The following is a 144,179-nucleotide window of genomic DNA, read 5'->3' on the forward strand; positions in this document are numbered from 1 at the left end:
ACAGGACACTTCTTAACCTTGTTAAGAGAGTTTGAGTTTACAGAATGATACAGCATCAACAGCATGAGTTTCAGAGTCACACAGGATTCAAAGCCAATTTTTGCCACTTGTGAGCTGGTGCAGGTTGCTGTGACTGCCCTGCCAAGATTTCATTTACCTGGATGTTGTACCTGTCCCCAGCTGCTGGGAATATTGGCTGCTAATATGATCACAATTGTCTCATGCTTCAGACAATTTTTCCTTGGCAATAATGGAAAATTCTCTCTTGGAATCCCAAGACTATCAGCCTGGTACAAAAGGCCTGTCTCCATATACTCAGGTGGGACCAAACCATGGAGTTCTTTGTGATTCAGGGCTCCTTTAGGATGAAGTGGACTTCAGCAGAGGCCCCAGACTTCCCCTAAATGACTGCTTTGGCTCTGCTTTTAGAGAACTGACCAGAGATACTAGGTAGATTTGTGATGTAATTTAGCTTCTCTCTGTTAAAACATAGTTTATGATATTGCTGATCTTATGATCTTGTTTTAGATATAATTGTTCTCACAGTGCTTAGTGCAATACTTGGCACATGGTATAGCTATTGTATCAGTTACATTATTGCCTATATTATTGGCAACATGAGTTGGATATTCCTATAAAGTGATACCTTCTAAAACATAGGGAACATTATATAAAATGCTTGTTACTTCTATCCATTGCAATGAGAATATTCGTTATGGCATGAACACCCTGACTCCTAATTAGACTTTTTATTTTAGGGGAACAATTTCAACTGAGTCACAGGAATAATCTTGATTCCCAGCACCCAGCCCTCATGTTACAATGTGATGTGTCTGTGGACTGTGTTGCTCTGTGTGCTACTAGCTGCTGGCAGTTGTTGCTACTTGTGCAATGGAAAGCATTGCTCTTCTCAGACAGAAAGCATATATAGATATATATCCACACTGCTAGTGTCTAAATTAAGAAATGTAAAAGCCAATTCATGTAAGCCAGCAGGCGAAACCAACAACAGAACCGGCTGGGAAAAGAGCACACCTCCCCGATGTGGACCCCTCTGTGGTGCCTCTCCATTGTAATTGTGCCTCTCATTGTAAATCCTGAGTCCTCTCCAAATTGAACACTGGGAACTGCATGGCACCTGGGAGTAGATGTTCATGCAGAACACAGTTAATGGAGTGAAGGTCAAAGAGGTAAGGAGACACTGACCTGTTACTTGAATCCTTGGGTAGATGCAGATTTCAAAGTGTGGCCAAGTTTGCCAATCAAGAGACCCATACAGAGGGATTTTGATGCTCATTGCAAAAGCTCTTTTGCAATTTGTGGCATTAGTGAAACCCACCTACAATCTACCAGCTGTTATGGATATCTTACTAGGGGCCCTTAACTCCTGGGCAAGAGAAGTTACAGTTATTCATTCATTCACTCACTCATTCATTCATTCATTCATTCATTCATTCATTCAATTATTACAGTTCTTCTGATCAGTGTACTCCAACTATTCTGCTACTTGCTTAGCAGGAAAATGAACTTCTTTTAGATCATCAGCATTGCAGAACAGCACTACTAATGCCCAGTGTGCTACTATCCCCTGAAGTTGAATTTTCATGCCCCAGGGAATTCTGCTGACTTGAATGAACTGTATACAGCTGGATTAGAAACTTCTAAGACAGGGGAGTTTTTTATCAACTGACTTGCTCTCATGGTGCATGGCACATAATAAGTGTTCGGTTGACACAGACCTGAGTTGGTTTCCCAATCCATTTATGATTTCTGGAGGAATTCACATAGGCATGTACTAGATAGAGTTCAACAAAAGTAAATCCATGGTTCGCTGGCTTATCTTCAGCAACGTCCGTACTGCGATGCTGAGTTGGAGCAGGGTCTGTCTTACTTTACTAAGGTTTTCATAACAAATTACCACAAACTGGTGGCTTGAATAAACAGAAACTTGTGCTTTCAAATGCTAGTGGCTGTAAATTGAAAGTCAAGGTGTTGGCAGAGTTTCTTCCAGAAGCTCTGAGGGAGAATCTGTCCCCTGCCTCTTTCCTACTTTCTGGTGGCTGCTGGAATTCTTAGCATTCCTTGGCCTCTAGTTGCTTAACTCTGGCCTCTGCCTGTCTTCCTCTGCTCTCCCCTCTGTGTTTCTTCCCTCCTTTTCTTCTCTCATAAGGACCTTTGTGATTGGATTCAGGGTCCACCCCAAACCCAGTAGTACTTAAGTTTCTTAACAATTACAGTTGTGAAGAGATTTTCCCAGTAAAGTCATGTGAATAGGTTGGACTTATCTTTTGATATAGTTTCCTAAAGTTTCCAAGTGAATCACTGCGAGGTGGTTGTCTAGCCAATCACAGATCCAATCTCCGGAATCAACCAAGGACTACTGTGGGGACAAATAGGAACTTGGAAGGAATGAGTCACATAAACATTTGAACAGGTATTGACATCCAGCCAATTGATTGTCTCCTTGTAACCTAAGACTATAACTGATCTAGTTTTTAGCTATATCATCCTGTCTTTTATTCTCATTTTTGTTTCTTGGTTTTCTTGTTCCAGTGGCACAATGATGAGTATTTGGAAGGATTGTTCTGGAGAATTTCTCTAATTCTCCAAAGCAGAGGAATTTTTAATTTCACTCCTTATTCTTCTCCTTTCCCTAATATTCTGATCAGTGTCTTTTCTTTTCATGTCTTTTTGCTGTTGAAGCTATTTGTGAACTCTTAATGTTAAGCAAAACATTACCTCCGTATTTCCAATCTCTCTAATAAACTATGTTTTAGGCACCCACCTAAATTCCTATTAAGGAGATACTGAATCCTTCTTACATGAAAACAGAATTTCAAAGCAGAGCAAAAAGGAACTTTCTTCCTATTCTTTGCATATGCTTCTTATCAAGAATATATACTTCATAGTAAAAGAAACAAACCAAAAAAATCACATTGCCAAGAAAGCCCATTGTGTTTCTTTTCAAAACCTGGTTTGAGTAAACTTATGTGTGAATTGGATCTGAAAGGAAAGTAACTCTTTTTTAATGAAATGTGTCTGCTGATGTGTCCAGCAGCTACCAACACCAGAACAAAAATTAGGTGATAACCAAAGCCTTATACCTGCTAGGAACCTCTGAGCCTGAGCTACTCTTGATCAATTTGACCTGTTACATGATAGCTGAACCCAGAAGAAATTGATGGGGAAATTTTGGAGACAAGGTTTTCTCCCAGAGGGTATCTGTCACCACTTGCTCAGGTTTTATCACCTTGGAAACTCTGCCAGGATGGGGCACACCCAGGTCTGAGCTGATGGGCTGTGCTCTGTCCTCTTGTTTGTCAGGAGCAAACTTGATCATTTTAGTGATCTTAAACCTAACCCTCTTTCTACTCACTCCTTCAAATCTGGTGGATAAAAGATACAAACCTTGATTTTCTCTTGAAGCAGACAGATGATTGTGTCTTGCTCTTTGCTTTAAAATGTGGATGAAATCAGTACTTCTTGTTACTCTCTTTCTGTACTCTCTCCTCTCTGGCACTCCTCCTGAGCCCATTTTAAAAATTTTCTTAAGCCAAGGTACATTTTACATTTTATGTTCCATCTGCCTTTAAATTTCTACCTTTGAACAGAGCAAAGTACCCTAGCAAATATTTCACAAAGTAAGACAGGGTTGGTTAAGATCTACTTTTAGCTGAGCATCATTCCCCCCCCCCCCCTTAAAACTCCTTCCAGAGCCAAGGAGAGGTATGTTTCATAAGTAAATTCCTCATATTGTGTTATTTTCACAATTTGGATTCAGAGTTGCCTCTGAGATTATCCGTGCCACATGAATTCCGACTCCTGTAAGCCCTCATTCTTGGGGGATGCATGTTTATTCACTAAGTAATTCTGTTCCTTTACATCAGTGTGTTTGATCCCAAATGATATCTGAAAGACCAATTTGTACACATTTCCTCAGGCCACCTGGGAGTAAGTATGAAGAGAGAGAATTTATTTTCTTGGTTTCCCCTAGTCCTGCTGCTTGCTTTCATTAGATATGTAGGCCATGAGACATTATGAAGCCCACGCGTGTTTCAGAGTCACAGAGATATGCCTCCTTTGGCCCATCAAGAAAGCTCTTTCAGAAATGTGTTCTGAGCCCTTTGACAAACTTTGGGCATCATAAACTCCTGCTGCTTTTCCTCTCTTCCCTCCCCCTCAGCACTCGCTCCCCTGGACACCCTCTCTCTTACAGCGAGTTCCCTGTTTTTCGCTGAGTCACAGCAGCTGGCTGGCACCTCCAGGGTCATACTGTACGTAACACAGAATCCTCTCTGTTGGCTACCATGGTGCTTCAAAAGAGGGCTGTGGCAGCCACAGAAAAGCATCCTGGGTACTCCAGCCAGCCCTCCTTTGAAGCCCTGAAGCAAGAGGCTGGCAGAAGGAGCCTGGGACGGCTCAGGGATCCAAAGTTCCTGGATAACATGGCTTCACTGAGTCCCAGGGCCCTGCTGCTGCTGAGATGCTGCTCAGAAGCAAGCCCTTAAGAAATTCAGAACAGAATCCAGACGGACAGAAGCAGAGTCATATGGCCTCTCAAAGCCAATGGCTGCCAGGAAACAGTCTTAAAACTGCCAGAGCCTTGGCAAAAGGCCCCGAGCTGTGCCAGGGGGTGAACAGTGGGGTAGGAGTGGTGGCCACACTCTCCTTTTCCAGTCAACGGGATTGTGCCTGGGCAGGGACGAGCACATACGGAAGCCCGATGAAACAATACATCACTTCTCTCCTGAAAATAAATGCTGGCCTGTTGAAGTGAAATGTATGTCCTAACCAGGTGGAACGGTACAGATTTTCATGGTTAAAAACAGGATCTTCTGGCTTTCAGATACTGAAAACTGGACTGCTCCCAGCTTCCCAAAACTGTCTGAAGGCTGACTATCTTACAAACCGTAGCTCCTCCGGCCCTCATGCTGATTTATTTGTTCTTTCTATCGTTTCTGTATTATTGATCCCTATCTGATTCTTATTCTATGAAACAATATTCTTTTATAAATATTTTATAAACAAATATGATCGTGATGATATCTAAGCCATGCAATGCTCTTACTGCATGTCACTGGAAGAATATGTGTAGATGAATTTAATAGTATCTTAAAGGTGTGTGCATGTGTGCTAGCACACTCTCCTTGGCCTCAAAGTAGACACAACCGGAGAAGAAATTGATCCTAAATGGAAAATTTCAAATCACTAAGAAGCCCTGTGTCACATTCAAAATGAGGTTTGTAAAGAAAGTTAAATGATTTAGTCTTTGCAGCTGTACCTTCTACACAAACACTAAGCGGTGGAGAATTTTAAAAGATAAAATGAGGGCAGGCCGCAGCTGTTTCTTGTAGCTTCATGGAGACATTAATATAAACTTATAAAGCCGGATTATTTACTATCAGATCCACGGTATATTCACAAAGTAAAGCAAAATTCAAAAAAATATGGAAGAAAAGCACATCCTCTTAATGCATTTACCTTTTTATTTTTCAATTAAAGAGGCTCAGTGAAATATAGGAGATGAGATATTTCACCTTGAAAGCCAAACTTTTAATTAGGCTTTTTTTTTTCAGCTGTCAATGCCAAAGAAAGCCAAAGTTCAGCGAAAGTATCCCTTAGACGACAGTGACTAGCAAAGGAAAAAAGTGACATTTGAAATGAACCCCTGAGGAGTTATTAGTAATTGCTCTTCTGAGAAGGTAACACCTACACTATGTGACAGAACAAGTTCATCTTGGATTCAGCATGTTAAAATATTCTTATTCCTGGGTAAGCCGTTTTTTAATAAACAAAATAAATTATAATTGATTTGCTAGAAGCCAGATAATTTATCAGTGTAACAGATGCACATGTTTTAGAGAATGTGGCCAGCCTATACTTATTTTAAAATTCTAAACCTAACCCTCTTTCTACTCACTTTTTTGTTTTTGTTTTAATTCCTCATAGCAAAATTCTTTGTTTTCCTTTCAAACATAAAGAACCTGCTGGTTTAGATGCAGGATATGAAATGACAAAACAAAAGGCAGCAAAAGCACATTTCTTATACTGAGGCGGCTTTCTGTTAAGAAGTGGAAAGCTACATATAGAACAATACATAACATGTGTGTTAGATCAATAATAATGGTGACAAAGGCCACATTGAAAGACGATGACTTATCTGTGTATGGGGTGAAGGTGGGAGTTCATAACCCACTTGAATCAAAGTGTGGAATATGATATGTCATGAAATTTGTAATGTTTTGAACAACCCACAATAAAAAATTAAAAAAAAAAAAGAAAGACGATGACTTTGTGAAACAATAGTTGCTGATGAAAAGAGACAAAGAAAGATAAATTGACTATAATGCCATGAATTGCTTCACTTGCCCTGATGAGATAGGTGTGAAATCCAAGTTATTAGTCCAAAAATGTCAGAATACTATAGATCAACCAAGAACTTGTAGTAGAGTGTTAGACACATAGTCTTCACCTAAATCCATATGGTTTACAGATAAGCCCTCTCCTGATATTTGCAGAGCCTGGAGGAGGGGTACAAATGATGGCCCACTTCCCATGGACCTCCATGTTTAAAAATTTAAGTGAAGAATTGGTTAAAATATGTTCTAAATACACCTCCTGACAAATTTGTTTCAGAACATATGAAAGGGCATGTTCAAATGCAGAATTCTTAGAAGCCCTAGAGACTTGTTGTCCAACTTCGTGAGCTGGTCCTGGATCATCCCTTGGTCTTACCTATTCCTTGATTTCCTCCCACACCATCAGGGGCTTATACCTCAACCTGTAAGTCTGATATCTGAACATCCAGTGGCCAACCCTTTGGCAAAAAGCAAAAGAAAAAAGTCAGCCAATGGCCAATTCACTGATTTTGAGGTATCCATACCAGGATGGAGCCCATCTCTAGGAAGATAGGCCCAGGGAAAAGAAGCATTGACTAGACATGGAACTTTGGGGAGGAGAAATGACATCACCTAGTAATGCAGTCTCCATCTTTCAATACACTTTGATTTATTCCTAGAGTATTAACTGAGGTTGCTTTCATTTTTGGAGCACTGGTTGGGTGTAGACTTTTTTGTTTTTTGTTTTGTTTTGGGGGTACCCGGGATTGAACCCAGGGGCACTTGACCACTGAGCCACATCTCCAGCCTTAATTTTGTATTTTATTTAGAGACAAGGTTTCACTGAGTTGCTTAGTGCCTAGCTTTTTGCTGAGGCTGGCTTAGAACTTGCAATCCTCCTATCTCAGCCTCCCAAATTGCTGAGATTACAGGTATGCACCACTGCGTCCAGCTGGTTGCAGATTTTAAGATAAAGAAGGCACAGTCCTAGTTCCATTTTAAAAGGTCCTTCTGGTCACTCTGAGGCAGTAGAAAGGAAAGAGAGTCTGCATGTACTCAAATGGCATGGTCTACTTCTTGTACATGCTGTCTCTCCTTCTGTATTTCTCTCTTGTTATTTAGTCTCCTGTGCTTTCTTCTAAACATCTTGATACAAACTCTTCATTCTTTTTTCCCCATCCTTACCATATCTGTATTGCCACTGACTCCTGCCCCCTCTTGTCTGCACTCCACTACAGGAATATTGTTAAAATATCTTGGGATTCTTCTTTCTGGCTTTCTTCAACAGACCCTGCATTATCACTTTGAAGCAAATCTTGGATTAACATTGGATTTAAAAAACTGCTCCTGATGTATCCTTGTTGCTCAGAACCATAGGATGGTTCCATTTACCCATGTAGTCAAAAGCCTGGTCTACGTGATTCTCCATAACCTGCTTGAAACCAACCAGAGGCCCTGACCTTCCACTATTTGATGGCATTAAATTCTTGAATTCCTGCTTTAAAGCTTTGTGTTTACAACACAGCTGAATATGCTATACCATTGTTTACATTTTTCCAGTGACTTAAAACTTGAGATGATACCCTTTGTTACCTCGATCAAGTTCAGATGTGTAACAAAGCCAGTAGTCTCCCTCTTGTCCCTGCCCATAAGTTCAACAGCAACATTCTTTATTATTCACACCCATCCTTTCCTCTAACCTGATTAAAATCCTCCCCAAACAGGCCTTCCTTCTTCAGCACATCCATGTTGAATAGAGCTACATTCCAAACTACTCTGGAATGTAGTTTTCCACCTTGTCGGCCTGCTGAACACCTACTTCAAGGAAAACAAAAATTGAGGCATGCTCAAAATTTCCTCTCTGGAAAAGCCTTCAAGTTGCATATAGCCTGAGTGAGGACTTTGTATCTCTATTATGGCATTAGCACACAGGGCCTAACAATATTTTACCATGGCATATGGTTCTTATAGCTAATGTGTCTTCCCCATCAGATATTGAAATTCCTGAAGTAAGAAACGAGTGTAATCTTCTTCATTTGTGTATTCTGAGAACATAGCACAGTACCCAGTACTTCAGTAATTAGATATTCGATAAATGTTTACTGAATGAATCTAGTAGTACTAGTTAAAGTTGTCGGGCATTGTTCTAAGCTCTTTATGTGTATTTTCTCACTTAATCCTCTGGCAAATCAGAAAAGAGACACTATTATTATTCTCATTTTGCAGATGAGGAAACTGAGATCACTGAGAAGATAAAGCACTTGTTCTGGCTCACACAGTGACAGGTGGAGCTAGACTATCTGTGAGCACAGACAGGCCAGCCGGCAAAAGATGCGACTGGAGGAGAGCGAAGCCAGGGTTATTTCTTCTTTTACTTGTGAATGACATTGTGCTTACCTTTGTGCATGTGTGTCTGTGTGTGATAACTCACTTTTATCTTTGTTTTATGTTTCCTTATTCCTACAAAGTCCATGTATTCCTTACAAACCCAGGATTGCCAGAGGCTGAGAGCCTAGATTGTCAAATTGCCTTCAGAACACAGATTTATCAATCATAGTCCTGATCCCACTTTTCTCAAACCTGTTTTAACATGAACCACAGAAGGTGGCAGGTATTTATGCTTGGTGTATCATGATGGCTGTCGATTGTCTAATACTTTTTTTTTTTAAGACCTTCTCTAACAGATTACAGTGTCCTTGAATAACTGAAGTGGAACTGATATATGTACGGTATTTTAAAGTGTATAATTTGATAAGTTTTGACATTCATATATATCTGTGAAACAATTACCACAATCAAGGTAGAACATGACCATAATTCTAAGGGTTTCTTAGGGCTCCTTTGTCGCCTACCGTTTCTTATTACCACATCCTCAAGCAACCACTGTTGCTTTTCTGTCTCTAGAAGTGGATTTGCATATTTATGTAATTCAACCCATATAGTGTGCATTGTGTTTTAACATCCTTCTTTTGCTCAGCATAATTACATGGGGATACATCTATGTTGTTGCATATCCATTCCTTTTTGTTGCTAAGTAACATTCCATTTTATGGCTTTATAACAAGTAGTTTATATATATATCTATATCTAGCTATATCTATCTATCTATATATATATATATCTATATATATATATCTATATATATCTATCTCCATGGGTAGACATTACATTGTTTTCAGTTAGACTATTACAGATAAAGTTGCTATGATAATTTGTGTACTAAAATTCATTTATAAGTCTTTTTATGGACATATATTTTAATTTCTATTGGGTAAACATCTAGGAGTGGAATGCCTTTTTAATTTTTTAAGAAGCTAATCGCTTTTGAAGTAGTTGTTCCATTTTTCTCACCCACCAGAAGTGTATATAATTCTATTTGTTTTGCATTTTTCAATACTTCATGTTTTTTTGAATAAAGCCATTATTGGATTGTACAGGCATGCTATACTGTCATTTTAAGTTTCCTTTTCTTGATGACTAACAAAGCTATTACCATTTCATGTGTTTACTATCAATTTATCTTCTTTGGTGAAATGTCGAGTAAAATATCTTCTCCCTTTTATTTGTATGTTACTTGTCTTATATCATTGAATTGTATGTGTTCTTTATGAATTTTAGATAAACTCTGTCCAACAGAAATATTATGTGAGCACATAGTGTATTATTAAATGTCCTGATAGTCACAGAAAATAACATTTAAAATCAAGTGAAGATAATTTTATTAATACATTTTACTTAGCCAAATATATAAATATATGATCATTTCAACATGTAATAAATACAAACCATAACAATGAACTATTTAAATGTTGTGTTAAGACTTTAAAGTTTAGTGTGTATTTCATACTTGCAGCATTTTTTAATTCAGAGAAGATACCTGTCAGGAGCTCAATAATTACATGTGGCTGGTGGCTGCCATATTGGATGATGAGCTCTAGATAAAAGTCCTCTGTCAGATGTAAGTTCCCAGATTGTGCTTTGCATGCATATTTTCAGAACAGTGTCATTTGAAGAGCAAAACTTCAATTTATTGATATTTTTCGTTTTTAGTGTCCTATTTATGAAATCTTTACTCAACTTAGTCACTAAGATTTTCTCCCAGTTTTCCCCAGGAGTTTAACTGTTTTTGCTCTAATTCTAGGTCTGTGATAATTTTTGAGTTAGAACTGGTTCCAGTTGTGAGTTAAAGGTTTAAGTTTAGTTTTCTTTTATTTTTTCCTGATTATCCAATAGTTCTGCCACCAATTGACTTTTTTATAACTTTGTTAAAAATCAATCAGCTCTACCTGCATGGGTTTATTTCTGAATTCTTTTATTTTCTTTTAATTTTTATAATTAGTTATACATGACAGTAGAATACATTTTGACACATAATACATAAATGGAGTATAACTTCTCATTTTTCTGGTTATACATTACATAGAATCACACTGGTCATGTAATCATATATGCACATAATGAATTAATGTCTGATTCATTCTACTTTCCTTCTTATCCCCATAACCCCTCCCCTCCCTTCACACCCCTCTTTCTAATCCAAAGTACCACTATTCTTCCCTAGTCCTGCCTTCTTACTGTGAGTCAGCATCTGCATATTAGACAAAACATTTAGCCCTTGGTTTTTTGGGATTGGCTTATTTTACTTGATATTCTGCAATGCCACCGATTTACTGGAAAATTCCATAATTTTATTCTTCTTTAAGGATGAGTAAAATTCCATTGTGTATTATTTCTTAATTCTTTTCTGACACATTGTTCTCTATACCTTTTACACCAATAATATTCTGCCTTTATTAAATAGCTTTATTATAAATTGTGAAGTTAGGTATCTTAAGTCAAAAAAAACTTGTCTGTTTTTCAAAGTTAATTTGTTATTATAGGGCATTTTTATTTTCATATAAATTTGAGTATCAATTTGCCAAATTCTACAAAAACATCAGCTGGGATTTTGATTGGAATTGCTTTGAAACTTCAAATCAATTGAAAAAAAATGAACACTGTAATAAAACTGGGCTTTCTCACCCAAGATTAAAGGATATCTCTCAAATTTATTTAGGTTTTTAATGTCTCTCACCAATGTTTTCAAGTATTTATTATGCAGATATTACAAATTTTTATTCAAAGTTTATTGTAAGCATTTTGTATTTCAATATTATTTTAAATATTCTTTTCATTTTTCAATTCCTAATTTACATTACTACAATAGAAATACAACTGATTTTGTGTATAAACCTAATATCCTATAAACTTGTTAAACTTGCCTCCTAGTTCTAATTTTTTTTTAGCATATTCTGTAAGATATTTTATATAGACAACTATGTCTTCTGAAAATAACGATAGTTTAGATTATTTTTCTACTGGCTGATGACACAGGCTGGAACCTCTGATAAAATGTTCAACATTAGTGTTAAAATTGGATATTTTCTTGTTTTTCCAAAGTTTAGAGGGGAATCTAATCTTTCACTATTTTGTTTGATATTAGCTGTAGGATATATGACATAATTTGAATTTTAAATGTTAAATTAATCTTGCATTTTTGGGAGAAATACCATTTATATTATTAGAATGGATTTGGTAAGATATTAAGATTTTGGCATCTACATTCATGGGGGATATTGGTCTGTAATTTTTTTGCAACATTTTTGGTTTCAGGATGCCATTGTTTTAATATGTTGCCTCCATAATTCAGCTGCCGCTAATGTGATGTTATTAACAGATGGGACCTGGAGGGTGGTTAAGACATGGGGGCTTCTCCCTTTTGAAATAGGATTAAGGCCCTTACCAGAGGTGCCTCGCCAAGCACTTGATTTACCTTGTCCTTCTGCTTTCCACCATGTGAGGACATAGCACTCCTTTCCTCCAGAGGATGCAGCTCACTAGACAATTCAGACTGTCAGAGTCTGCCTTAATTGTGGGTTTCTTGGCCTCCAGAACAGTGAGGAATACATTTCTCTCTTTTATCATTAGCCTGTCTTCTTATGTTATACCAGCACAAATCAGTTAGGACACCATATTGCTTACCTCCCATAATGCCTTGGGAAATATTCCCTATTTATTTCTAAATAAATATTCTCTATTCTGGAGAATAGAGGTTTTACAAACCTCTTCAGGGTTTGTAAAAATTAGGTAGACTTGATATTATTTGCCTTCATTTATAGTCAATAGAATCCCTTTAGGAAGCCATCTGGGTCTGGGGTTTTTCATTGTACGAAAGTTTTGAAAATTCATTTCATTTAGTAGATGTTGGTAATGTCTTTTGAGCAATTCATTCATTTCATTTGAGTTGTTGAATTTATTGGCATAAATTATTTGCTACACTCACTCTCATGATCTTTTTTATACCTGCAATAGCTATCATAATGTTCCCTCCCATCACTCTGGATGTTGTTAAGTTGTATACTTATACTGATCAATCTGGCTAAAACTTTTATCGATTTTTTAATCTTCTCAAAGAACAGACTTTGTTTCATTTTTTTTCTGTTAGTTTTTGGGGTCCCCCCTTTCTGTTCTTAATTACTTCTCTTTTCTGCTCTCCTTTTTCTGTTTAACTTCCTCATATTTTTCTAGTTTCTTAAGTAGAATCTTTTTCTTTCCTACTAGAGATGTCCAGTGTTGTACATTTCTAAGTTGGGCATCCCATAAATTTTAATGGATCATGTTTTCATTTTCATTTCTTTAACTCCAAAATACTTTAAATTTCTCTTTTGGTTTTTTCCTTTGACCTGTGTGTGACATCTTCTTTTATTGATTGTGATTTTGGTGTTGTAGCTAAAAAAAAAAATCATTTTTTTTTTATACTTAGGTTTATGAGGATATCCCTATAGATGTACATGACCTTCCAACAATCATGGTGGTTCTTTCTCTGCCTCAAGTAGTTTCTTCTGGCTTGTGTGGAGTTTCAAATAATCTTTCTGCCTAGCTTTCCCCTTCTCTGTAGCTCTCTTTCCTTCAGTACTCTTCCTCCCCAATTTCTTAACTGTGTCACTTCAACTCAGGCTCTGTTTTGGTGTGCCCTCCCTGTAGGTAGGCAACCTGGAAATTCTTTTCAGGTGCCACGCTGGGGTAGTCATAACCTTTACCTTGTCTATTTCCTTTATATGTGACTCCTGTGCTGTATTGACTGTTGACAGAAAACAGCTGAAAAAATCATTCTTTCATGTATTTCAGTCCCTTTCATCATTACATAAGGCAGGAGGCTTATACTAGTCTCTGTTAGCCCTTAGGCTGAAAATAGAATTTTCCACTAGATTCTTTCACATTTATAATAATAATAATAATAATAATAATAATAATAATAATAATAATAATAAATTGTACACTATAACTTTTCTCCACTAAATTTCATTGTCTTTTGCATATACAATGGTAATTCCCAAAGGGATCATGTAGATAGTCTTTTCTCAAAATGCCTTTTCTTCCAATCATCTGCTTAATTCATCCTTAGATCACAACATGGTCCTCAGTTCTTCACTGGGACTATGACTTAAGTTTCTCTGACTTAAGTTGTCAAATTATGTTATACTCTCATAAGATATCTTCATGATATTTACCTCATTTCTAACTTTACACTCATTTGTATAAGTATTTGATGTGCATCTGCTCCTCCTCTAGACTCTAATGAGCATCTCTCTTTGCTTATGGTTTTCTACAAACTTCCCAACACGTAGTAGGCGTTTATCAAATATTTGCAGGACAGAAGGATGAACTGATGTTACTTCTGTATTTATCTTCTGTACCAAGTTTCATTATTTCCCATTCTTCCTTTCATATATACTGCACAAATAAGTAACCATGGCTTTTCTCCTCTAAAATTGAATTTTCTGCATCTCATCAAAGTAAGACTATCAAAAGGACAACAGTTTATCAAATTGCAACAACATTCACTATTCAGAGACAAATAACTTTGAATCTTATTATTAAATAAACTACTGATAGGAGACTTCTGCAATGAGTTAGTGTTCCTAAGCTGCCATTTGCTCACCACAGATGCAATAAAGCACAACTTGGCACAATCAGTCAGACAGAAACTGACTCATGAGGGAGATCAGATTTCCTTCCTTCCATTTTGTTTTCATCTTTCTAGTTTGTTTGAAAACTCATAAAAACCATATGATGAGTTTTCAAATAAAACTGTGGTAGTTCCATGTTGATTTCTTGCCCCCTATAGTTTGAGGGATTTTTTTTTCAGGACTCTGATGCTGGTATCACAAACAAACATCCCAAGGAATATTTTGGCTTTGCATTTTATAATACGAAGAGGTTGAGGAATCAATGGCTTATGGCTTTTTAAATATGCTGGTCCTTATCACTGCCATTTCATGTCACTTTAAAGGTACTGGCTGATGATAAGAAGTAATTTATTTGATGAGTAGTCATTAGTTTTTGTGAAACAGTTGCTAGGGTACTACTGGACATTTGCCTTAGTTGTGGAAAGAGCACACAATTTGGTTTACTTCTTTCCAATATTGGTTACAATCCAGAATACCCCTCTAAAGTTAGTCATGACAATTTTCCCACTTAAAATAGAGACACATTTTATTCTAATTATCCTCAAATACATTAAATGGTCCCAAAGTTAAAATTTGAGATCTATTGAGAGGTACATATAAAAGATTTCTTCCTCTTTGCTTTTGTTTCACTATCTGAAAAATCTGAGAAATAATTGCTACTTACCTTCCCGGCAGAAAAATTATGAGGATTATTAAAATAATGTATGTAAATTACTTTGCTGTCAGAAGCCCTGGATACCTATTTAATATATTACACTGCTAAAAACTCATATGAGTAGACTTTAAATTTTATTTTAATGCTCAAATAAGTAATTCCCATATACAGCTGAATGTGTTGGCCCTGATCTTTCTTTTTAAGTAGACAGGTGCTGTGCTGTTTTAATTAATTTGAATGGACACAGATTTAAAATTTCCCCTGCAAGAAAGCATGGTTGTTTTAATGTTAATAATATCAGACAGAGTTAGCCTGCTGTGCATTTCCAAGGGGCATCTATCTGTTTTGATTGTGGTCCTCTTAGTTTTAATCACGCTACTCTGAAAGAAAGGCAACATTCTTGGTGATGTGATAATGTAAAGCACTTGGGTTTCAGAATAAAACATTTCAGGGTTTAAATTTCACCTTTGACACACATTAACCGTGTGACTTAGAGCAAGTTCCTTTTTTTTTTTTTTTCTCCCTCTTTGGGCCTATGTTCCCTTTGTGTCAAATGAGTGATAATTGCATAGGGTTTCCTGAGGATTAGTGACCTTTGCGAACAATATTGAGTACAAATGGGAAGCCATTGAGTGGCAGTTATCATTTTAAGTGGAAATTGTACTATGCATGCAATAGTATGGTTCAATATAGTATTGATTACATGGAAAAAGAACCAGTACATAACAGGCTTTGCTGTGGTTGGTTTCTACAGGACATACAGGCATCATTCCATATAATTCTCAGGAAACATTAATGCTGTTATTTTATTTCCCACTTTATTAACATGGGAACTGAGGCTCAATTAATTTGCTTAAGGTGGAGCCAGGATTTGAATTTCGATCTTTTGCTTTTTTTAAAAGTTTGAGTGATAAGCTTTAATTTTGAAATGGAATTGCTTCCTTTTTTTTGAAATTTCTTCTGCAATAAATGGCACAGATGACTTTTTTCTTGTGTGTAGAGTTCTTTTTTTTTTTTTTTCTTATTGGATCAGGTTAATTCTTTTTGAGGTTGGAAGCTGTCTCATGAAGATTTGTTTGAATAGGATTGTAGGATTGCTTTTAAATCTGCTTTATTATTTTTTTTCTATCATTTTAAACATTTTTTTCATTACCATGTGTTTCTGCTGAAGTTCCAGTGAGGACAGCAGATCTGTTACCTCGACTGCAGAAATATTTCCCTAGAAAATATGAGGTGATTTGCAGTCTGTGTAGGGAGAATCACAGAACTAGTCACTCTTCCATTTTCCTTCTCAATGTCTGCTGTCTAGTATTAGGACATACACATAGTTAGATCACCTGTGATATTTATGATTCGCATGTCGTCTCTCCAAGATGTTCATTTATAATTGTCAAACGCTTGACAGATAAAAAGGCTCTTGAAGTCTTCTAGCCTTGCTCCTGTTTTTATTATAAATGACTGAATTGATAAGGAGTAGTGAATGTAGAAGAGGGGAAAAACCACTTGGAATATTCTGTGGAGTTCATGAATTACACCCAGCATCTCTGCTCAACAATTTTTAAATTTACAAACTTACTGATGCTTTTAAGAAAAAAATATGAAAGAGGTCTAAGTAAGATATGATTTTTAATATTATTTTAATTTTAATCAAAGTAATACATATATGTACTTTAAAAATCAATTTGTTCTTGATGAATCATTACAAATAATGATCCTGCTCTCTCTGTATTTAGTAATATCCCTAAGATACAGTAAGTCATTTATCTACTAAAGTGCTTATTTCTGTAATTTCTCTCCCTATTTCTAAACAATATATTTAAGATTTCTAACAAATTTTTATATTATCTTTTGACTTTTTGTGGATGAGGATTTAGATTAGTTCTGCCATTGAATGCCTATTTCCATTACTCCTACTACACTTAGGGAAATATTTTAGGTAAATCAATAATCAGTGTTTACATGCTCATGACCACATGAATATCATTTGCTTCAGGGTCGAGTTGTTATTGTGCTTATATGCCATTTATAACAATCTTTGCTTCATCAATAGTTTTTAATCATGTTCATAATTTTCCAGGCCTATTTTTGATCATTACATAATCAATTTTCAATTGTACCAGTAAACAGTATACAATTTGTTCTCAAGCTCTCCTCCCTCTGTATAAACTTTTTGTTTCCTGAAGCTCTCTCTTCTAGACTCAGGAGGAGAGTGTCATGTTATGTAGGCAGCCACTTGATTCAAGCTGCTTGTGGATGTGGGCACCTCAAATACTGGGTCACCTTCTGGTAAATCTACTAGAGTGTCCAGCACGCAGTATACACCCAGTAAAAGTCTGTAGGATTAATGGGAAAATGGTGTGGTTTTAAACATACACTTTTTTAACTGAAAGGGACTTAAGACTGCAGTAGTTCTCATGAGGCTATGAATGTCCTCAGTACTGAACGATTAAGCAGAATTATTTTTGAAAAGTACTTTTATAGTTGTTTTCTACTCTCTGTTATTTTCAGAGAGATACCAGCTCTCTGTATGAAATGCTTTTGTCCCACAGTCCTGGAATGCCTCTATTTCTTATTACTGGGCCTCTGTGTAGTTAGATAGGACAACTGGTTTATTCAACTCATACTCTTGAAACTCTTCATGGGCTCTCAGTGCTTCTCAGTGAACACTCTCTACTTTCCTTGCCTATCTGTTTCCTTTCTCTATTCGTGTCTCTTCTTAACAAATCCTGAGTTAAAAGCGCAGATCTTGCTGGTGCTAGATTCCTCATCAGAATCCATGGAGGCCAAGGACAGTGAGCGAACATCTTTAAAGAGCTGAAAGAAAAAATCTGTCAAAGGTTTCTATATGAAGTGAAAGAGAATGAAGGTAATATAAAGGCATTCTTAGTTTAAGGGAAACTCATAATGTGTCATGAGCAAATCTGTTCTAATGAGATATCACAGAAGTTTTTCAGGTTAAGAGAAAATGACACCCGGGGAAAACTCAGAACTTTATTCCCAAAGAAAAAGCAACTGGGAAAAAAAAAATCTGGTTATATGTAAAGACTATCTTTCTTTGCTTAATTAAAAAATTATGTATTACTATTGAAAAAGAACTTGACATTGCCTGGTGGTTTTTTTCCTTGTTTATAGATGAAACATGTATTATAATTTTAACAAAAAAGGGCAAATATTAAATGACTCAAATTTTTGTAAGTTCTCTATATTTCACTTTAAGTGGTAAAGTGAATCTAAGTAAATCTAATAATAAATAAATCTAAGTAAATTGTTAATATTTTAGGTTTGTTAACTTTAATTATTAGAATAATCATTAAAAATAAAGGAAAGCAATGTAGTTAAAAACCAATATATACAATTAAAGAGACTTAAAAATATTTGAATAATCTAAAAGTCAGGAAAAAGAAGTCAGAAAAAGAGAGACATATACAAAAATCAGAGGAGACAACCCAGAAAACAATTAAAATTGTAGGCCTAACTGCAACCATCTCAAATACAGTAAATGGAAATGTTCTAAACGTGCCAATTCGAATCGACTATCAGATTATATACAAAATTTCTAACAAAAATTTTAAAAAGACACAATACCAAGTCCAAAGTCTCTTTTTAAAAATAGAAAAGGAAGAGCATTTCCCAAGTAATTTTTGAGACCGTAACTTGATATGACAAGAAATATTAATCCGGTTAATATTCATTATGAACCTCACTCAGGAATCCTCAAAATACTAGCAAAATGAGTCTAGTGATATTTTGAAATCAACCAATACTTCATCACATAAACAGATTAAAGAAGAAAACCATGTGCTTATATTAGCACATAAAGAAAAACCATTTGAAAATTTATTTTCCTTTCTTGTTAAAAACCCTTCCGTAAAATAGAAATATTTTTAAAAAATCTTTAAACAGATACAGTACATCTACAAAAATTTGTACTGCAAAAAATTCTTTTATCATTAAGTGTACTTAATGATAAAAGAATTGATATTTTCCTAAGATCGGAACAAAAGGAGGCTATCACTCCTGTTTTCAATCATACTGCAAATTAGTCAAAACCGTCAGAGGCAGAAAAACAAACCATATAATTGAAAAGAAGAAAAATAACTTTCTCTCTTTAGAGATGACATGACTGTATGTAGAAAAATCTCAAACTCCAAAAAAGTTTTGAACAAATAAATGAGGGACATCTTAGTATACAAGTTCAATATACAAAAATCAATATATTTCTGCATGCAAGCAATGAAAAATTGGAAATAAAAAATTAAAAACATTGCTACTTGCATAGTGTAAAAAAATAAAATATTAATATATAAACCTATCAAAATATGTATAGAATCTACATGCTAAAAATTAAGAAACACCGAGAAAAGAAAAAAAACTTATAATAATTTGTGATATACTGCATTTATGGATTGGATGGTTTAATTTTTTTTGGCTTAATGTTTTTAATATATCATTTTCCCCCAAATTTTCTATAGATTGAATGCCATCACAATCAAAATACCAATGCACATTTTTGTAGGTATTGACATTTAAAAATGTACATGGAAAAGCAAAGGAACTATAGTAGCTAAAATAAATTTGAAAGAAAATAAGGTGGTTGTCTCACATTGTATGATATTCAGATTTAGTATAACAGCTACCATAATCAAGACAGAGCATTGTTGATAAAGGATAGTCATGTAGTTCAATGGAGCAGAAGAGAGAATACCAAAATATGTTTATTTGGTTTTTGAATAATGATGCAAAGGAGAAAGATCATCTTCCCACAAATGGTTTTAGATAATTGATCATTCAGATGAAAACAACACAAACTTTTAAAGTAGAACTACAAACTTTCAAGAAAAAGGACAGGTTAAAATTTGTGATTTTAAGCAAACAAATCTTAAAAGATGTAAAGTGTGATCAGAATAGAAAAAAAAATGATAAAATAAACTTTGTAAAATTTTGTCCACTTAGATTTTTCTCAGAGAAGGACACTGTTAATGGAAAGTCACAGCCTGAGAGGAAACATTTACAAATTATGTATCTGATAGAAGATTAGCACGAAGAATAGATAAATAACTAAAAATAATAAGAACTAACAACTGAATAAAGAGTGAGAAAAAGATATGAATAGATCCTTCATCAAAGAGCATACATGATTAGGAAATAAGCACATAAAATGGTGCTCAACATTTGTAGTTACTAGGGTTTTGCAAATTAAAACCACAATGAGATATTACTGTATACGAAAATGAAGCCAAACCAAAGCAACAACAGTGATAACAAAACACTTTATGATACCAAAAACTGATAAGGATGCACGGCAAGTAGAACTCACAGACATTGCTGGTGAAGAATTCAAAATTCCACAGCTCCTTGGAGAACAGTTGGCAGTTTCTTTAATGTAGGCAAACCTATACCTGCCAGGAGACCTAGAAATCCATCTATGAGGTATTTTAAGATAAATAAGTGTACATGCTGAGCCTGTATACAAATATTTGCAGCATCTTTTTCATAATGACTGAAACTTAGAGATGACCCCTAATGTTTTTCAACTGGTGATTAGAAAAGTGAATCTTGCTACAATTCCTTACAATGGAATACTACCCATTAATTAAAAAAAAAAAAAGCAGATTAAAAGAAGTCAGACTTGAAAGGCTTTATACTGTATGATTTCATTTATATGATGTCTGGAAAAGGCAGAACTCTAAGGAATGAATCGTTGGGGGCTAGAATGAAGTGGGAGAGAGAGAGGTTGTCTATAGACAGCTCAAGGGAATTTGGGAAAGTGATGCGGGAGGGTAATCACATACCATGAACTACATAGCAAAAAGTCAAGTTGACTGTATACAAAATAGAATTGAATAACAAAAGACACATACTAAAACAAAACAAATGCACACATGCAAGATGAATGTGACCATGTTTTGACTGGAAACAATCAATAGGAAATTTATGTAGTTAACTCTCTTTGGTTAAAATCTGGTCAGTAGCTATAGACTAACTCTGTCACCTTGTGCAAAATTATTTAAAATTCTGAAAGCCTCAGTATTTTTTTCATCTGAAAAATGAGATGATACACTATTCATAAGGACTTTGAAAGGATTAAAGTGCTGAGTGCAGAGCTGGATCCTTCATAAGTCTTTCACGAATGTGAAATTAATATTCTTATTACTTTTTTTAAGTTGTGTGAACTTGACCAGCTAAACTGACTATTGCTGTCCAACAGAATGTAATGCAGAACACAAATACAAAGTATACATAGCATTTTAATTTCCCAGGAGCTCCATTAAAAAGTAGAGGAAATAAATGAAATTAATTACAATAATATAGATAAAATATAATAATATTTTATCCAAAATACTATTTCAGTGATCAATAAAATATCTCACTTGCAGGCTGAAGGACCATGGGAAGTACAGGACAAACAAAGGGTGTGGCGCCAGCAGACCGCCTCTCTTTGACGTGTGTGCCACTTGCCACTTTGCTTCCTCGCCAGTGAGAACATGGGCTCTCCAAACTCTGCTATTTCCAAAGTCAATATTTCAAACCATCAGTTACTATAACTCTCTTAAGACCATGTGAACTCAACCTACTCATAAAACACAAATATAGATTTGTCTACATCCTATTGATAAAGCGCTTGCAGCATTATTCAGAATTAAGGTGCCAAGACTAGATTTATAGCTTGCCCTTGGAGAGAGAGGAGAGGAGGAAGTTTGGCTGAACTCAAAATAAATTTACATGAAACACTGACACACAAGAGTTGACATGCCACTGCTGCTGCTTTGCCCACTCAGTTTGAATTGGTTTTTTAACACTGGGGGCTGCTACTTTGCTTTATCTACATGTGACAGGACACAGAAACAGGGATACAGCTTTTCCTGCTTTGAACATATGAATAAACCATGGGAATTCTGTTCTCCTAGTGAAGGAGGCATTTTCTCTGTATCTCAAGTTTCAAATTCTCCTATAAGACATTGTAATTAAACAGCTTGTGTGCTGTGTCATAAAACATATGGGGGGAGGCACTTGTTTTATTTAGGACAGGGTGCTGCTGCAGGGAGAATCTGTCAACTCTTTGTCTAAGGCTGTAGTTATGAACAGAATTCATGGGCAAATGTCAGGTGACAGAAGAGAAGGTTAGTCATAAAATCCAAGGCAACACAAGTTTCAGGACATTTAACGTGGTAAATATTGTCCCCTGCAGATGAATTTCCAAGCAACAAAGAGTATGTCTGGATAGAGAATGAAAGTGGCCTTGTTGTACAACAAAGTTCTAGGAAGGTGGCAAATAAGAGCCTTTGCTGACACTGAAATTCTGCAGAGAGCCTGGGAATTGAAGGATGCTTCCTATGGTCGCTCTTTGCGGCCCCTGATTTCCCTTTAGTCCATCTGCTTGTCTTATTAAGGCTCCAGAGGAGCATGGGTGTAAACAGAAAATGAAGCTGAATCCAATTGGGAGCACAATTGGGAGCTCTAAGTTGCTGTCAGAAGCAACTCTTCCAATCCCCACGTTGAATATTACACTGTATTTTAGCATTTATGCTTAGTAATAAATGCCTAAGCAATAACAACAAGAGGACCAGTCTATTTTGACTATGAAAATGAACATGAACCTCGGGAACCTATTAAACTCTAAGCTGCCATTGTTTAATCCTATCAGAGTTCCTGCTGCAATCATGCCCATCAACAATTCCATTGACAGTTTGGTTTTCCCAAGTCAAAATGGGTAGCCTTTGCCCATCCTGTTGTCCTTTAATATCTACTTGACCTTGTAGCAGATGGTCTTTCAGTAGTTCCCAAAGAAATCTAAGATCTAAAAATGTAGACATATATCCAATATTTAAATTAGTCTTTCTAAGAATCTTCATTAGTTCACCTTTATTCTAGGTGAAAGGCAGAGGTATTATGAAAGGGAGTTCTGTGTTACAAGTTAACCAAATTTCAACTGCATTATGTAAGTCTTTTTTTTTCTAATATAGAAGAATATATTCTTCCTGTTGTCTGTGGCAGGGTTTTCTAAAGATGTGGGGTAGTGCCCGCCCACCCTTCATGGCTCACTCTGTTTCAAGTTCAGTGATAGTTTCCCATCCCTTAAAAAATTTATCTCTTAAAGTCTCTGAACTTGCTCTTCTCTCCACACAGTATGCTTTTTTCTTCAATTTCTTATGAGATTCATTACCACCTTTCAAGTTGGTAAATGGACCTTCACTTCAAACTTTCCTTCTTTAAGAAATTTCCACCATCAATCTCCCATCCCACCTAACTTCCTTTCTCTTTACGGTGTTTAAATTCTCTTTACTTAAAATTAGACTAAGTAAATAATAATAATTATAGTTGCACTGATTGTCCTCTTGATCCATTATAGTCTCTCTCTCACAAAAATACCAGTGCTTTAATGACAGGGATTTTTGCCTTTTTAATTGCTGTCTTCCAATGGTTATCATACTCCTGGATTTGTAACAGGTACTTAATAAATGTTTGTTAAAAGATTTTTTTAAAAAATAATACATTAAATTTTTGAGCCAACCAGAAAAGCCCAAATGCCTTACAAGACATTTAATCCTCAACTCTAAGCTTCAATTAAACCATTTAGTCCCAACTTCCAAAATGTCCATATCCATGTCCATGTTTCAGCTATTCTATTTCAGAACTTCGTACCTTTGTATATATGAGACTTACTCTTTTATGTAGAGAGGCAGCATTCAATTTCAAATATTGTTTACTTTGTGAAAATATTCTCAAGTCCAAAATTCTTCCCTGTATTCTCATAGCAAACACATTACATACACTTAATTTAGTAGTTACCAGACTGGAATGTAATGATTTGCTGTATGTAATGATTGCTGAATGAGTAAATCTTATTAACCCACCAATAGTCTGATTTCTACCAATGAATAGTTAATTTTAAAATGCATTCCTTGTTTTCACTTTCCTTTTTCATTTATTTTCACTATTATACTATAACAATGTTTTGGTCTTTTCTGGATTGTCTAAGTAAGTACAGATAATAAAATGAGTCAAAAGAATGTTGGTCCTATAACCTAAAGAAGGCTAGTAGTTGACATTTAACAACAGTCAGATACTTGAAAGGAATGAAGCTAAGTAAGCCGATTGTTTCTACTGAAAACAGCCCAAAGAGAGTAGACTGCCATTTTTAAAGAAAGCCTCAGTGCTTTCTTTAGTAAGCTCCTAATAAAACTTGCTGATTAGAGCTTATAAATTGTATTTCTAAGAAAGGGTGTGGAGTCTCCTTCTCTGCCAATTGTTAAGTATATATTACACAGGTATCTTTGTGAGAGCAGACATGAACTAAAGGATGTTTTGCCAGCCTGTGATTCTATGAAATTGACTTTCTTAATACCAATAAACAAGAGAAATCACTGCGGTTAAGAACATACACACCCATAACAATCAGAAAAACTTTATTCTACTTTTTTTTGTATATGTGTTAGTTTATGATGTGTTTTAATATGTATGGTTTAAAGTTAGGGATATTTGAAGAGAAAAATGCAGTGTTGAAGTTATTTTCCTCTGAAGGAGGCAGAACCAAAGTGAAAGTAATGTTTCCATGATAGATTTTAGAGTTGAATACTTCATGTAGAATTAAGATCAAAACCTTTAGTTGTTTTCTTTTTTTTTTACTAATATCATTTTTAAAATCATTTTTCATATATTTCCAGGCTGCAACAGAGTTACACTAAATGCTAATATGATCTGATTCTTTGGATAGTAGAGACAGTGTTTTCTTTCTTCTTTAAAAAATGTACGTTTAGATGTTGATGAACTTTTATTTTATTCATTTATTTATATGTGGTGCTGAGAATCAAACCCCCAGTGCCTCACACATGCTAAGCAAGTGCTCCACCACTGAGCCACATCCCCCGCTCAAGACAGTGTTTCCTTAAAAGTGACTTACATATTCAAGTTTCTTACAAACCAGAGTAAAGAGGACAGCTGAAAAATCACCTTGACGCTTACTGTGTTTGACAGTGTCATTACAGTATTACCTAATACCTTTAAAACTTAAAGATCATTGAATTCAATTTGCCCCATGAGCATGGGAGAGCAAACCGCAATTCCAAATTCTACACGTGGAAAGTTTAAGGATAAGGTTTCTTCCGAATCCCACCTTCTGCTAGTACACTAGGTAGGCCTGCGTGGTGCCACAGGACTGGCACCTCTACAGGCTCCAGGAACTTTAGCCACACTTATTGGTGACTGTGATTCAAAATGACTAAGAAGAAAAACTAAAAATCTGTGTCTTCATCAGTCCTTTCTGTCCTGTGCATTGTTGAAATTTGGCTGGAATTCTTCCCCTTTATTTATCTCCAGTGCATGGAAAAATGTTCCCTCAACCTGAGAGGAAATGGCATGGAGAACATTCCCAGGAGCTTAGCCTGTAGAACTTCAGAGCCTAGGTAAAGGGAAACAATTGTCTGTTGCACAACTCCAAAGGATCCACACTTACCTCCAGCCAGGGTTCCAAGAGTAGAAGAAAAGACTGGAGAGAGAAGTTCACTTTGGAATGGGGACCAAGCAGGAAATAAAGCCACTGATTCTCTCATCAACAAGATACAAATGTTTTCCTAATTCAGAACCATGATTGGAGTTTATTTCTATTCCAATAGTGATGATGCTTTGGTATTTGGAGAAAAGTGACACCAGAGGTCTGTTTTCAGGGAGAACTGCGTGAAGACATAGTAAGGAAATGACATGATTGTTGGATCCATGTTTAATACAACTTAATAACAATTCAATACTTTCAACTATTGTCAGTATCAAAGATTACAACTTAGTTCATGTAGTGTTTAAAAAGTCAAATCCTGCTGAGTTTTCATATTTCCTTACATGTACTTGTTCTTTTGAAAACTAGCCACTACATTGCTCTCTATAACTTTACTAAGTTCACTTCTTCATGTGTAGTTACAATTGCAAATTGGATTGCAATTGACTATGAACAGTGCTTTGATATTTTCAAGGAAAAATCATTTAACAAACATAAAGTAGGAGGATCCAACATGGCGGCGAGAGGGGAGGCAGCGCTTTCAGTACCTCCTCAACAAAGGGGTCAGAGAGACGCATGGATACGCTTAGATATGACCTGCTGAGAAACTCCTAGCAAAATTCCACTAAAGAGAGACCGGCCGGGAATTGGAAGGATTTTTGGAGGTGACAGTCTGCGCTAGACGAGTGAATCTCCGCCACGCAGCGCAGAGGTCCAGACCCGCCAGCCGCTGCCCGCGCGACTCGGCGACTGTCGGCTGCCTGCACGCGGCCTGCGTCAGGGCGGATAGCCTCCGAGGCGCAGCGCAGCAGGAGCGGTGCAGGGACTCTAGGAAGAGGTCTCTCGCCAAGCCTTCATGAAATAGCAAACCAGGAGCTGAAACCAACCAGAGACAGACCAGTCCCACCCCTCCCTTCGGACACTCTGGCAAGGAGCCTGGGGCCTGCCATAGCAGAGTGGTGACATCACCAGAGTTCCCCCGACAGAATTCCTTCCCAGCGGAATCCACATTAGCAGGTGTGTGACTCCCACCCCCTCCAGATACAAGCAGCCAGGAAACCACCGGGGGCGTGTCTGTAGGGAAGCAGAGGGGATTCCAGATCCCCACCTCCCCTTAACACCAGCTGCCACACCCAAGATCTTAGCCGCCAGTTTCTGGGGGCGTGCCCACCAAAGGGGTCCTGAAAAATTTAACTGTTGGTTCCCAGATCACCCCACCACAGCACTGGGGCTTAATTGAATGACAGAGAGGGTGTTCATCGTTCGGGATATAGGACACGCGGTGGGGCTGCAAGTGTAATCAGATCCTTGGGGAACTGCCTCTGGTGAACAGGACCTGGCTGGCTGGCTGGGAGGAGGAACAGGGGGAGGGGCCGGATAAGTGAAAGGGCTCTGGACTAACAGGATTGAGAGACTCCCAGGAGCCACCGTACAGGGATTTCTGTCAGCACATAGAGGGCAGAAGCTCAGCTCAGAGGGCACAGCTCCGCCTATTGGAAGAGAAGAAAATGGGATTCAGCCATTGAACAGGGGATGCCAGCATGGCAGAGATCTGATGTCATCGGAGAGCGGCCGAGGAGAAAACTTCATCGGTGCCAGCGGCGACGGAAACAGTTGGTCCCCTGGTAGGGAGGGTGAGTCACAGATACCCGAGTCTCTCTCGCTTTGTCGCTTTGTCGTCGAGCCAGAGGCGAGGAGAGGGGCCGCCGCCCGCGCCCGCAAGGTAGGAAGACCTGCGACCAACCTGCAGATCAGGCCCACCAGTCTGCAGGCGTGGTAAGAGGGGCAGGCCAGAGCCACCGCCCGCGCCGGCAAGGTAAGCAGACCTGCGACAGACCTGTGGATCAGGCCCAGCGGCCTGCCAGCGTGGTACACACTTCACCCCAACTGGAGTAGGGGCAGAGCAGAGCCTTAGCCGGCGCCCAGATCAGGCCCAGCGGCTCGCCTGTGTGGTGGTCAAGTGACCCCAATTGGAGTGGGGGCGGAGCGGAACTGACACCCTTGCCCACAAGGTGGGCAGACCTGCGACCAACCTGCAGATCAGGCCTAGCGGTCCCCGGGCGTGGTAGGAGGGGCAGGGCCGAGCCTTCGCCCCCACCTGCAAGGTAGGCAGACCTGCGACAGAACAGCGGATCAGGCCCAGGGGTCCGCGGGCGTGGTAGACACCTCACACCAATTGGAGGAGGGGCAGAGCAGAGCCCCTGCCCGCACCTGCAAGGGAGAATTTTCAACTATACAAGAGCAATATAAATATATAGGGGGGGAAAAAATTTCAAAAACACAACAGTTTCACCAAGAAGAAAGAAACGCAAGCAGTATGAAAAGACAAGGAAAGAAAGGACTACAAGCAATGCAGGTCAGCTCAACTTTAGAAGAGGTAACAGCTGCAGCAGATGGAATGTCAGATAAAGAATTCAGGATATATATGCTTCAGATGATCTGGAGTATCAAGGAAGAAATTAGACAGCAAAATCAGACAATGAAAGATCACTTCGACAAGGAATTACACAAACAAATCCAGGAAGCAAAGGATCAACTATACAGGGAGATAGAGGTTATAAAAAACAAACAAACAGAAATCCTAGAAATGCAGGAAGCAATAAACCAACTTAAAAACTCAATTGAGAGTACTACCAGCAGAGTAGAACACTTAGAAGATAGAACATCAGACAATGAAGACAAAGTATTTCAACTTGAAAAGAACATAGACAGCTCAGCAAGACTGTTAAGAAACCATGACCAGAACATCCAAGAAATATGGGATAACATTAAGAGACCAAACTTAAGAGTCATTGGGATACAGGAAGGTATAGAACTCCATACCAAAGGAATGAGCAATTTATTCAATGAAATAATACGAGAAAACTTCCCAGACTTGAAGAATGAGACAGAATCCCAAATTCTAGAAGCCTACAGGACGCCGAATGTGCAAAATTATAAGAGATCCACACCTAGACACATTATAATGAAGATGCCCAACATACAGAATAAGGAGAGAATTTTAAAAGCTACAAGAGAAAGGAAGCAGATTACATTTAGGGGTAAGCCAATCAGGATAACAGCTGATCTTTCAACACAGACTCTGAAAGCTAGAAGATCCTGGAATAACATATTTCAAACACTGTAAGAAAATGGGTTCCAACCAAGAATTGTGTATCCAGCGAAATTAAGCTTCAGGATGGAAGATGAAATTAAAACCTTCCACGATAAACAAAAGTTAAAAGAATATGCAGCTAGAAAACCATCTCTTCAAAACATCCTCAGCAAAACATTACAGGAAGAGGAAATGGAAAATAACAATGAAAACCAACAGTGGGAGGTAGGACAGTAAAGGGGGGGGAATAATCAAAGAGGAAAACAAACCATGTTTAGTAACATAAATAAACAAATATGGCTGGAACAACAACCCATATCTCAATAATAACCCTAAATGTTAATGGCTTAAACTCACCAATTAAGAGACACAGGCTAGTAGAATGGATCTCAAAACAAGACCCAACAATATGCTGCCTACAGGAGACGCATTTGATAGGAAAAGACATACATAGGCTGAAGGTGAAAGGTTGGGAAAAATCATATCACTCATATGGACTTCGGAAAAAAGCAGGAGTGTCCATACTCATATCAAATAAAATAGATTTCAAGCCAAAGTTAATCAAAAGGGATAAAGAGGGACACTACATACTGCTTAAGGGAACCATACACCAACAAGACATAACAATCATAAATATATATGCCCCAAACAATGGTGCAGCTATGTTCATCAAACAAACTCTTCTCAAGTTCAAGAGTCTAATAGACCACCATACAATAATCATGGGAGACTTCAACACACCTCTCTCGCCACTGGACAGATCTTCCAAACAAAAGTTGAATAAGGAAACTATAGAACTCAATAACACAATTAATAACCTAGACTTAATTGACATATATAGAATATACCACCCAACATCAAGCAGTTACACTTTTTTCTCAGCAGCACATGGATCCTTCTCAAAAATAGATCATATATTATGTCACAGGGCAACGCTTAGACAATATAAAGGAGTAGAGATAATACCATGCATCCTATCTGATCATAATGGAATGAAACTGAAAATCAACGATAAAAGAAGGAAGGAAAAAGCATACATCACTGGAGAATGAATAATAAGTTACTGAATGATCAATGGGTTATAGAAGACATCAAGGAGGAAATTAAAAAATTCTTAGAGATTAATGAAAACACAGACACAACATATCGGAATCTGTGGGACACATTGAAAGCAGTTCTAAGAGGAAAATTCATTGCTTGGAGTTCATTCCTTAAAAAAAGAAAAAACCAACAGATAAATGATCTCATGCTTCATCTCAAAATCCTAGAAAAAGAAGAGCAAAACAACAGCAAAAGAAGTAGAAGGCAAGAAATAATTAAAATCAGAGCTGAAATTAATGAAATCGAAACAAAAGAAACAATTGAAAAAATTGACAAAACTAAAAGTTGGTTCTTTGAAAAAATAAACAAAATCGACAGACCCTTAGCGATGCTAGCGAAGAGAAGAAGAGAGAGAACTCAAATTACTAGCATACGGGATGAAAGAGGCAATATCACAACAGACACTTCAGAAATACAGAAGATAATCAAAAATTATTTTGAATCCTTATACTCCAATAAATTAGAAGATAGTGAAGGCATCGATAAATTTCTGAAGTCATATGATCTGCCCAGATTGAGTCAGGAGGATATAGACAACCTAAACAGACCAATATCAATTGAGGAAATAGAAGAAACCATCAAAAGACTACCAACTAAGAAAAGCCCAGGACCGGATGGGTATACAGCAGAATTTTACAAAACCTTTAAAGAGGAACTAATACCAATACTTTTCAAGCTACTTCAGGAAATAGAAAAAGAGGGAGAACTTCCAAATTCATTCTATGAGGCCAACATCACCCTGATACCTAAACCAGACAAAGACACTTCAAAGAAAGAAAACTTCAGACCAATATCTCTAATGAACCTAGATGCAAAAATCCTCAATAAAATTCTGGCGAATCGGATACAAAAACATATCAAAAAAATTGTGCACCATGATCAAGTAGGATTCATCCCTGGGATGCAAGGCTGGTTCAATATACGGAAATCAATAAATGTTATTCACCACATCAATAGACTTAAAAATAAGAACCATATGATCATCTCGATAGATGCGGAAAAAGCATTCGACAAAGTACAGCATCCGTTTATGTTCAAAACTCTAGAAAAACTAGGGATAACAGGAACATACCTCAATATAGTAAAAGCAATCTATGCTAAGCCTCAGGCTAGCATCATTCTGAATGGAGAAAAATTGAAGGCATTCCCTCTAAAATCTGGAACAAGACAGGGATGCCCTCTCTCACCACTTCTGTTCAACATAGTTCTCGAAACACTGGCCACAGCAATTAGACAGACGAAAGAAATTAAAGGCATAAAAATAGGAAAAGAAGAACTTAAATTATCACTATTTTCAGGAGACATGATTCTATACCTAGCAGACCCAAAAGGCTCTACAAAGAAACTATTAGAGCTAATAAATGAATTCAGCAAAGTGGCAGGATATAAAATCAACATGCATAAATCAAAGGCATTCCTGTATATCAGCGACAAATCCTCTGAAATGGAAATGAGGACAACCACTCCATTCACAATATCTTCAAAAAAAATAAAATACTTGGGAATCAACCTAACAAAAGAGGTGAAAGACTTATACAATGAAAACTACAGAACCCTAAAGAGAGAAATAGAAGAAGATCTTAGAAGATGGAAAAATATACCCTGTTCATGGATAGGCAGAACTAACATCATCAAAATGGCGATATTACCAAAAGTTCTCTATAGGTTTAACGCAATGCCAATCAAAATCCCAACGGCATTTCTTGTAGAAATAGAGAAAGCAATCATGAAATTCATATGGAAAAATAAAAGACCCAGAATAGCAAAAACAATGCTAAGCAAGAAGTGTGAATCAGGCAGTATAGCGATACCAGACTTCAAACTATACTACAGAGCAATAGTAACAAAAACAGCATGGTACTGGTACCAAAACAGGCGGGTGGACCAATGGTACAGAATAGAGGACACAGAAACCAATCCACAAAACTACAACTACCTTATATTTGATAAAGGGGCTAAAAGCATGCAATGGAGGAAGGATAGCATCTTCAACAAATGGTGCTGGGAAAACTGGAAATCCATATGCAACAAAATGAAACTGAATCCCTTTCTCTCGCCATGCACAAAAGTTAATTCAAAATGGATCAAGGAGCTTGATATCAAATCAGAGACACGCCGTCTGATAGAAGAAAAAGTTGGCTACGATCTACATACTGTGGGGTCGGTCTCCAAATTCCTCAATAGGACACCCATAGCACAAAAGTTAATAACTAGAATCAACAAATGGGACTTACTCAAACTAAAAAGTTTTTTTCTCAGCCAAAGAAACAATAAGAGAGGTAAATAGAGAGCCTACATCCTGGGAACAAATCTTTACTCCTCACACTTCAGACAGAGCCCTAATATCCAGAGTATACAAAGAACTCCAAAAATTAGACAATAAGATAACTAACAACCCAATCAATAAATGGGCCAAGGACCTGAACAGACACTTCTCAGAGGAGGACATACAATCAATCAACAAGTACATGAAAAAATGCTCACCATCTCTAGCAGTCAGAGAAATGCAAATCAAAACCACCCTAAGATACCATCTCACTCCAGTAAGATTGGCAGCCATTATGAAGTCAAACAACAACAAGTGCTGGCGAGGATGTGGGGAAAAGGGTACACTTGTACATTGCTGGTGGGACTGCAAATTGGTGCAGCCAATTTGGAAAGCAGTATGGAGATTTCTTGGAAAGCTGGGAATGGAGCCACCATTTGACCCAGCTATTCCCCTTCTTGGTCTATTCCCTAAAGACCTAAAAAGAGCATGCTACAGGGACACTGCTACATCGATGTTCATAGCAGCTCAATTCACAATAGCAAGACTTTGGAACCAACCCTGATGCCCTTCAATAGACGAATGGATTAAAAAAATGTGGCATTTATACACAATGGAGTATTACTCTGCATTAAAAAATGACAAAATCATAGAATTTGCAGGGAAATGGATGGCACTAGAGCAGATTATGCTAAGTGAAGCTAGCCAATCCCTAAAAAGCAAATGCCAAATGTCTCCTTTGATATAAGGAGAGTAACTAAGAACAGAGTAGGGACGAAGAGCATGAGAAGAAGATTAACATTAAACAGAGATGAGAGGTGGGAGGGAAAGGGAGAGAAAAGGGAAATTGCATGGAAATGGAAGGAGACCCTCAGGGTTATACAAAAGAACATACAAGAGGAAATGAGGGGAAAGGGAAAAATAATACAAGGGGGAGAAATGAAGGTCAATAGAGGGGGTAGAGAGAGAAGAGGGGTGGGGAGGGGAGGGGAGGGGGGATAGTAGAGGATAGGAAAGGTAGCAGAACATGACAGTCACTAGTATGGCAATATGTAAATCAATGGATGTGTAATTGATGTGATTCTGCAATCTGTATATGGGCTAAAAATGGGAGTTCATAACCCACTTGAAGCAAAGTGTGAAAGATGATATATCAAGAACTATGTAATGTTTTGAACAACCAACAATAAAAAAAAATAAAAAAATAAAATAAATAAATAAATATAAAAATTAAAAAAAAAACAAAAAAACAAACATAAAGTAGGACGTGAGGCAATTTGGGTAGAATTTGCCTCCCTCAATTTGAATCCACAGTTGGAAATTTTACTTCATGATTTAAGTACATGGCACATCAAATATTTTAAACAGTTTGTAGTAGTTTAGGAAATTGTGCTTTTCTATCTTCGATAGGGAGAAACTGAAAAAGGTAAAGAAAGAAAAGGAGAGTCAGAGGAAGGAAGGAAGGAACGAAGGAAGGAAGGAAGGAAGGAAGGACAGAAGAAATGATAGGAAGAGGGAGGGATGGAAAGAAAAAATAAAAGACTAAAGAGGGAAAAACAAAAGAATTGCAGAGGGATTTTCTTCCATGAACAACATAGTTCTTTTCTTAACTAATCTGCTTTTAAAAAATAATTTAGAAAACAGAAGGTCAGAGAAAGGCTAACAGCTTCAATAATTAATTTTCTATGCATCATATGTTAACTTTAAGTTGAACATTCTAAAAAATAATTGTTATTCCTTTGTTTACTGAAAGAATGGGCTTTTGCTATATAAAATATCTTTAGAGGTTGATTTTTAAAAATATTTGTCATAGAAAAAGTATGATAGTCACTATGTCTATGGAACCAAAACATTTGGATGGAAACTGGAAACTTCAGAAAGTACATTGAATTTCCTATTTTTTGTATTAAAAATTTACATAAAGGAATTTGCAGGAGACTGTTATTAGGTAACTCTTTCCTACCACAACACTACATATAAGGAAACATAAACTAGCCACCTACTCCTTCTTCCTTCTTAATGTTTTGCATTATATTTTTTTTCAGACTCTTTCTTCTTCTTTTGCTATTTAATCCTATTTTGCCTATTTGTCTTTATTTTGATTTTAACTTCTTTGATTAGCAATACGGCTCTCATCTCTTTCTGATAATATTAAACACCTTTGCACAACAGTGAATTAGTGAGATAAGGTCTCTAATGTGTCTATGCCTGTGTCAAAGGTGTGTGGCAATTGTTTTCAACAACAGAGATTTTGAAGAGTCATTTAAGCTCTTTGGTTCTGACCTCTTTCAGAAAAAAAAATAGGGATGAGCAATGATGATAATAATAGTTTATACATCTTCAGTCACAGTGCTTACAGAGCCACTGTCTTTATATCTGGATGTTATTTCTTATAGGAAGAGGAAAGCCCCTACTCCTACCCAACTGACTTATTCACTTAAGAGATTCTATTCCTGCCTCCTTGTTATCTTCCCTCATCTCTCTTTGTCCTAAATTACAGAGGATGATTAACAAGCCCATCCATGAAAACTGGACCAACAGCTCTTTAGCCCATATTTTGAAATGGTAATAGACATGGAGGTTGCATGTACACTATTGAAAAACTTGGATTCTTTGGAGAAGGAAGGAGGCAGAAAGTACAAAAACTTGTGTTTCGTATTTCTTAAAAATGTATTCGACTCCAAAAATCTATGATGAAACAAAAATTCTCTTGCTTGAACAAAAATTCAATGCAAGATAAAGGATCTGAAGTTTTCTTGACTGATCAAAGTAGAGGGCATGAAGTTCACTGTGGAATCATGAGATTATCAAGTTGGTACAAAATGTGAGGAGGCAAAGATGAATGGATGCCAAAGCATAATTTAGAAACTTTAGACTTTTACCTATTAAAATGGATGCAAACCAGATTTACCAAGGTATATTTGAAGGTATTATTAGATATCCTAGTAGCCATCTCCACACAAGTTTAAAGAAAAAAAAAAGTAAAATAATGATGACTTTCTAAATCACCTATCTATATAACTCACAAAGATAGAATAGTAAGTGAAATTGAAATTCCCCATATCCCTCCATTGTCACTTGGGTAAGTGATAATTTGTAATAATTATGCTATTCTTTACATGTCCTCTCTGAAACAAACTCTATCTGAAGAATTCAGTATGCTACTTTGGCTCCATGAAAACATTCTAAAATAGAAAACAATAGACATATTGTCATCACTAGAATGCTATTTTAAAAATATATGAAAGTGTTGGAGGGAGTTCATAGAAAATAAGAACGAAGGGATTGCCTTACTGTGTGAAAAAAGATTGAAAGAGTATGTATGGCCTAGCTGAGCGATGACTAAGTGGGAAAATAAAAACTGCCTGCAAATGTCTCGAGGGTGTGAACACAGAGAAGGGAGGAGAGTTTGGTGACCTCAAAGAGAAGACATCAACCCCTGAGTCCAGTTGGTCTCTATCTTTTCTTTTCATCCTGTTGCTGTAGAGAATCTTAAACAGACCATAATATTTCCTAACAAACATAAGAATTTTCTCACAAAGGAGATTACAGGTTTGTTTTTGGGGGGAGGGGGAAGAGCACATAATTTGGGGACATATTAAATCTAGTTGAAAACTCATATACATAGTTGTCAGTTGCATCTGTATCTAATTAGAGCAATAATTGTGTCATATTAATGGCACGATAAATATAACTTACACAAATTGTAAGGACTCAGAGAGAGAACCATTGCTGGATTAGCACATATTGAAAATGGCATTTCAGTTATAATTGTTTTAAAACTTTATCCATAGAGTCAGACAAAATAATTGGAATGCAGAGGAATAAAACTTTAGTAACAAGGAGTTGTTACTAAATCTTCATTGGCTTAAACCAAAGCTCTTCAGAGGATTATGACGTCCTCATCAAGAAATTTAGTGCCATCAAAATAATGCTAAATTAAAATAAGAGGGCTTCTATGTTTTACTATGCACATTTTCACACTCACCTAATTTCACATACTTTAATTGCCAATGTGTTAACATTATGCTACTAAAGGATGTTTTAACTGAAAATCAAATCAACTTCAGAAAACATCACTTGGCTAAGTTAAGTAATTTTATACAAAAGATTTAGTTCAATACATGACTGCAATACAATGACAGATACGTTTTTCCTTAGTATATAATGAAGAATATAGAAGAAAAGGCAAACATAACAGAGGAAAATGCACATTCATTAACCACTCTGTGGCCCATCTATTTTCAATGTAAACAAGGTAAATTTTCTTACCTAGAAACGCCAAAGCTCCATCATATTTTTTCTTACTCTCATTCAATATATATTTTTACTTTCACTTTGTGTTTGAAAGTTGAATAAATCATTTAGCTTGTACTTCTTGTACCTCTGTTCTTGAAATAGTTTATATGTGTGTAGATTCAAATCCTTCTTTGAAAAGACAATTTTAACTGGCAAAGAAAAACTAACTTACATTGAGCATAATTACTTTTAGCCTTAAGATCTTGGCATGCCATCTACTAGGAAACCCATGCCAGGGAATGCCAGCCACACCTATCCATAAGATGGCCTTAAGAAACACACTCACTTATGTTCCCTGATCATTGATAAGTCAAAATAAGTGATGGCTGTGTGGTCTCCTGCTGATGTCAGTATAGAATGGTAGGGGTGTCTCCTTTGTCAATGGAATTTTGAAAAATGCAGCCAACATTTTAATAACCTAAAAAGCACCGTGGAAAAAGTTTCTTATCAAAATAGTTTCAGATATAAATTCAGACTGAATTAATTTCAGAAGAAATATATAGTATGTATGTATTCAATTATTGTTGCTAACAAAGACATGGACTACAAAGAAATATGCAAAAGTAACATTTGCTTGGTGGATTATGGCTGATGTCTGATATATTCTTAAAATCCATATTTTTATCATCTTTTATTTGTAAATAAATGTATTTATATCTTTTATTTGTAAATAAATGCATTTACATTTTCATTCCGTAATAGACGTATTATGAATTTTTTTGCAGTAAATACTTACACATTAAGAGAACCAACTTTTCTGAACAAAGGATAACTCTCTTGCCTAGAAATCCATTTTATGGATGCCATATTAATCTTTACCCCATTTACGTTTTAAAGTTTCCCAAGCTTCGTCTGCATGCTCCATTCTGTGTATTTTTTTAATTTTGCCCCACATTTCAGAAGAAGAAGAGTTTTTAAAACTGAAAACATGCATAAAGCTGCCAAACACTGGAATTTTCTCCTTCAATATATTTTTGTTCTCACTAGAATTCTACATGTGCAAATCACTAGGTGCTTTGTAGTTCACTGTCGACTGTTTTACATAGGTAAATGTTCAATAATAGGAGTCTAAATGAGTTTAGAGAGACCATCAAGCCTCCAAACTTTGATAAGTATCGATATGCTATCTTTAATCAATATTAAGACAGCTACTTTTAGGTACAAAGTGATTCAGACCAAACTGATTTGAGTGGAGAACAGTGTAGCTTCTTTGGGTCTTGCAGAGTCTATTCACCCACAAACTGTTGGGACATTCTTCCTTTACCACTACGATAGCAAGTAGAGAGTTAGAATTGAGCTGCCTGGCTACTTCAAAAGACCTGTGACAAGAAGAACTGCAGCCTGGCTTTGAAATAACATCTCCACGTCATGCTTGCTTCCCTCTCCCAGCACTCTCCATCAAGGAGGACTTGAGTTGCCTCCGCTGTGAGCAAGCAGCGGCAGGCAATGGCATGCCTTTGGCATCCCGTACAGAAGGAACAAAATACATTAAAATGCTTTAAAATGTTTTTGAACTTCTGTAAAGATTTTAAAGCGTTTGCTTGAGAGACATAATTTTTAAAGTCCTTTGTTCACCAATATTTTCCCCCCACGGGAGATTGAAGTGCAGGAATGATTCAAGAGAGAAAAATATCATTCATTTGACAAACAACTCACTGTCGACGGTGAGCCCCAGGCACTGGAGGCATTAGAGATTCTAAGGATACAATGACTAAAATATCTTTTTTTTTTTTTTTTTGAGCAAATGATCTGGACAGACACTTCTCAGAGGAAATAATACAGCAGAGATAAAAGCAAATGGCCAAAAAGAGAACAGTATGGAAGTATCACACATATACATATGCGCACAAAACAAAACCCCTAAAACTGGATCAACCATATTATCCAGCTACCCCACCTCTGGATAGAGATAAGCGTATTAGTATACCAAAGAAACACTTGCACTTCTATGTTTACCATGGCACTATTCACGGTAGCTAAGATATGGAATCAAACTAGATTCCCATAAGTAGATGAATGAATGAAGAAAATGTGGTATGCATACACAATGGAATATTGTTAAGCCCTAAAGAAGAATGAGATCATGTCATTTGTAGCAAGAGAGATGGCACTGGAGGACATTATGTTAAATGATGTAGGTCAAATACAGAAGGAAAAGTGTACATGGTAATTTTGTGTATGAAAGGAAAAAAAATTGACCTGAATGCAAAATAACAATCACTAGAAGATAAGTAGGCAGGGTGATATAGAGGATGCATACAAGTTTGGATAATGAATATTTGTGAAAACTCAGTAAAAAAGTACAAGCATAGTGGGAGGACTGTTGTTTACAATAACACATTATGTATTTTCTGAATATCTGGAAAGGAGGAGCTTGATGGTTCCTAATATTAAAAAAATGAAGAGGGGGAAATATTAATTAGTGTGATTTCATCATCACACACCATATATATGTGCTGAAGTATCGCACTGAGTCCACTAATATGTATAATTAATATATGTCAATCAAAAATAAAATAAGATCAGGGAGTGCACCTCAGTGGTACAGAACTAACCTAGCATGTGCAAGGTCTTGGCTTCCACTACACTACTTCAAAAAATTAAAATAAAATAAAATTGAAAAGATTTTTAATTTACTAATGTGGGTGGCTGTGCCTGTTAGGTGGGGTAGCCTAGACTTGACACTAAAGCATGGTCCCTGGACCAACAGCATTGGCATGACCTGAGATCTCAGGGGAACTGCAGGTGATTTGTATGCACCTGCAAGTCTGAGAAGCACTGTCTTGCAGAATGACCTCTGAGTATTCCATCTGTCCTCAGCATCATGTTATGGGGAAGTACAAATATAAATTTGGACCAGGCAAAAACAGTTCATACATTCCATAGCAATAAATTCACTTTTCCACAAAGAAAACAAAAAATCATTTTTCATTGGGAGGAATATTTCAGGTCTCCTTGGTATACGTAGTGATGGGATTATTTTGTACTTCAGTTGGTTATGCTGATTAAACGTGTAACTGGAGATGCATTCTACAGTTTAATAGAAAGTATATTGTATGTCTTTTATATCCTGAGAAATGTCATTTAGGTTTGATGAATCTGGAGCAGCATCAAACTATATGCATATCAAGGAGAGTAAAGCAAAATTTAAACATCGTTTTCAGTAATACATATACCCACATAGAACATAGAAGTATACACACACACACACACACACATGTATATTGCAGCTAAAGTCCACTGAAACTTTTAACTCAATTAGGATATAAATCATTATATGAGATATGGGCAACACAGGTGGTGTTTTTCGAATCCATTTTATTGTCTAGTTCCTAAACAACAAAAATAAACCCAATGGTAAGAATTTGCCCAAATCTGATGCAAGATGCAAGAAAGGAAAAATTAATAACAACAACAAACCCTAAAACTTGTGAGTGTATTTCAAGTCAAATACATTTATTCTTTTATTTTTTTATTGGTTCTTTTTAGTTCTACATGACAGAAAACATTTTGACATATACAAGCATGGAATATATATTCTTCTAATTCAGATCCCTCTCCTTCCCATTTCCTCTCTCCAAATCCTGCTCCCTGCCTTCTATTAATCTTTCTGTCATTTACTCTTATATTCTATGAGTTGGATGGAGGTTAAATGGGATTGAGGAACTCTTTGTCTATCCTAAGCTGGGCAACAGGGAACAGGAACTATAAGGAAATCCAGAAACTCCAGTATAAATTGGGTTGGAAGAGGAAATACAACATGGAGATTAATTCACATGTACACCCCAAAATAATTTGTGAGATTTTTGTCTAATCTCTCTACCTTGATTTCCTCTGTAAAAAAGAGATTATCTTGACATGTAGAAGTCATACAAAAAGCATAATTGAGTGCTTACTAATGGTTGGTACTCGAATTCAATATTTTCACATACCCTATTTATTTCATCTTGACTTTATATTAATTTGGTTAAAATTGTTGTAATCCTATTTAGTATAAGTAAAGTAAGAACTCAACAGAATTTTTGAGATTTATTCAAAGTTTAAATGAAACCTATTCTCTTCTGGATATTGACCACTATCCTTAAACTGATAATGTTAAGTGAGGCATAATATCAATAATTAATATGTATAGTATCCAAGTGAAAACAGTTCTTTTCATGCTTTCTCTTTGATCTCATTCAATGGGAACCAAAAGAATACTTCAGATTGTTCATTCCCCACTATTTCTTTTCTATTCTCAGTCTTTTCCTTCTACCACCACACACAGTTGGGGCTTTTTAGGCCAAGCGGTCTCCACCATACTCCTCCACTGCACTGTTGTATCATGAAACCATCCAAAGACACATTAACAAATGTGAATGATTCTATTCTAGTAAGACGTTATTTATAAAGACAGAAAGTGGGCAGCATTTGGCTTGTGAGCCATTTTTATTTGCTAAACCCTGATATAAGTGGATCTTACATAAAAGTATCTGGCAATAATCCCAAAGTTCATATAAGATATAAAGATCAAAATGCTTTAAAAACACTCCAAGGACATGAATCTTAAACCTTATGTGGGTATACAGTTATCCAATAAATTTATAATGTGATCTCTTACAATAAATAAAAGCACTATAATATGTTGGCTAATGTAACCTTTATATTTATGTATGAGATGGAAGCTTTTCACATTTGTTTATCTTATAAAACATGTTAGGTCTGTTGGAAAAGGTATAAAGAAAACTTTTTTGAATATAAGCACCATGGAGCTGAATATCATAAATTTTTTTTAATTAAATTAAATCTAATATCTGTAGATGCAATAAACAACTAAAGCAGAAAATAAAATTACTTTAAGTGTATTTGAGCAATTATCTTTCTGTTTTGCAATGTGAATGTGATAGGTTAGCAATGACAAAAGAAGGAGTTTGACACATAGTAGTTGCAACAATATAATTTCTCCACTTTATGTCATCATGATTGCTATTCCTCCTGTCCTCTGTAATAAATGACTGTTAAAATGCTAGAGGGTCAGTAGAGTAACAAGAATGGTATTTAACCTCTCATCTTAAAACAAAACAAAACAAAAAACCTAGAAATGTGAACAAAACATATGAAACAACTATTTCTAGAATTTGAAATATGGATAGTGCAGTACTTTGATCCCTGAGAAAAAGGAAACAAATGAGAGAAAACCTGCCATCATCCTGTACTTCTGCCTGGGGGCGCATTTTAGGCTGTGGAGCAGGGAGGGGTATCCTAGGCAAGACCAAGTGAATGGAGAAATCTGAACATTAAGAAGTCAAAACATCTGAGCCAGGAGAAAGTTTTAGGCCCAGTTCTTGGTATGAGGGAATGATTTCTTAAAAATTTCCTTAAAACTCCTGATTATAATAAACATGCATTTGTAAAGGTTAGAAATATATAAAATCGTACAACATGACATATACTGTGAATGGAATTGTTTTCAGAGTTCACACAAGATTGAAAATTATTCTCATTCTCATTAGTCAAAATGGAGATTTCTTGATGATCACTTAGACACATTTAGTAGAAACTACCATAGGACTGTGACTCAGTAAGATTAAAATACAACTCTCCTCTTGAGACTTACACAAACCGAACTTAAAAATAAGCCTCAAAAGATCAAATCAAACTGTGAGAACTTACATGTTCAACAGAACAAAGTCAAAAACCATGAAACAAACAAACAAGTAAATGACAAAAAAAAAAATCCAGAAAGAAAAATCCATGTTAATCAGCATCCAATGAGACACTAACAGCTATTCAAAGAAGCAGAAAATATGTGATGCATAACTACATGAAGAAAAAAAAAGAGAAAAGAAAAGAATTAGTAGAGAAAACATTGGAAATCCATTATAATCACATTGCATTATTTAATGGAAAACACTAAATAGAGAGATGGAAGATATAAAAACAAACAAATAAACCTTCTAAGAATTGAAGTTACAGTAGCTCCACTGAAAAATTTACTAGATAATTAGGAGACCAGACAATGCAGAAGAAATTATTTAAGCACTGAAAGACATAAGAAAGAAAACTAACAAACTGCAGATAGAAACAAAATGACTTAAAAAACAACAACAACAGAGTAACAGCCAGGAAACAATATAAAAGTTGCTATTACATGTATAATTAGATTCTCATGAAAAAGAAAGACATAAAAACATTCAAAAAGTTAATGATTGAGTATTTTCAAGATTTGGAGAAAATGTAAACCCACAAATTTAGAAATTCAGTAATTTCAACCAGAATAAGAAAAAAGAGAACCATACCAATAAAACATAAACAAAATTTGAAAACAAGTGATACAGAGAAAAATGTATGAGAGGTCAGAGGAAAAAAAAATAGATATGCTGTTGGAGGGGAGTAAATATCAGAAATATCCCCCAAGTCAGAATACCCCCCAAATAAGAAAAAAAATTAAGAAAAAAAATCTACTTAAGCATATTATATTCAAGGTGATAAAAGAAAGAGCTGGTGTAGGAAAAATTCAATATATTTTCAGAGTTCGCCTGAGGGAATGTTACAGTTTTCATGTATGAGGTGTGTCCAAATATCTGTTAGAAAATTCTTTTCACTACTGACCTGAGAAACCAGAAGGCATTTCTGGTCACAGTGTCAGAAATATGGAGCTGTAATTCTGGAAGGGAGAAATCCCTGGAAGAGTAGCCCAGATAATGTGAGTTGACTCTGCCTATACTCTGAATCATACGTAAGTAAGATAGACTTTAGAAACCCTAAGTTAAGACAAAATAAATAACTGAGATATAAGTTTCCTCAATGAAGATAACAGAGTTTGTGGTTGAAATGTAACAAGCAAATTTTCAACTAAAACAAAATATCATCTCTCTTCTGAATAATATAACAGAATACAAATTTTATTCTCCACAACATAACATTCACGGTGACTGGGAAACAATCCAAAATTATTTTTCACACAAAGATCCAAGAAAATATGAAGTGAACTAAAAGGAAAAGAGAACCAACATAAGCCAAATGTAGTATGAATCAGGTGTTGGAATGATCAGACCAAGACTTTGAGGAAATATGTTGGTAATGAATGAAAAATTAAAAACTCTTTGAAGATAAATAGGAAATATAAAGAAAAAGCCAAATGGAAATTTTGGAAATAAAATGTACTCTATATTAAATAAAAACTTGTAGAATGGCCTGAATGATGGGAAAAATAGTCAGTGAAAAAATATCAATAGAAGATATGCAAGGAAGACATACTACATAAAATTAAGAGTTTTGACTTTCAGTGGAATAATACCAAATATTATAATATGTGTAATTTATTCCTAGAAAGAGAACAGAAGGTAAAGAAAAAATAAAATAGTATGTAATGAACCCCAAACTTCCCACATTTGGTGACAGTCATGAATTAGCAATGTTAAGAAAATCAGAATACCCCCCAAAATATTAAGAAAAAAAATCCACTTAAGCACACTATACTCAAGTGATAAAAATAAAGGATAAAAGGAAAAAAATCAGGGAAAACACACACATAAATACAGGGGAACAAAGATTCAAATTGTTGAAGACTTTTCCTTTGAAACTATGGAAGCTGGGAGACAGTGGACCAGTGTAAAGCATTTAAAGAAAACAAAAGAAAAACAAAATCAAACTATAAACTATCAACTCAGACATATATAATCTCTATAAATATTCATCTGTAAGTAAGGCAAAATAAACACACTTTCAGTTAATAAAAAGCAAAATAACTTTTCAATATTAGATCACTAAGCATTATAAAAATACGATAAAGAAATATCTTTAGCCTGAAAAAAACAAAAAACAAACAAGAGGATTTTGATCTTAACCATAAATATTTGTTGGCAGATATTTAGGTAAATATTAAAGAACTTTTCACTCTAAATTGATTTAAATTTGAGAATTATTTGAAATAAAATTCATACTGTTTTTGAAGGATCACAATATATTAAATTTATTTCATATGACACTTGTGAAATAATAGGTTTCAGGTAGAGAGAGTAACAAACTCCATATATATTATGTAGGGTGATAATATTTAATCAGATTATGAAAAGTTGAGGATATATATTATAGTTACCAGAGCAATCACCCACACACCAAACAAACAAACAAACTGCAAAGAGATATAGCTGAAAGGAAAATAGATAAATTAGAATGAAACTTTTAAAATTAATTTGAATCATCTTAAATAAGGCACAAGGGAGAAATGAGGTGAGAAAACAGAGACACAAACAGAAAACTATTAAGAAAATAGTTGACCCAAATCTAACCATATCAATAATTATATGAAAGGTTAATGAAGTATAATAATTGCATTTGAAGGCAGAGATAATCAGAGTGTATATAAAAGGAGAATAAGTAAGAGGTTTATTAGGAATTTAATTAAGGGCTGAGGTGTAGCTCAGTGGTAAAGCGCTTGCTTCACATGAACAAAGCCCTGGGTTTGATCCCCAGATCTCAAAAAGAAAAGACAAACAAACAAACAATCAGAAAACCAACAAAAAGAAGAGCAATTAAAATTTGAAAATCCAGATAAGTGAAAGTATGTAGGAGAAAAGGTATACAACATAATCAGTAAGCAGTAGAAGGCTGGTGTAGTGGAATAACTCTTTAATATACAGAAAGATTTTAAGCAAATTTTCTTCCAGAGATAAACAAGATTTCATAAAGAAGAGGAGAGATTCATTGGGATGATGTTGCTGTTGTACATGGGAATATGTTTAAATACAAGAGGCAAAATGGATAAAATTCAAAGGAAAAATAGTTCTAAAATCAGAGTAAAAGATTTTTACACCCAATTTTTATTAAATCGTAGAACACCTAGATGATCTGTTCAGTGTAAACATGGACTATATGAAGAATGTCATCAGTTACATAAACTTATTAATGAAAGTCCAACATAACATGTAACAACTGTAGAAAACAAATTATATCAGCTATACAGCATATAGTAACCAAGATAAATCACATGGGCAACAGACAATTCTCAGTAAGTTGAATGGGAATGATATCATAGAAAAGAAGTTCTCTAATCACAAGAGAATTAAATTAGAAAGAGAAAGCAATAAAATATCTAGGAAAAATACCTAAAGAAAATAATTTTATTTAGGAATTAAATAACATTCTTCTAAAAGGCCTATGGGTCAAAGAAGACTTCAATTTATAAAATGCTTCCTATTAAGTGACAATAAAAATACAATATATCAAAAGTGAAAGGGAAATAAAGACTTTACAGATTTAGAATTTCATATAGTTCAATGATGACTGATCTGAACTATAAAAAGTATTAAAGGAAACCTTGCTCACAGAAGGAAAATAATGCCACATGAAAACTTGGAAGCATGAAAAGGAATAGAAAATGGAAATCATAAAGAGGACAGAAACATGCATATTTTCTTCATTTTAATTTCTAAATTGAGTGAAAGATAACAGAACTGAAATTGATTTCCATGAGTTTTTTTTTTTTCAGTTTGTCAGGATGAACCCAACTACTATGGGGGCTAAAGGCTCTAATTAAAAAACAAAAAAATAGATTATGTAAAGCAAGGCCATATGAATCCATTTGGGGGCTCATAACTTGGAATTAAAATTTATAACAATAGCACAAAGCATGGGATGAAGAAAATGTAAATATTTTGTAGTACAGTTTTTACATGACAAGAAATACTATAACTTTACTTTAAAATAGCTTATAATAAGATATTTTACACTAATGGAACCTTTGATACTTTAGTATTTTAATTCCTTAATGATTTTGAAATTACATTTTCAAGTCATTTTCTTAGTTCTTGTTTTGAGGCCTTACCACATATATCTTATCAAAATCTGTTTCACATTTATACTAAATTAAATCCAGAGACATATAGAAATAATATTCCAATTTTCTCTTCACTTTTTTGCTATTGTTATTGCACATATTACAAGTCTAAGACATGGTTATAATTATTACTTTACATGGTTTTATATTTTTTTTTTTAAATTGAGAGAAGAAAAAGGACAAACATATTTATAGAGCTTTTTCATAGCACACTGTTATTTATGGTCTGGATCTCTTCATGTCTTTCCATGGATTCTATTATCAATGACATTCTCCAATTTAGTCCCCACTCACTTCCTTTGTGTTTATTAATATAAATACATTAAATTTTTATATGTCATAAAGCCATAATTCAATTATAAAATATATTATGCTACAAAAGTGCCTTTTAAATCAATTAATTAAAGGAGAAATATGTATTCAGTCTGTCTTTTATAAGTACACAATTATCTTTATACTAGTATTCTCTCTCTCATATATATATTTGAATTACTGTTAGTGTTCACTTGCTTTCAGCTGATCAATTTACTTTAGCATTTCTTGTAAGATTGCTTGGCTAGCATCAAAATTCTTAGTGGGGGTTCACTTGGGAATGTCTATTTTTTCCACTTTTTGGAAGACAGATTTTCTAGATACAAGATTCTTGCTTACAGGTATTTTTTTTTTCTTTTTAGTACTTTGAATATAACATCCCACTGCCTTCTGGCCTACAGTGTTTCTGATGAAAAGTCAGCTGTTAATATTTTTGGATATGATGAGACATCTTTACCTGAATGCTGCAAGATATTTCTTTCATTACCTTTGCTGTGATGACTTTTTGTGTAGATCCCTTTAAGTTTAGACTACTTGGAACTTGTTGAACTGCATGAAAGTATAGATTAATGTTTTAAAGCTAATTTGGAAAAGTTTGTAAACATTACATTTTAATTCCTTTCTCTGTTTTTTCTCTTCCCTTTCCTTCTGGTATTCCAGAATGATATCCCTAATTTCTCAGAGATTCCTTCCTTCCTTCCTTCCATTGCCTAATCTCTTTATCTTCAAAATCACCCATTCTTTTTTCTGCTAGTTCAAATCTACTCTACTGAATCTTCATTCAAGTTATAAATTTCAGCACTGGTATTTTCATTTGGTTCTATTTTATACAATCTATGCCTTAATTTATATTTTCACTCTGAGGATCATTAAACCTTCCCTTCTCATTTAAAGAACAGATTCCCTTAGTTCTTCGAATATATTTATAATGGCTGCTTAGAAGTGTTTGTTTTTAAATCCAACAGTTGAGCTTTCTAGTGGGTTATTATTAGGTTATTGACTTCATTTTGCTGTATATGGTGACATTTTCCTGTTTTTTTGTTTGTGTTTTATTTTGCATGCCTCATAATTTTTTCATGAAAATTTGATTTTTAAAATCATATCTTGGAGGAAATCTGGATACTGATCTTTCCATTTCTAGATATTATTTTTGTTTGCTTGCTTATTTGTTAAGTGACTGACCAGACTGTTTAAGTCTGTCTCCCCCAGTGTATGAATACTACACTGTCTTTTCTCAGAGAAAATAGTTCTGTCAGGAGCACAGTCACATAGTTGACAGGTATTTTAACAGGGCTATTTTAACTATCTGATTTGATCTGTCAGGTTGTATCACTCTCTTAGAATTATAAGCAGCTGTTTGCTTCCACTAATTGCTGGCTATTTGACTTACTGTATTCAACCTTCCCTGAGGCAAAATATTGTTTCATCATCTCATTCTATTACATATGAGTCCCTTTGCAGGGGTAATTTTTGAGGCTGGTCTTGGAGGGTTGTTCCAATACAAAGAGAACCTTATTAGCTCTCTCTCTCTCTAGTTCTCTCTGATAAAATAGTTGACTTGTGGTGTAACATGTTGCTCTTATAAAGCTGGGACTTGAGTAATGCTGGTAGCCTGGAAGGAGATACCAATGCCTTCAACTAGGACTTGTTTAGAGTTGAGTTTCTATCACATGGAGTGGGGAGAAGGAAGGAAGGGAGTAGGTCATGGTTTGGTTGCCAAAAAATTGCTTTATATTACTGAATTTTAATATATTATTTTTTCTTGAGTGAATTTTTTTCTTTTTCATTTTCTGTGTTCCCTTAAAGCAATTTCCAGAGTTTCTAAATGGTTAACTTTGCATAATTTCTATAAGTTATAACTTTCAATGAGGAACAGGTCATCAGAGCTCCTTATGCCACCAACAAAAGGTGAAACTCTGTTATGAGATTAAAAACATCACTTTTATAATGTTGTTTCTTCTTATATATTAATATAATTTAAGTCTATTTATTTTGATTTTTAAAGCTTTTTTCCAACATTATTTTCTAATTTTTACAAGGCTGACTATATTTTGTTTAATTTGTCTTTTATATTGCATGTTCCTAATAGTATTATATTATTGTAAATGCTATCTGTTAAAATTTTAACTTTAAATGGTTTGTTGTTAATTTGTAGAAATCAATTATTTTTTTTAATTGAGGTTAAATTCATGCAATATAATATACACTATTTTAAGGTGTATTCTTCACTGGAATTTAATGCTTTTGCAATGTTGTGTGATTTTTTTACCTATGTCTAGTTCCCTGTTTTTTGTTTTGTTTTGTTTTTGTTTTTGTTTTTTTAACAATAAAAGGAAGTCCTACAATCATCAAGTAGTCTCTTTCCATTTCCACCTGCTGCCATTCCCTAGCAATGACTAGCCTGCTTTTAGTCACTATGGATATACCTCTTGAAAATTCTTTATATGTAAAAATCACTGGAGACATGATCTATTGTGTCTGGATCTTTCAGTTAACCTAACATTTTTGAGGTTCATTCATATTGTATCATGTGAAAGAATTTCATTGCTTCTTATGGCTGAATAATATTCCCTTGTATACACATACCATATTTTCTTCATCCATTTGTCATTTGATGGATATTTTGATTATTTTCATTTTTTGACCATTATGAACAGAGCTGCTCCATCTTTTGGTTATTGCGAATATCACTGTTATAAATATTTCAATATTTGAATACCTGCTTTCAAATATTTTGGCCATAACTAGAATAGATATGGTGGGTCAAATATTTTTTACTACATATTTGTGCACCCTCCAAAATTTATGTGTTGAAACTCTAAATCTGAGCATGATGGAGAAGGGAATCTTTGGGAGACAATTAAATTACAAGAACGAAGCCCTGTTGATGGGGTTAGTACCCTCATAAGAAGAGCTTGCTTCCCACCTTCTTCTTCCCCTACCCCAACCATAAGAGAACACATTTGGAAAATGACCATCTGCAAAGTAGGAAGAACACCCTCAGCAAGATTTTAGTCATCCTAGTGCTGGCAGTCTTTGTTTGGGGCTTCCTTGGAAACATTCATTGCTGAAGCTACTAAGTCTATGGTTTTGTTTCAGCAGCCCAAAGTGGCTAAGATGTATAGTAATTCTATAAATTTTTAGAAATTGCCAAACTTTTTTTCCACAGCAGCTGGAAATATTTTATATAAAATTATGTAAATTTTACATTAATACTAGCAATGTACAAGGATTTCAGTTTCTCTACATCTTTGACAAAATTTATTATTTTTAATTTTCCTTTATTACAATCATCCTAGTAGCTGTGAAGTTTTATATCATTGTGGGCTAAATCTGCATTTTTCAAACACTATTTTATTCATACACTGAGTATTTTTTTTCACAGAAAAAGTATCTATAAAACTCCTTTGCTCATTCTTTAATAGAGTTATATGGTTTTAATAGACTTTATATTTTAAAGATTTGTTCAATTGTAAGTTCCTTGTACATTTTGGATAGTATGTCCTTAGTCATGTTCAATTTTCAGGTTTTTTTTTTTCATTTTCTGTGTCATCATATCACTTTCTTGATTGTGTCCTTTGATGCTTGAAGTTTATAATTTTCATGAAATTCAATTACTTTTTTCTTTTGTTTCTCATACTTGTACTTTTGGTGTCTTATCTAAGAATCCATTGTCAAAATCAGGATATGAAGAATTACTCTTATTTTTTTCTATTTTTAACTTTGATTTTTAACTTAAGCATTACATTTAGATATTTGATCCTCTTTAAGTTATTTTTCTTAAATGTATTGTGAGGTGGAGATCTAAGTTCATTGTTTTTCTTTGGCTTTCCAGTTGTTCCAATGCATTTGTTAAAAAGATTATTATTTCCTATTGAGTGGTCTTATCCATATTGTATCTACATTTAATCCATTGAATCACTACTTTTAGAACTATAGATTGGTATTAAATTTTTAAGTAGGAAAATATGAAAATTCAACTTTTAATTTTTTGAACAGATTTTCATCAACTGAGATAATCATATATATTTAGTTTATATGATGAATTTCATTGATTACTTTTCTAAAATTAAACCAGCCTGCCTTCCTTGGAATAAGCCATTTTGGTTTTGTTGTATTAATCATTTTATGTATTGCCAGATTCATTTTGCTAAGATGCTGATAAGGATTTTTATGTTGGTTATTAGTCTACAATCTTGTTTCATAATTGCCCTCTCCCTACTATTTATGTTAGGGTAATGTTAATCTCATACAAATAGTATAAAAGTGTTCTTACTCATTACTATTTCTTGAGAGAGTTAGTGTTAAACTGGTATTACCCCTATAACACACCAGGAAAATTATCTCAATCTGGAGGTTTCTTTCTTTGATTGTTTTATCTCTAAATTTTGATTTTTTAATAGAAATGGAACACTTGGGCTATTTTTTTCTCCAGTGAACTTTGTAGTAATTTGTGTATTTCAAATAGTGTATCACTTTCATCTATGTTGCTGGATTTATCGCTATAAATAATTTATAATATTTAGTTAATTTTAATACCAGTGCAATATCTATTGCTTTTATATCTCTGTCTCTTAATGTTGATTTTTAGGATCCCTTAGGTACAATGGAATTATTTGTAAATTTTAATTTATGTCTCATATTTTCCCATCACTTTATTTTTTTCTTTTCTGTACCTTCTACTCCTTTTCTTTTCTGTGTTTACTTTCCTTTTAGTTTACATTCTTGGTTTGTGTTTCCATGATTTTCCTTCACATCCTTTTTGATTGATTGATTTGTTGTGCTTAGCTGTTAGTGGCTGTTCTAGATTGTATGCTATTCAAAGCTTTTCAAAGTCTATCTTCAAATCATATTATACTGCTTTACGTGTTGTATAAGACCAATTCACCGGTATTCATTTTTTTCCATCCTGGCTTTTGTGCTATTGCTGTCATATGTCATAATTTCATATTGTTATAAACTCTATAATAATATATTTTCTTAATTTTTCTAGCACCAAATTGTTTTATAGTAATCTTAAAACATAAGAAAAACATTTCCCTACACATTAACCATTTCCAAAGGGACATTTTGGTGGTTTGTTTTTTTGTACATATAAATTTTCCTTTGGTGTTTTCCCTTTATATTTCTGGTTGTGTTGGTGCTATATAGATATGTGCTAAAAATGTCTGAAAATATCTGTATTTGACCTTTGTTTTTTAGAAATATTTCCTCAGGGTTCAGACTTGATGGTTAATCTTTTCCCTGTTTCTTTCACATTTTATGAATGTCCATTGCCCAATGCTTTACATTGTTTCTAATGAGATGTCTGCTGTAGTTCTTACCATTTTGTTTCTTTTCTTCAGCTACTGTAAAATTTTTCTCTTTATCTCTGGTTTTCAGCAAGTTGATTATAATATGCAACTGAAGCACATCCATGGACTTTGAAAGATATGATTTTCTACAGTCTATTCTGAGTGCTTTTTAATTCATCAATTAAAATAGCAGTAATCTTCAGCAGCAGTGCTAATTAACTATGCCATACTATTCAGTCTGACTTTTCAATCTCTAAACTTAAGAAAATATATTTTCCTATCTTTACCCTCTACCTTTTAATTTCTGTCAAATACCTAACCTTGCTCAAGTTTCATTGTTGATGAACACTACTGACAAGCAGAACGCGTATTTTCTGTCATTATTATTAATGTGCTTTTTGACAGGATCTTACTAAGGTATCCAGGCTGGCCTCAAACTTGCAATCTTCCTGCCTCACTCTCCTGAGTAGTTGAGATTATAGGCATGTGCACCATGTCTGATATTAATGAGCTTCGTAACTAGATATTCTATCATAACTTTTTTAACAATTTCAAAATTATATGTTTAAAAGTTTTTTCTGTTACATTCATTATTGATATCCATGAAGAACATTAAAAAATTAATCTTTATAGCCCCAACTACATTATATCATTTATACTAAAAAAAGCTTTGTATAAAAACTTAATTAATTAATAATGAACTATTCCTGTAGAATAGCAGAAAAACTCCCTAGCTTACTTCTTGAAGTATAATTATGTGGAAGACCTATAAAAATCATGAAAAAAATAGAGTGTCCTGCGGCCAAAAGTGTTTGGTAAATAATAAATTACATCATAAGTTTCCTAAATGGCCATACAATTTGTAGTATTTGCCAAACTTTTTGATTACAGGAACATTTTCTCTGGATAATTTCATTGAATTTAGTAAACATGTGAGAAAATATTTAAGATTGTGAACCTCTTATCCATGCTGTTATGAATCTATTTAACATTGGTGGCTTATAGCTTGGGAATTCTTCTGCAAGTGTGAAAAATTCAAAATCACTGCCTTAAGATAATTTGAAATATCTTTGAGTGTGATGAAGTAGGACCAAAGTGATGGTGTTTAAATGGGCAATTACTACATAAAATGACATTTCAATATTTAGTTATTTAAAATAACAAATCATTATTATCTTTCACAGTAAGTTGGATTAGTTTAGTACAAGTGGTTGGTTATGACGTTTGATCTCTCATATGGTTATGGTCAAATGTTGACTCAGGCTGTAGATGTCTGGTGATACCATTTGTCTGGGGTTCTAAAATGACTGATTTGCATGATTAGCATAAGTTCTGTTGGCTGTGAGCTTGACTGGGAATGTCAACCAGAATGTCTACAAGTAGCTCACAAAGAGGCTACACATCTCAAAGTGTGGCACCTGAGTTCTGAGGAGGAGCTTTACAAGAGCAAATATTCTAAAATGTCCAAACAGAAAACTGTATGGCTTCTTATGACTTAGTTTTTGAAGTTTCGTAGCATCATTTCCACTGTATTCTCTTGGTCAAATCAAGACAGAGGGCCTGCTCATTCAAAGGGAAAGAAATTAGATTTCACATCACACTAGGAAAAGTAGCAAAGAATTTGCTATCATAACTTTCATTTGGCTACAAATTATGTATAATCACCCTTTGAAAAGTCTCTAAACCTCTTATCCATTATTAATGAAAGTTTGTGATTCCAGGTCCAGGATTTTATTATTATTATTATTATTATTATTAATGACATAATACCTTTATTTTATTTATTTATTTTTATGTGGTGCTAAGGATTAAACCAGTGCCTCACGTGTGCTAGGCAAGCACTCTACCACTGAACCAGAACTCTAGCCCCCCAGGATTTTTAAATATAAATTAGATTCGAGTATGTATAAGATTTCTGGCATGCAGCATTTTCCGTGTGATTTCTCTTGATCTGAGTATCTGTGACCTAAAGAGACAAATCATTTCTCTCTGAACATTGATTAATGGCTATCAATATATTCATTTAATTGGGGGGTTAAGATATGATGTCACTTAGGAGTTACTATATAAGGCAATTTGGAATGTTCACTTTTGCACATAACCATTACTTTAATCAATGCTCAGTTTTGCGTCCTGAGTTGTTTTCTGTGTCATGTGGATTCACCTCTGGGCTTTTTACTGTGCCCTCTAGACAGCTGGCTCTGTTCTCTGAGTCATCTTTTCTTTCTGATAAAAAAAAAAGAAAAGAAAAAAAAGAACTGTATTTGCTGCTGAACACCATTCAGTCTGCCTCCTGGTGAATTGTCTTTCTCTTTTAAAATTCCAAACTGAATTTTTTAAAAAAATATTTTTTATTTGTGGATGGACACAATACCTTTATTTATCTTTATGTGGTGCTGAGGATAGAACCCAATGCCCCACACGTGCTAGGTGAGCGCTTTACCACTGCACCATAACCCCAGCCCTCCAAACTGATTTTGATGTTGCCAATAGATTTTTTTTTTGTGAGACTTCATGGGTTTCTTATGAATTTTATTTCAGTTCATTTCATCAGACAAAAAGTACATCTAGAGATTTCTTCATGAAAGTCTCCTTTTGAAATTATGTTTGAGAGTGAGGATGCCATCCAATGATATGATTATTAGAAGAATTTGTCTACTTGAGAGAGTTAACTACTACACCCTTAAATCTTTCTGAATTTTAGCCAAAGGTTTTACCTCTTCACCTTTGAGATTATCTTTACCTTGAGGCCCTTTTATACTTTGAGAGCCTTTGCCATCTGTAAACGCTAGCAATTAGAAACAGTTTTATTTCTGAGCATAGGAAGTTCTGTATCCTTTATATTTCTTCCAAATTCGGCTTAAAAACTAAGTTCCTTTGTAACTGGAAGCACCCCTCATCCCTTATCATATATGGCTAAAAGAAATCAGTTGGTACAGTCAATATTTTGCCTGAAATCTCCATAGTGAGTCTCTTACTTCATGACACTCATTTTTGGGAGGCTGGACACATGTTCATTAAACTTTCTACGATAACATAGTGAAGTTTATCTTTTCTACGGATCCCAGTAATGGTTTATTTTCTATCCTTCTAAAATCCAAGCCCATCAAATAATATCAACTGGATGAATATCATCTGTTGTCATGTGTTGCCTGATTCCCAAGCCAGTTCCATGTGTTTTGTCTTATTTTTATGATGGTTCCTCATTTCTGATAACAAATTCCATGCTGGCTATCTGAATTGTATAATTAAGCACCCAAAACGTATTAGCTTAAAACAATAATTTAATACTACTTGCCACAGTAATATTACTAGTAGGAACAACTGGGGGCAGGAGGGTGATTCTTATGGAGTTTCCTGTCTTTCTATCAGGTGTTATTGGCTAGAGCTCCAGTCATCTGAAGAAAGGTAGATTGGGCTGATGGCCATGATGGCTTACTCATGTGGCTAGAGGTGAATATAGCTGTGACTGACAAGAGCTCTGCTAGGGCCTCAAAATGTCTCCATCTTCTCATGGCCTCCTATCTGGCTTTAAGGAGGAGGGCCCCAAGAAAAATCACTGCAATAGACCCACATGGAAAACTGAAATCCTACTTTGATTCCAGCCTTGGAAATCATGTAGCTTCACTGTCACAGAATTATGTTGGCCAATGAGAGTAAATAGAGTTCTTATTTCAAGGGAAGAATAACAAAATTCATATTTCATAGTTACTACATCAGAATCTTGACTCTTAGGTCCATTTTCAGTTTTCCTACATATTAATTCTGTGTCCTGTACAACTTTCCTTATCTGATTATGTTGGGTAACACAAGTGAAACTGCCTCACAAACTGTAATAGGAAAGGTAAAACTACCTTATTCCTGGAATCCCATTATCCCCCTTTTTTGAAAACCAGGTTAACTAACATTTCCCATAACTCAAAGTTATTTATTTTTATTCTTTTATGTTTTTTTATTTTTATTCTTTTATGTTTTTTTAATTCTTATTCTTTTGTTTTTATTTTTCTGAGATTTTGAAATTATTCAAAATCATTGAACTCACGATTATTTAATATGTATTAAGAATTGAGTACTGCCATAGGCCCTAAAAATGCAAAATTGAGTGAGATACAATCTCTGCCATTGATGAAACAAGATGAAATAAAACATTGACATGAATAAATCCAACCACAGGAGAATCTCACTTCATTCTGTCTCCAGGCATTGGTTGAATTTTTGTCATCCGTTTGGCAACATGCATTTGCTGAGAACCCATGATGGTTAAGACAAAGCCTTTAAAGAGACTGATTAACAATGCCAGCATGGTGGTGTGCACCTATAATCCTGGTCACTCCAGAGACTGAGGCAAGAGGGTTGCAAGTTCTAGAACAGTGTTGGCAACTTAGCAAGACCCTCTCTCAAAATAAAAAATAAAAACACCTGGGGATGTAGCTCAGTGGTAAAGCATCATTGGATTCAATTCCCAATACCACAGAGAGGGAGAGAGAGAGAGAAGAAAGAGAGAAAGATGGTTCAACCAAAGGTGGAAGATAAATGTCCAGCCATGCACGGAGACCTTTGATGTAATTCAAGGCAGATGGACTGAGGAAGGAATTTTTGTGAACTTTTCTTCAGCACATTCAATTTCTCCATTGATTTCCCCACTCAGGGAAAATATTGTCTTTAGGGAAAGTTTGAAATGTCAAAGAGAACTTGCTGGATGAACAGGTACAATGGGTAGAATCTTACATGGAAAAATTCAAGGGGTAACTCAAGCACATGATCCCAGATATGTGCTCCACTGAGTGTTGTAACATCAAGCTTTGTATTTCACCCAAAGTGTTAACATTAGTCACTTTTTCCAGTCAGGCAACAATGGTAGAGACATTGTTTTCAAAACGTATCCATAAATAAAATGTACATTCAACAAAACTTTCTATCTCTAACGCATTTGAACATATTTGTTTATCAGATTATTTGTCACACCTTAGAAGGTATGAAAGAGCTTTGTGATAATGAAATTGTATCTAGAACAGTGAATTTTCAATGAAAGACATAAGCATAACACATAAATATATTTATGTATTCACATTAGATAAATATCTAAGATGTGTCTCTGCCAAAAAAATATTTTATTTCACTGGATGCAGGGATCCATGCCTGTAATCCCCATTACTCTGGAGGCCAAGGCAGGAGACTCAATCATCAGTGTGAGGCCAGCTCTGCAACTTTGCAAGACCCTGTCTCATAATGAAAAATAAAAAGGACTGGGCATGTAACTTAGTGATAAAACACTCCTGGGTTCAATCCCCAGTATTAAAAAAAAATTCACTTAGGTTTGAGTCTTAGGAGATATGATTTTGTTTCCCAGATAACTCTGATGCACATCAAGGTTGAAAACCCTCAGCTAGTCATATGGTTTCCTATGGTATAACCTGCTATGGAAGGTATAATTTAGAGATAACACATGTAAGTGGATTAGAAATCACTTCCATTTCTGCATGTTGTCAATGGTCCCATCTGGGTTTTTTACAGTAGCTCTATAGCAGAAATATATCAAAAGTTTTATTTTCTTCTCATCTCCTGCCGTTCACCAATGGGGCGTTTCCTTCTGGATATCTGGAATTGCTGGAGCCTGCTTGCATGCCTTATGTTCTTTCTCCTCTCTCCCTTGGCATGTTTTCCTGCTTCTCAAAATTCCTTTCCTTTTCTTTGTATTACTGACCTTCATTTGTCCTTCAAAATTTCACTCAAAATTTCACCTGTCTCGGGAAGCATTCTCTTACTTGGATCATCTTTTGCTGCTTTCTGCCCCCCTCCCCGCCCCCATGTTAGTTTTCAAAATATCACAAATCTAAGAAAAATAGATAGGCCCAGCATCTCTGAAAGTTTTAAGCAAAGAGTACCTTCTCTCACACCAGTGAAGATAATCTCTCTCACACACATGATCTGTAGCTACTTGGGCCAGAGAGAGCTTTTTGAAGAAAACAATTTTAAAAAGCCAGGGCTGTTCCCCAGAAAAGACAAGTGCTGCATTATACACACAATAAGCAGAGCTATGGCTGCCGATCACAGGCACTTACAACAGAGAGATGGAACCAATGTGCCAATGTAGGTGAAACATTGTGTTACACAGCCAGCCTGACCATAATGTCTTCTCTTCTAGTAGATCTTTTTTTCTTGTTTGAAAAATTTGTCTTTTCTGTATATAAAGCAGAGCTGCTTAGATGGTCTGAGCAGTTTCTTTGTAATGTAGTCAAGTGAAGGTCGAGGCCTGTCCATGCCCTTGTTGGATGGCTCTTTTAAATCATTATGCTATACACTTTCAAGATCGGGGCTGACTAAATAGCCTCCAGGACTGAAGGCACTTTGTACGTCATGTGTCAGATGTCTGGGAGAGGTAGATGACTGTTTACTTTCGAGTTGCTTTCCCTCTGAGGAAAGTGTTAGTTAACATTATAGCATTCCATGGGAAGGGGTGCCAGACATCCTTTAGGGTAACCTTCCACCCGGGGAACACCATCTTTTTATATGGCTAGTAAATCTGAGACTAGAATCTGGAAGGGTCATGGCATCGGGGCTTTAACAAATCAAGGAAGTGGATTATTCTGGAACAAGTGAAACTGTATACAAAGTTATCACCAGCTCAATTTGCTGTCATGTGTGCTGTCAAGGCAGTCAGTACACACTATTGAAAAAAAAATTAAATATCCCAGATAATGTGTGTAATAGAGATGAAGGTAGAAGAATACACAAAACATTTCCCATCGCATCAGGACATGTGATGAACTATAATGATCTGGTTATGCATTTTAAGATGATTAAAAGTTTTCCTAGTGTTTACATAACATGAAAGTTCTCAATCTCACTGAAGTTTCTGTTACTAGTTAACAATAAAGAGACTTTTTACTCCTCTCAGGGTGATTTTTAAATAGTGTATACTTAATTGTATTTAATTTACTAGAGTTTTAGATCACTAAATCCAGTAATATGAAAGTCATCTACATTTATTCGTTTTATGTGTATAAACCAGATTCTCAATTTACATGCATAATTTAAGTGATTGGCTTTGTGCCTACTAAAATCTCATCATTGACAATTTCCCTATCACAATCAAACATGAAATCAATTTAAATATATCTATTCCAAAATCACATCAGTTTCACCATACAGATAATATTCTCTGCTTATGAAATTCCAGAAGTCATTTGAAGCATTTATAAAATAGTATAAACAGATATAGGTAAGAAAAAAATATATGCTAAGTATGATTTCTTGTCTTGATTTTTTTCCTCATTATAATATGAACTTTATTCCTGCCCAAGTTCATTGTTTAATGACTGTTTTAATATTTCTATATGGTCCCTTTAAGAGAAAATACCAGACACTGCTTACTACATCTAATAAGTCATTGAGGGCCACGATATCTGCATATAATACCACGTGAGTATTGAAGGGACGAGCAAAAAATGAGAATAGCAAAAGGGAAGTTTTCTATTAGGTTCACCTGTTAAATTCACTCCTTTTCTTTCTTTCCAGGTTTTATTTCATTTGGCCTCAGATGGAAGTGAAAAGCCCAATAAATGACTGGACACCATTGTCACTTAGCAGGCAATGATATACACTGTAGCCTTCTCAACTCAAAACAGTGTCCACAGAAGAGGGCTAGGTCCACGGATCTGGAGCACCATCTACACCCTGCTCTCTCTGCCATCAGAGGCTTCCATTATTGTATTGTCTATATTGTTTCTGTTAGCTCATTCTGACATCTTATTTTTTCTCCTGGTACATAACCTTTTGCTGCAAGAACTGTGCTATATTTATGTTTTTATACCAGTGCCCAATTGATTGTATTAGCAGTGTCTGCTAAAAAAAAATACTATGCATTGAATGGCTTTTTAAGCTCTTGAAGAATATGGTAAAAGAATAAAAGAAAACTTTAAAAGCTTATGTGGAGTAAAGATTTGGGGTATGGAATCAACAGAAACATTTTATAGATAACTGGCATTTTCGGGGGTGTATGTATTAAATAAACTGGGACAAGACATTGCAAATATGTCTAAAATGGCTTTTGTAAAAACAGACTCACTGCTACTTTAAAAACAACTGATGAAATGTTAAATTCCCCTGAGACTTATATAGACTCAGTGAGGTGAAGAGAACTGAGTCAGAGAGCTTAGGAAACACTCTGTGGGAGAAAGGGCATTGCTTCTTCGGCAACAAACAGCAGCACAGAGGAGACACGTAGGTATCAGAAGATGTGAGAGAATCAAGATGAGGATGCTTGAACTCTGCCAGCCCCACAAGTACTAGACCCCTCATCAGTAGACCCAGGAAGTAGTTATGCATCACCAGAATGATGTTTATTGTCGTTTAAATTTTTCTTATTATATTAGTTCTAGTCAAAGATTCTGAAATTTCACTTTTGAAGGAAACCATTATTTGGAAGTATTATCTTAAATAATCACCTCTTTGATATTTTGAAGTTTTGCATTAGCTCCTGGATCCCTACCCCATACCATTGTATAAAGCTTGAGCATATTTATGATGGCAGCACCATGCTCGTGATGGCCCTTCTAGAACGCTTCACTGACTTTTCTTGACTCACGTTACCTAAGTTCTTAATTATCTAAGTATTCCCAAAGTATTCACATCGTTTTCCCTTCTCACACATTTTCTGCTCTCGACCACTCTTCATTCTTGGCTTGAAGGAACTTTCTGTGCACAGTAAAATATAAACTTTCTCTGGGGCTCCAATGAGTCCTCAACAGCCCTTCCTGACACCTGCTCACATTGAGAGCCTCAAATCCTTTGCTGTGACAAACATATCCCTATAAAATATAACCGCTTAAGACATTTTTATTCCCCATATGTCCATTCTTTTCTTTCTAGACGTTTGCTATCTATATAGTGACAAGCCACCTTAATTTTGGGTATACATACATGGATAGTTGTCAAGAGTTCTGAATCCTGCTTTTGAATATAGGACATGTGTAATTTAAAACAAAAAACATAAATCTCAACTTAAAACATTGTTTCATTTGTTTAAGGGTACTAATACCCTAATGAAGAGAACATAGTGAAAAACAAATGATCGTGTTTGACGATAGTCCTGTAAACACACCCTAATTACCTATTTATTCTTAAAAATGGTGACATTATAACCATCATACATAATTTAGAGTGGAGATGTTCTTTTAGAAAGTTAATATATGTGAAATCTTCCATTCTTGGAAATTAAATGTTATACCTTGGTACTGAGTTTGCATGCCCGATTGAGAAAGATTCTTGTCGTTGTAATTAATGGTCATTAAAAAGCAATAATATAAATGTGTCATTCATGAAAACCAGATACAAATCTTTTAGATAAATTCACTCATGAGTATTTGCATTACAAAATGATACAGTTTTATACAAAAAAAGATTAACTGCTGAGTTCCTTTAAATACTTCACTTCCCAGAGTTTTAAAAATAGGTTTGGGTTTATTTTAAAACCGATTAACTTTTCAGGAACACATCTTTCTGTAAAGTGAGGCAAATCTGTATATTCCCACACATTACAATTTACCAGGCTGCTCACATTTGCTCTCTTGGCCTGTGTAGGTTCAGGAAGAGTAAAGTGATAAATGCTATTTCAGATTTTTTTCAGGATTTTGAAAGAATGTGGTTTTGGAAGGCAGAGTTTAGTAAATGCAAAATCCACCACATCTTTAAAGACAACTTCAAAACCATGTCAGGACTTCATGAAATTCCATCAAATCAAACATGAAAGTACATTACCTAGAAAAAATATTATTTCTTGGTTGGTTGTGTATGACAGAGCAAGGGATCAGTGAGCAGTGAAAGATATTTTTCCTCTTTCCGACAGATAGGGAGACAGCAAAGAAAAATGAAAGAGTGCTGCCCGAAGCAGCACCCAAAGCAGTAACTTTTATGTCTCCCTTCATGTCATGTAGGCAGCTGGATTAACTTATCACTTTAAACACAGTGTTGAAAAGAGACCCATTACAGCAATTAAGGAATGATATTGGCTGACTATTAGGAGAATGAGAGCAAATTTCATTGGTTATTATTTTCTTTATTGCATTCCTTCAAAGAAGAAGGCTAGGGTGGGGATGAGGCAGGGGAATGGTAATGGGAGAGAAAATAGAATGATCCATGATACTCAAGTGATAAGTCCAAGGCCTCGTAAAGACTGAACTGGGAAAAAATTTCAGAGTATCAAGGAAGCATATTGAATTAACATTAACAATTGTACTGTGTAGTCAAATAATTGGTGCAATGTTAGAGCTAGAGATTTATGGTCTATAAATCTTTCTATAAAATATTTCAAAACCATATACTTTTCTCCATCTGCACTGCTACCATTTGGTTCAGGCCTTTGTCTTCTGTCACATCGATTATTTAGAATCTCCTTGTTGGTCTCCCTGTAGCCCACTTATCTCTCCCCACTCACTTCAGTCTCAAAAACGTCATTGCCTAATTTCCAACTTTTCAACAAATTCCCCTGCACCAACTGTAGAATCCCAAATACTTAATGTGGCCTGTGAAGCCTTCTGGGCTGGCTTCAGTCTGCCTCTCTGTGTTTCTTGTTTATCATTCAGTGTTGTGGGTCAGTGCTAAGACAGACTGAATTTTCCCACATGTCTTTCCAACCATTATGAATACTTCAGTTACAAGTGACAGAAAACCCCCTTCAAGTGACTTTAAATATAATAACCACTGTGGCGATGATAAAAAGAACTTTATTAATCAACAAAATGTACAAATGCAGTTTTTAGGAGGGTCATTGGATTCAGATTCAAGTGACATCATCCTATCCTTACTTCATGTTGAACTGGCTATCAGGTGGCTAAAGGACACCAGTGATTTCAAGCTAACACCCCATACCTCCAAGACAAGAGAAAGGTCTCTTCCCAGGAGAACTTATACACTTTTAACAGGAGCTGATTATTAAACCAACGGAAAAAATATCCCCTCTTCTCAGGCAATATAGTTGCCTCAGAGTGCTGATTGGCAAGAGCAGGGTCACATGACCTCCCACGGAATCAGTAAGGAGACCTACTCAAAGTCATCTACTGAGAATAGTCTGGTTGGGATCAAAGGAGATGGAAGAATATTTAAAAATAAAAATAAAATGCTCTGCTGGTCAAAAAAAATCCATTATACAAAGAAAAAATTCTGCTATAGGAAGTGGAAAAGCCAATCCGTATATAATAGATATAGTGTTTCAGAATTTCTAGCTAAAGAAGGATTCCTATGAAATGATAAAAAGACCAAAGAGAACCCAAAAGGAAATGGAAGAAATATCCTAGAGTTGGAAATATATCGGACTTGTTGCAAACCCTATCAAAATAGTCTACATTTTTCTCCAAAAATTAGTTGTTTGCTTCTAAGATTTTTTTTTAAAATTTGGTAGATATATGGATTTTTAAGAGGCACCATATTTTCCATTTTGTAATAAATTTAATGGAAAAAAAGAGGTTTACTTTAAAATCAGTTTATTTAGGAGTGCATTTATTTTATACATGGAGAAGTGCTTCTACAAAAACTAATTTGTAGAAATTTTGGTTCTAAAATGTGCCAGATGCTGAGCCTTTCACTATGAAATGTCTGTTTTCATTTTTATTATTGCTTTTCACTGCAATGAATACTTAGATAAGTAAATATATTTAGCTACATAAGACAAATAGAAATTCTTCAAAGGGAGAGGATAATAGTACATGATTCGTAGGGCAGGAGGCATGATCACAGTTCACAGATGACTCATCATTCTCAGTGTTAGCTAATTCAGAAAAGATAGTTTCATTAACATCAGTGCAAGCACCTTCTTCAGAATGACAGTACCCATGCTCCTGGCCAAGGCTTTTGACCCTTTGCTCATTTAGTGTCTGACAGTGGCTGGGAAGCTTGGCAAGTCCCTGACACAGGTTAGATGCTTGCCGAAAGACAGTACTTCCCATCTGTTCGCTTATTTGTTTGTTATCCTTACTAGTCTTTGCTTAAACACTTGATTAAAACACCCATAATCAGGATTAGCCCTGATGCTTATAGTCTTCAGGAACAATTTTGTTCAGCATAAGATTAAATATACCTTTTCATAGAGTGTATTTGTATTGCATACTGGAATACTATGCAGCCTGTTTAAGAACAAGGTCTGGAGATGCTTGCCTGATGTTAGAGAAAGTTATCTAGGATCTTATTAAATAAAAGAAATTAAAGAAGTGAGGGACAATGTGCATGACATTATGGATTTGTTGTTCTGAATTTACTATTTCTGGAACAATACATAAGAAATTGCTAATAATTACTACTTCAAGGGAGTATATCTGAGGGTAAGTTGAAATGAAAGGGGTATTTACATATTTACATTTCAACTTAACCACCTACCATGCTATTTGAATTCTTAAATCATAACCATAATATTTTTGTAATAAAAATGATAATTTTAAACATATTACTAAGTGCTATTTACAGTGCATTCATTCAATGTGAATCTGAAAATGCCAAACTTAAATTCTAAAGAAAATTCAAGAAAAATGTCTCATACCATATGTCTCTGTATGGCTGCTAATTGGGATCCCTCTGTCCCCTTCCTGGAGCTCCTCATTTGGCCCTCTGGAACTCACAGTCCCTCATCAACAAGTCACTTTAATCTTCTGCTTAGTTCACGAACAGTCCCTTCACTCCTTTTGCACTAACTAACACATGACTGAATACTAAAGATGTTATTTGTCCTATCTACCTTTTAAATGGAGTTTGAGTTTTCTTCCATTTCTTATATCCTTGAAGGCCTCATGTTCATGGGAGTCTTCCATCAGCCACTTTGCTGCTCCCAGAATTCTCTTCCCTACCCTTTACCCCTGCCTTGCCATTCTCATGCATTGATCTATTTCACCAGTACCTCGCTGGTTTACTCTCTTAGCACCACTAGCACTAGTACCACTACTGCTACTCCAACAGTCACACTTTCTAACCACCCATCTCTCTGACCACTTTAATTGGTGACGTTTTAGCTCCAATCATCTCATCCACCTGCTCAAGTGGTGGCTTTCCTGAAAATTGAGCAAATCAAAATTCCTTAAGTCCATCCAGCACCCTATCTTTTGGGCTACATTACTGCTCTTTCCATCACATTTTCTCTAGTTCTCCTCCAGCAAGTCTTTGACCTCATCAATACTCACAACCCAAGAATTTTACTACTTTTTCACCCTGCATGATATTTCACGAGTCCTCAAAATTTCCTTTCAGTCTTAATTCTGCCATTCAGCATCAAACAACCTTAATTCCCTTCTAACACTCTCATCTTGCCTGGAAAAAAAAATCCAATTCTAATTATGTCTTAAATCATACTACCCAATATTCTCATTCCTTTGCTAGAAATGCTAGATATTGAGGGGAAAAAATCATTCTCTGTACTGAATGGGTTAGCTTCACTATTTCTGCATTATCCACAGATCTTACTGCATTTAACTTCCTTTACCCAGCCTCGTTTTTCCAATCTGGGGCAACTATACTTACTTCTTTCTCCTTTCCTGTCAAAGTCTCCAATTCCCCATTCCTGATTCACTCTTAGGTCGTGACTTTCTTTTGTACTTCACAGAAGAAAATAGATAAAATCAGACAGAAACTACCTTCCTTTCCCTACCAGTTTTGGTTTTCTTTTTCTTTTTTGCATCTGAATCCATACACTACTTTCTTATTAAAACAAAGACATTTCTTCTTTTCTGTTAAACATTTTGTTTTTCATCTCACCTTACCAAGGAACTACTTCTTGCAATGATACATTTTTTTTTCTCCAGTATTGTTTCTCTTTGACCTGGTTCATCCTAATTGGCATGAAAATATACTTTAATTTAATATATCTTTAAAAAAAAAAGCCTAAAACCTTCCCCTGACTTAAGGTCTCTTTAGTTACTATGTAATTTTTTTTATATTTGTTACTTCTCTTTCCTTTTCCTTTTTCTCTTTAATTAACACTAAGTTGCTAGGGTTTTTTTTCCCCTCAACACTTTGCCAAAATTATCATGGTCATCAATGACATATATTTTGATAAAATCGGTGACTGTTCTTTTCTTACATGTTGTCTTGCAGCATGTAATATAATTGACTCTCCCAGCTTAAGCCCTTTCCTTTAGTCTGTCTTTACTCTGCATCCATCTGGATTTATACCTGCCTTACTGGGAAACCTTTCTCTAATTTTTGTGCTCAGTTCCTATTATGGTTTGGTTGTGTTGTGTCCCCCCAGATCTGCCTTGTTAATGCAGAAATGTTCAGAGGTGAAATGATTAGATTATGAGGGCTATCACCTTACCAGTGGATTAATCCATTTGAGGGGTTGAAAATTTGAAAAGACTAACTGGGTCATAACTGAGACCTGGTTGGAGGAGGTGGGTCACTGGGGATGTGCCTGGAAGGGTTCATCTCTCCTGTGGCCCTACCCTTTTTTGTCTCTGCTTCCCAACCTCCATGAGGCAAGGGGCAGGGGTTCTTCTGTCACACCTTTCACCATGATGTTCTGCCTCACCTTAGACCCAAAGCGATGGAGTCAGCTGACCATGGACTAAACCTCTGAAACCATGAGCCCCAAATACACTTTTCCTCCTATAAATTGTTCTTCTCAGGTATTTTGGTCACAGTGATGAAAAGCTTACAGACAGTATTCCTATCCTCTTTCATCCCTCTAGGTTTTACCTGGGATTCTGAACTTAGCTCTCATTCTTGCTCTGTCTCCTTTTTGTGAAATTCTTTTACTTATGTAATTGTTCATGATCTTATTATTTGATCTCACTGGAGTGAAATTTCTTGGAGGGCAGGAATTTTTACTGGTCTGTCTTTGATACCTAAAACTCCATAGTTTTACATATTGCAAGTCATCAATAAGTGTTTTCTGAATACCTGAAAAGAATACAACTCATCAAAAGACTATATTTTAAAGCAGATATTTATTATTCCTTCAATAAATAGTCCTTGTGTGGCTTCTGAGCCACAGGTTCTGTATTAGACAGTGGGCCTACAAAGTGACACAGAATGCTATCTCTGTCCTTCAAGACTTTATGGTCAAGTTAGTGGTTACCATGGAGATATGCCCTGGATAGTATGGGAAAATCTCATAATCAGGTGGGGAGGTGGGAAAACAGGTAAGAACTTTTTCAGTAAAATCTGACCAAGATGGCCCATGAGATTAATATTGAAAGCAATCCAGTTTTAGTCTTTTGCACCAATAAAAATTGTAATTTTTGAGAGAAAAATCATCAGCTGGAAACATAGACATATATGGACTCCTGTGATGCTAAGTTCAATGACTACAGTCTCATATGACCCCTTTTTGGCAGCCATTAGCTAGAATACTCCAAATGATCTAACTGGGTGGGAGAAAAACTATTTCTAAAAACACACAAGTCACATAACACTTCATTACTCAAAGATAATATCTTCAGTCATACTTTGAGTAGTAAATTAGCAAATTATAGCAACATGATTGCAATATATTCAGTAACTACAGTACAATCTGTCTTGACTAAATTTCCATTATAGACTTCTGCATTTAATGTATGGCATATGTATATATGCCATATATTATAAAACAGTTTGGATTTTTGGTCCTAATAAGTCATTTTGTAGGCAATGTGAAGAGAAAATAAACTATGTAATGCAATAAATTCTGGAAAGAGTTTTACTAGGTCCTTCCACCATTCAACTCTAGGTCTTTTCTCAGTGCAGGCCAGTTGTCCTTTGCATGCTAAGGACCTCTTCTTATTTCTAGAATCTCCTGAGGGTCAACCAACTTCTCTCCATCTTTTAAAACAAGACCCATTGTAGTCCAAGTTGTGGGGAATCTCTTAATCACAATAGCAATAAGAACTATGAAACAACAGAGATTAAGCCTAAGAAGAAACATGAAACCTAACATGAAAAAAGTGAAACTTTAGTAAGGAGCATCAACAAAGAGCATGTTGATAAGTGATAGGACCCAATTGTATACATAAGTCAATTTTTAAAAATTTTTTTATTCATTTTAATTAGTTATACATGACAGTACAATGACCTTGACATATCATACATTTGAATCAGATGGGATATAATTTCTCATTTTTCTGAGTGTACAGGTTGCAGAATCACATTGGTCATGCAGTCACGTGTATACACACAGCATAAGTCAATTCTTCAAAAATTAATTTAGACATTATTGGAAATTATTTGAAATCCTAATCAGATTCTCATTTTTTTTTTGAAACTTGAACATTTAAATTCACTTAGAGGTTTATGCAAAAAATAGAACAAAGACAATTTTAGAAGATTTTTTAAAAAAGATAAACTTTGTGGAACTAGTTTGAAGTAGATGAACAGATCTAGGGCATAGACAGGAAAATGCGAAGTATGACCTACACATATGGGAATCAGCTTATGAGTTTGTAATTTAGTATCAATTTGTAGCAATGAAGACTGATTAATGAAGATTTTCTTGGTAGCTCATAGAAGGAAGTATACTATAGACACATAAGTCCTAAAAAGGAAGAAATCAGAGAGACTCTGGGCTTTCAGTACTTAAAAACAAACAAAAAGAAAACACCTTAAGAATTCTCTCTAGGTACGGTGATAAGAAAGAATCATGGCTTTTCAGCTCTTAGGAGTCAAAAGTAGTCTGATCTGATTACACTACACTGCCTGGCCTGCATGATTAGATGATTCCTTTCCGGCAGGGATTGAGTAATGTCATTGAAATGACATGGGAATGCATGGAAGAAAGGATTAAAGAAGATGGAGCTGGTGTTAGTGAAGATAGTTGCATATGATATTGGCCAGATAAAAGAGCAGCTGTCCAACACAAACATAAAGATGGTATTTTAAAATTAGTACAAGGGGAGGGAGTGCTGGGGAGTGACATTGGCCAAATTATATAGTTATATCGTGTGCATGTGCGACTAGGTAACAACGAATCCCATCATGATGTTCAACTATAATGCACCAATTAAAAGGAGAAAAAATAAATAAATAAAATTAATAGCAAGAATGGACTATTTAATAGCTTATTGGGACAATCAAATGATTTTTTAAATTTAAATGCTATGTGGATTTTAACTTACCATGTAAAGTCCATAAAAACAACATTAATTCATTATGTCTCATTGTATTATATACAGGACACTGATAAGCACTTAAATGGAGCAACAAATATACTATAGTATACTAATATTGTGTCTTTAGAATTCTATTCTTTTGAGAGAGACAATAGATGTATGATTAAAGTGTTTGAAAATATTTTTAAATTCAATGTGGAAATGGCTAGAATTTTAATACCAAAGTTACTTTTACTAAATGTTTAACTGAACAAAACTTGATATAAATGATATGTTGATATAAGAAATGTATCCACAAAATGTTTTCTGGAAATAGGTATTTATTTTATTTCAAAAAGTGCACTGTATTTTGAATTATTAATGGTCTAAAATAGATTCCTATAAATAGGATACTGAAACAATGTAGAATTTTTTACATATAGAAGCTGTCCTATGAATAGATGTTGGGCAAAAGTGATATCCTTTCATACATTATACAATATACAAAGAAAGTGTGGTAGAGAGTCCACAATCATACTGTTTTTTTTCCCAACATTCTATCCACTGGTTGTGATTTGGTAGTTGTTTTTTGAAATATTGGATTTCATACTATATGCACCATAAGAGCAAATAGACTAAACAAGGGTCTTCTGAAACTGACAACAACTTTGAAAAAATAGTCAAGAGGGTTGTGTGATACAGATTTGATAGAAACAATGAAATTGTAAAATGGTTTAATAATCAATGTGTCATTGTGATACCACGACACAGTGGAACCACTTGGCAAAATCTAAGGATAGAAAAAGAAACAGAGTGGAGCCGGTGTGCCTCAAACAAGGGTGGTGTGCAGAAATGTGAACATTTCAAACATTCTACTTCTGTTAGAGGTAACAGTTGGTATTGGCTTTTTTTCCTGGAATAATTGATAAGTGTATTGTAAAGGCAAGGGTTATTCACAAATTTATGAACAAGGACAAGAAAAATCTCTTATATTTGTTGGATTTCAAAAGAGATATCTGCTTAGCATCCCTAAAAGGATGCAATGAGAACCCATCAAGAAGAAGGCATTAATCCTCCTGGCCTTACCATTGTCCAAGACAATATCAGATCTGACATGAGAAGCCATGTCATTCTTAAATGGCAACAGCAACAACAATGTCAAAACTTGCCATGTCACGTAAACAAATGGCAAAAATGAAATGTAACCATTTGTTTATAAGTGTTTTGGGCCTTTACAACAAAAATAATTTTTGAACAGTTCATGAAAGGCTCTTCTTTGTATATTGTGTAATGTATGAAAGGATATCTCATTTTCCCAATGCCCTATTTCTCAGATAGCTTATATATATAAAAGATACTCTATTATCCCTGTTGTGGGGAGCTGCTCTGAATGATCACGCCTTCCAGTCCTGAAGCATGAGGCTTCGACCAACCACTACATTCTTGGTGGCTTGGGCGCTGAACCAGCTTGGATAGTAAGGCCTGACTTCTGAGTAGACGTACCCTGGGATTGAGTTACACTCACCTGCTCCCTTGTAGTCCTACTCCTTCTGCCCTTTTATGGATAGAACTTTCTAAGAACAGTGTCCCCTGCCAAATAAAAGCTGACTTCCTAAAGTGCTTTCTCTCTTTCATCGGCCTCTCCTGACTTTCTCTTGTTCTCCCTTTTGGGGAGCCTGATTCCAAGAGCTGGGGGAAGCCATCCTGAAGCTTGAGTAAAGGTAAATTGTGTCTGTGTTTTATTTTGCATCACTACAAAGTCACATGAGTGACCTTAGTTCAGCTGCCCTTGCTGGTTGGGGGCGGCACCCTGTGTCCTACATATAAGACAATCTGTATTTTCATTCTTAATGACAAGAAATGACATAAAACCTCTAGATTATGATTTTTAACATATTCAATGAATCTGTGTAAATTTTGTTTAAATATTATATTAATAAAGTTGAAAGTTTGGGACTTAATGGGTGGAGTATCTAAACAATGACACAATAACAAAGGTGAACAAAACCAAAAAGCTTGAAAGAATAAATTGGAGTATATTTTTGTGATATTGGAATGAGATGCTCCCCATAAAAAAAAAAGAAAAAAAAAAGCTCCACAAGAAGAGCATAGTACATTTGAAGAGGTAAAAGTTTTTAACTGAGTAAATGGTAGGTGTAAAGCATTTGACAGTTATGAGAATGAGGTGTTGAAGAGCTGGAAGTAAGTCATGAGTTTTTCCATTTTTTCCCCATAAACATCTGTCTTTTTTACAATAAGTGTAGATTCATATATATTTATATACACACATATCTATGTCCATAGATGTGCATATGTGTATATTTATATAAAAATCTTTCACTATAGTTTGATGCCCAGGGGTTCTCCCTCCAAGGTTACATATGCAGTTGGATGCCGCCTACCCAACTTTCCACTTTATTTACACCTCAGTACCAGGAACTTAATGGGAGCTAAATAAATGCTTATTTTTCCTATTTGTCTTTCTAGTTAGAAGTGTAGTTTCTTTTGTCCTGGTTTTAAGAATTTTCTTCTAGAAATTAGATACTGAAGACAAATATATACAACAATCTCTGAAATTACATGGGCAAGGAACATTTCAAATATTCCAGTGGTAAGAACAGAAGTAATGAAAAAGCAATTTCTTCTGGCATTGGATCTCTACATCCTTGGCTAAAGAGTGCACTTAGCATATTGTTGTTGATCTAAGTTATTGGCTCCTTAATCAAGCTGGTCAACAAGAGGCTCTTCCTAACATGTTCTTATTTGGTAAAGATAACCAGAAATGGAAGGTGGTAGCAGCTGAAACATTTGAAGGCAATATTTTAGCAAGAAAGTCATCAGATTCCTGTTACTTAAATCCTTCCCTTCTCCAACCTTGGCTACCAGGTTTTTCCTTTAATAGGTGACTGACACCAGTGTCCTTCTATTCAATCTTTATTTTTCTCTTCCTCATTGTTTGAATGTTTTGCTGCCCATTTTAATCTCTACACTTTTCCTTCTGTCCTACTTGGGATCTCAGTTTGCTGGGTATCGCTCTAGGTATCCAAGGCAACCAGATGGTCTAGTCTCTAATGTTCTTCACCCCAAGTCAACTGTTCATTTGCATACTGATTATAGAAGCTGTAACTCACCATCTCAAGGCTAATAACTTGCTGTCTACTTCCCACTCCTTTTTTTTTTGTTTTGTTTTTTTTTAATTTTTTATTGTTGGTTGTTCAAAACATTACATGTTTCTTGATATATCATATTTCACACTTTGATTCAAGTGGGTTATGAACTCCCATTTTTACCCCATATACAGATTGCAGAATCACATCAGTTACACATCCATTGATTTACATATTGCCATACTAGTGTCTGTTGTGTTCTGCTGCCTTTCCTATCCTCTACTATCCCCCCTCCCCTCCCCTCCCCTCTTCTCTCTCTACCCCCTCTACTGTCATTCATTTCTTCCCCTTGTATTTTTTTCCCTTTCCCCTCACTTCCTCTTGTATGTACTTTTGTATAACCCTGAGGGTCTCCTTCCATTTCCATGCAATTTCCCTTCTTTCTCTCCCTTTCCCTCCCACCTCTCATCCCTATTTAATGTTAATCTTCTTCTCATGCTCTTCGTCCCTACTCTGTTCTTAGTTACTCTCCTTATATCAAAGAAGACATTTGGCATTTGTTTTTTAGGGATTGGCTAGCTTCACTTAGCATAATCTGCTCTAATGCCATCCATTTCCCTGCAAATTCTATGATTTTGTCATTTTTTAAAGCAGAGTAATACTCCATTGTGTATAAATGCCACATTTTTTTTATCCATTCGTCTATTGAAGGGCATCTAGGTTGGTTCCACAGTCTTGCTATTGTGAATTGTGCTGCTATGAACATCGATGTAGCAGTGTCCCTGTAGCATGCTCCTTTTAGGTCTTTAGGGAATAGATCGAGAAGGGGAATAGCTGGGTCAAATGGTGGCTCCATTCCCAGCTTTCCAAGAAATCTCCATACTGCTTTCCAAATTGGCTGCACCAATCTGCAGTCCCACCAGCAATGTACAAGTGTACCCTTTTCCCCACATCCTCGCCAGCATTTGTTGTTGTTTGACTTCATAATGGCTGCCAATCTTACTGGAGTGAGATGGTATCTTAGGGTGGTTTTGATTTGCATTTCTCTGACTGCTAGAGATGGTGAGCATTTTTTCATGTACTTGTTGATTGACTGTATGTCCTCCTCTGAGAAGTGTCTGTTCAGGTCCTTGGCCCATTTGTTGATTGGGTTGTTTGTTATCTTATTGTCTAATTTTTTTGAGTTCTTTGTATACTCTGGATATTAGGGTTCTATCTGAAGTGTGAGGAGTAAAGATTTGTTCCCAGGGTGTAGGCTCCCTATTTACCTCTCTTATTGTTTCTTTTGCTGAGAAAAAACTTTATAGTTTGAGTAAGTCCCATTTGTTGATTCTAGTTATTAACTTTTGTGCTATGGGTGTCCTATTGAGGAATTTGGAGCCCGACCCCACCGAATGTAGATCGTAGCCAACTTTTTCTTCTATCAGACGGCACGTCTCTGATTTGATATCAAGCTCCTTGATCCATTTTGAATTAACTTTTGTGCATGGCGAGAGAAAGGGATTCAGTTTCATTTTGTTGCATATGGATTTCCAGTTTTCCCAGCACCATTTGTTGAAGATGCTATCCTTCCTCCATTGCATGCTTTTAGCCCCTTTATCAAATATAAGATAGTTGTAGTTTCCCACTCCTTTTTAATTTTAGTGTACCACATTGTACCACCTTGATTCCAATGACCCCAAAGGGACTTTCTGATCCCTGATTCTATAAAATTTTCAGTATTATAACTACTCCCTTTTCATTCCCTCAATCTCTTGACTTTCTGTGCCTCTCTCAAAATTTGTGGATAACAATTCACAATAGCTAAATTGTGGAACCAACCTAGGTGCCCTTCAGTAGATGAATGGATAGGGAAACTGTGATATATATAAACAATAGAATATTACTCAGCATTAAAAGAGAACAAAATCATGGCATTTGCAGGTAAATGGATGGAGTTTGAGAATATTATTCTATGTGAAGTAATCCATTTCCAAAAAACATTTTTTTTATATGAGGATGCTGACTCATAACAGGTATGGGTGGAGGAGCATGGAAGGAATGGAGGAACTTCAGATAAGGCAAAGAGGAGGGAGAGGAAAGGAGGGGGCATCAGGGTAGGAAAGATGGTGGAATGAGATGGACATCATTACCCTAAGTACATGTATGAAGATATGAAAGGGGTAAAACTAAATTGTGTACAACCAAAGACTTGAAAAATTGTGCTCTGTATGTTAAATATTAATTGAATTGCATTCTGACATCTTATATATCAAATTAGAATAAATAAATGATTTAATTAAAAAATTTGTGGACAAAACTTTTATCCCTGATTAAACCTAACCCTCCTCCCACTCATTTCTTACACCTAAGCTGTAGAACATGGCCAGGAAAACAGCACAACCACGGACTATCTTCACTTTAAATTTATGACCATAGGTGATAGAATTGTGAGCATTATCATATGTTCACGTGGCTCCTATAGCCCTGCTATGAATTCTCTAGTCTCATCACTATTCTATTCATGTACAGGGCTATTTTGCCCACCATTTTTTCTCAGTTCTAACTCCCTATAACTTCTCTCTACTTTCCAATCTTGGATGATGAATGAGTTGATAAATTCTCATTTTATGAAGAATGACTCTAAATATTTATATAATTTTTCAAGGAAAAAAAGTCCAGATATACCTGATGTATACTCAGAAATTTTGCTTCCTTTTAAAACTCTCAGTTGCTCCCAGGGCCAATTCCCCCTTGTGCCGTGTTGAATCTCATTCATTTGTGACTTCTCAACATTTTGTGTCTATAGTTATTCTTCTAATGCCTCATTGTCTTTTCTATCTCTGCCAGATTATTAACATACATGAAATATATTGTATTATTTGCTTTCTTATAAAATTCTCCCTTAACTCATCTTTCTCCTTTTTTAAAGTCGTCAGAAGTAGAACCACTTGAAAGTATTGTGTAAACTCATTGTCACTTCACTCACTTTTCTTGCATGTTTTATTCAATCTATTACAAGTTTTGTCCCAACCCAAATAATTCTTCTTAGGGTCACTATCGATAAACTCAATAGTTTTTAGTCCTCATCCTAATTATCTGTTAGCAAGAGTTAACACGATTAACTGATCCTTTCTTCTTGAAACATTGTCTTTACTTGACTGCCAACATTTTCAATATTTTTGTCCTCTATCTCAGGGACCTTCAGCTGCTTTGCCAGATATTCCTTGTCTCTTCAAACTCTGAATGTTGGGGTATCTAAATACTCACATCTTTGGTCTTTTCCTTCCATCAGTTTCTAGGTCTTCTTATCCACGTCTATGGATTCATATATCAGACATTCAAATGAATTTCTCTAGCACAACCATTCCCTGAGTTCCTGACATATGCATCCAAACGTATGCATCTACATTTTCACTTGAATGTTTCATTGATATCTCTACTTATATGTGAAAACTGTACTCTTGATTCCCACTTGCAACCTCCTTCCACCATACTGCTATCCATGTCAAAAAATGGCAAATCCTTTTTCCACATATCATACATAAAAAAAAATCACCTGATAAATATTCACTGAAAGAGTGCTAATGTTCAGGTACTATTGTATGTACTTGTAATACAACAATGAACAAAACCTATATAGTACTCACCTGCTAGCAGTAATCATAGGTGTTGTATTTATCTTTCCTCCCTCATCCCCACCTCCAAATTTGGCAGTAAATACCTTTGACTCGCTCCTTCAAACCACTTATGCATATTCAAACTACTTTTCTGTCCCATTTTGGCCACTGTATTCCAAGACACCATCTTCTTCCTGGCGAACTGATCAGTAATCTAACTGCTTTCCTTGCTTTAGCCCTTGCTCCTCTACAATTTTATCTCCCTGCAGCAATCAGAAAGATTCTTTTGAAACATGTTAGAAATATGTCTTTTCTGTTTAAAATCCTTCAGTAGCTTTTCATCTCTCTCAGAGCAAAATCCATAATTCTTATCTTGACCTACATGCTCAATATGATCTGCCCTCTGCTATCTTTCTGAACTTCTCTCTTACTTTTATCTTCTTAGCACATTCTACATCCTCCACACTGATCTCCTTGCTCATCTTTGGATACGTCAAAAATGTCCCTAACTCCAAGATCTTTGCACTGGCTTTTTTCCCTTCATGGAATGTTCTTTCCACGGAGAATCTCTTTTTCTTTTCTTTCTCCTTTTATTTGGGTCTCTGACAAAATGTCAACTTATCAAAATTAATTTTCCTGAGTTTCTACATAAAATAGCCCCTTCTCCAGTCATTTTCTTCCTTGTTCTCCTTTGTTTTTCTTCATACACTTATCATCTCTCAACATGCAGCAATTGTTATTTATTGCCTTTCTCTGTTTCTCTTCTTAGAGTGTGAACTCCATGAGGACAGGCTGTAGCTTTATTTGCTGGTGCATTCCAAGAACTTGGAGTAGTATTTATGTCTATTTGGTCATTAATAAATAGTTTTTAAAATATTTATTAGAAATCTAGCAGAGTTAGTTTCCCTTGTGTACTTCCAAAGAAACTTTAGCTCAAAGAAAATTCTATTTTATTTCCTTAGCATCATTCATGTACAAGTTTCCTTTGGGTCAGGGAAGTATATTCTTTCTCAGTCTAATTTTTCTGTAAGCATATCAACCAGCCTTCAATTATTTAAAAAAAACAGAAACATAACTTGTGTTTGATTTATTTCTATAAGGTACCCCACATCTTTTGCCCAGCCATGTCTAGCATGAATTGCTACTCAAATGCATAGAATTGAATCCTATGTAACAAAAGCAGTGTTCAGTCCTCTGATGCTGCTGGATAGGTACCTCTGTATTCCTCTGTCTCTGGTCAGTCAGGCCATGTATAATTCCTTTAATCATTTATTTTTCCTGAAATCTCTGGAGTTTGTTGTTTTTATTTCTTTTTTTTTCTGAATTCTCTCCAAATTGGTGATTCTTCCTTTTCCACTGATCATAACTCCCAGCTCTTCCTCCTATTCCCAAGGGAAAGGAACACTTATATGCCTAAAGGAAATTAAGGTAGGAGTTTTGAGAAGACAAATATTAAAATCATTTTTTAAATTGGCATATTTTGTTTCTTTTTCATCTGTTTGCCATTGCTTACCTCCTCTTCTTGTTGCTTTTCCTTTGAAGTTAGAATCTTTTATACACACCAGTTGAAGTTTATTATATAGTAATGAAAACCCAGCTATATGCCAGTTTGGAATAGCTGAGCTTCATGCCACACTGGTGATGGATACTGTGTTGGTACAATAATCCAATCTTCTTCCTGTCCTACCTATATATTTATAGCAGTACCCGTACACTCATTCTTTTCATCCAGTGAATATTTAGTCCTGTGTTTCTCAGGGTTAGGGTGTCAGCCTGAGAAAATGAGGGGTAGCTCTTTCTTCCCATCCTGAGGCTGTCCTGTAAGCAGGTCCTTTGCAATATATAGGTGTCATTTTAATATTGTTTCAGAAAGCATGGGTAATAGGTACCAGAATCTCAAGGCATAAGAGCTAAATGAAATCTTAGAACCAATGTAATGCAATATTTTTATTTACAGGCAATAAAAGTGAAGTCCCAGAAAGCCCAAGTTGCTTGATTATGATTGCATAGATATTTGGTGGCAGAGCTGGCCCTCACTCGTTTCTTCCTGACTCTATACCAATTTTTTTTCCCGGTGTCATCATTAATTACGGATCTAGAATTGTTTCAGAATTTTGCCAAAAGAAAATCTAGATACTTTAAAATAAAAGGTTAAAGTACTGTGTTTGAATTTTGGGGGAGAGGTACTGCTATTGGTTTAGTACTCAGTAAAATAGTCTATAGGTCATGGAACAACTAGAACAAAAACTCACACCCTATTTTTTATTAGGGTCAACATGCCAAGCTAATGTCACTATGATTTTAATAGTGAAATATATATGAGTTACAGAGGTTTTCTGTTAGTCTGACTATCTTGTAAGGAGTACTTTAGATTCTTGATTCAATAGCCTCTTTGATGTAGATTGCCTAGAGCTAGTAAAAAACCTGGTTTAATTCCTTTTTCTAAAGGTCATGTAAACATGTATGCTTAGTGAATTAGATGCAAATTCAATTCCCTGAGCTCACTGCTTCCTAGTTAAGTTCCTTTCCTATTCTTTACATGTAAGTCTACCTCTAATGGCAGAACACAGACTTCTGAGCTATGGTGAAAATCACAATAAAACAAAAAAAAAATTTGACATTTGTTCAATAAAGCAGATTGATAGGCAATTCAGTGGAGAAAAGTATTCAAAACATTTTGGTACAATTCTTTTCTCTTTTTTTTTTTCTGAGGAATTTTCATGGCTTTTCCTTCTTGGCCTTTCCTTTAAAATAATAGATAGGATTCAATGCTCAATGCTGAATTAAATAAGACAGATTTAAATATTATACAGGATTAAAAATTATGATGTGATAGAATATTTAATGAAATGCAAAAATGTATCTTGTTATGTAAAGTCAAAAGAGGCTTACAAAACAGTATACACGTTATGATTCCACTTCTGTTCATGGACACACGGTGAATATAGGTCAATATATTCAAAATGGGTGTGAGTGGTGAGAGACTGGGATTTTAGATTTTTCTTTAAGCAACTCTCTATTTCCCCAAGTTTACTATAGTGATAATATGTTATTCTTGTTAGTAAAAACAGATTATTAAAAATAATTCTCTTCTAAGTTTTATGTTTTGGAGATCTAAAATAATTCATAATCTTGATCTGAAAAATCAATTTGTTTCATTTTAAAGCAGAACGATTCTACATATTAATTAAGTTCAAAAATAATAATTAATGTATTTTTAACATTATGACAATTCTGAAACCAAAGCACTCTTAAATGCTACCTTTCAATCTACCTTTGAACAAAATTATGTACAATAAAATAAAATGATGATCTAGATTATAGTTTTCTAGAAGGAAAACAAAGGTTCTTGTTTAAAAAATTCAACCTTCAGAAAGTGTTGATTCTTTATTTTTAAAGTTAAACCAATACTAATATGTGCACAGATAAAATTTTAAAAGCATTTTAAATTCCATTGTTCTAAAAAAAATCTACAGTTTTAATTTGTTCCATTGATGAACAACTTATCCATATGACATTTTCTGCTTTTTTTGGATTATTTTTTTAGGATGAATTCCAGGAATACTGGGTTAAAGAGTATATACATATGTATGTTTTTTGAAACATACAGTAACTTTTTTTAACTAAAAGATTTGTTCACTTTAAACTTTCAATAGCAAAGAATAAATTCATACTACCTTGCAAACATTTACATGTACATGGGACTGTAATAGTACTTTAAAATTTTACTGATTTAATAATATTCAAGGATAACACTTTTTTCAATTTACATTCTTCTAATAACCAGTGAGTTTGAGCATTTGCCCATATGTTTGTTTACTAATTATCACTGTCTGTTCATCTTTTTTAACATATTAGTGTCTTGATGTTTTGTTATGAATTTTTATGAGCACTTACACATTAATTAACCCTGTCCTACAAGCATTTTATCTATGTATTTTTATTTTATGTATTTTCCTATGATAGAAAATTGCTTACAATTAAAGCTGCTAATATTATTTGTCGTTATTTTCCCCATTCTTTAGAATTTAAAGCAAAAAACACACTTCCACATTACCCCTGAACATGCTTCTTAGTTTGACCAGTATAAAACCAGGTGTGGTGTGGTCTTGTCCTACACCAGTCTTCAGACTTCATTCATAATTCCATTGTGTTCCTCAAAATATAGATTCAAGGGCAAGATATACTTGTGAGTCACATAGACTTTGCTAAAGGTTTTGTGGGGATGAAAATAAGCAGTGTTTCATCGGTTACAAAGTATTCAAGAATTCTTACATAGTCTGAACTGTGTTTCCAATAGAAATTTCTCTTCTTCCCCCAATTCCTTTAATACATGTCAGAATCTCTTCTTCCTACTTTTTACTTTTTTTTCCCCGTGTTTCCCCCACACCTCAGCCTCCAAATTCTTTTTACTTTCTGAAACAATTTAGTGCTTGCTTTAATCATGCATGCCTAATCTGAGTTATGACAACAAAACTTCTACCCTGAACTGAACTAGATTCCTTTAAATTCAATAAGTGAGTGTCTATTATTGCTCTTTCTTGCTCTATAGGTTCATACTTCTTACCTCATGCAGCTAATTGAAGTTTTAGCACATTAAAAAAAAGAAGAAGAAAAAAGATTAGTTTCTGGAGACAAATTTAATTGTTAAGAAAAACCTAATTTTCCTGACTCTTGTGTTTTAATCCCTGTATTATTTCTGAAATTCAATCCTGTATTCTAAAAGTAATCAATTTTTGTAAGACTGAAGAAGCTCAATTAGTTGCTTTTCAAAATACTAAATAACCTAAAATTCTTAATAAATAAGTAAATATTATTTGATCCATTACTTCACATTTATTGAGTAGGTGGACAAAGCCCTAGAGATATTTGCTTTTATGAAACTCACAGATAAGAAATGAGACATAGAAATAATTCACTATAATAAAACATCACCAGTATTATAATAGAGAGGAATTCAAAACCTTATGGGAAACCCCAAGATTATTTAACAGGAATTGGGTGTGGGAAGGCTTCAACAGGAACAGACTGAAGGGCAAACACAGGTGAGTCAAGTAGAGAATGTGAGGAAAGCATTTGACAGGAGTAAATCAAACATGTGGATTCTCAATACATCCCCTTACTCTCTTGGAAGCAAAACTCACTGAATATCAACTTTCAGCATGTTTACTACTAGGGTGTGGCCTCTTGAAATGGGCAAGGGTACTACTTGCCTGTACTCATGTTTGGTTAATAAGATAATACTAAAGTTTCCTATCACTATTATTTTAACTTTACCGGCACCCAGGAGTTAGTTTTTCTCTTCACCGAAAGCAAAACCAAGGAAGTAGAATAGTTGGGAGGATTTCTGAGAGAGCAAATAGCTTTAGACAACTGATTATAACTTAAAAGTTTTTGCAGCAACTATAGGAGTAGAAGTCTCTCTTTTTTCCCCTGGCTTTTGTTTTAGGACTCTAGTATCACATTTTCAATTACATAATGAATTGTTGAAACATCTTTGGGGATCATATTCAAAGTGCACATTATGATAGGCTTCTCTAAATAACAATGTGGATTAATGGAAGACATGAAAAATATGGAATATTCTATGTTCATAATAGAAGCTGAAAAATAATATATTATGTCCTGAAATATTTACAGAGGCCCACAGGATATTTTTTAGAACATACATTTTTCTCTAAAATACACAGAGCAAAACTAATTTTATTTGGACATTGTCAGAACAAATAATATATTAATTTTTGTTTGCAGAAGTGCATATGTAGATCTGCATTTGCGATTATTTGGTGACTTTAAGAAAGTAACTATATAGACTTTGAAAGTTATGCAGTGTATAGAGTTGTTCAGGCCCATTCATAAAGCCTTATTTCCCTGGACTATCTTTAAAAACATATGAGTATGCGTGTGTCTTTTGTCATACTTCACTTTTCATATATATTGTGACAGAGTAAAGCAATAAAAGAAGCAAATCGAAATGGTCTGCATTCAAGGAGAAGAAAACACATAAAAATCATTTCCATTCATTTTTTTTCCTACAACAAGCAATTGTTTTCTCATGCTATTTTTATTTTTAGTTCTTCCTCCTTCCTTCTCCTCCTCCTCCTCCTTCTCTCTCTCATTTAAACTCATAAACTTGGAGTGGTTGAAGAAAGATACAACACCAAGGGAATAGAAATACAGCTAGTTTGCAAAAACTTAGAAACATCTGTCTGATGAGTTTGACAATACGCAATGAGGAACCACGGCCACATATTCATGATGCAGAGTCATTTGTCCTAGGTGGAAGGAAAAGAAATAACTTGTGTAGAGACTTTATCACAAAGATCTACAATTCAATTCTGAAACTCATCAGGAAGGGCAGCACATTTTATGCAACCCAATATAAAGCAATTCTCCCACTTGTGAATCCGTGGAGAGCACAGCAGGTTTGGAAGGCACCAGTTACTTGTGGTGTCTAGACATGGAGAAACTATGACCTCAGTTACAGCAACCCAATATTTACTTTTCCTTTCCAACACGCAGCGTACCTCATGATCTCAGTGTGCAGGGCAGCAGGGAGGGGGACAGAAAACAAATTCCGACCTTGTCGGCCATCTTCAAACACAATGAGGGCATAGAGACTGCAGAATTTAGGAAAAAAATTTCATGGGGAAACCTACTTAGACTGCAAGTAAAAATATTTCAATTGGAAAAACCATCTTTATTCTATTCATCGTGAGAGAAAGAGGCCTATCAAGATGAATCCTCTTCTTGAACAGTTAATAAATTAATGAACATTCCATACATTTGATAGTGGAGAACACCTTTAAATACATCTTGTGGTAGTGCGGTGGATGCTAACTTTTGATTCTCACTCTGTTGCTGAATTGTTGATATCATATTTTAGTGTTTTTCAGATGATCAGAGTATCTTACTCTGAGCTATGTTTGATAGTTTTTTTGTTCTATTCAGCCATGTGGCTGATTTTTCTGATTTAAAAAAATCATAGAAAGTTGCTTTTCCCCCCCTCCCTTTTTTATTTTTCATGTAAAAGTCAGGCTACTCTGATAAACACTGTGTAAAGACTTAAATGGTCACAAAAATGTGTGAGCATTCTACAATTCTATTTTAAAAGTGTTAGTATCTAGTACCATCAGATGCATTCCACTTGTTTGCACCAAATGTCACGTTGTGGACATCCTTTCTGGCTGTGCCATGGGGCCTTGCAGGTTCTATCATGCCAGGCTTCCTCTGGCCTGCGCCTGAGGGCCTGGGGCATTTCCTGCCAGGGCTTGCAGGGCCTAATAACAAAGGGGCTACCTCCAAATTTCATATCTCTCTGGACCTGTGTAAGTCTTGAAGCCCAAAATGTAGCCCATCCTGCTATCTAAGAGACAGTGGAAAATGTATAATTAAAAAAAAAAATCAAAGACCCTACAGCACTCCCCTCAACCAACCCATCAATGAAAGAAACAAATGAAAACAGGACTTCAGGAATAATCAAGAAAGCTTCTTTATTTCTTTTCACACAAACGTCATACATATGAGGTGAAATGCTGAGATGTGAATATTTTCTTCCTACTAGAGGAGAGGAGAACATAGAGTCTGAATTTTAAGGTCCAGAATTAGGGCAATAGCAAGAAGTAAAGAGCCCTGGGGATGGCCATGTTCTCTGAATATCAACTTAATGTGTTTGTGGTGGAAATCCTCTCTTTAATGATGGCAGCAATACAGCAAAATAATATTAGGGAGTATATAGTTTTGTTCTGTGTTTGGTCCATAATCTCCAAGGCCATTTGAATGAAAGGCTCATGAGATGGCTTAGTGTCTTCCTTTGAGTGAGCAGAGCCATATTACCTGGGATTGGGTTTTAGAAGACAAGTCTGAACAGCAGCTGAGTGAACCATTACGGGGCTGTGGATGAGGAAGACGCACTGTGGATTTATAGTTGAAGACTACAGAAGTGTTTCTGACCCCTGTCTGTCTGCATCATTGATGAGGCTCACAGGGAAACTGCAATTTTCCCACAGATAAGCTTATGTCAAGAGGGAATAAAAAAATGAGGAGATGTGTCTGAACTCACATAACTCAGGAGGAGCAAGCAAGTTTGCAACGTTTGGCATATTCTTTCTTTATCTGGGGAGAGCACCATCCAGATCAGAACGGACAGTCCAGTGACCTGGTTGTGGTCTGTTTGCAAAGAGAGGATTAGAAACTCCCACCTGTCAGGGTCCGCAATGGCACAGCACTGGACTGGGCCAGGCCAGAACGTTTACAATTCACTGGTAGAAGAAGCTACAGATGTTTCCAGTGATTGCACATGACACCAGAGAAGAAGTTTCTTTGTTTTGTCCCTCAACTCTAACATCTTTCTGTTTTTTAAATAAGGGATATTTTAATAAATAACCTCCTGAAACAGTTAAAAAAAACTTTCTTAGACCAGGTATCTTTTTTTAAAAGATTGATATGAATAAATCTTGGTTTTATAAGGAGGTTGTGGCATCTTTTTCCATAGATAAAAATATTCATGCTATGTTTTAATAATTTCTAGACTCATAGGGCGTAGCACACAGCTTTGAGGTCAGACAGCCAGGGATTGAGTCTCAGGTCTCCTTGTTTCGGCAGCTGGTTGATTTTACCTTACAAAACCTTAGATTTCTATTTTGTAAAATAGATATTGATGTACATGGAGGCATTTAACACAGGGTCTTGCATATTATGTTTTTGAATATTGGTTTTTGTAGGTCCATTTATTCTTGTAGGATTTCTGTGCAGCTAAACTATGTTGTTAAACTATGTACCAGAAGAGAGAGAGCAAAGGTGTGAGAATTGAGGGATGGATGGTTAATTGAAGATTGTGTTGTTTATCTAATGAAGGCAACTTTTATTACAGTTTACCAATTATAATGTACAGAAATAAAGGCCCAGTATTGTCAGATTTATTTAATAAGTATTTATTGAGCTCATACTATATTTACATTTTAGATGCTGAATAGAATAGAAGAAAATAACGAACAAAACTGTCAAAAACACACAGCCACCTGTGACTTTAATAATTGTGAGTTAAGTACCATACAAAAGGCCATTAGAGCTACAGAGAAAAACAGCACTGTGATGACTGGAATGTGCGAGCTGCAAGTTTTAAGTGGGTAAGTCAGGAGAAGACACATACGATGATCTTTGCATGAAGACTTTGGAGAAACTGACAGAGTATGACAAGCTGCTGCCCATGGAGAATGGTTTTCAAACAGAAAAATAAAACTTAAAACTAATTAAAAACAGAAAATATAACTAAATAAAAATTATTTAAAATGCATGGACAAAGCATGTCCATAGTTACACAGCAGGTAGCCAGTTTTTGACTCTTGCAAATTTCCACCTAATTTTATCCACTAATTGCCAATAATGGCAATTCTGCATTTTTCTGGTTCTTTCCACCCCTTTTTTGAGGTTAATTAAATACTACAAATGCTCACACCTTTGCTTTTCAACACTTTTGGTACACCTTTATCATGTGATGTCTTAATGATGGTCCTGTCTCTGTTGTAACTGATATTCTAATTCTCAGTCCTGGGAATTGGACAGTATTTTATGAGAGACAGGAATTTTGGAGTATGATGTGTCCTGCCTGCTGGGTTTTGTTTTTCTGGAATTATTATTCCTATAATTTGCCTTGGTTATTTATGCAGTAGACTTTACTGATTATTTTCATTATCACTGAATATTATCTAGTTGGAGCTATTTAGCAAAAGTGGACAAGCAATGTGCCTCTAGCTTGCCGGGTTGTGGTTTTCTTTCATTTGGTTGTTACTGAGTGTACTGATGGATCTAATTATCCTGATGCCATCAGTTCCCCGTATTATGGGTCTTGTTTATTGTTCTAAGACCTTTATGTTATATCAGCAGATTGTACTCAAACTCTACTGGCCTATTATTGTCTGTGAATCAGTTGGGTAGTTATGCCATGAAAATATATACTGTTTAAAAATAGAAAAGAGCCCATAAGGTCTCCCCCCCCCAGCTTTAACTAGTTTTAATTAGATCAAAAATGGAAATGTTTATTATTCTCACTGCAAAGAATGATTGATGGTACTCATGTTCATACAGGTTATATTCTATTATAGAAATTCTCAAGCTGAATAAAGTTCTGTAAGAGAAAAAAATATATTCCAGGCTCACCCTACAAGTATACTTTTAAGTAATATTTAATTTATTCACTTGATAGGGTCAAACCAAGAATATTGGACATTTGAGCAGGGCCTTGAAGGACTGGAAAGCAGATAAAAGTTGGACTTTAGGAGGGAGAAAGGATACTGTCACATGAACCAAGACAAAATTTTCTAACATTAAGATTGATCAAAGATGTTTTTGTTCGTTAAATTCTGGTCTAAGTAAAATCTCCTTTGCCATCCACAAAAGCTTTGATAGTCTCCCTTCCCACAGCAGACTTAATTAGCTCCCCTTAGAACTTCTCTCTCACAAACCTCCTTAGAATCCTCATGCAGTCTTGTAATGGAATACATGCTTCTCTGCATACTAGCTGATGTTGTACTTATAGCTGAAAATCTTATATCCAATCTCCCTATTCAAGAATAACAGTGTAATATCAATTGGTTATTGAATTTTTACCCCAAGTACAAGGCGTGTGCTCTATAACTTACATACATCTGCAATCAGATACCTCTTGTTATGCCATAAAGAGAACTATGACTTTCACCATTTAAAAAGAAAAGAAAAGGAAAGAAAAGAAAACAAGGTAAGTGGTTACTAATGAGGCTGAGATACCTGTCCTGGTTTCGAGTTTTGAGTTGCAAAGCCAGGATGCAATCTAGGTGCATATGATGCCAAAGATCGCAGATTTACCCATTGTGATGCCCTGCCTCGGATTTCCTAGTGGCTAGTACCTGCTAAGTGCTCAGGAACTGCATGTTGCATAAAGAACTGAGTGCCTCATGGAGTGTACTTCAAGACTCTGATAGAAGTATGAAAAAAGGTGTTTGACTTCCATGTGGTTAAAAAAAAAAATCTGTGTATCAGGGAAGAACCTTCACAGTGTTGGCAAAATAAACAACCTCTTGGAATTTTCAGAAAGGGATTTGCCCTGCATGTGTTTAAAGTAGAAAGTCCTTAGGGCATTCCTGCAAATGTGCATCCGCCCAGACTTGAAAGGCAAGTCGGTCCAATCTTTGTAATGATGGTAGGACCTAGACCTGCTCCAGAGGCACCACATCCAGCTTTCTAAACAATTTCATCAGCATCATCCCCAAGCCTTATTTAATCTTAAACAGCAAGAAGGAGCCCTTACAACCAGTTCCTGGAACGCAGCCAAGCTCCCAACAATGCCTGCTGCAACAGGTCCCTATGACTTTGGACACGTGCTCAGGATGGATGATGGTAGGGTTCGAAAGCAGAGCTGCAGGGGTGATGCAGTGAGGAGAGGATGGGCAGGGTGGGCAGAAGAAACATGTAAGCGGACAAGTTGGGGCCAGACAAAGGTGAGCAGGACACAGTCAGGAAACCACAGTATGCCAGTAGCAGCAAAGGCAGACTAATCTGTTGGAGGTTTTATAGTCAAGAGGGTTTGGCAGAACTTCCATAGCTAGAGGAGGGATTTCAGGGGTGGAGCCAGAACACTTGAGGTCACAGTGACCTACTCTGTGAAAAAAAAAAAAAAATCAGAGGCTGTTTCTGCACAGCACAGCACAGCCACTGAGAAGTCAGCCCTGCTTGGCAACTTTGGGGCACACTCCCTAGCTGACCTATTCTGTTTGGGTGCTCTACTGCTGGTAAACAGGTGAGTGAACACAATACCTTTTGTAATACAATCATCAGGAATGGAAAAGTGAGTCATTCACTTCCTAAATTTGTAACTACTCATCAAAAGTAGCACAATGATTGGCAAAATTTGCCTGAATGAACAATCACTGGTTTCTACCTCCCATTCTACTTGAATATATTTCTTCCCCATCCTATGTTCTTTATTGATAACAACCAATGAATTGCCAAAACATTGACTGTTCCATAAGTCATTATATCTCATGTTCTCCTGAATCAGAATTTCCCAGAACATATTATAATGCATATAATGTAATTATGAACACATCCATTTTTCTATAATTTAAAAATACAGAAACAAACAAATTGATTAAAAAATAGGTAAAGAATTTGAACAAGCATTTCTCTAAAGAAGATATACAAATGTACAAGAAACGCATGAGAAGATGCTTCATATCCCTAATCATTAGGGAAACGCAAATCAAAACAACTATGAGATACTCCCTCCCATTAGGATGGCTATTGTTAAAAATAATGGAAAATAACAAGTGTTGAATATGAGAAATTGTAACTCTTATGCACTGCTGGTGGGAACGTATAGTGGTGCAAATGTTTTGGAAAATAGAGTAGCAGTTCCTCAAAAAAATTTTTAAAAAAAGAATTTTTATTTGATCCAACAATTCCACTTCTGGAATATACTAAGAAAAACACTGAAAATAGAAACGCAAACAGGTATTTATACATCCAGGTGTAGAGACTCACGATTCAAGATAGAAAAAAGCAACTCAAATGTCTATACATACAGATGTCTATGCATACAGATGCCTATAATACAGTAGAATATTATTTATCCTTATAAAGAAGGAAATTCTGATATACACTGTAATGTGAATGAATCTCAAATACATTGTGCTAAGTGAAATAAGCCAGGCACCAAAGGACAGGTACTGTAAGATTCTGTTACTACGATGCTATTACTATGAGGTATGGAGAGGAGTCTATGGATGGAGACAAGGTAGAATCATGGTTGACAGGGACTGGTGAGGCTGTGTTTATGGAAGTGATGTGGGTTATTTTTTAATGGGTTCAGAATTTCAGTTTTGGAAGATGATAAAATGTGGGATGGGTGGAGATGACAGTTGCACAACTGTGTGACTGTACCTAATGCTATAGAACTACATACACAACTTGTTTAAAATGGTAAATTTTATTCTCTGTATTTATCATAATTTGAAAAACATACATTACATACGTAGACATATTTTTGTATAAAGTTGTTTGTGTAAACAATAAATATATACTTAATTTCTCTTCATGGGTAACTTAAGAGGCTCTAAATTGTAATTTTTCTATGTGTAATTATTGATTAATGAGCTGTGTTTGCAACATAACCAGTGTTTGATGCAAGTCTACTGAATATGCTTCTCAAGTTTTGGAAAAAAATTAGTAATGGCAGAAATGCGAAACAAAGTATCCCTGATGTATGTTATGAACTTAAATATAGAATACACTCTAAAAGGTAATTGTCCAAATTCCCCAAAGTTCTTTCTGAACTCATAGGTCACTAAGTATTCAAATTGCGAAGGACATTTCCATTTTCATTTTGATTGAGAATCCATAGATAGCTGGGTGCCATTTTCTTTTCTTTTCTTTCTTTCTTTTTTTCTTTCTCTCTCTTTTTTTTTTTTTTTTTTGGTAGGAATCACTGGTCAAGGCTTAAGACAAACTTTTATTTCCTGGAAAAAAACTACAATATAAGTAGTCTTTATATGAGTTCATATTGCTTTATGAGTTTTTACTGACAAAACACATCAAAATAGATTGCTCATATAAATTTCTGGTAAGCACTATAACTAGCAGTTTAAAAAGAAAATGCATGAAAGTCACAATAAATTGGAAAATTCGGTTTTATTATTTTCAAAAATTATGTCAATCGTCTAATCATCTGTCAGTTTAGCTGTCCCTTTGTAATATGTTATTGAAAAGCACACCATTGTCTGCCGTCTTGTTCCTAAAGCACCCACACATTTTTCTCTTTTCAACATAAGGAATTCATTTTCTACGCATAGTACCTTTTGCTGCAATCGTATTCAATTCTGTGGATCTTGGTGACAAAGTAGCCCTGAGAGCTATTACTGGAAATAGAAATGGGAAACAGTGGGATCTCAGAGCCTGTTAACTTCCTTATTTCAGACTCTTAACAGGAGAGTGCAGAAGGGTCACTGGAAAAGAAAAGGCATGTTTTGAAATGGCTGAAACTTCGCAAGCATCACACCTATTTTGCAGTCAGACAAAAAAGCATTAATTCTTTTTTCCTGGAAAAAAACATAGAACTCAATATCAGAATGGCTTATTTCTGATCCTTTTAGAGTCAGTTAAATTCATGCCTTCTGATCATCTAGAACGAGAAAAAAAAAAATCTCCAGTTTTAATGTCCTCTGCAAAGAAACGAGGGTTAGACTTGGTGTGTGTATCTTTGGTGGCATCCAAGTGAAGGTAGAAAGGGTTGGCCATTTCACACAGGAAACCTCCCAGGCACATCAATACTTTCTTGCCAAAAGAGGAAAGGCTTAGCTTGCCAGTCTTCTCATATCCTACACAGAAATTCCTGGAGGGGAATGTGATCTAGCTCCAACCTAAGGCTTGGTTATATGATCGTTGTCTCTCTTGTTCTACGAAAGATGACCCTGGCAGGATATTGGAATGATGTTTGATCCTCTACTTAGAACTATGATTTCAATTGATAGCACTATCAGAAAATCTAAAAACCATACTCAATGACCTACCTGGAAACTTTGATCCTTTGCCAGCTGGGCAGTACATCTGTGGCGTCATCTTTCACTTAAAAGTACCAGTTTCAATGTATAAGGAGAGAAAGTGAAAGAAAAACAGCTGTGCCTCCATCAAGGCTGTCTGTCTCACAATTTTGTTATTAGCTGTTCTCTAAAATGTTAATATTCCTAAACCTTGCTCAAACCAACTACTGCAGATGAGATCTGCTTTGTAGGAATAACTATGTAGACTCTTCTCCCTCAGGTCATTATCTAAAGTACCAGTGTACTTTCTATCCATATACAACTCATCGCAAGATGCCTAATGTAAGCAGGAGAATTGAAACTAACATCTAGAAGGGAGAACTGTCTTGTTTAACTTGACCCTACCCCAAGACCCCTACGAACCTTACATGTGGATTTGCCATGGTGGGCTCTCATTCATTGCTTGTTGAACTCAAATCTTATGGCAAGGTTCTTCATTTATTTTAGAAGCCATCTATTGAAGTACATTTTTCAGAGAAAGTTGCCTGATTCAAAACAGTATTATACTGACGTTTCTAAGGGTTAGTTTTTTAAAAAATAATAAAGTACATTAAATCTTAAGAACTTCAATTCCTGCCTTGCCTGTGTGAACTTCAATAACGAGACGTGGCTATATTCATTCTATAGACGAAGACAATGTTTATTGGCTTAGGCAAGGCCTGGAAATATTAGTTAGAAACCTGGCCTATATTCCATGGCACCTACTCTTTCTTATGATTTATAATACCTTTTAATATTTTAACAGTTTTGTTTTCTCATATTGGGGAAGGATTAGTTTGGTGATATTCTGTGATTCATGATATTGGACCAGGCTCTCTACTCAGCAATGTAGAGTTCCCGGAATTCTAGGCTATGAGTCAGATTCCAACAAGTCCCAATTGCTTTCTCTCGCTACTGCTAATGGGTAGATGGAATGATTAACTCAGTCATTACCGCAGACTTGGTGTTAGGAGAAAAATGAAAAGAGAGAGCGTCCCCAGCCTCTAGGGTCATTGTAGCTGTCAGTCTTGCTGGTGAGCTCAAAAGAACGGATATGAGACAAGCAGCCTGGGAGAGCTAAACCAGAAGGCGTGTTTCATCAAGGATGGAGCAGTCTCATTGAAGAAGTCATATTTTAAGTTAGGCCTTGAATGATGCATAGAATCTGAATATACAAAAGAAAATATATCACATGGTAGAGAATAGGAAACAGCTTGACAGGAGGAGAGAATATGAAAGATGCTGGTTTGACTAAAACAGGTGGAGAGGTCAGGGGCTGATGGCAAACAAATTTGAATGTGTACCTCAGTCCTGTTCGCCTTTACATCCTTAGTACCCTGAGAATATCTGGTACATAGTCAACAAGCAGTTACTGCTTATTGAGTTCAACCGAAGCAGCTTGGGAGGCTGAGGCAGGAGGACGGTGAGTTCAAAGTCAGCCTCAGCAAAAGCAAGGCACTAAGCAACTCAGTGAGACCCTGTCTCTAAATAAAATTCAAAATAGGGCTGGGGATGTGGCTCAGTGGTCAAGTTGCCCCAGAGTTCAATATCTGGCATCACCACCCCCCACCCCCCAAAAAATTTTTTTTCAAAATTAAGCAGACAAGTTCAGATAAGATATGATGAATTAATGAAGATTTCTTGATCACAAAAATGTTAAGGTATCAATAAATGATGCTTTAGGAGATAAAGAGCAGAAAACACGTCAGCTTTGAATTCAGATTAGTCTGGTTTTACCGTGAGCAAATTGCTAAGCTTTTCTGAGTTTCAGTTTCTTTGCCCAAAAGTGGAACAGAATACCTGCCTTGCAGGGCTATGGAGAAAAATAACTGAAATGATAGAGGTCAAGTCCCCAGCATAGACCATTTGGTATTATTATGCTTTATAAATTCTACCTATTTCACTTGCTGGACAATAATATCAAAAACTGGTTGAAAAGAGGAAGAGACTAGCAACAGGGACATGCAAGTGGCCTGGAATAGGATGGAGGTAGGATACATGTCTGAGAGAGTCTTAAGAAATAGGACTGAAGGGTCAGGGTTGTGGCTCAGCGGTAGAGCACTTGCCTAGCATGCATGAGGCACTGGGTCTGATCCCCAGCACCACTTAAAATAAATAAATAAATAAATAAAATAAAGGTATTGTGTGTATCTACAACTATAAAATATTTTAAAAAAAGAAATAGGACTTAAGACAAATTGTATTTGAGATATAAAACAAATATGACACATACAGCAAATGAAAATGTTTTGTAAAGCCAATTAAAAGTATGGCTGCTGAGAATGCCTAATTGCTTGGAATATTTATTTCTACCTTTAAACATAATTGCATTTCCCAATTACTTTCTTAAATGTCTTTTCAGAGTGTTCTGACTCATCAAAATCTTTATGGAAAGAAAACATATTTTCTGGGACAACAGTGAACATACATAAGCTATGTGGCATTCTAAGGTAAAGGACCCTGTGAAAGATCAACTATTTAACCCAACCTCATAGATGAATTTGCAAATTTAAAATGATACTAAGTTTTCTAGTGAACTAGAAAAGCATTAGTTTAGCTAGGCATGGTGACGCGCACCTTTAATTCCAGCGACTCTGGAGGGTGAGGCAGGAGGATCGCCAGTTCAAAGCCAGTCTCAACAAAAGTGAGGTGCTAACTCAGTGAGACCCTGTCCTTAAATAAAATAGGGCTCTGGATGTAGCTCAGTGATTGAGTGTCTCTGAGTTCAATCTCTGGTACAAAAAAAAAAAAAAAAGAAAAGCATTGGTTTATTTTTGCAAACGATTATATTTAGGGTGCCAGTTGAAGCACCGGTGCAGCCCACAGTACAGATTTAGAAGAAAAATCATGTATGAAAATTTAAATATTAATTTATATTAGAAAGTGATGCTTGCTTAGACTGCAGTCATAAGGAAAGAAATGTTAGCATGCCCTTCGAGAGGAATAATAGGCCTAAGGCCCAAAGTGGGAAGTATCTTGCCTGAAGCTATTTTAAGTAAGATACATCCCACCTTCACTTCCCAAAACAGGAAAAGAAATAGATTAAAAAGAGTCATTATGTGTACTCTGTTCACAAAGTGATGAATTTCACTGGAGAAGAAGCTTAAATTAAAAGTTTATTTTTACTGAAAAATCTTTTTGCCTTTGGGGTTTACCTAAGTATCTCAAGAGATGAAATATTTGTCCTGAGTCACATAAGACTAAAGGGAAACAGACTGGTCTTCCCCTCCCCCTCCAAAAAAAGACAACTATAAATGATCAAGGATTCTGAGCAGCAATCTGACTGAGGAATATACCTTCCTCCTCAGCCATGTGTGTGTCATTCCTGAGCAGCTTGCTCTGTCCCTGTGGTAATAAATGCTCCTGGCATGAAGACCATGTGTGGTGTGTGGGTCTCCACCTTTTTGGTGAATGTGGTCTGAACAGTGATTATGAAGATAAATAAACTCCCCACAGGAAGAACTTCACTCTCTTGAAACTATTATCTCTAATTCTCACAGCTCCCTGTGCTCAATCAGAGGAGGAGAAAGGAAATCTGACCATATCATTCCTTTTTCTAAAAATTTTCAGTAGGTCCTCACAGTTCTGAAGATAGAAATCCAACCGATTTGAACCTTATCCATTGCTTAAGATCAACTTGCACTTTCCCCCAGCATGGACCCAGTTCCAATGTTGGACGCTACATGGGGATTCCTGATCTTTCCTCTTGGGCAGGCTTGGGACACTTACTTTTTACACTGATCCTTGGACATCTGGCTATGCTGGTTCACCTTTCAGAAAGCCATCTCTGGCTCTCCCTCATATTCTACTGCACCTAATGCTTCATAGCAATCTCTCTCAAGAATCTTATGTCTTCTAATCATGTTTTGTTTCATTTCTTGTTCGTTCACTAGATTATGAACTTTGTGAGAACAGAGAGCATGTCCTTGTATTGTAGCACACAGCATGGTCTGGGACAGCCCCCATGTCAGCCAATAGATGAAGGTGAATGAAACTCAGTTTGATTTCAACTATGAAGGATTTAATAAAGGTTTCAGGCATATCTGAAGTCAGATACAGTCCTAGATAGAACACTAAGTTTTCTGTAGATCATTGTGTCTGCTCTATTTCTAGGCTGGCTCCCTCTGAATATACACTATTAAAAAATTAAAAAAAAAAAAAAACTTTCATTTTTCTGCTTCCAATTCTTCCCCCACATAAGAACCACCAGGAAGGTACCTGAACCCTAGCTCCACCAGAAATTTCACATTCTTGGCAAGTACTTCAAGGTTCTTTTCTTCTGTGAAAGGAACTGTCTTCTCCGAATCTGATAGGAAAACACAGCCTTTTTATTCTTCTTCTTGCCAGAGGCTATTTAATGAACACTGTGTGGCTTTTCTAGAGAATTCAAGTTATTGGTGGGAATAAAATATCAATACCATCAGGATGATATCTACCAAATTTATACCAGGAACAAATTTATATTCATCTGTTTTTCTCATTTCAACACACATATTGAAAAATAAAGGCTTAAAATACAAATCCTGGTGTGCCCCTGCCCTTGTGACATGATGGCAGGCTCCTGAGACATGATAATAAAGAAAGAACTCTCAACTAATTCTGGGGCATACAGATGAAGAAGGCAGGTACTTTGCTCCATGATGGTTTGATAAAGCAACTTTAGTGTTCCTACTAGTGACTTGAGGAACATCTAATCCCCACTTAACACTTAAGGGAGAGCCACATGTCTCAGAGCATATATATTCTCTCAGAATTTTCTCAATTTTGTTCCTAAATAGGGTCACCTCAGAAGTCATGCATCGTATTTATGAAATAGGCTCATGTATATAGAATATTTATGTAGGCGTGTATTTGTGGTGGCTAAAATTGTATGCATGACTGTGTGCATACAATGAATTTCCATGACTCAAACCCAGACCTGCTGCTAAGATGATCCATAATATATCACACTATGTTGTCAGAGGAAATTCAATATTCCATAGTCATTTTTTTTTCTATTTGGAAAATCTTTCTATGCAAGTGATTGAGGTCTCCGGGGCTCAGTCTCCTTCTGAAATTATTTTGTCAGAAGTCTAGTAGGGCTTTTTGTTCCTTTAGGCATTTTTTCCTTTAACTAAGAGTTTCAGTATGATATTAGAATGAACTCCCTTGAGAGTGTCCAAAAAGACCACCTTTGATCAGAGTGACAGGAAATGGTAATATGGGGTAAAATGCTAATGTCCCATTCCTTGTATGGTAGCCAGGGTAGACGAAATGTGTCTGTCATCAGAGCATTTTAGGTCACAGGGTGCGTGTTATAGAGGGATCAAGAAACCTCCCCATGATCATTGGCCTCCAAGGTTCCTAAATTGAGACAGGGATGCATAGACATGTGGACAGGGGATGACTCAAATAGAAGAGGGCCCACTAGAGTACAGGCCTGTGGATACAGGAAGTCCACACTGAGAAACCAGGAATAAGCTCAAGGATTCAGTCTCCACTTTGAGTCTAAGGGGAAGAGATTGTTCCTGTCCAGTCAAGGAGCCACTCATGAGGAAGCAGAGACTCAGAAAGCCTCAGACAACTCTGCTCCCTCTAGGAAGATACTCGGGATAACTAGCAATTCTTCTCGAAACTGACCCTACATTGGGAGGATGAGAAGAGACGCTGGGTCCTTTACCAAAGTTCTGCCAAACTTGAAAAATAAATTCTGCATTGAAAAATTTTCATTGATTAAAAAAAAAACTTTTTTTTGAAGATGACTTGTTAAAATCACATTTATACTTGCAGTTACTTGAGCTCAGAAGGTCCTGTGTGCTTTGATGGCTACAGATTTAAAAATAATAATAATATGTGTGTGTGTGTGTGTATATGTATATATATATATATATATACAATTTAATGTTTTAGAGCTGGGGTTCTAGTATTCTCAATATTAATACAGAATTTTGGCTGATAACTTCATAAATCCTCCTCTTTAAATGCTTAGAAATAAACAATGTTAGTGATCATAATGTCCTAAAATCCAAAAAAGCTTAAGGTAAAATATATATCAAAATATTTTTCTCATAAATGAAATGAAAATATTTATTAGACTACCAATTTTTTTCCCACATGTCTTTGTCCATGGGACATACAGAATGAAATTAGTGATGTTTTTCTTAATCCAGAATAAATTTTCCTTTTGCCTTGCATTCTAGCCAGATGAGTGGGCAATTCCTTCAGAGGTTGACAATCTGCTGCAAGTCTTAGAAAACAGGCAAGTCCCTAAAAAAAATTAAGATCCCAGCTTAGCATTATGGAAAGTGCATGGACTTTAGTTATAAAGAAACACTAGAGGGGAAAAAAAATATCCTGCCTCTGCTATTTATTGGTGTTGTAATCTTAGGCAAACTGTTATTGTTGTTGGCTATGCGTTCATTTCTTCACTTTTAAGATGGGGGAGGGGGCCCTTCCCTGAAATGTCCTGACAATTAAATGTTATTGTATATTAAACACCTATTTTTTTTTGCCTGACAAATTTTATGATTCCTCAACCAATATTATTTCCAGTGCCCTCTTCTCCCTTTCACAGCCTTGCTTTTATACTATAGTGACATTTTTTTTCCCCTGAAATAAGTAAAGGAAAGAAAGGCTACCCATAACTTCTTGAAGTTATGAAATCTGTGGTGCAACAGACACATCCTGTTTCTGGGCAGCGTGAGTTATTCAGCATTATTAGCGCTCACGTTGCTGCTTCTCAACACAGGAGAAGTCCCCAACATTACTCAACAGAAGCACTTTTAGGTAAAACACTTCATTAATCCCATTTCCTCCACCACAAAGTAATATGTTATCACTGAGTTCTGTTGACCTAGTTAAGCCATCTCTAATTCTATTTCTGATAGCCTATAATTAGGATGCTCTGAAATAGCCTGAAAACATTCAGTGCCAGCAGTTATCCCAAAAGGCAAGTAGCAAAACCTTCAATAAGGCCTTTCCTGAGATTCGCCCTTTTAAGTCACCAGATTTGACATTATTTCAGTGGAGAGAGAGGGAAAGAGAAGAGAGAACGAACGTGGGAGGATTGGTGAGGGGAAAAGAGGAGAGAGACGGAAACGAGTTTTCAGCTTTGAGAGTTTGATCGAATTGTTGAGGAGCTCATGGCCCAAATGTTAGCTGCTATCTCTGTGCATAGGGTGGGGAGAATCACCTCCAACAACCAAACAGGCAAATCTATATCAACACAGCCCTCTGCTTTTTTGCCTGGGGCTTATAAGAACATGATATTACTTTTCAGAAAAGAGCTGAATGTGAATGCAACATTATTTTCAACCCCAAGTATCCCCCCAGCCCTCCACCCTCCCCATCAAATAAAGCTTCAGAAATGCAACACCTATCAAATATTTCCTCAGAAATGCCAGATTGCTGGGATTTTTGAAAAGTTCTACTTTTTTTTTCTTCATTTTTTTCCCTTTTTGACATTTAGACAGATTGAGTCTGAGAGAGGAAGTGACTTTGAGTCCAGACTGCCCCGCAACCACTGTCAGAGGAAATCACTGAAGCAAAATGAAGTGATAATATACTGTAGAATATTTAACAGAGAGAGAGAGGGAGGCAGAGGAAAATGGCAATCTGGGAATACACAACTGATCCCCAAAATAGACGCAGTCTTCAGTGCCAGAACAGATGCCAAGTACAGTAGATCATAAAATGGTAAAATTACCTTGCCCCGTGGGCAGTGTGTTGACACAGGGGAAATGGCTCCCCGATATTCAGGAGAGCTGGGTCTTTATTCCCACTTTCTGCTGTCACTTGTCACAGACCCTGCCAACTTTCCTTTCCACCCCTTTCTGTATATTCATCAGAGAGGGAGTTGGTAAGTAACCCCCTTAATGACTCCAGCACGTTGCGGTGGGATTCCTGACAGATCAAGTACAACTCTGGGCTCTTATGTCACGTCGTGAAGGAATCAGAGGGTTCTGGGGAGGATATTAACAGAGATCTTTCCATTTCATAGAAGACTCAGGGTGTCCAGGGACATTTCGCTTTCCCTCCCAAGTAAAGAGATGATAAATGGGGTGGTGAAGGAAAGGCACACCTCCTTCTCGGAGTTTCTTCGCCAGTGACCTGCTACCTCCTGGGGAATGGGTAAGAATGCTGATGTGGCATCTTAGCATGATGCAGAGGTTGAAAAATTGGCAAAACCTAGACTTCATCGTTTGCTGGAAGCCACAGAGAGAGAGGAGTGGTGCTGCATGGAGGAAGTATTTTACAAAAAATACTGCTGCCTCATATTCATGGAGGAGTTGGAGATATTTACATATGAAGAAGGCCTGTTTGCCTTTTTTTCTATGTTGGTAAAAGAGCATTCCCTTTTCCTCACCTCCTGGCAAATGTCCACTTAATCTTTTTACTAAGACTTTCTGGTATGGGACTTCACTGGCCATCACAGAGGCTAAGATAATCATGAACTTGTTAAGGGCTAGGGAAAGTTTTTTCCTCCTTTTTCTTTTTCTCCTCTCTTTCTCTTTCCTTCCTTTCTTCCTTCCATCTTTTCTTTCTATATTTTTCCCATTAGTGTATTTCAACTCAAAAGACACTTTTTAACATCTTACATAAAAGAGAAAAAGAAAAAAACAGGTTCCAGAGAGGGGTGTTTAGGTGGAGAAGTTAATAGGGAAAAATTACAACAAACAGCCAACAGGAATGTATGTCTAGGAAGTTTCCCTGGGATGAGCATGTTACGAGAAGGTATGCACTTGAGAACACAGGTATACTATATACACTACTGAAAGATTCACACTAAAAATAATTTCTCTACATTGTATACAACCAGGGAAATGAAAAGTTGTGCTGCAATGGTATACAATGAACCAAAATGCATTCTGCTGTCATATATACTTAGTTAGAATAAATAAATAATTTTTTAAAAATTATGCCAAATAAAATAATAATAATAATAATAATAATAATTATTATTATTATTATTATTTATCTTGGTTCCCAAATGCAGAAAAATTATCTTAAACCCTGACTGAACTTCCTTCAGGTAATTGAATCTGCAGCATTTCAAAGAGAAGGGAGCTCTCGTTTGTGACATCAAGTTGCTATGATCTGGGGCACATAGAAAAATTGGAAGAATCGTTTGCCCACAGTTTTTATTCAAATTTTGTGGTTTTTCAAGATAAGAAGTTTATTCATTTTGGGTACAAAGGAACGTTCCATTTCAAAGAAGAAATCTTATAAAAATCTCAGAACATTTCTTCATGAAATTAGTCTTATAACATGTTAATTGATAAATTGGAACTAGTTTTTCCTCCAGATTCACAAGGATTTTTTAAAAAAAGTGTTAAGGAGAAATTATATTTATACATCAATTTGAACTTTAAGATAAAATATTAAAAAGTACTTCTGTATTTTATATCAACTAACATATCATTTGGATCCTTTCCTAAGAGGAGATTTTGATAAACAGAGGAACTTATAGTATGAAAACTAAGACAACTATTTTCATTAAGAGTGAAGTGAAATTTATTAAAGAAATTCAGAAAAAATATGGGAAATTAGATAAAACACACTGTTAACACACTGCTGTTAGTACTTTAATGTATATCCTCCTCTTCTGTTTTCCCTGTGAATTCATTCTTTTAAATATTTTTAGTTATAATTACAGGACTTGAATAATTTAATAAGGATAATGGTAATAATCACAGCCATAATTTATTCACCATTTTTAATATGTAGGTATGCTTTCTACACTTAATCCTTAATTTAATCATCAAAGGTAGAACAATAAAAAACAAAACAAAACTGGGATTCGGACTTGCCAAAGATGCTATAGCCCAAAAAATGGCATTACTAAACTTGAACTTGATGTTGTTCATCTCTGTTCATTCCACATCTTGGGACTTCTAACCCTCAATATATGATAGGCATGGCCTTGTACCTACAAGCATTTTCCACTGTAAGTTGGTACAAATATCCCAAAGATACTTTTCAACACAAACCAGCACTGTGACAGAATGTGGTGAACAGTGCATATTTGTGACAAAATTGCAGCTAAAAATCTAAGTTAACTTGTGTTTCTTGGCTAACAGAAATAATTCTGGTTCATGACAGAGTATATCCAGTGGTGAAAATAGACATTATTTACTCTGGAACTCTAAATTTATTGCTAATCCTTTATCTTACATATTGTTATGATTTCCATCTTGATGGGGTTGTAAGGTCTTGTCCTAGTACTCCCTTGTGCTGTGTTCTTGGATGTTAATTATATGAAAGTAGAACAATTTTCCTACACAAAGGAAAAAGATGGGGAAAGAGAGGCTGTCTGACAGCCTCAATTATTCTTTTGCTCTATGATACACAGGGCACTATTTAAACCTGTAGCAATTTGCTGGCATGAGGAGTATCAAAAGCATATTCGATGAATGAGAGGAAGGATCACAATTCCTGCGATTAGACTGGCAATTGACCATCTGCTTCAGAGGGTGGTGTTTAACCTGCAGGTAATCATGTGAAATAGCTCGATGATGTGTGTCAAACTTCATTTTTTCCTGGGTGGGGGCAGGGGAAGGGAGTGGTTAAAAGTACAGACTGATGGCTATTCTCCTTTCTTAGTGGAATCACAGGCACATTTAAGGCATCTTTTTAGCATCATCTTTCAAGATGAACTAGAAAAATGCAGCAAAACAAAATCCTTAGCTCCATCTTCTAATATTTCTTTAGCAAGTGACTTCTAGCATCTACTAAACTTAGTTTGGTGAACCTACTATTGGTGTTCTTCCATTCATCTTAGAATCACCAATGGAGTGCTAAGATTATTATTAACAACAAAGGATTTATTTGGAACTTTTAATTTATATGCTATTTTATATTTTCTGTATATGCTATCTCATGTTATTTAAATGTAATTCAAATATTCCATGTGTTTTGGAAGTTAGGGCTTGTATTATGTATACTAAATTTCTACTCACTTTCATAAGAGAAGTACACATTTGTCTATTTTATTTCTATCTTATTATGTAGCTTAACATAAGGGGGCATGATACTATTAGATAAAAAAAAAAATCCAGGTGGCGATAGCTAAGGTGAAGTTTAATACTTTAAACCAGTCAGTCATCATAGAATAATTTAGTGTTTGAATATTTGTTTTTTTCTAATACCTTTATTTTATTTACCTGTTTTTATGTGGTGCTGAGGATCGAACCCAGGGCTAGCTGAATGCTCTACCACTGAGCCACAACCACAGCCCCTATTTGTTTGTTTTTTTGTATTAGAGAGTTTCTTTTTGACCCAACCTGAAAATTTGTGGGTTTTGTTGTTGTTGTTGTTTGTGTTTGTTTTACTGACAAATGGCTGAAGAAAGAAAGAGTATATTTCCAGCAAGAATAAAATTTACACAAAGAGCTATGCAAATAACTTTGTCAAAAGAAATATCTTGTGCTTGGCATTATAATAGTTTTCTTTCTGGACTGAGTATGTCAGAACCTAGAAAAATAGGGAATTTTAGAAGCATCAAATTATTCTATCACTTCCCATGAATTCAACCACATTCCACTCCCAACACAAATGCCATGATGGCTGTTTTACAGACTATTAATCAATGTCATTTTCTCATTGATTCAGCAAATATTTTTGAGTAACTTATGCTATTCCAGACAATGGTAAAAAGTTCTCAGGGTGGCTTCCATGAATGAAAACGAAATGACTAATCAAAATAAAAAATCTCCTGCTCTCATGGAGCATCAGTGCTAGTGGGGCAAACAGGCAAAAAACAGATAGTACATATGTCCATAGTAGATATAGATACCAAGAAGAAAATATATATCAGGGAATGGGCCAGAAAATGCTGAGTGCTAAAATTTTAGGTATAGTGCATTCAAAACCCTAAAAATGAAGGAGAATGAATAATATAACTATTGAAGGGAAAATAACAATGGGCATTTTCTGTCTAGTAACTGCATTGAACACCTGAAGCTCTAGCTTCACCATGAGCTTCATATTGGACGGCACAGGTTTGGAACCTCTTCATCACTGCAGGAAGTTTTAGAGGCAGTGCTGTTCCCAACAGAAAGAAGAGGCAAATACAGAGGCCCAGAAAAGGGAGCAACAGTAGTGGCAAGAAGGAGGTGAGCTTCTGCAGCTGAGCAAGCGAGGGAGGAAGGAGGAGATACAGAGAACCCATGAGAGGCCAGAGCACCAACAGCCTCATGCAGGCCTTGAGTGGACTTTTAGACATCACTCTGAGCAAGATGGAAAGCCTTTCAAATGTGTTGAGCGGGTGATGTGATGTGATCTGATTTGCACCCATGTCAAGGTCACTCTGACTGCTCTTTTGAGAATTGAGTAAAAGAGGCCAAAAACATATGTCAAGAGACCATTGCAATCATCAGAAAGAGGTGATGATGGTTTGGACAAATGGGTAGCAGAAGTGGTGAGAAATGGTAAATAGATTCTAGATCTAGATTAGAACAAGATAAAGGGATAAAAATCACTGAGGGACACCATCACAATGTAGGTTCTAAAGACCCAGGAGGAGAAGTTATAATGGGGCTGAACTATTATTGTACATATGAGTCTACATTTTTTTCTTTCTTGTGCAAATTCTGATGCCAGCACCCCATCTTATCCTCTGATATGTAGTCGATCTCTGTCCCCTGAAAACTGTGAAGTAAATTTGGAGACTCATTTAACATTAATCCTATAATTGATGAACTCTGGATGCTTGAGATGAAGCAATATACTCATCACAGGAAGTAAAAACCCACTAAATGTTTCTATAATAACATTATGAAGAATGGGATACTTTACAAGGTCTTCCTTTACGGGGGAGGGTATTTTGGTACGTGTTTGACACTTTGTAGAATTTAGCTAAAAGGCACATAGCTGATGCTTAAGCCAAGGTGAGATTCCATTCCCACATTTTACTCAACATTGCAGCTACCATTTAGCAAACACAGATCATGATCCCACACATATTTTCTTATGTAATTTCTTAAAATTTCTGCATCTAAATGAATGAGAAACCATTCTATGGTCTTTTTTATTTTTCTCAGGAAGAGGATTGTCTACCACTCGGTAGACAATGATGAGATGACTTTCAGATTCGGTATCAACACATGCTTATAAAGCGATGAATTAATAACTACATTTAAAAAATTGATATCAGGGTAATTGCTATTTGCTGTTTTGTTTTTCAAATAAGTCCAGGTGAGAATTTTCTTTATCCCTGCTCCTTGAATTGAGTAGTTATGATCTGCTTACAGTCTGACATCACTGCCCCCCAATAAAAGTATAAGGAAAATGTACTGATGTTGATAAATAGCTAATGAAAATGAAAAATAAGGCTAATTTTGCCTTTAAGATTATTCACACACAGGTGAAAAACTATGTAAAGATGTCAAATTTCCCTTTTAATACAATTTCTCTTATAGTTTATGATTTATGATTTTTATGTTTGTTTTGAATAACACCTTCAATGCAACCTATAGAGAATAAGCCCATTTTAGGCACATTTTATTATGAGTTAATTGATCAGATCCTTTTCCTCTTGGTAGAATTACTAAACTTCAAAAGTTTTTTTAAAAAAAGAGTGAGAAGAAAGACAATAAATCTTGCTATTAATCTGGAGGTTTAGGTGACAATCAGCATAGAAGGGACAATTTCTGGGATCTGTGGACACACAGATGGGTTGGGGGTACCATCAGCAATTCCTCTGTCTTCCCTTTGACTTGATCCACAGGGCATCATGGCCATCTATCATGGAAACAGCAGTACTGCTTCCTGAGGGCCACACAAAATGTGTCTATCTTGTTCACCCATCCCCAACTGGACTAGATAATTTTATAATAGAAATAATCAGGTCAGAGGAATCTGGAGAGAGAGAAAAGGAAGGGGAGGATATGAAGCAGGGAAACCTGGAGAGTCCATCTTTCAATTTTTAGTGCCAACTCCTAAAGGTACCTTCTGGATAAGCCATCCTTCATTTTCATCCTGTCTGCCTATCCATAATATTCATTTCCCCCAATAGCTTGTCCCTGTTAAGAAATCTTTGGAGTCTGGCTTATGGAAAACTATTTGAGGGCTTTACTATATTTCAGAGTGATGGAAAACATTCCTTTCATATACGTAAGTAACATGAGAACTGGTCTTGGGTGGGACAAGGCATAGGAAGCCGAGCGAGCAGAAACAACCTGTGTATTTCCCCAGAGGTGAGATGGCTGTCATATTACAGTGGCAGCAAAATGGATGGCATCCAAATAGAAACTATACGGAAACTGTCACCAAGCATAATACGTATGTATTTATGTATATCTATACATCTTTAATTTGCCATTAAACAGTCTTTCTTGTGGCTTTGTTTCTTAGACTAAATTGTCATGAATATGTCCTGTCCCAATGATTTCAATCTTTCAAAGATAAGGAAATTTTAAGTCATCAAGAATAAATAAAAATTTGAAAGAATGTTACTATGTTTTCAGCATTCGGTAGATAGTTCAGGGATAATATATGTCCTAGGTATTTCTCTATACAGATATTCCACTGAAACTTTGTTAAACAATAGTGAAAATAGAACGGATATTCTGGGTGTTTCAAGTTCAACATGATGACACCAGTAGCCATAGTTTTGGGGTGCTTTCTCCAATAAGGGTTTGGTATACATTGTTTCATTTAACAATGGTTTTGACTGTGTGAAGTAAATATGATGCTACTCATTGTCATGCTGAGAAGACAGGCACAAGTTCACGCACCCAGAGAGAGGCCAAGTTGAGACTGCAGACTAGCTCATGGTCCCAACTTGCCTTCTAGCTTGGATTCTGAGAAAGGGTGTGCAAAGGATGAACAAAAACTACCATCACAGATCTACTCTGATATCAGCCTGGGTGTTCAGTTCCAGCACCCAAACCACTGGGTAAAACTTAAACCATTCAAGTTCAGTTCCTCTCCAGGACCATTTATGTCCTCTCTTCTCCCCACTGACCCTTCTCCACTCCCCACAAGGATTTCCATCCTCTCTGGCAGCCTCATGCTGTCCACAAGTCCTCTCACCTGGAACCACTCCCCAGGGACCATATTCACTTGCTTCTTTGTCTTTGCTGCCCTTATTTAGTTTTAAAAGTTTCTACTATAGTTGACCAATATTAGTGAATGTTTTCCCCGCCTCTGTCCTGAACTGGAACCTAGTTCTTTCTTGAAAATATATATATTTTTTTCCTGTGACCAGTACAATTGAGACTCCTTTTCCTGCCAGATCTCAGGGAGAATGTGTGGTTTAGCATTGCCCAGGGTCCCTATGGCCACCTCTAGAGCTTCTTTACCTTGCTCCCATGCTATCACTAAGCTCTGTCCCACATCCTTCCCTCCTCATTTGTTGGATCTCTTAAATTTCCAGTCACTCCCACTGAATCACAATTCTTAGACTGATAAAGTTTTTCTTTAAAATAAGTTTATTGAAATAAATAATTAAATAAATCTGAAGAAGAATATATTTTAAAAGATGCAAATCTCTGATACACACAAAAAAAGTGAAGTCTAAGAAACTTTGACTTTACTGTAAATAAATCCCCGCTCCTTAATCAGCATTCAGGAATCTATGTCACCTGGTTGGTGCCTGCTCATATCTTAAACTTCACCTTTCCTCACTCTGTTCCTCAACTTCAAGGAACTATGTATGACTCTTACCCCTTCAAATCTTGCTCAGACTCTCTCTTCTTTGCCACCCCAGTCCCAGACCAATTTATTTTGACTAGCTTGTGTCCTTCAGATTCAGAGCAGTGGTTATATTTTTATAAGACCTTTAACCCTATCCGTTTAGAGATGGCAGTGGGAAGAGGAATTTAACTCTACAGCCATCTCTCTGTCATGTGCTCCCAGTGTGGTTTTACAATCATCTATTACATATCTGTCTCCCCCACCAGACTGTGGGTTTCTTTAAGGGATGAACTGTGGTGTAATCGTCTCCTTTCCCCAGCACACAGAATGGACAACACACTCAATGAATGCTTGTGGAATGAATAGATACCACTAAAGTCTTTAGGGGAAAAGACTCACTTAAAAATATCTTCCCTTTCATTATTCCCTTTAAACTCCTTTCATCATTAGCACAAGGTCCTAAATGTGATTTCTAAGTTGTAATTTTGCATTTTAGAGACAGAATTGATGTAGTGATTTATTTTTTCCAGAGGCATGACTGGCTGCCTTTTTACATTTAAGGCTAGACTGAGTGAACACACATTTGAAAGTTTTGTTTGCACACTCATGAAATTTAAAAGTACCCCATTCAAAAAAAAAAATTCAAATGCTCTTAAAATTCCGTAGCTCTTTTATTTTAAGTAAAACTCATGGCTGGTGTCCCCTGAGTAAAATAAATGAAAGCCCAGTATGTACCAGAGGGAACATTTAAAAATTTTAATTGAACTGCTAACCTAATCAACTCCATCTTCTGATATATGCCCTCTCCTTTGTAATTTCCTGGAGCCAAGAGCTAGGGGTGCGCCTTGTTCCAAGACGTGCGTTACGTGAGTGCTGCCTCATCAGCACATGTAGGGTTTTGTCTTCAGTGTACTTTCATTCTCTCAGCTCCACTTTGCCTCTTTCTCCCTATAATTTCCAGAATCTTTGTTAGGCTCCTATTGAGAACACCAAACATAAAGGGGATATGTTTGGCCTTAAATAAGAAAAGTTCTGTGATCTCAGAGGCATTTGCCATATGGACCCTTACAGAGGCAGACACTGGAATGCTTTCTTAGAAGACTCCGGAATGTTTCCAGAGACACAGGCATGCAAATGAAAACTTCGGCAAGGGCAGGACTGATTTACTGTATGCATTTGCTGGAGGCTTTACCAGAATATTTTGCAGTATGAATTGTAAACTTGTTTTTTTTTTTTTAATAGCAAGAACAAGTGGGACATTATGAGTCTCCTTGTTCTGTTATAGGGACAAGAAAGACTGGGAAGAGGCAAATGGATATGCTTTTAATGTGGATTCATTTATGTCCAGTGTGTTTCCTTTCATTAATTTTATTGTAAAATTTGGTTACCGAAAATAAGTGAAGTAAGGGGGAAAAAGGTTTCCAATGAAAGAAGAACACAAGTGCAATGGGGAGGAAGACAGTGGCAATTTTTGGAGGGGGTACATATCTGTAGGATGCAGAATCGGCAGTTATGCCGTCTGCTCACGTTGCCTATTTGGAGGTTGCTGTGTTTACTGCGCTTTCCATATGCTGTAAAATGGCCAGAAGACATCCCTGAATACCAGAAGGTAGCGTTGGCATTTCCTTTGGCAGAAAGTCTGCAGAAAGGGACAGGAGAACACCAGCAAAGAACTTAGGAAAGTATGAGCAGGTGCTGATGCTTTAATGAAATTAAAGTTCCAGAGCTACAAGTCTCAGGGATGTAAATGAATTGTGATTTTAAAAGAAAATATACATCTAAATCACAGTCTGTCAGTTCCAAGAATAAGTGGACAGAGAGTTGATCAGAAAGGAATTCTTTCCCTTCTAGCTTGCATTCTACTTTCTGATGGTCTTCAAGTGTTAGTACTTTATACCTAACGCTATCACCTACATGATTGCTTCAAACAAATATTAAATTTTACCACATAATTTGTTTATTGCACAAACCTGAATGGAGTTCATAAATAACTCCCAAATAGCATTTATTGACTAGCAACAATTTAGGGTCTACACAGATTTGCATATTGGAAGTTCACAGAAACAACTTAAAAAAAAATCCAATGAATTAGAAAACTAGTTACATGGATCAAATTTTAAAAACCAGAAACAGCCATCATTTGTAGAGTTAAAATTAATTCATGGAAATAATGCTTTTATTATTTGATATTCCAGACCAATTCCTTTAAGGAAATAATTAGTGCAAAATTAGTACAAAATAATTAGAAAAATTGTCCAGCAAAAATTTAAATGTGTCATAAAGTACTTAGCAATATTCACATTTTTCTGAGAAAGATCTTGTAACATCCTGAGAGATACCATAAATTTATTAATTTGGCAAAAATCAGAGGTTTTTAAACTATAGCTAGCTCTAGCTTTTATTATCTGCAGGAAAGTGTGTAGCTAACTAGCAAACAACGCTTTAAAAGGGATCAGAAAATATTTTTCAAAAAAATCTGACAAATTAAGATATTAACTACATTTTTTTTAATCAAAGTGTGCACACAACAGAATGAAACTCCATATTCATCCATTATAAGTATAAATAAAACATTAAGGACTGAAGATCAATTATTAACACTGAAGTACTAATAACTAGTAGATCTTTAATTCTAGGAACAGTCTTCCTACAAGCATTTTATCAAAATACTCTAAATCACCTATTCCTTTAAGCAACAATGAATCCTTCTAACACCTGTCAATTCATCTATTTTCTAAATCTCCATTATTCTTTTATTCTCTGCTTTTGGCTAATGTGTACTTACAGCTGTTGATCATTAAGGTTACAGCTGGCTTGTAATGAAGTAGTACTTGCAAGAAGAAAAATTATTTATGTTTCTTCTTATGTTCCAGTGGACATTAGTTTAAGCAAGCTCAGAAGTAGATAGCCATCCCTGGCCATGCAGCTGGGTAGCAGTGATACACACTAGCCCTGGAAATCAGTCTTTCTGTAGCTAATTTGAGTTTACAAACATCAAAAAGGGAATACCATATATTGTCAACTAAATTTCCTAGGATTTACACATGTGGCAAAACAACTTGTCTGTATATTCATATATATTTTAAAAAACAAGTATAAACATGTATTTGGAATAAGAACCTTTCAAAATTTTGTCATGTAGGTGATGGTAAGTTCTGGTTGCTATAGGCTCCCAAGATTAATATCTCAAGGTGATTTTATGTGCAATGTTTGACAATAGACAGTGGAACAGGTTGCTACATCAATGAAGTAACCCAAGTATGCAAATTAAAACAAAGAGGCTATATTTTTTTTTTCTTAAATAAATTAGAGAATCATCGGAAGCCCTGAGTCAAGATGAAAAAAAACCATCTCACGTCTATCAAAACTTGTTTTCTAAATGATGTCACTGTTTTTATACATATAAGTCCATGAAAGTCAGAGAACTGGCACAGCAGAATTTAAATAATTAATAATACCTGCAATCATAACTTGTCATGCCATAAAATCATGGTCTTTCCTCATTTCATCCCATCATCAGCTCAGCTACCTAACAATTGTTGAAAGCAGTGGAGAGAGCAAATTAAAATGAATGTACTTCTCAGCATTTGCCAGATAAGCCACAAATTAAATACCATCTTTAAAAAAAAGTGTTTTAAATCTAAAAAGAGAAATCGGTGCTGGTTAATGAATATTTCTACTTTAAGTTGTATTTATGTCATAAAATCTTTTGTTTGGCACTGTGTAAATTGTCAGCATTTTTCTCCTCTGTTTGATTCATCACTGTGGCCACAAGAGCATGATTTAACTCTTCCACGGCCGTGCGATGATAACAGTTGAAGAGTGAACTAAGGAAAACCTTGTAGCAGGGGAAAATAATGAAAGCATCACACCGTATACCTTAAATACATACAATTTGTGTTTTAGGAAGTTAATAAAATAATTAAAAAACAAACAAACAAAAAGACAGAGGTACTAGTAGATTATATAGTCCCTAGCTCCTCTCTGAAAGAAGGGAGAGAAACTAGGAAAATCTAAGGACAAAATATATGGCTTAAAAGTCCTCAAAATATTTTGAAAACCAGAATCTTTGGGGAAAAAGAGACGTCTGCCAAGTAGAGCTAAGAGCCCATGACACAGACATATCTTGAGCTGTGATATCAATATTCTTTGCAGAGTTGGCCACTCAAGTCTTTGAACAGAAAGCTCAAGACTGTTGGATACCGTGAACAGGCAGCAATGACTCAGGATGTGGCATTATTCAAAGTGGGTCATTTTTTTAAAGACAAGTTTTCTTTCTTTCTTTTTTTTTATTCTTAATACTTATTACAGATACCAAGACACATTTCTCTAATGTAGGCATATTAACTCTTAATGTGCTGGACAGATTCTACTTTGGATCCTGTATTTTAGAAGGGATAGACAAATTTGGAACTCCATTCTATGGAAGAAAGCATATGGCTTGAAACTAAATATAGTTTAAACATATGAAGCATATTAAATTAATTATTATAATTTAAGTGATTTGAAAAAAATGTCTTCAGTTTTTATAACATATGCTTCTAATGATTCACATTACCTGTAGGCACTTCAAAAGCAGTGGGATTCTGATTCTCTTCAGTAATTAGGGGGTCAAATGATATGCTGAGTACATTAGAGAAAAGAGCCCTGTGAAAGTGGGCCATGTACAGAAATAATACCTTTCAAGACAGATGGAAAACAAGCCTCAAAATGATGGGCAATTGTTTTTTAATGCTACTCTTAAATCCTATGAGGAGACCCAAGGGCTACATCTGAGAGTCAATGCAGAATCTGTACCTCAAGTTAAACAGATTGTGAGTATTTGCCTGTAGGTTGTCCCTGTATTACAGACCTCATTTCTACCTTCTGTATTGTCAGATATGTTTTGATGTACTGCATCATCAAAATGTAATTCAAATTAGACATCCTAGTCTGTCTCCATCTATCCATCCATTCATCTATCCATCCATCCGTCAATCCATCCATTAAACAGGTATTTTCTGAGCACCAACAGTAAATGTTCTAAACTCTGCTGTAGATACTAAGGAGCTATGGTAAAGAAGAGAGATTAGGTGAATGTCACATATTTTCTATCCATGGGGGCATACAGCAAATTGAAAAAAAAAAGGAGAATCAAATAATACCAAATATAGAAGGAGAAATCAAAAGGAAACTGACAGAGAGGAATTGTAGGGGAGACATGGGTAAATCACAGATACTACATTAAGCAGATGACATTTAACTGAAACTTCAAGAGTGAAAAGCAACAGTTGTATTTTTCTGCCCCCCCCCCCACACTTAGAAGAATAGCTTTGTGCTTAACTTGAATTAAGAAAGAGAGGAGATCTGGTGGCTGTAGCCAAACAATGCAGAGAAAGACAAGAAATGAAGCTGAGAGTTTGGAGGAAGTGAGATAATGTAGAGCTATTTACGCTGGGAGTCTGTATTACATTCAACCTAAAATAAGAGCAATAACCACAATAAGATAGCAAGAAAGAAGGGGACACATTGGGTGCTTACTCTGGGCTAAGCAGTGCTTTAAGCACCTCAGATAACCTCCTCCATTCCCTGTCAGTGCCCCATTTTATAATTGGAACATGAAGCAGAGAGAAGAAATATCTCCAAAGTCACCCAGTTAGTAAGAAATGGAGCCATTTGCTGATTAACACAATACCTCTTAAATTGCAAATAAATTGCAAACATCTACATGATGATTCTTAATCCTTTGTTCATGCACTCAAATATGCGTTTCAAGTCCTTCTAGGCAAACCATTATGTTCTGCACAACAAGAACACGATCCTACTCTCTTTGTTCAGCTGGCCTAAAACATTATAGGATGTGCCTGATGTGAGGTAGCATGAAATGGGAAAAGCAGGAATTAGTGTTCCTGGGGGATAAGACAGATGGAGCAGTGGTTAAGAGCCACAGCTCTGAGCAAGCTTGGCTTTCTGATCAATTGATTGATCGCTCTAAAGCTCCACATTTACTTGTTACTAAATTACAGATGATAATATCTCATGCAGGTATTTATTTATTCATTCAACAAATATTTATTGGGTGTCTTCATGTGCCATGTAGTTTTATTGTCTAGAAAACGAAACAGAAAGCAAGAACAAGATCTCTGCCTTGGTGTAGTTTATATACTGTTTGGATAGGCAGAGCGTACGCAGGATGCTAAAATGCACAGCCCTTTGAGCAGTATGTTATATAGTGCTAAGTGCTGTGGCTTTAAGAGTGGCAAGAAAAGTCAGGACAGGCAAAATAGCTTCATTTTGGATGGCAGGTCCAGAACAGGCTCACTGCGAAGGTGACATCCAAGGAAAGGTTTGCACAAGGAAGGGAGCAAAACGAAAAGCAGAGGCCAAGACTGAGTTGGGAGCAGGCCTGGTGAGTTGGAGGAGGTCAGAGATTGAGTGCAGATACCTATTAGGAGATGGACTCAGAGGTGAGGTTGATGTAGGATCTAATAAGTCAGAGAAATAGTTGTGGCTTTTATTCTGAGTGAAACGGACAGCCAAAGGAGGGCAGTGAGCACAGGAGAGGATACAGTCTGACCTGTGGTTTGACAAGATCATTCTGGCAGCTGTGTTTAGCCTGGACTGTGGTAGAGAGAGGGTCATCAGGAAGACCTGTTAGAAAACCGCTGCAATATTCCAGACCAGAGGCCCAGGAACGTATTTGGGAGGTTGCTGATAGACAAGCCATGAGATAGAAAAGCAGGCTCCCAGAAAAAGGCCAAGTTTTTGGTTATTATAAGGAGTACACGAGCTCCTCTCTCTAAATCATCAAGTGCAATGCTTTGGATGGAACGAGTGCCAAAGTGCTGATGATTCTTATGTCAATTTCAGTGTAATTTCCTCACCTAGAAAGTGGTGATGAGTTCTGTCTATATGATAGGTTTGTGTTCAGGAGGATAAATGTAAATTGCAAAGCAGTTTCATATTAAATCCTCACAATAGTTGTTCCATAAAAACTTGAGGCAGGGAGTTCACACTTGGTATCCATGAACGTTAAGCATTTATTCCCTATATTTGGTACTTTAAGGGCCTTTAAAGATGTTCCCAAAGTGCAAAAATAAAGAGATTAGGAAAGATGAGTATGAAAAATACATTACTATATTAGAAAGGTAAAGATAAGCCTAAGGCACAGTTGCCTACACCATAGTGGGGAGACTGTTAAAATGAACAGGGTTGGGGCTGTAGCTCAGTGGTAGAGCGCTTGCCTAGCACATGTGAGGCACTGGATTTGATCCTCAGCACCACGTACAAATAAATAAATAAAATATTAAAAAAAATAAACTAATGGACATAGCTCTCAATATTTGGGGCTAAACTGGCAACTTCTAATAAAAAAAAGTCATTAGACTAGAGAAGTAAGATTAAATATAAAAAGAACTTCTGCGTAGGGAAAAGAAAATTTTAAATGATCATCTGGTTTAGAAAATATGTTAGATTAAGAATAACTACACAAATCAGGAAGTAGATATTATCTTGCCTTCTTCATGGTTTTACAATAATAACAAAGAAAATGTTATTCTCTGCTTTTCAGTATTTCTAAATAGAGATCTTAAATTTTTGTCATATATATTAGACAAATGAAAAAAAAAGACACTTGTATAAAAACTGAACTATTTTGTTATATTCCTGCCATTGTAGATATTGTTATATTGCTCTGGAATCCGTATATTCAAAGGAGGTGCTTTTTAAATATTTGAAGACATATATGTGATTTCTACCTGATGGAGTTTCAGTATCTCAATGAACCATGGTAGAAAATTCACTAAGTTTTGGAAGTGTTGATGAACCAGAAAGCAGAAATAGAAGGGTACAATCTGCAGTGACTGCAATAGCGGCTACCAAATTGTGTGCGGGATTATTTTAATTAGCTTATTTAAAATTTTTTTAATAAAATTACCAGATTTATGAAGAAGTTATTGACAGGCAGATTCTGTTACACAAATTATACCTCCACCTGCTAACAAATGGCATGTCACAGAAAACTGCTTGACATTTTTAGAAATCAGGTGCTTTGTGACTTTCTTCTGAAAGGTATTTCCTTTGAAACTTGCATTTTAATTACTGATATTTTTTCTGCCTTATTTCTTTATAGTGATCAAGGTACTTGATTGAGCTTTATTTAAATAGGACATATGCATTATTTCAAACTAGTTTTGCATAAAATGTGAATATGAATGTAACAAGAGATTTATTTGAATCTCAAATACATTAGCAAATATTACCTTCTGTCTTTCATTTAAACTGTCTTACAATAATATTAAGAAGAATATCACATGTGCCCAAATTACTAAAGAATTTTTTCAACTTTGATTTACATGTTATTCACTTAAAACTAGCAATGCCAAATTGTCTTTAATGTTTACTGTTTCAACTTTCAAGTTTTCCTTTTTAATCAGAGAAAATCAAGTTGTTGAAATACAATTATGATTTTCTCCAATTTCGTTACCTTGAGGCAATTCTGTCTTGTAGATTTGTAACATCCTCTATTATGGAGCTATGGAATGTACAGTGTTTAAGTGTAGGTTCCTAAAATCAACAGATTAGAGATTCACAGAAATTATACATAACTTATGTATTAAAAGCACTTCTAACACTTAAATGCACTTCTGTTATAAGTTTTACTTTTCAAAGAGCAATAATTCTGTATTGAATTAAAGACCTTAGGAAAACTTGACATTTCGAGGCTGTATTTTTAATTATTTGGACAATATTTTAAGTGTAAGAGGATATGTCAATTCTCCTTTAAGAATCAGTAAAATAGTTCTATTAATTTCTTCCTTAAATATATTTTAAAATACAAAAGTTTCTATTGGCTTGAGATTAACTATGGAAAGTTTTAGACTGAAAGGAAAATTATTCAGAATATTGCAAGCCATAAAAGTTATAAATGAGAATCTTTAGGTTCACTATGAAACATCTCAAGAATCACAGAAGAAAAAGCTTCTATTTATTTGTTAAATCCTAATCTGAATTTTTAAGGCAGATTAAAATAAAATCTTTATTTTTTTCTCAGAGTGAGCTTAATTTCACTATTTTTATTATTATTTTTCTTCTAGTTAAGAAATCATTTTTTATGATTTGGAAATTTCTGTAACTGACATCAGAAATCCCAGACCTTTTTCCTATAAAATTTCAGAGCTATTGTAACTATTTTTTTTTAATGAAAAGCTTCAACTAACTCTTCTACTCTTTTAGTTACATGAATTTTTTTCTCATCATGAAAAGAAAATCCCATTTTATATTACAGGCTTATAAATGTTATTACTGTTACAATGGAGCAAACAAAGCTGATTTCTAAAAATGAGTATTTCTTATATAAGTATGGTGGAGTTAGATTCTAGTGGAGTTCCAGAGCTCTGGATATGCTTACATTCTTAGTCTGTAAGAATGTAAGTCATCACTTAGGAAAACTCTGGAGTGCATTCTAAACCATATTTTCCGTAAGGGAGGAGGGTAATGCACATATTACTATCCATACATTTAATTAAACAACAAGGAGGGAAGCTATTTACTCAGCACTTCTTCCACTGATAGAACTTTTGGCAGTGGTATATTTGGCCCTTGAAATAGTCTTAACTCCAGCCTTTTCTTTCTTTTCTTTTCTTTCTTTTTCTTTTCTTACTTTTTTTTTTTTTGATTAATAGGAAAACCAAAGTGCAAATTGAAAAAAGAAGATTTTGACTGTTTGGCAGCTACAGGAGAATCAAAACTGGGTTGGTAAAAGAAGATTTTAACTGTTTCAGCAGCTACAAGAGAATCAAAACTGGTTGGGGAATGATCTCACAGTATGAATTCAGTTCCACTTTGGCGATAGAAGGCACACCAAATAACCTAATCTTGCAGGTTAAAGAACAGGAAAACAAACTCAAACTCATGTGCTGAAAGACAGGGAAGTTCATCTGAGATCAAAAGTGTGAACTGTGAGTTTTACTCTGACTTCCTGTTTAACCTACTCCCAGGCATTGGCCGAAGTATTTAAACCTCAAATAGTTCATCTGAAACATGGGGATTACAATAATCCCTGACCCTGTGATGATGCACAGAAAATGAAGCCTTGCTCTCAATACTCTTTGAAGTTCTTCAGTAAGCAGTAAGGCATTATTCAGACCTATAGAGATTATCTTCTGGACGTAAACAGTTTTTGTGCAAAAAAAAAAAAAAAAAAAAAAAAACAAGAAAAAGAAATCAAGTCTGTAACCAAAGGTGATGATTCTATTGGAGATTATGTAAATGATTTAATATACACAGCACACTACCTGCATTCTGTCTATGCTGAGTATTACAAAAAATTAAGTTTCTGAGGAAAGGTATTAAACAAAATAAAAAATTAAAAGATGGGACAGCATTCATAATTGATAGACATAATGAAATTAGGGAAAATTCTTTTTCATTCTAGTAAGAACAAATGTAGTAGACAAATGACTTGGAAAGATTTGAAGCAAGAGGCTTTTAAGGAAGCAGGGAAGGATCTGGGGTCTGTGCACACTTCTGGTGTAACTCTTAATTATGCAAATGCTTAGTTACAGAGTCTCTAAAAATGGGAATATGTGCAAACAGAGACACTCCACCCAAACCCCTGCTTGCAGCATAACTCATTATCAAACCACAGCCTTCGAAAGGCAATAAGGACACTCAGCAGATGCAATTCCCCTATGGGGTGTGGGCTGCCATTTCAGGGAGACTCCACTGTATGGAAAGAACAATAGCAACTTCAACTAGGAGAACGATGAAAGCAGCAGTTTCCCCTGGGCTTCCAATATTGACAAGATTATTGTAATAAATTCTAGTCTGATTCTCCAATTTTGAGGAAGGCTTTCAAAACAGGCAAAGAATATTTTTTTTTTTAAATTCTTTCTTTCTTCCTACAAGGGAGATAAAATTTTCTTACTTTTTTTGAGGTTTTCAATACCTGGTCTTATTGCAAACCTTCTGAAGTGATTTAAAAATAAATAGGAATAGTCCGGATTATAGAGAGAGATCCTATTTTAGTAATTTTATAAGAAAGAAAGCTCAGGAATAATAAATATATATTTGTTCTTACTATTTTAAATATATCCTTTCTCTCCCATTAGCATGAGAAATGCCCAATGCAGAGTACATCAGGATCATTTTCATTTACAAAACAAAATTTTCCTCCAAGGAGAAAAGTACGTATTTGCTCAATTTCAGATAATAAAAGGCATCTGTGTCTTCATTCATCTTGCAAGTGAAGGGTGAGAAATTGTCTCTCTGTCTCTTTCTCTGTATCTCTTCTCTTTCTCTCATATGTTCTAATCCCCATTAAAATAATCATTGTGCACCAGTGAAATCTGAAATTTAACAACAGGCAGATACTGCATGTTAAAAACAAACAAACAAAAAACCTTTCAATTGACATCTTATACCATCAAACTTAAAAAAAATCCCAACTGATGGGGAGGTGGCACTAGGGGAGGAGGATTGCCCAGAGCACATACATTAGTCAATAAGAAACAGACTGCTTTGATGTGTTTTGGTTATTGCAAGCCAAGTTGCTATTAATTATAGGTTGCTTTACCTTTCGACACATAATTTACCTTTATTAAACTTAAAATATATTTTATATTATGATTATGCCAGAGCCAGGCTGGCTGATGATCTTTCTTTTCTGTATTATGTGATGACAATAACTGCTATTACAAAACCTAAAGTGTTTTTGAGTGCAGAGGATATCTAAAATATGAACATCTCAGAAGCACCATTCAGAGTAATCTCCAGAAGGTAAAAATTTTTTTAAAAGCCTTTAAAAATCACTCCATTCAACTCTGCATAATTTTTTTTTTGTTCACCTGAATTTGGTTTAGATCAGTAGAGATTTTGTTTTATTTATTTATTTATTTTACTTAAAACCGAATATCCTGATCTAACTATAATTTTCATTGATGGATTTGAATAATTTCCCATAGCTTGATTTTATTAGCAAAAACCAAGGCATTGAAAAATCTGTTGAATTAATCCGATTCTTATTTAAAGCTGTATAATATATGCAATGTGGGCATAAATATCAGCCTGCAAAAAAACAGACCTTCTTTTTTTTCCCTTAAAGTTTATGGTGAGTGTATGGAAGGTTCGTGCCTGAAAACAATCTTCAATTTCTTGCTATACTTCTCTATAGAACCAGGAAAGGGCAGGACATAGAAATATCAGTGAAAAGTCCATTGAGCAAATATGATTTTTAATACTAAGGATTAGATCTGTGAACTAAATAAGTTTTGGTTTCAGTTTACTTAAATCAGAAAATAAAAGATCAAAAATTATTGAAGTTTCTAAATAAACAGTTGACTTTTAAATTGGACAATTCAAGAAAAGAGAATTTTGGATCTGGTACATTAAAACACATAAATATTAAAATAGAAAGCACAAGATTTTGTTTATTTTCACCACTATTAATTTTGCAACCACTTAATTCATCGAGTGTGATGTGCAAAAAAGAAAAAGTAAATTGCCCATCTGTGAAAATTATGACTGCCATAAGCACAGGAAAATTACTGGAAAAGCACAATCCTTTCCCACTTACCACCCTCTTATTTTTATAGCATAAATGTTCTCGCAGATAACACACTCACTTTAAAGGACACAAATTCTTCTACTAAAAAAAAAGTTCACTTGATAGATGCCAGTGCTCATTTATCAGGGATATAATTCAAGTGCCGTAATTGCAATTAACTAGCATAATTAAGGGTTGTATGTCCATTTCAAGAAAGCCAACCTTGTTGAAATCTGTGTGTGTGATTCAAAGACTGTGGATCCTGTTTCCAAAAGCCACCAGGTTATACCTTGCTTTCAAGCAGTCATCTATAGAATCAGTAGCCTTTGTGGCAGTTAACAGACGAGAATATCAGAGGACAAATACTGCTCACATGTCTTTACAGGGGAGGATGTGATTGCCCTGGTCTCTGGGATAGCAGCTGAGACTAAAGATCCAGACAGCAGGCTGTGACCTGCCCTAGCAGGGTATGTAAACTGCCCTTTACATGGACGGTATAGCCCTTCCTTCTCAATCCACATTAAAGTGTGGTCCCTGCAGGGGACTGAATCTCTGACTCTGAAACCTGCTTCTACAGCTAATTATTTAGGATCAAATAGACAACTAGATACATTAGCATGACCCTAGAAGCCAAACCTGTTACTCTCTTCAAATATTCAATTGACCTTCCAAAGTAAATATTTCCCCCTGACCTCTTTACTACTCATTTTCTCTTAAATTGGTTGCTAATGCTTTGAAAAGTCTCCTGATAGTTTGCAAGCAGCCTTAAAGTAAACACCCCCTGACTATATAATTTTAGCCTTATTGACCAGTGCACTGATAGAAACTAAAGCAGGCAAGGGTCCATGGATTTAGCAACATGTGAATTCTGCCATTTTTTTTCTTCTTTTTCTCAAAGTTAAGTCAGAAATCTTTGCAGCAGGCTTACAAATCTGCAGCTTTTATTTTAGCAGAATGCTTTTTTTTTTCCTTCCTTGTCAAGAGTACCTGCTTTGAAAGAGTGAGGCAAGAGTAAATGGAATCTCTCAGCACCCTAAGCAGGATAAGGATTAATTTGAAACATGGAAATATAGGTCACAGCAATTTCCATGGCATAAGTATCACTGGCTACATCACTTACACCCAGATAATTTTGGAAAAAACTACTCGCAATGAGAAGTGCTTAAGTGGACAGCAAACACATCTTGTCTTAACAAGGTACTTGGGGTTCCATTTACAATCTGTTGAGCTTAACATCATTCAACTATATTGCTTGCCTTAAAAAAATAATGTAAATGAGCTAGAAGTAAAAACAGTCGAAATAGTTGCTTAGCCTGTCGTTTTGAAGTTGAGGTGGAAGGGCACAGAAGTGGAGAAATGAATGCTTAAAGCCAGCTGTATGACTTTGGAATATGGAAAGAAAGGAGAGGAACGAATATAATGAGGTTTGCATGATTAGCGGCCCACTCTGAACGAATGCCTTTTTGAAGCAAATGCAAACACACCCCAGACAAATCCATTTCCATTTGATGGAATGGAGATGGTGGAAATGAGTGCTGCATCAACCCACTTGTAAACAGACGTTTCCTACATGTGCGGACATAATCCCCGCTGACATTAATGGGAAAGACACGCGGGCAGTGATGAGAGAATAGCCCCTTTTGTTTGTTCTCGCTCACTTTACTCCAGAGTCCCCTTTACAACTCCAACTTAAAGCTGGTTGGAAACGCACCCTGTGGATTGATAATGGGAAAGTAAGATTAGCCAAGTCAGGGATCAGCCTGGCTGCTCTGGGATGGGGAGCCCAAGACTGTGATGGACCAGGGTCTGGATTTTACCTTCTCTTTTCATTCTTTTTTTCTTTTTTTTTTTTCTCCATTACTGGCTGTATTAAAAAACCTCTTCATGCTTGTAAAATTCCCTTTCCTGGTTCATGTAAAAGAGTAATAAAATCATTATAGTTTTCCTTCGCCAAAAGGTACTTTAGAGACTAATCTTAATTTAGATCCAGACACTGCTAAGTCAAATACATCAGTGTTGGGAAAATGAATTAGAAGAGAGGTCATTTTTCTTACTAATTTTTTGAAAAGGTGTTGTAGATTGGAAATGCCTTAAGAATCATTTCTTAACGCTATGGCTGCGTTACAAAGTCATCATTCTCCCATTTTGACAGTTGGATTGGCGCTTTCTCTTAAGAAGTGAACATTAGGAATTAATTTTTTACTGACTGCTCCATAGTAAGGTTGAGATTCACTTACTGAAGTACAAAAAATAAATCAGGATTTCAAAATAACTTTTCTAAAGACTTTCCCCTCCCCACAGGTAGAGGGAATCCCCAAACATATTCTTTAAAAATCATCCTTCAAAAAATATTTGTATACGGTCTTGCAGAAATATGTATCCCGATATGAATCACTACATTAAAACATTTTTTAAAATGCTTTTTTACATTTTTCTTCCCTAAAAGAAACAATCTGTTTATATTTCTAGGTTTGGCTTCTAAGGAAAAAACTGATAGGATCTCCAATTGGGAAACCACAGCTTTCATTTCCAAATGAAGCCCACTTTCAGTCAGGATGGTGTGAATGCACAACCCTTGGCATTTAATGAAATGAAGGTTTGATCTTTAGCTTTTGTATTCATAAAATTTCACAAGAACTTAAAGACACAGATGCTAGTCAAATTTGGAAAAATAGAGGGAAAGTATTTCCTAAGATCTGGACACATGATAAGAACAGATAAGAATATTAAAATCAAGCCATGGATTTAGTCTATTAACTGAATCTACTGGGAGTCTCAAAAATGTTTGCAAATGTTCTTCTTCTCGGTATCCTAAAGTCTGATCCTAAAGTTCTTCCCCTCAGCCTCTCTCCTCCTTTTCCTCCTCCTTCTAAAATATAAAGTATCCCTGGGATTGCTTTGGAGCATTCCTAATCCGGCAGCCATGGGGACCCCACAGAGTCTTCAGATGCATTTCTGTGCAGATTCTTCAAGTATGAACCATCGACTTTATAGTCTATGGGGTCACCGGCTTTGGAGGCACTTGTCATCACTCTGACTGCATGGTATGAACAATTGCCAAGAGTTCTTCACTGCTTTTCAGATGCACTTGTCATGAACAAAATATGTGATTAAGTCCCATTTTCGACAAAGGAATTTTATTTGATTCTCTACTTGGGAACAGAAAGGGAACAGAAAAAGGGTATCAGGCCTTCGTTACTCTTTTCCTTTTTAGTCTCCAACATCTGGAATTATATGAGCATAAATAATATATGGATAACATTGGGTATAGTCATATTTCTAAAGGCACTGTGTTGATTTTTAAAAGAATATAAGCGTTTTCCTGTGGAATGTAACAAGGCAAACCCTTGATGAATCATTATCACTCTGATTTAGCAGATAATCTTTAGTTTTCATCTTTCAGACGTGGCTGTAATAAACTGTATTTTTCAAATACAGCTGCAACAATAGCTTCACCCCCCATTCTGTTTTTGCAAGCGAGCTTTGATACTCTTGCCATCAAGAAATGGGATCAGTGCCCTCTGCTATTGAAGTTGAGTGGGTTTCTGTGGTCATTTCAACCAATGGACTGTGGCAGAAGTCACTCCCTGTTGTCTTCTGAGGGCAAGTCATTATGGAAGCCTTCCAATGCAAAGTAAGTGATCTATGTATCCTGAGGCCACAGAGCCCATGCCAGATCAGCGTGTGTGAAAGGATCACATGGGAAATTGCATGAAGAGAGAAACACACTGGGGCAATCTGCAGGTCCTCCAGCAACTGTTGTCCAGCTTCGCCAGTCCATGTCTGACTCAACCACTGCCCAATTGAGAGCCCTGCCTGAAACCCTGAGCCCCAAAGCCCATGAGATTAAAATATGACTGCTGTTCTTTCAAATCACTACATATTATGTGATTTGTTGCACAGCATTAGATAAACTAACAGTGGCAGATGCTTTTGTAAATAGATTCTACTATTTTAGAGCACATTTAGGATCATATACAGGCAGAAAAATATTTTCTGTTTTTTTTTTTTTTTTTGCCTTCTAAGTTAGTCTTCATTTAAAAAAGAATAATGCATTGTATAGATCTTGCTCTAAGTGAATTAACAATCAGTAGACAAATATTTAATATATACAGGGCAGCTTTCTATCTCCTGTTCTTTATATGACAACAGGAACTCACTGAAGGTAAGTGATCTATAAATGATTAAGTTGAGTTAGTCTTTTCAACAAAATAATTTTATTTTAACTTGATATGGTAAAAAGATTTTTTTTCTGCAATATATTGCAATATTCATTATCACATGGAAGCAGAGGAAGCTAATCATAAATTTAACCTTTTATTCAGAAGGGAAATACTGGATCTCCAAGGGCACTCTACCACTGAGCCACCGCTCCAGCCCCATTTTGTATTTTATTTAGAGACAAGGTCTCACTGAGTTGCCTAGAGCCTTGCTCTTTTTTTTTTAATATTTATTTTTTAGTTGTAGTTGGACACAATACCTTTGTTTTATTTATTTATTTTTATGTGGTGCTGAGGCTCAAACCCAGGGCCTCACATGTGCAAGGTGAGTACTCTCTACTGAGCCACAACCCCAGTTCCTAGCGCCTCACTTTTGCTGAGGTTGGATTTGAACTCATGATCCTCCTACCTCAGTCTCCCAAGTTGTTGGGATTACAGGCGTGCACCATCATGCTGGCCTGAATTTCACTATTTTAAGGATATTAGAGATTGATACTTTATGCTGAGTGTTCCAGATTACTGGTGGATATTGGCTAATGTGAATTAGCATCCAGCATTACTTAACTACTTTCAACCTGTGACCCTAGTCAGGTTCCTGCTCATAATACGGTTCCTTCTATGTCCCAGGAAGGAAAAATTCAGATATCCAATTTCACTGAACAGGAGTAGATTTAAAATAGCTCTTCTATACCAGCAATTTCCAAAGAAAAATCTGTGTATTCCTATCTTTTCTGGTTCGGTTGAAATCTTTGAAAACAAACACCTAATAAATTTACCTTTACTATTCTAAGAATTCCCGCCTCACAGGTTTGGGCAGAATGATAATGTTCGTCTACAGGAATCAAGTTACTATTGAAATTCTTCTAAAAGACTGTTCTACAAAAGGTTGTCAAATTTCTGATTGAACAATTTCAGTGTGTGAGGGATGCTTAAGTATTCCGTCCTTTCGGTTTCAAACTCTTAGTACTTCTCATAGATCCTCATATGACATGGACAGATTCGCCTTAGCATCTTTGTGGAAGGCTTTTCCAAACCTGCCCAGTCCTCCTCCCCAGTGTCCCCACGTACTTCTACCATCTTCCTCAGCTCTGCTTATTACAGCTCTCTTGTCCAGGTCCCATCCTACTGGACTCATGGAAACTCTGCCTCCCTAGGCCCTGAAGAGCCTGGTGATATAACCAAACAGTGCCAGCAATACCATGTCCCAAAGAAGTCTGAACAGTCAGAGGCAACTGCCTCTTGTTTCTCTTGACCTCCAGATGTCCTGTATAATAAGCAACCAACCATGATTTTGGTGGAACTGTATCCCAAAGTATATGGTTTGAGTAACCAAGCGGTGAAAATAGGAGATAATCAGCTCCTGTCACCGTCACATCACAGAGACCCATTTAAAGAATTGATGCACCCCATTCCTGTGGTTAAGAGTCTGTTCCCTGGGGAGTATGTTTCCACAATGGTACACAGAGAAGGTTCTACTGATGCAGAAGTCAAGATGACCAAGAGGCCATTTTTTTACACCTTGTATCAGTGAGCCTGAAAACATAGACAGGAGATTCCGTATTGGCTTGGATAAAGAATTCTGATTATCTAGAGGGAAAAGGTTTGCTACCACACAATAAGAACACAGAAGATTGTATCTATAACCCAGAATATATTCTTGAGAAACTCTTGTTTCCAGGTTCAATAACCAGGAATGGGTAAATGAAGACCCCTGAGGAATGAATATTTGTGCCACTCCATCCATTTTGGTACCTAGGCCAGCCAAAATAGTGGTTTAAGGAAGAAATTTAAAAAGGATAATAAAAAGGTGAGAGGGTAATAAATTATTAGAGTTCTGAGTCCAGCTATAGCAGGAAGGGAGTGTGGCTCGGCTAGCTTGTCTTCCTGACATCTTTTCAGTAGACTGACACTTGTCATCATCCCCTGAAATGTCTGTCCTGCACGTCCCGTCTCAGGGTGTCTACTTCTTGTATGTGATATGTGTGTCACATGGGGTGAAAGTGCATCTCAGCGGCTCAAGTAATAGACTAGGAATTTCTGGGTCTTCCCTATTTGACTTGGACACTTGCTTAGTGGAGAATCCTGGCCACTGTCATTGTTGCCTCAACCCCTCATACTTCCAACTCTGTCACCTGCTTCAACACCTATGTGCTCCAACAAAGTTTTCATTGTATCTACTGTAATAAGAGTCCCAGTAGCTCTGGGGCCTGATGCCAAACAGGCAGATCTACAGAGTCTCTTGGTCTCCCCAGTGATTGATTGCTCAGAGGCAAATTCGAGCCAGAAATACAGGCATTTAATGGTTTTATGAGATAACTTTTGACCCAACATAGAAAATATATGAGAAGAAGCCCAAAGAGAGGTTCCTTTTTTTCTCTCCCCACAGATTGCTCAATGCACTTCTCTATAGACATCTCACATGTCTGAGTGGTTTTCTTATGAGGCTCTGGACAACTCTGTAAGGTAGCACCTTGTATTTGTTTTCTATTTTTTTTTCCTACCCCACTTCTTACTTTTAATGATCCTTGGTGTTCAGGAATTATATAACACAATAAAAATTAACATGTTTTCTAAGGAATTATGCAAAAGAGAATAACTTTTTCTCTGAATAACCTAGTTTGCCAATATTCTTGTTATAAGATGAATAGAATAGATTTGCAATAGAACCTTCTGCTTTCCATAACATATACCTTTAGTAACAGAATATCAAATCATAATGATTTTATTAAAATTCCCTTTTAAGCAACTTTGGTAAAAATAAAACATCATTTTCACATACACTAGCCTATTGTTGTTCTTCTCACCATTTACAAATTTATCACAGTTGACCATCCATGTTAAATTTAATCTATCATTTTAGTCTCTTTAGAATTTCATCTTTCAAAAGTTGAGGTTGCTCTCCCAAAGCAATTCAACTAAACATACAAACAATATGCAAACACCCAAGTCAATATTCATAGCCAGATGATTAATAAAACTATTAGAAGGACAGAATTGAATGCAACCTCCTATGACTTACAACTAGAGACCACCTTAGAGATTAATATTGACTGCTGTTAGGCAACACATTTAACACAGTGGTTCGATCATTTATGAATGCACCCGGGTGAATTATTATCTATTTTGTCTTCAAGGATTCTTATTTTATAATAATCTTCCATCTCACCGTCTCTATCTTTGAAAAGAATTTATGGTAATTTTTTTCTATTCAATATAGAGAAGCACTTGAGAATTCAATTATGACTGATGATTTTATTTTAAAGCCAAATTAATCCCCTTGGAAAACTTGAAGAATGATAAAAAATGATCCTGATCAATTTAATCCCTTAAAATGTGCATAATTTTTGAATTGGTAATTCTACTTCTAAAAATTTACCCTTAAGGAGGTAACCATGAATGCATGTGAAATATACCTAGGTAGATTTTTTTATAGAAGCAAAATTACTTCAATATAAAATGTAAAAGTTTAGCTAAATGAAGTAAAGCAAACCTGTAAGTCAGAATAAAATTTACTTATAAAAATGGGTTCTACGACAATTTAATGCCATAGGAAAAAAATCATATTAACTAAACAAGTAGCTGGATCTCTGTCTGTTCCTTTTGAGTTAGAATTGTGTTGAGTGAAGGCAGCAGAAATCTTGATTTTTAGGAGATCAAAAAACTCTGTCTTTCTATGGCTAAGGATATTATTGTGCTGTTACCAAATGTCCCCTGCCCAGTAGAGAGCTGAACAGCAGCTACTGGGACAAGTGGTTCATATATAAACAGACAATGAGAAATAAACAACTAATAAAATAAGAATTAAAAGCAAAGCAGAGGCTCTGAGGTTTGGAGGTTGAGCCGTCTGTGTTTTTTGTTTTTTATTTTTTGTAGTTGTAGATGGACAGAATGCCTTTATTTTATTTGTTTATTTTTATGTGTTGCTGAGGATTGTGCCTTACGCATGTTAGGCAAGTGCTCTGCCACTGAGCTACAGCCCCAGCCCCAAGTCTGTGGTTTCATTGTTATTTGTTTTTAGGTCAGTCCTGTGAGGATTAAAGGTTATTTGGGAATTTGTATGAAGTTTTTGGAACCTAAGACATCAATTATAATACTGGAAAGAATTGTGTATGGTATGGGAAAGACAGACCTGCATTGAGAAATAGCTAAATTGAATGCAGTACCTAGAGAATATGGAACTGATAGGTAATGAATTGAAGGTGAAGAACTTTTCACCTGAAGAGAAAGAGAAAATAAAGCATATTTGGCTGTTAACCTAAGTACCTACCTTAAAATTGTCTTCTTCTCAGAGACTATTGCAAAGGGGGAATGATGTGGACTGTGGGTGTCTCTGGTGCCATTTTCTCTGAGAGGCCGTGTACAGGGGGATCTGCAGCCTATTCTTTCAGGACCACCTTTCCTATGTATTCAGACCTTCCAACTCTGACACACACCTTAGTCCAAATGAAAGCAGACCTTCTATTCATTGGTATTAAATTATAATGGCTGGCACAGCTTTGGGTGAGTGTGTGTGTGTTTTTATTTTAAATTTTAAATTTTTAAATTTTTCTTGAGGTATAACATGCATATACACAGTGCACAAATCACAAGGTGTATCTCAATGTTTTTTTTCTCAACTTGATCACTATGGATAAGGAGAACTCAGATCAAGAAATGGAACCTTCTAGCCCTCCAAGCCCCCTTCCTTTGTACACTCTCAGTCACTTTCTCGCCCCCACAGCGGGGGCTTACTTTTCTGACTTCTGACATTAAAGACTACTACTTTGAGTTGTTTTGAACTCTGTATTTATGAACCAGGGAATAGGATCTTTTTGTGTGTTTGGATTCTTTCCCTCAACATCCTGTGTGAGATTCACCTACGTTGTTGCAATAGTTGCAATTCTTTCTCCTTCATTTTTTTTTTATTGTGGAATAAACCACAGTTTCTTAGGCAACTATTCTGTTGACAACTATTTAAGTAGTTTTTCATCTGGTACCATTACAAAGAATGCTGTCAGAACATGTTCGTTTCCTGTACACATGTGTATCTTTCTGTTGGCTGCCCACCTTCTAGAACAATTGCGGCATCGAAGGATAAGCATATGCCTTGTTGAGTAGATTTTGGACTATCGGAGATTAAGGTGCTATTTTCTGGTATATGTACCTTTTAGTAAAGATTAAGAACTCTTAAATTCTTAGATTAACTCTCTAGTTGTAGAATTAAACTCCCAAGGAGAAATTCTGAGTGTCAAGGAAACTTAAACTTCACGGGGGGACCATCTAAGTCCAGCTCAGCTTTGCCTATAGCTAATTTTCATGTTGGCACAGGGGGAGACCATAAAAATATTTCTGCTAAAATTGCAAAATTGTTTCCATTCTGAAAATAATTATAAAATTTGATTAAAGTCCTAACTAGATTTGTCACAAGTCTAATAGAGTAGACATTTCTGGTTAAATTATTTGTTTGAAATCCACAGATTTTTGTTTTCATGTAAGACTGAACTTTTGTTTAAAATTATAGAAAGATAATTTTAAACAAAAGCTAAGTTAATATTAATATTAAAGAAGTATTAGTGCTTTGGAACCAGGGTTTCCTCTGAGGTCACAACACATTTAGAAAAATATTTGAACCATAGAAAAGTTTTAAAATATTGTATGAGTTTCACAGGAAAATCTTTCACTCTTGAGATGAATAATACAGATTATATTTACTAAATGTTAGATTTTTATCATTCAAAAATCAAATTTATTTAAGGAAGAACAAAACTTAAAATATAAAAGGAAAATAAACACATACATATTTGATTTTATAATAATCTTACAGAATAATGTATATTTATTCCTTATAATATTATAATATCTTAACAACATATAATAATAAATATTTACTAATTCTCTAGAAGTCAGTAATTTTTTTCTAAATTTTCTTGTACCTTTTTTGTATGAAAAGTGTGTTACACTCATTATATATTTAAATCATTCTTAGTCTGCATTCTGTAAACAGAAGCTCTTGGATGTTGAGAAATATCTGGATCTTTTATCCAAGGATCTAGTCTAGTGATTGGCCTAAATCATAGCTTAGTATATATTTGTTAAGTTGAATCTCCTAGAGTAGTCTAAAAATGAACATTTTGAAATACTATCTTTATAAATGGATCGTATGTATTCACTCTCTGTTTATGATGTGAAAGGAATCTAAGTATTGGTATCACATCCAAATTTGAATCCATCCACTAAAGAGCATGAAAATTTTTGTAGGCTTTGTGTTTCTTACAGATTTGGGATAAAAACAGTTATCTCATGAGCTGTGCAGATGAAAAGTGGTCAGATAAAACACTCAGTGACATTGGGGCTGATAAGGACACTCCCTAAATATTAATGTCTTCCCCTTGCAATGGTGAAATTTTAGTAAGTTTGTTCTTCTTCACAAAAGTTTGCTATCAAGGACCTCAGAATTCAATGAAAAGGAGAATGCAAAAGAGTTCTCCACAATTCTGATGATGTGGTTACCTGCTGCAGCTTCTGGCTACCCAGAGGGCATGGGGGGAGGGAGGGACAGAGGAGACCATAAGCAGAGAAGGGCATGGCTCTGGAACTGGTTTGCCCACACCACACTGTGAATAAATGCATACCTCAAAGCTGCTTTTTCTTTCCTTTCTCAGCCAGACTGTAAATGGTAAACAGCTTGGTGTAAGATAAAGAACATGGGCTTTCAAGTTGAAGAAATTTAGCATTACTATGTTGATTAGATATGGATAGTTGCATTAATTTCTCTAAGTCTGTTTCTGTTTGTAGAATGGGTATAAGACGACTCAGGATTGTCGGTATTAAATAAAATGACATACCTAAACTCTTAAAGTATATGTCCCATATTAGATTAAGAAAATATTAGTTTTTGTCTTGATATTTTTCCTTTCTTGTTGAAGGTTATTAAGTCCCTTAAGTAATAATAATTAACTAAAGTTTAAAAATGAATCCCAAGAAGAACACATTTTCATAATTAATGTTAGTGGACCCTTCCGCCCCAACAAATCCCTTCCCACAATATGCCTTGCCCTGGGAAAAAGGGAGGGTAGTAGTTTTTTATCAAAAATAACAACAACAAAACTTTCCTAATATTTAAAAAAACTTGAACATGGGTTTTTAATCCATTTATATGAAAAAAGAAAACAACTCTAGGTTATAAGTTTTATTAATCACCTTCCTCTAAATAGTACTTTTTTTTTTTCATTTTTGTGTCTTTCCCATGAAAATCACTTACCCAAATGTGGGAACATGTGCTGTTTTCTCTGATCACAACAGCATCTTCCTTCTTTTTTAGGGAGAGGAAGAAACATTTCTTCCAACTGTATGGATAGAATTGGCCGTCTTCTCAAAACCCCCACCTTCCTGAGAACAGTGATGAGCCATAGTGGCTCTTGATCAGTTGGAGCACTTGGGACTCTGACCAAAGGATGCAGTTCTCAGTCTCTTTGGAAAAGCAAACTTGGAAAACATACATTTTAGATCGTCCTGACTTGCATCCCCCAGTACAACTAAAAGTACAACAAACTGCATGGATAAGGTGTGTAATTTGATCCATTTGACGTATGAGTCCATCTGGAGAGTCGTCAAAACAATCACAAAACTAAACATTTCCTGTCCTACTTTTGGAAAGAACTAGTCTGAAATTGGAAGTTTTTGCTTGTGGACCTAGTTGTCTCTCAGACCCTGTTATGCCCTGCTAGACTTAAGATCAAATGAGTCAATCAATCTACGTCTGAGTGGTTCAAGTTGGGTTCCTATCGTTTGCTACCAAGAGACATGCATAAGTGTCCTGGTTATTAACACAGTCAAAAAGGTTTTGGGCAGTCATTTTATAAGCAAAATTAAAAATTAAAATTAATTTTCGAATTTCTACTCATGCCAGGTAAAATTTAAAACAAAATTCATCTGAAATGCTCACCTGTTTTTGAGGAATGTGATGCAGTTCAGAAGCCATTTGCTGTTCTTTTTATAGAAGAAAGATTCCGAAAGTAATCTGTAAGATTTAATCTATATTTCATTTTTCTGTCTTCCTAAGCCCTGGTAAACTATGTCACCTTTTAAAAACCTGCTGTGCTGAAAGATACTGGAAGCTGTAAACTGTCTAGACAGTCTTCCTGCAAGATGTAGTATGGCACATCCTATTGTGATCACTGGACCCCTGACAAACAGAAGCCTGTCACTAGACTACACAGACAAAGAAGAAGGGCTTTAGGAGGGAGGTAGCCTATTGTCTTCTCTCTGCATGCACAGGTTTTAAAAAGATAGTCATCTTGCTTTAGGTAGGAACTAATTTAGAGGAAATAAAAATGAGAGGAAAATATTGTTAGAAGGACTTCTTTCAAAAATATGGCCCTAAATATCTTAACTTAGCCTTTGAGTCATCTAAACTTGACGAAACATCCTGGGATTGGGTTTTGGGATCTAAAAATTATGATAAATTAAAAAATAAATAAATACCAGGGCAAAAAAAGAAAGAAAGAAAGAAAGAAAGAAAAAGAAACAGTAATATAAGCTTGAAGCATTTTAGTAATGTTGTTCTCTATTTTAAAATGACTGTGATCATTATTTCGATTTATGCCTAAAGTTAATAATATTTGTACTCTTCTTTTTTTTGACATGATTGTTGATTGCTTGAAAACATACATTCGTACTGGTTGAAGAAGTAATACAACCTATAAATAGAATAAGGAAATGGACTCAGAAATAATAATTTAAATTCTTATGTGTAATTTAAAATATTAAAAACAACTAACAATTTCACAGAAACACCTAAAATTTACTTTAATCATCCATTAGTCAATTGACAAGCCCTCCTCCATCTCCAGGAACCGTTTGAAAAGCCCTATCCTAGATCTCTTTCCCTGGAATGTACAGCTCATATTTGTTAAAATTAAACAAAACAGAGAGAGAAAAGAGAAGACAGTTGTTACATTTCTCATCATCACAATTCCCTAGATCTTACCAAATGGAAGACTCAGTGCTCATAGTCATTTTAACAGTTCTTTATATATGTCTCCCTTTTAATGTCGATCAGAGCTCACATCATACAAAGAATGATAAGTATCATTTGCAAAATGGTTGGCAAATTTACAAAAATTTCTAGTGATGTTATTTCCCCAGAGTAAATGTAGAAATCTTCAGCAATCTGGTATGTGTTAGCATTTTGGTCAGAGATCATAACAGCAGTAATACTCCACAAGAGAAATAACACTCTACATTTGACCCAGAGGAGACTCAGAATCGACTAGAAATGACATTTAGCACAGAAACAGATGATCTATGCAAATCAGCTCTTTGGATCCTGTTTGTCTGTGGCCTTCCTCTAGCTGTGTCTCCTCCATCCACGGCAAGCTGCGTCTCCTTCACGAGATGGAACATGTTTTGTTCATCTTTGCAACCTGGGTGCTTCGTGCAAAGCAAAGGCTTAGTTTTCTAAATAGAGGCATAACACCTTTAATCAGACTTTCATGGACTGAGTAAATATACTAATTTACCAGATAGGGATGGAGATGCAGAGAAAGACGTGGGCGATTATGGTGCTTTTATTTCACTTTAGTTAGCATTGAAATATTTGGGATCTGGAGTCTTCAATAATAGTTCTTATCTGGAGCCTTTTGGGGGCCACATCATTCAAGGGAAGGCAGCACAAAGATGAAGAAGCAGCTATGGAGGAAAACAATGTTGGACATGAAGTGGGTGTGGAAGACCATGGCCAGCCCATTGGTCAAGACCTTTGGGGAGAAGAGCGAGTCTTCAAAAGATCTCTGTTAGTGTGGAACTGAATTATAATTAGGCGTTATGAATAAGATGAAATAATAAAGAAATTAAAAGATGGAGCACATACAGAACTGATCAGGAAGGGATTATCAAGAGACTGTTACTCAACTAATCATTTGCAAACGAGCATATTCTCACCCAACACTGTTTTCAGTTATGATTGAATGGAAGCTCTAATTGAATAGTCCTTTGTGGTATCCAAAGTCCAAGACTGCAAGTAGTTCTTTGTATGGATTCATACATTTTCCCAGAATTAATTGTAAGACACTCATGCTTTCCCTGAACAGAGGCAAGCTGGCTTACCCAGTTTCTGGCAAATTTATTAAGCAATGCAGACTTCCCAGCTAATCCCATGGTTTAAACAATACACAGTTAACACAAATTAGTGAAGAAACAAATGGAGACATAGGTCAGCTGTCCAAAGAAAGATGTAAAAATAAAGCAAAATAAAATACATTGGAAACATGCTGAATGGGTCAGGACTAAAGCCCAGTACAAGTCAGGACAAATAAAAACCCATCAACCTGAAAACCTCCTTAGGTTTACAAGAAGTCTTTTCTGATCTAAAACTGTATTTATCTTTGAGATGGAAAAAAAGAGGAGCAATAAATCTCTCCATATCAAAGGTCTGTTTAGTAGAAATAAATTGAAAGTGTTTGGCCAATTAGACTGAACTAAATCTCCCCTAGGCAAACCTACTATCGATATATATGTAGTTTCCTGACATATTTAAAGGTAACCTGGGAAAGGCTGGCTAGCTGAAATAAAAAATGAAATTCTAAAATTTGAGTTACCTTTCCACTGAGTCCACCACAATAATAAAAAGCTGTTTCTGGTCTATTCATTTTGTTGAAACCAAAAAAATAAATTGGAGATAAGCAGATGCATGACCTAGAAAGAACAAGGTACTGTGGAGAAAGAATAGAGAACAAGGAGCCGAGAACCAGCTCCCAATTCCAGTTCACCTGCCACAGCTGTGTGATTTGGGCCAGTTCCCACACTCTAACTTTCAGAGGCTGCATGTCTGCAAGTAAGGGGATGAAATCGAGGTGGAGTGACTCACACTTGTAATCTCAGCTACTCAGAAGGCTGAGGCAGGAGGATCCAAAGTTCAAGGCCAGTCTTAGAGAGACCCTGTCTCAACATAAAATAAAAAATAAACAATGATTTAGTGATGGAGTGCCCTGGGTTTAGACAGCAGTACCAAAAGTAAATAAATAGATAGATAGATAGATAGATAAATGGATAAATAAATAAACAAGCACATAAATGGATTATAATAGATTATTCTCAAGTTCCTTTGAAATCCCCAAATGTCTATAAATCTAAAGGAAGAAATGAAGTTTTGTAGATAAATTATTGGAATTGTTTCATTTGCACATAAAAGGAAAGATCCAGCAGTAAGTTTCAAGATGCCTCCAAAAAAGACACTTCATTATCAGAAGCCCCCCTCCCCCGGCAAAGCTAGGTCTTCAGACTTCTGTTGGAACACTCCATAAATAGTACTTGCTAGCCTCAAAGTAGGATGGTATAAACAGGACCGAGAGTTAGAAGAGTTGCATACAAGGCCTTACTTCTCTGATGGAGAGTTGGAATCGTGTTTTGATTCTGAATTTTAGTTTGTCAAACAGATCTTCCCTCACTACTATCCCATTACAGAGAGGTGAAGGAAGAAGGAATTTGCCCCTGGAGGTTCATGGTGGGGAATGTTGTCAGGGATGTGTGACTTTTCACAAGTTATTCAGACATTTCTGAGTTTCAGGTTCTCGGGCTGAAAAAATGGTAGCAGCAACTTCGCAGGGCCAACGTGTAGATCCAATTAGGGAGCTTTCCTCACACAAAGTACCTTAACACACAATAATGGGAAATAAATCACCCGGAACATTCTGGTAACTCTCTTCTGGTTATAGTGTATTTCTATATTCTCTCTCTTGGGCATGTGTGTTTTCTTCTCTGTTTCTTCATTTGTCTCCTGGAATGGGGATGGATTTGTGCTGAGACAATTTTCTTTCTTCTGGCCTCCTTTTCCCTTCCCACTCCTTTCTTTGTGGTTGAAAGAGTGCATCATTTAAAAAATACTTCTGGCAAAGTGTCTCTCTGTTATTCACACGGGGACTAACACCTCCTCAACCTTATTTTAAAAAGCATGGACGCTAACAACTAATAGTTACAAACAGAAAAATTAAGAAAATTACACATTCCTCAACCTTATTAATTGTACCATGTGTTCCAATAATGGTCAGAGAAAAAAAATGAAGAAAATTACACATGGTTTTAATTGGTAAAATTCTGAAAACATTTACAAATTTACACTTTGTTAAAATGCCTAACAATATGTGTACCTTATATAACTTGTGGAGCCAAAAAAAATAAAAATGGAATATCCCTCTCAGATATGCTAAATGGAGTGAACGAATATATATACATTGCTATTATATGTACCTCATTCTATTTTACCCAGATGCTGTCTATAAAAAGCCCAGCAATGAATGGTAATTTAAACTATAAAGCTATATTCAACATACTGTAAATGAGTAGACTAGTGTATATAATATTTCTCTTCTGTCCTCTGAATTTCTCATTCCTTACTTGACATAAATACCTACTTATTGGTTCTCTTTGTTCCGTTAGGTGAGAAAAGACCAAAAAATGTAAGGCTCTTAAATGGAAAGGATAATATGGAAAATGCAATAGACATCTCTGGCCTATCAGTCAGCGTCACTAGTGTGAGCATGGAATTTCATAATTTACTGATCAAACAAGACACATTTGAAACTGAAAGTGGGTTCTAGTAATAGCTATATCAGCAAAATAGGGTCAAGCCAGATCTTGGTCAAATGGGGATATACTGGTGATGTGTCACCCAAGTTGTGTTGGTTCAGCCTCTAAAACGGTTTCTAATTGTTCAAAATAAATCCCAAATGAGTTCTGCTCTCCACCCCTCTCAGTCTCCAGTGCTCCAGGGATCCACCGTCAAGTTGCTTAGCCTCCTGGGTTTCTTGTAATAGCCTCTTGCCTTACCCACCAAGCCTCCATCAATTTCCCAAACAGCAACTGATGATGTACTTTTAAAGTAGGATTTTCAGCTGTCATAGAGAGTGCCTTTTTGCTGCGTCCTCACCCTGTAAAAAGGAACAAATAAACCCCCAAGCACATTTTTTATAAGGGTGCTAATTCTATTAATGAGAACTGTCTCTGTGACCTCATCATCCCCAAAGTCCCCCATCTTAATGGATTCACCTTTGGGTTGAGATGTCTAGAGAAGAATTTTAGGGGGATCTAAGCATTCAGACCATGGCAGGTTTTGTGTTGCCACAGAACACTGGTGACCTTGATTTCCTTCACAGTCTTAAAAACTCTTTGGGGGCAGTGCAACCCCATTGCCTGGCTCATAACTGTTGGATTTATGAATATGGTAGGAATAATAATCATAATAATAATATAATTATTATTATTATTATTATTATTACTATTATTATTGGATAACTGATGAACAAATTCTACCACAAAGGGTTTGAATCTCCCAAGGTTGAACAGTATGTGTGTAACTAGGATTCGACTTTGAGTCAATTGGAATACAAAATCTGTTTTTAAATCATTCCTCTATGTTGGACATGTGGCTTAGAACAAGTTACCTAACCTCTTAAAGTGTTGTCTTATATACCTATGAAATTCTCAACGTGAGTGCAAGGAGAGCTAGGTAGGGATGGACCAAAAGGAATTTGTAGCTCATTTCATCTCTAACACTGATTATTTTAAGTGCTTCTATAGAAGATGTTTAACAGGTAGGACGTATTTGACAAGTATACAGGTATGTTTATTTTGAATTCTACAGAAGATTTCAACATAGAAGCTATGAGCATATGAAAAACATTTCTACATTTAGCACTGCCTTAGCCTATTTTTAAAATGACCCATTCTTTCACTTTTTAGGAATTCTCACTCTTAATCTAATTGCCAAAACAGGTAGGCCTGGTATTTTTCTACAGAAAAACTGCAGTTCCTTGATAGCTTAAGCTCCTCAGCTTTCAACCTCCTTGTTTATCCACTCAGGAAACTGGTTTACTGCCTCACAAAACAGCACAGTCAAGCGATTAGCACTTAATTATGGCCGAGTCAGTAGCTGGGCTATAGGCTCAGGCTGAGTTAACTCACCCAAAGTCAGTCTGGATTTCGTTTATTTCATTTGGATTGCAAAGTGATGAAATTGTGCACACCATCCACCACAGGTTTCATTTATTCAGAGAGAACATAAAACTATCCACCATTTCTCTTTCAATGTCAATGTAAAATATTACTTGGATTTTAATATAGAATCCCTCCGGGTTTAAAAAAAAAAGGAGATATTGAAAATTTGGCTAGATATGCTTACACATATATTTAAGCTAAAATTAAAGATCGTCTAATTTCACCAATTGGAAAATCACTGTTAAAAATTTATGAAGATGGTTAGCTGGCTATGATATAAATCGTAACAAATTTCTGGGGTTCATCTTTTCTAATTGATTTTGCCAGATATTTCCAAGATGAAATGAGCATTTACAATGAACTATGAAAGGAATTCCCTTTGTCAGGCTTGCATCCTCTTCCTTTGTCTTCTTCTGTTTCTTACCAGAGTTGATCTGTGTGACCAATAGAAGACAGCAACAGTGATGGCAGGTCACTTCTAAGATTAGGTCAAAAATGACACTGCAGCTTCCAGTTCACTCTCTCCTTTGCTTTCTTTCAGGGATCACTTCGTTCTGGGGAAAGTCAGCTGCCATTTTTTTTTTTAAATGTGGTCCTGGGGATTAAACCCAGGGCCTTGTGCATGCCAGGCAACACTCTACCAACTGAGCTTCCCCAGCCCAGCACCATGTCTTAAGGAGAACCCTTCAAGCAACAGCTAAGAGGAACTGAGACTCCAGCCAGCAGCCATTTGAGTGAGCCTAGTTCTCTCAAGTCTTCAGATGCCTGCAGCCCAGGACAACACCCTGACCACAGTCTCACAAGAACTGCCAAACTAAGCTGCTTCCAAATTCCTTACCCACAGAAACTGTGAGCTAGATAAAATGCTGGTGTTTTTGATCACGACATTTCGGGGCCATTTGTTATACAGCCATAGATAACTCATACTTAGGGAGCTAAGACGTTTCATTTATTATTTATATAATCTTCACTGTTTATGAAAGCCTACTCAAAATGTAACAGTGATAACTTCACCTCCTGAATGTAGCCCTCTTTGCTCTAAGGCTTATTTTTTTTTTAATTTTTTTTTCCCCTCTTCTCTCATCTCCCCCTTCCTTACAAGATTGGGAAGACAAGTGTTATCTTTTCTTCCCCTAGTTAATTGCCCTGGAACACACCCACTACAGGGAAGAGATGCCGGCTAAGAATCTGGGAAGTGAATATCTCCCAAATTAACAAGTGAATCCTGACATGCCATCAGAGTGCCCTGGGGCCCCCTACCAGAGCACACCTGGAATGTAACCCTTGAAGTTCCTTTAAAACCCCCCTGTCCCTCCTAATCAAGAGAGTCACAGACTTTGGGACTGAAGTCCCCTGTGTTTCTCCTTTGTTAGCAAAGCAATAAATCTTCTTTTTTTCTTTTTCTCAAAACCATGTCCTCATTATTAAATTGGCATTGATTGGCACTGGGGACAGGGATGAAGCTTTTGGTTCCAAAAACAGATAAAAACTTCAGCATCACATATGTGAACTACCTAGTATTATTTTAATAATAGCCTTAAAATACAAAATACAGTTTTAAATTTTTGTTTATGAATTTGGAATCTTAATGAAATATTTAATTACTCAAAATTAAAAGAACTATAGAAAAAAAAAGGAGGTGATTCAGAAAAAGGAAAACAGAACAGATGGAAAAATTAGTCCCAATTCAAGGCACACATTATAATAAGAGCAACCAGAGCAGTAGTTTTAAAGGTTTTTGTGTTTTATGTTTTTATTTGTGTGCTTTGGATTGAGGAAGGCTTTTTCCCAATGAATGCTTTCATAGAACCCTGAGTTAGACTGTCATAGCTAATATATTCCTTTAGAAACCACAGAGTAAAACAGAAGAGACTGGACAAGAATGGAGAAAATGGAATTGAATGGGCCTTCCACTTAAAAGTCCATCAATCAGATGTTACTCAATAAAAACTCTTAAAAAATTCATCTTAATAATAAAAAAATCGTCAATAATAATTTCTCAATATATTAAGATTTATCTTTCAATAAATTATTTTTAACAGTATCATTTGCCATTAACACTATTTGTTAATTTTTTAATACTCTTATTCACATGGAAGAAATTCCTTTTAATCTTGACTTACTAAGAATATTTTTTCTTAAATAGGTTGCGGAATCCTAGCAGTGTCCTTGTCCTGGACTCAGGAATAGGACCCCCAGCTCTTGCACTTCCTTTGCCAGTTTCACTCTGGCCTTTGCCAGTGTATCCTCTCCTGTGGGCTGAGGACAAAGGCAGTATTACAACTTAACCAACTTTCACTCAAATTCATCTTTTAGCATCCAAGTATGAGCATTATAAATGTATAAAATGACAAATGTCATAAATTGACAGTGTGAGCATTGTAAATTGTGTATTGCTAAAAAACATTATCAATTTTTTTCATTGTTTTTTATCTATTTATGGAAAAATAAATATAAATTCTTAGTGTCAAGAATAAAATAAATATTAAGTAAAAATATGGTTATCTTACTCCCTTGCAGAGATTGACAAATTTTCTTTGTCCATACAGTGTTTCTTAAGAACCTGATGCTGGCAAATAAGTCAGCAGTTACAAAAATTCCCCTAGGAACCTGTAAGTGTAAAGGAAATAATTCTACACATTCATTCAATCTAGGGTATCAGACATCAAATTGTAGAGTTCTTGTTGCCATACTACTTTTTTCCTGCTCAAACTCTGATTTCACTGTTTTTGCTTCTGAAAACTCCTTTTTAGTCCACAAAGCTCATTTTGCTGTTTTGCAATTTTTTTTTAACATGTAGTGAACACTGTGAACAGTTTTATTATTCTTTGAAATGTATGAACTGCATTCTGGATTTTCAGTATGCTGATAGAATCTGTGTAAGGGAGAAAATGAAAGAGAAATAATATATATGAGTCGTTTAAAAAATTTTGAACATTGGCAATATTAAAAATTGGGGGGGGGATATTAAAAATATTTCACACAAAATATGTATTTCAAGTTGCTCTGAGAACATTTGGAATCAGCAGGCAAATAAAACAAAAAGAAAAAAATAAAAAGAAATGGAGAAAAGTAGGATTGATAAAAAAAAAATAAACGTCGCATGCCTGATGATGTTACACACTTGTCTCATTTAACTTTTCTCAAGCCTTTCCACACTGAGTTACCTGTGTCCTTGTTAAACAAGTGGTCCGCATCACATAGTTTAAACCAAACAACTGACATTCAGTTGGGCATGTTTGCCTAACAGCTTTCTGTTTTCCTGCAGGATCATAATGAACTCTCTTGTACTTTACTTGTATGTCCAAGATGACCTCTGGCAGGACATTTCAAACATTTTTCTTTAGAAAGAATTTAGAATAAAAACACATTATTTATGAACCAGAAGATGAGTAAGCAAATCCATAATCATTGCAAAGTAACCACATGAACCAAATATTTGAGGAAGACAAATGTTATTGTTGATTGGAGTGCAGTGCAGATTTTTGATACAATGGATGAGAACAATTTTCAGACCCTGGTATGACCTTCTGCATTTGGTCCTTCACGTAATTGTCCCTTACTTCTTTCAGAATCCTTGTTAATGTGTTGCTGTTGAAAACACTTTATCTTCTGCAGCATATAATCAAGAGCACAGAGCATGAGAATCAGGGAGACATGGGTCCATCCTCCTCACTTACGGGGGCTTAATGGAGTCCTCTTCTCTCTCAAATGTGCTTAGTAACACCTCCAACAGCCCGTGTGGTGAGGGAGAAGTGAGAGGCAAACGCTAGTGCAACACCTGACAGGCAGCAACCCCCACTGACTACCCCTGAATCTCAGTTCACCTAATGACATGGAGAGGAAAAAAAAAAAAAAAAACAGCCTCAGAGGATGTACAATTTGTTTCAAAGTACGCACAGGTCTGATTTTACTCGAAATATAGCCTTGAAACCTTCAGAGTGTTGCCAAGGAAGACATCAAATGGGGACTCAAGTTTTCAATTTCTCCATTTTCATCTAGCCTCAGATTCTGAGAACCTTTCAAAATAGGAAAGAGAGGCAGAGGCAAAGACCTGCTCACACAGTAGCTATTAGAGAGGAGGTGGGGAAGAATGCAGTCATTTGTAATCTAGCATCTCCCTAGACATTCAGACAAAGGCCTCTGTTCTATAAATAAATATATAAATAAACAAGATACAAACTACATCACAGCTGCCCCCAAGCCCAGCTATTCAAATTCTCTAGAGCAAATATCAGTGTGTTTCTGATCACTGCCCAGCTTGACGTCTTACTCATCTCTCATCCATCATATAGGCCCATTCTTCCAGGAAAATAGTTCTGTTGTGGGTTTGGCAATGGGCTTCAGTTCAGTTCAGTGAAGCTGCTTTCTTTTGTTCAAAGGAGAGATGCTGTTTACAAATAATCTGTGTATAATTAGTTACCTGGTTTTAAAACGGTTTTATTTTTATTTCTTCTCTTCCTCATGGAGCCATCTGGGAAAGCTGATTACTCCTAAGTCATTATAAGCTAATATGTAGTCTAGGTAGGCTGGGTTTTGAATCTCTCTGTTAATGCTGGTTAAATACTTAAAACTAATTAGAGCATTTTAATAGGAGTCATTTATTACACAATGCTTCTTAAGGAAGAATCTCATAGTTCATGCTGATATATGCTACCACTTATGTATTTATAAATCTTAGTATATAAGTTCAAGTTCTATTATGCAGGTGTGTCAGAAAAAGGTAATTCTCTAATGAAAGAAAATTACATCAATGCTATAAAATTGTCACTAATAAAAAGGAAAGAAACCCTAAATCTCAAGCAAACCTTAAAACAGTAATGAAATGATTTCCACCAATCTTTATTCTTTCTAGACATAAATACATGAATTCTTGCACCAGTGATTGATCAAATCCAATGTCATTCAGACCACAAATGTATCTGTGCAAAGTTTTCACACCTATCTTAAATTTAAGCCAAGGAATCTCCTACCCCTCCAAATCGTAAATGAGTTAACCACAGTTCACAGTCCCAAAGCTTCCAAAGACTCATCTAGTTCCAGAGAGACAGCTGATTCCAAAATGAACTTCAAGTTCTCTTTTATGTCCCTTTGAGATAAACAAGAAATGAACATCTACTTAAAATGGAATTTGTGTTATGGGTGTGCATGTGGTTTCTTTTCTCTCCTGTAGGAGCAAATCCGTGCTTGTTTAAGTTTTTGCCTTCATTCTCTGCACCACAGTATTTAGGTTCATTATATGAAATGCAGATAAGGATCTTGAGTTCCTCCTGGGAGCTTTAGTACATTTAAGAGATCCAAATAGAACAAAATGAATTACGGTTTCTTCCTAATTCTAGTAAACATTCACATACATATGTTAAAAAGAACATTTTAAAAAGATTAAAAAAACGTAACTGACTTTTACTTGACACACAGGGAAATAAGACTTCTATCTCATCACATTTGGGTTCATTCCCTTGAATTTGCACATAGTTCTGCACAGAGATGTCTTAAAACCTTATTAATGCATCTAATTAAAGTAATGACAGAGAACTTCCACAAGTGTCTAATGGAAGAAAACAAAGATTAAATTTAAGTTAATCAGCTTTGAAATGTAAACAAGCACATTCAATCATTAAATGATTCCATTTATTTTTAACAGGTTCTTAGAAGTGAGTCTAATAAACATCCCACCATGTTTTCTTCATTTATCCCAAATGTTTATTAGCACCATTAATCCATTAGTAAAAATCCGAAGGGACATTTCATGCCCGGTGTAAACCCATTCCAAGTTTTTGATGAATGGTGGCAAGTAGTTAGCCAAGATTTTTCACATAATAAGTTCTAAAATAATTCATGGATGCTTCAAAAGTAAAGGTGTCTAAAAAAATTAAAGTAAGAAACCTGGCAAAAATAATAAAGTTCACCTCAGGCTTCCTGTCCTAAGATGTCAATTCTTTACTTAGAAAAGGGATACGGTCTTTTTCATTGGGGAAGGCAGCAGAGCTCAAGTTCTTGAGAAACATGTCAGTAGTGGGTTTTGAATCTTTTCCTAAAACCAAACAGTTCACAATGGAGGGAAACATTTCTGCATTTTGCAGATTTTGGAGCTGAAAGAACCAATTTCAAATGATGAGGATGGAAGTCACATGGCTGGTTTTGAGCCTCCGGGATGTGGTAACTTTCCTCCATCCACACACCGGCAGCAAGAGTCAGAAGCCCAGACTCATTTTGACACAGGGACAGTCTATTCCATTCCTTTGGTTCCCATAAGCAATGGTTTATTTTACTGCTTTGTTTCGTTCTGTAGTTAAAATAGTTTGCATTTCTAGATGAACAGAAGTTAGGATTATCTCACATTGAGAAGATCTGCAGTGCATTATCTCAGGTTGCTCACCGTTGATTTCTATTGCTACAATGCATTTCCTGCCTAGACACAGGTTATTCATTATTTTTAGCATGCTGACTCTCACTTCACATATTTCCTACTCAATAAAATACATTAACACACAAATGATCAACAATTACTTTATTATTGTGATAATCAAGTTCTTTCTAATATACAAGTAAGCTATTTCTAAATTCAGAGATACCGTTTATTATTGTTGTTGTTATTGTCCTTATTTATTCATTTGTCCAACAAATGTTTTTTATTGTAGTAATAACAGTTAGCATGGGATCTACTCTTTAGTTTTCAATGTACAATACACTGTTTTTAACTATGGCACAATGTTGGATAGCAGATCTTTAGAGGGCGCCCACCTGGCATACCTGAAACTTTGTATCCATTGAAGCATTTTTACCCATTTCCCTCAACCCTCACCCACAACCAACCATATTCTGCTTCCTGCTTTTGTGAGTCTATTTCAGATGCTTCATATAAATGGAATCATATAGTGTTTGTCTTTTTATTACTCACTTATTTCATTGAACATAATGTCCCCAAGATTTATTCATGTGGTAACCTATAGCAGTTTCTTTTTCATTTTATGGCTACATAATATTTCATTGCATTTGTATACCACATATTTTTAATCCATTTATCCATCAGTGAACAGGCATTCAGGTTGTTTCCACATCTTGGCCATTTTGAATGGTGCTTGTCTTAGTCCATTTTTCACAGCTATCACAGAATACCACAGACTTTATAATTTATAAACAATAGAAGTTTGTTTGCTTTCCAGTTCTGTAGGCTTGAAAGTCCAAGAGCATGGCACAGTCATTTGAGAAGGGCCTTTGTGCTGTGTCATGACAGCAGAAGAGCAAGCAAGTATGCATAAGGTAGAGAAAATCAGGCCAGATTTATTCTTTTAATCAGGAATTCCAACAGTAACTAACCTACTCCTTCCAGATGGCATTAATCCATTCATGAGGGAGGCACTCCCATGACCTAATCACCTTTTAAAGGGTCCACCTCTCAACACTGTTAAAATGACAGGTAGACTTTAGCATGAGTTTTAAAGGGGACACTCCAACTGTAGCAGTGCCACACTGGACATATTTTTGAGAACCTGATTTCAATTCTGTTGGGTAAATACCAAGAAGAGCTCCTACTATGTGACGGTAAATGTTTAGGAAGTGAGAACACATTTGTTATCAGTGAAAAAGTCACATGTGGAAGCTCCTGCAAGTGAACTCCTCCTACCAATCTGCTACGATTTTGAGATGGTTCAGAACATCCAATCATACACTAGCCAGAGTAATTTATTTTGGAAATGCACGTGCGATGATATCACTTTCCTTATTCAGACACTTCAGTGTAGCTCTTTGCCCTCAACATCACAGCCCAGATCCTTGCAATTCCCATGAATCCCTGCACCGCCGCCTGGCCTCTGCCACTTCCCCACCCCCTCGTGCATCATCTACTTCTGCCACCCTGGCATCTTTCAACTCCCAA

General features: G+C 35.8%; 1 long non-coding RNA gene across 1 annotated transcript in view; it reads left to right on the forward strand.

Moving 5' to 3' along the window:
- LOC124106798 (uncharacterized) overlaps positions 1 to 9,397 on the forward strand; it is an 11,389-nt gene extending 1,992 nt beyond the window's left edge. Inside the window, exons 3-4 of the long non-coding RNA XR_006856168.2 lie at positions 5,577 to 5,772; positions 8,565 to 9,397. This is a non-coding gene — a long non-coding RNA (uncharacterized LOC124106798). The remainder of the gene's footprint in view (positions 1 to 5,576; positions 5,773 to 8,564) is intronic.
- Positions 9,398 to 144,179: the final 134,782 nt, after the last annotated feature.

This window comes from Marmota monax, unplaced genomic scaffold (assembly GCF_021218885.2).
Source record: "Marmota monax isolate L192 unplaced genomic scaffold, Marmota_monax_Labrador192_F-V1.1 WCK01_AAM20220418_F8-fsc00003, whole genome shotgun sequence".
In the NCBI taxonomy this organism is placed as follows: Eukaryota; Metazoa; Chordata; class Mammalia; order Rodentia; family Sciuridae; genus Marmota; species Marmota monax.